General features: G+C 38.2%; 2 protein-coding genes across 6 annotated transcripts; both read left to right on the forward strand.

The window, feature by feature from the left end:
• Window positions 1-28,829: 28,829 nt before the first annotated feature.
• Window positions 28,830-102,600, forward strand: LOC119789783 (NACHT and WD repeat domain-containing protein 2). 4 transcript variants are annotated; one of them, XM_038294874.1, is made up of 9 exons: window positions 28,830-29,061; window positions 29,253-29,384; window positions 29,969-30,140; window positions 44,616-44,704; window positions 64,195-64,311; window positions 82,631-82,834; window positions 83,740-83,890; window positions 88,354-88,943; window positions 94,036-102,600. In XM_038294874.1, the coding sequence occupies exons 3-9, from the start codon at window positions 29,990-29,992 to the stop codon at window positions 97,930-97,932; spliced, it is 5,199 nt and encodes a 1,732-aa protein (XP_038150802.1). In that variant the 5' UTR covers window positions 28,830-29,061; window positions 29,253-29,384; window positions 29,969-29,989; the 3' UTR covers window positions 97,933-102,600. The 4 variants fall into 4 exon arrangements, with proteins under 4 accessions (XP_038150802.1, XP_038150800.1, XP_038150799.1 ...); XM_038294872.1 differs by having other exon boundaries at window positions 28,830-29,541; XM_038294871.1 differs by having other exon boundaries at window positions 28,830-29,384.
• Window positions 102,601-110,810: 8,210 nt separating this feature from the next.
• Window positions 110,811-137,416, forward strand: zgc:194930 (uncharacterized protein LOC557813 homolog). 2 transcript variants are annotated; one of them, XM_038294846.1, is made up of 3 exons: window positions 110,811-111,154; window positions 132,364-132,416; window positions 136,444-137,416. In XM_038294846.1, the coding sequence occupies exons 2-3, from the start codon at window positions 132,385-132,387 to the stop codon at window positions 137,201-137,203; spliced, it is 792 nt and encodes a 263-aa protein (XP_038150774.1). In that variant the 5' UTR covers window positions 110,811-111,154; window positions 132,364-132,384; the 3' UTR covers window positions 137,204-137,416. The 2 variants fall into 2 exon arrangements, with proteins under 2 accessions (XP_038150774.1, XP_038150775.1); XM_038294847.1 differs by lacking the exon at window positions 110,811-111,154 and adding an exon at window positions 123,202-123,472.
• The last annotated feature ends 6,763 nt before the right edge of the window (window positions 137,417-144,179 follow it).

The raw sequence follows: 144,179 nt of genomic DNA on the forward strand, positions 1-144,179 counted from the left end.
CTGGTCATAAAATTAGAATATCATGAAAAAGTAGATTGATTTCAGTAATTCCATTTAAAAAGTGAAACTTGTATATTATATTCATACATTACATACAAACTCATATATTTAGGATGTTTATTTTGTTTAATTTTGATGATTACAAATGACAACAAATGAAAATCTCAAATTCATCATATCAGAAAATTAGAATATTACTGAAGACCAATAAAAACAAAGGATTTATAGAAATGTTGGCCAACTGAAAAGTATGAACATGAAAAGTATGAGCATGTACAGCACTCAGTATTTAGTTGGGCCTCCTTTGGCCTGTATTACTGCAGCAATGCGGCGTGGCATGGAGTCGATCAGTCTGTGGCACTGCTCAGGTGTTATGATAGCCCAGGTTGCTCTAATAGTGGCTTTTAGCTCTTCTGAATTGTTGGGTCTGGTGTATTGCATCTTCTTCTTCACAATACCCCATAGATTTTCTATGGGGTTAAGGTCAGGAGAGTTTGCTGGCCAATTAAGAACAGGGATACCATGGTCCTTCAACCAGGTACTGGTAGCTTTGGCACTGTGTGCAGGTGCCAAGTCCTGTTGGAAAATGAAATCTGCATCTCCAAAAAGTTGGTCAGCTGCAGGAAGCATGAAGTGCTCTAAACTTCCTGGTATGTGGCTGCGTTGACCCTGGACCTCAGAAAACACAATGGACCAACACCAGCAGATGACATGGCACCCCAAACCATCACTGACTGTGGAAACTTTACACTGGACTTCAAGCAACGTGGATGAAGTGCCTCTCTTCTTTTCCTCCAGACTCTGGGACCTTGATTTCCAAAGGAAATGCAAAATTTACTTTCATCAGAGAACATGACTTTGGACCACTCACCAGCAGTCCAGTCCTGTTTCTCTTTAGACGCTTCTGACGCTGTCTGTGGTTCAAGAGTGGCTTGACACAAGGAATGCGACAGCAGAAACCCATGTCTTTCATACGTCTGTGTGTGGTGGTTCTTGAAGCACTCACTCCAGCTGCAGTCCACTCTTTGTGAATCTCCCCCACATTTTTGAATGGGTTTTGTTTCACAATCCTCTCCAGGGTGCGGTTATCTCTCTTGCTTGTACACTTTTTTCGACCACATCTTTTCCTTCCCTTCGCCTCTCTATTAATGTGCTTGGACACTGAGCTCTGTGAACAGCCAGCCTCTTTAGCGATGACCTTTTGTGTCTTGCCCTCCTTGTGCAAGGTGTCGATGGTCGTCTTTTGGACAACTGTCAAGTCAGCAGTCTTCCCCATGATTGTGTAGCCTATAGAACTAGACTGAAAGACCATTTAAAGGCTTTTGCAGGTGGTTTGAGTTAATTAGCTGATTAGAGTGTGGCACCAGGGGCCATCAATTTTGAACCTTTTCACAATATTCTAATTTTCTGATATGTTGAATTTGAGATTTTCATTTGTTGTCATTTGTAATCATCAAAATTAAACAAAATAAACATCTGAAATATATGAGTTTGTATGTAATGTATGAATATAATATACAAGTTTCACTTTTTAAATGGAATTACTGAAATCAATCTACTTTTTCATGATATTCTAATTTTATGACCAGCACCTGTACTTTGTTCTGTACAAAGTTGAATGTGCTGACAAGAAGATCACACCAACATCCTCAACGGAAATCCAATGTAGGGCCTAGATTTGGATTCAGACACAAAAGTAAAGTGGAAAAACACACTGCAGGAAGATCCAACTTTGACGTTATGTCCTGAAAATGTCATGGTTTTGGTTCTGTTGCCCTTTACTTTGCTCCATGTTTCCTAGATTTATTGGTTTAATTCCTATTTTGTTGTAGTTTCTAGATTTATGTTAGTTCTCGGGTTTTTCTGTTGTTTTCCTCTGTTGCCCTCTTGTGTGTGTTCCTTTCCTCTTGGCTCCCTTGTTGTCTCCTCTCACACCTGCTCCTTGTCAGCTCGTTAGCCCTGCCATTGTCTCACTCAGCTACATATACTCTCCTTCTGCTGTCACTCCTTGTTGGTTCCTTGTTGTTGCTGGTCCTGTCGTCGCTGTTCTCTGCTCACCTCGTCTCTCCCTGGCTCCTTGTGCGTGTTTTCCCCTGATGTCTCCATGTTTCTGGTCTTTGTTACATTTTTAGTTTAGTAACTGCTTTCGTCATTAAAACTACAAGAAACCACTTCAGCCTCTCTGCCTCTGCATTTGGGTCCTCTAAACCACAACCAAGACGTGATAGAAAACGGGTCAAAATGAGGCTCAGTATTGTATGTGGCCTCCATGTGCCTGTATGACCTCCCTACAACGCCTGGGCATTGTCCTGTTTAAGGTAGAACTCATCCTTTAACATGATGGTGACCTTACACATATGACCACACCAACATATAACTGGTTCAACAGACAAAAAAAAATCAGTATTTCGAAAGAGGTGAAGTTGTTCTTTTGGCAACATGTTTAAAAGTGCTCTATTAACTATTTATTACAAAAAATGTAAGTGTAAGATTATTCTTCAGTTATAAAAGTTTAACTTTAAAAGTTTAAAAGCTTTTGAGAAATCTTATTAGGTTTGCCAATGTGAATTAAGGATGTTCCATAAAAACATAAATTAATTACTTTAATTTGCGTAGCAGAAAGAGATTCAAATGTTGTCATTCTTTAATGCAGACCTCACAAATGAGCTCATTTCTAAAGCTAATTTTCATTAAACAGTCAGGATGACGCTAATGAAAAATCATTTCATTTGGTGAGTGAAGCTGTGTTGAAACGAAGAACAGACGACTGTGCATGGTTTTGTCATTGTCAAGTGCCTCTCTGTAAGCGTGTTTGCATTCATCTGAGCCCAGTTGTTCCGAAAGTGATTAATACTTTGTCTGACAGCAGCGCAGGGAAATATAATTAGATTAGGAAGACAATTACATTTTGCTGAGCAGAACCTGTGCTTTGTATCCAGCATGAAGCACAAAAGCAAGAAAAAAGAATGCATTAACAATATGTAACTGTAAGGTTAATTGTCCATCCTGAGATTAAATAGAAAGGTTTGTGAACAAAAAAAAAAAATAAATCAGTTAGGTTACAGTTTAGAAGCTTTTTGATCTGTGTTTAGAGAAGCCAAACTAAGAATGCAATACTGTAAGCCGGTTAACAATAACAGAGCAATCTGTCAGTTTACTAAACTAGAGCTATCCTGCGGGAGCTCATTAGCTTAGCATTCTGCTTTGGTGGTCCTGCCTTGAATGAACAAGAACACAATGACTGAAACAAGCAGCCGTCATGCTGCCTCCCACTGATCATTTTCTCCCATTTTCCCATTTTCTCGTTTACCAGCAGTCCTCTCCATCAAGCCTTTCTGCTCACATCATAGGCTTCACTTCTATATTCATCACCAGAAACTCAGCCCAGGAGTGCCCATCAGTGAGTCTCTTTTCAAAGACTCCTCCAACTGGCTCTCCTTTAAAGAGATTCTCTGTAGATTGAAGCTGCTTCACTCAACTTTCTATTATTTTTCTCTCCAACTGCACTGGCAGCTCCAACAGAAGAAAAAAAACAACAAAAAAAGCAAAGCTTTCTCTCAGGTGTAACAATGTTCTCATTTCAGTCAAATAGTTTGTGCGCCATCAGTGTCTCCCTCACAATTAGTCCGTTCTGTATGACAGACGGTGAGCTGTCTTCACCGAGCAGAGCCTCGGCTTCCATCTTTGGCCTCAAAAAGGCAGGTACAGCAGCCAGCTAACAGATGAGTAGTAGTAAGAGCCAGCATCTCTCTGGGAATGATGCTCTGCTTTGACTCTGCTGTGCTCTTTGACAGTGATGAATCAAATTCACTTGTGAATCCTGATATCCTCACCTTAATTTGTCTTTAAAACTGACATGTAACAACATGAGGTGGGTTATTAAGATGAGATTGGCCATGCTGCCCTAATGAGTTATGAGGCCATAACCTCGGTGGAAATCATACCTCACTCTTGTGTATATGGAGCCAAACAGGTTGTGCATAAAGGGAAGCTTTTTATATTGGATTTGGTCAAATGTTTCATCTTAAGGCTTATCAGAGGGGAACAGAAGCCTCCAAATAAGAGGAAAGAGGAGGAGATAAGACGTGCTGTGCATGAATGTCTTCTATAACGGCATTAATGACAAGTATTCATACCTTGAACAAATTGTTTCACCGAATAAAGTTGGGGGGGTTCTTAAACTAAACTTAACATTATAAATCATTCTCTTTAAGAGGAAACAAAAGCTGTGGATTAAAAAGGAAAGGATTTATGACGAAAGCTTCAGCCTAAAGGCTATAGGACTATAACTGAAGAAGAAAAGCTTACTGTATAGTTGTAATCATTTTGTGTATTTTGTATTCAATTTAGCTGGACCAAAACAATAAAACTAACACCTATTCTGATATAACCTGGAAAGCCAGGATTACTTTCTGAACTGATATGGCAAAGCGAAAAGTTTCTGCCTACCAATGTTTAGTTTTATTCAATCAGAGGGTAAAAATGTCCAAACATCTTTGTCATCAAAAAATGCACAAAACGTTTCTTATTGTTCATTGTTCATTAATGAAATTATGGATTTTGACAAAACAAAGGCAATAGCAACAGTTATGTGTGTATATTTTTTACATTTAAGATAAAAAATAACCTTTTTTTCAAAAAAAAAAAAAACATGCTCTATCCTGAACTACTGAAGTGGAAAAGTTTTAGATTCACCTGGTTTCACTTTATATAAGGTATTCTCTAAAGAACATTTTGCTATCCGAATACTAATCGAACAAATAATCAACAGACTAATAGATTAGCAAAATAATCCTTAGCTGCAGTCCTAATATATGCTAAGCCATTTTTTTTTAAATCCTACCCTTATACCACTTTGAATTTGGTGGTTATTTACGCAGACGTCCGTGATTATTTCCACATGAAGTAGAGGTTAGAGGAGGTGCACATCATATTCTAAAAAAAAAAGTCCACTGGACTTTGTTTCAAAGTTTGAAGACATTTAGCTTCCCATACAGGGAAGCAAAAGTTTTTTGGAATGACTATGACCTGAATGACTGAGAATTTAGTGAGGTTAGTGAACTCTGCTTTGTTCTCAGACTAGCTGTTAGCTAAGCAGAAGGTAAGATATAGAACACTTAGAACATTTTTAAAGAACTTTACTTAACAAATTCCAAATTATTTCTGCAGCCAAGAAAATATTTTTCAGAGGTTACCATATTTTGGTTTATTTTGTGTGCCTCACATTACAGTGTTTGTCTTTATGTGTAAGATACATTTATTGTGTCAAAAAACTACTTTTTGTCATTGCTCTTGACGGATGTGTGAGTATGAGAGGCTGTGAGACCTACGTATGCAGGAAGCACACAAAAGCCTTATTCTGAGTCATCTGCTGCAGCCTAGTTAGCTATTTTCTTGCTGTAAAATGTATTTTGTAATGATTGTGTTATATTTTTTAAATGTATTATCAAGGGTTTTATAATTATTTAGGTGTACAAGACTGTGAGAGTATCAACCTAGGATCACGAAAGTGGCCATAAGGTAATTTTTTGGTGAAGAACATTTTTTTCTTTTTTCTTGTAGCTTGATGAAGTTCTGTTCTGAAGCCTTTGTATTTATTTCAGTAGTTTTCATGGCGTCAAATAACCAAAGCAAAGCATCCTTCTGTAAGAAGCCGTGTCTGTGTTGTCATTTCGGAGTAAGAATTAAGCTTTAAGGCTTAGCTTTGGCTACTTTCTATAATACCAATTCAGATAACCCCCCTTTAAAAGCATGAACAATGTTCTGCTGAGTGTGGGATCAGAATGTTTCATGACCATGTCTGTGGTCTCCCATGGTGCTGTTGAGACATATGTTTTCTAAAAGCAGCAGAAAACAATATAACACTTTATTTTAATTGCAAATCACAAATTAATAATATATCAAATATGTGAACAAGTATATGTGTATATACAATATTATGTGTATAAATACATGTAAATAATCAGGCAGAGACCACACTCTAATTTTATATATTACATAATCTGTCAACTTATAGAAAACTGTGTCTCTTACAGCACTCAATTTAAGCAACTTGTGGCCGGCTACATCAAATAAGCTCAGATGTGTTAATTTCTTAATTTGTGAACAAGTATTAATAAAGTTTTTATCTATGTGGGCTGAGTTTCATATTTTCTAATCCTAAAGTGGGAACTTGTCAACCACTGAATGTAAAGCAGAAAAAAAAGGAAAAGGTTAGAATATGTTTAAATATCAGTTATTCTGAGTCTGGTGGATGTACATGTCCATAATTTAGCAGTTGTTGTAAAGTAGAATAACTGATCAAAGCTGTCACGTCTCCGCTGTTGGGAATTTTTAACGTTCCAGGAAGGAAACTTGTCACTGCATCCCTCTTATCATGAAACTGCTTTTGATCGTTTGCAACTGCGGGATGTCATGCATTATTCTGTAATACACATATCCAAACAGGCTCCTGCTCGCCTGAAGTGGAGAGATAGATTTTTTTTATCAATTATTAATTAATTTTTGGGTCACTTTTACAGAGAGCCAGGGCTGAGCAACTTTCTCAAAAATCTAAAATAAAAAATAAAATGAATATCTTCACCTTCAACAGTTACAGTTTCCATACCTTCACCAACTTCTTCAGCTGTCATACTATATTGACCTTTTAATGATGGACCAAAGCCTGTATTTTCTTAGTTGGAATGATAACAAAACCAAGTACTTCAATAATTTCCTTAAAAGAAATTGGGGGCTCACATCATGGGGCTGGACCATTTATATGGTCTATTTTTTTACACAGTTTACATATATATACACATATTACACATATTACATAAAAACTGTAGTTTCTAGCCATCAATAAGCTCCTGGTGTTTTTCAGGTTAAAAACCCAATTTAATTCTTCCCAGAATTGGTACTCTCATGATATCCTGATTAGTATTTTTAGTTCTGTTCCTAATATTACATTGGGTTTTCAGTTACACTATGATTTATGTCATTCTGTGTTTCTAAATCATTAGTTTAATTTCCATTGTCATGTCCTGTCATTCAAGTTATTTTCTTGTTATATTTGAGCACTGTTACTCTCTGTTGCTCTTTCTAGATTCTTCTGTCCACACCTGCTCCCTATCAGTTGATTACTCCATTTATTGTTCTGTTTGGCATATATACTCCTGCTATGCAGTTATTGTCTGTTGGATTTTCTTCATTACCTCATTAACCCATGTGTTCCCCTTTGTTCTTGTTCCCGTATTTCTTGATTAGTTACGCCTCTGTTGCCACCACTCCTTATTATATCTGCAAGCTAGTGATGGTGAGATCACTAGTGAGACCATTTTGGTAAATTGCTCCAACAAGCCGCATATTTCATGAAGCTTCATATGAACTATCACCACCTAGTGGTGGAGTGCATAACTATAGTGAGCAATATAATGTGAGTGTTTTTTTTCGCAATTGTTTTTCTTGTTTTTTTTTATTTATTTATTTTATTTAAGTTCCTTTTAAATTGTTCATTCTTGGTGTGTATAATAAAATAGTTTGTAAGGTTTTTTTGTGTGAAATGTCCTAGGAGACAACAGTCTTTTAAGCTACACTGTTTTTCTGTCATTTTAAAGACATGGCTCAAGCAGATGGTGAAAGTGCTTGTACAACAAAGGTGTTAGTCATTTTTTTTTTTTTTTTTTCCACAGTTTTTGGTTTTAATCTGGTTGGAAGTTATATGTCCAATCTTGTTTGGTAGTGTTTTTCCCCACTCTATATTTGTAAAAGGGAAAACAGATACCAATTGGTCACTTTGGCCAAATTAGTGATTTTAGCATAGCAACTTTCAATAGCCAATGCCAGGTTTTTAAACAACAACCTTTGGATTGAAAGGAAAAGTCTTACAGCAGAAGCCACTTTCACCACTAACTCTTCTTTGGAAAGTAATACAACTAAATGCAGTGGCTTGGTCGGATTCTGATCATTATATTGTTTAATCTAACCAAAATTGCTTTAACAAACTAGATTGATTGGTTGCAAAACCAACTATTCTTAGAATACATCCAAACTCTATCCAACTGACCTCAACTCTCCTACAAACTTCAACATCTTGACTGAATACTGAGACTATGTAAATGCCAGTCGAAGTTCACAGGTGAGCTAAACCACTTCCCGAAGTGGTCTTCTGGTATGGTGCTGTAGCGAGGCTTCGGACATTATCGATTTCAGCTCCTTCCCTACATGATGCAGGCCTGGATATGTCCTTTGCGGAAAGGCCCCCTCCACTACTTGACACATCCATCAAAACCTCGCCTCATATCATAAAAACACTACAAGAAACCACCTCAGCTTTCATCTCCGCATTCCGGTCCTCTACAAACCTCCATACAACCTGCCAGGTACAGGTCCTTTAAAATCCTGTTTCAAAACACAAAGCATTTAGCTAGAATCCATTAATTTTCCTCAGGGTTAAGGTAAGAAAGCTCCATTGATCCTGCTTCTTTACTTCCGAAGTTAGTTCTTTTGACTAAACAGGATATTTGGAACACCCACTTGTATAAAAGCCTCAAATACTTGACTGACACTTTCAACGAATGGTTTTAGTAATCAAAAACAAAGAAACCGCAAAGACTCAAGCCTATTGGAATGCTTCAACACTGGTGTCACACCCCAAAGTGAAGCTAGTTTTACTCTGCCATGTAGATTATGCTGGTTAAGAAGAAAACCCCTCCACCAAAGCGTAGAGCTTGAGCTGAAATTTACAGCCAACCTGACATCGTCTAGAGATGATTTAAGATTACACAAAACAATTAATAGGATGAATGTTTGAAGGAGTCCATGCAAGGTTTTTATATATTAGGAACGCTGTGCAAACTGTTAAGCCTGCAGGAGGGGTATCATCATGCTGTGGGATGTTTTTATTGCAAGAGGTAGAGGAGCATTGCACAAAATGAAGTAAAGAATAAAGATGGAGTATAAAATGACCATGGACTACAACTTGCCAATTTGGCCTCATAGGAACAGTAATATAAATAGGAACAGGAAAACAATTGCGAACATAGATTAACTTTATACAAGCTTGGTCTATAAGAGTAAGCTGCTCTTATTTAAGTTATTACCTCAAATTTCTCAATTTCATCATGTTTCCAGGCAAAAATTATTTCAGTGGTTTTTAACTAACTAAATTGATGTTTCTGTATAGCAAAACATGTATGACATGTTTTAAAATGTAAGAATTATTAACCTGTGTGGGTTAATAAATCCATAATGGAGAGAAATTACTCCACAGGGTATTAAGCACTGTCAGTGAGAATGAAAAATACGTTTCAAAGCTTTACAGGAATGACAAAACACAGTGAGAGACTTTCTGTCACTGTTCAGTGGGAGTTGGGCTACAGGGCAGGGACACTCACCCCAGACGTAGGAGTGTCTTTTGAGTGCAACTACATCAAAACACATCTTCTTCATGCTCATTTTCACTCTGCGTTTATCCGTTCCAGTCATCAACCTGTCTTTTTACTGCTCTTGTTTAGTGAAAGAAGTAACTAAAAAAAAAGTGCAAACGAAAATTAGGCTCACAAGTGTGAAATTGTCAATGTGCACACTGCAGCCCAGTCCAGATGAAGGCGAGGTGACAGATCTCACCTGAACAGGAGTGTTTGGACGAGGAAAAAGGCAGGTTTAAGCTCTATGTAGCTGTGCTTCCATCCAACTGAAATGTGAATTTTATGCAAAGGTTTAAAAGTTGAAAAGAAGAAAATGCTAATTTAAGGGGTTTCCATTTGGTTTAAAATGAATTATCCAAGCGATGCAACACATAATGTCATTATACAGTAGGTCTTTGAGCATGGCTGTAAGAAACAGGTAGTAGAGGCTGCAATCAAGCACTGACCATAGATCAGTAATGGAGGAAAGTATTAATGAATGTGTTGCCATACAGCAAATTGTTCTACAATTAAATAGTCAGTTATTAACAGCAATGTTGTTTCAAACCACATTTACATGCATTGTAGGAACATCCAGGAAGGCGCTGACAGCAGAAACAGCTGATAAGTCATGTCAGTAAAATGATCAGAGATGATTCGAAAAAGAGTTTTCGTCTCCAGTTTAAGCCTTTTTTGCAAAAGCCAAAAACCCCCTCAAGCAAGCATAGAAACTTTGTGAATTTGAAGTAGTTGTGTTTTTATTGGTACTGACTGATGGCAGGATGGAGCCTGAGGTGGGCTGACTGATGAAGGGGTTTTTCAGGGTAAAAGGTGAACGCTTATCCGGTCTGTGGTGGAGATAATGCTTAACCAAAAGAAAAGCTTTTTGGTCCTTTTACATTCCAGCTCTCACCCATGGGCATGACATAAGATCAAGGCTACAGTACCAAAATCCTGGCAATGTTTAGCCCTTTTATCTCGTTAAGAGGACTTTTCTTATGATACAGCCACCTGTGGCCAAAACACACACAACTACAGCACTATTCTGCTCATCGTTGTAGCTCGAGCTCATACTTAACAAGGTTCCCTTTTACTTATTTCACCTCACCCAGAGTTGCCATTGGTGTCTGAGTTAAGCTGGATGCCAGTTGCTTCTAAAAATGCACAAAATATCTTAAATATATCATTTTGATTGATTGCTAGGTCAGTCCCATCGAACAGCGAAGGAACATACGACCTAAAGTAAGTTCAGGAAAATAGGCTACAGGCTAATCGAAGCATCAGTGCAGAACTACTGGGGTGTCAGTCTGCTCATCAAACCAAAAACCATGGTAAACCAAAAAGGCAATTTTAAACATATTTTACACTAAAAACTTACATAATGTTTGCTTGATTTCAGTTAAGAAGGTTTAAAAAAATGAATGTATTCATATGCACAACATAAATTTAAGTTGTAAGTAAGGTGGATTGTCGCAGCGTTTGTGGATTCACAAACTACTGAAAATACATCTTGCCAGAATCCAACAGATGTATTAGTCTCAATACTGAAACGTGTCTGATCAATGAAATGCAGAGATATGTATGATGTCAACAGCTCAACCAGAAGTGTTAGGCTGAAGAAAAACAAATGTAGCTGCACTGGTTTTAGCTGGAATATCCTCTATTAATTTTTTTAAAAGAGCAAAAAGATGCATTTCGCACCTTTTTTAATGGGAAGATATCCGCGTCTTCCTCCTGAATGTATTTGGTAAGTTTGATTTATCTGTTAACACCACCCATTGTCAAATAAATCAAGTGCAATGATTGGCAAAGAAATCGGCATAAGAGGCATGTTTCACTTGATTTATCAATGAATGTCCCTCCGTTGTGCAAACACTTTCCACACGAGTCTCACCAGATTGAAACTGTGAAGAATACAAATTAAACTGCAGAAATTAATCTGGCTTATTCCAGGTTAAATCGGAATACCACACAACAAAGTTATAGGCCAAAAATCATCTACTTCTCAAAAATTAAGTAAACTTTTCATATTCTAAGAAATATTTAGTTGTTTATTGTAGGCTAACTCACAAGTTATATTATGTGGTCACAAAACTAAACAATATCAATAAAGAAAAATCAGGCTGACACTTTGGAGGGGTGAAAAAAAAACAAAATAACAATTGTCTCATTCACTTCAAATAATAAGAAATATATTCATCACTTTAATTTCCTTTATCAAGTTCTTTAATGTAGAATAGAATCAGACCAACACATGTGACTCTTGAACTTGACCAAATCAAGATTTAATTCCAGCAGATAGCAGGGATGAAGTGTTAGATGACCTGATTGAGGAGAAAAAACACAAAGAGCAGTACACATACCCTCACACACATGATGTCATCTGTCTCACCACTGAGAGGAGGGAAAACCCGTGAGCTGAATTCATATTGTTTGATTGCTTCTCCCAGCCATCTTGTAATAACGCATGATATTTCTCACACAGCAACCCCTCCGTAATCCTCCACCATCCATTTCTTCTAAGGTGTAAGTTTATTATCAGCAGCCTGTCCAGGCCCCACTGTAAAGGCATGGCTGCAGAATAACTGCACACAGGTAAAATATGCCCTTGGCCATGTTAATGTCACATCGACTGTTATCGTGCTCGAAAGACAGACATTTTATGGTTTCTGGAGATAAAGTGAGGAAAAATAAGGAAATCTATCATCTGAAAATGGAATAAGTGCAAAGCACAACTACTAATCTACCAAGACAAGGCCATCCAAACAAAAAGATCGGCCGGGGATAGCATGTATCACACCAGCCTAGGCATATGTCCAACTTAGAATCTATAGCAAGACCTGAAAATTTATATTTAGAAGTAGTCTGCATCGGGGCTGACTTAGTTTAAGTAATTTTGAAAAGAAAAATATTTAAACATATAACTTTATAAATGTGCAAATTAGTATAGATGTATCCACTTAACATTTATGGATGCAATTGTGCCAAAACATGATTCTACAAAAGACTTAAACCAGCATGCAAAGAAATGCTCATTTTTTCACATGCAAACTGACAACGCTGTTGATTGACTATTGGTGGTCATTCAGGATTTAATTTAGGGGTAATACAATAAAGGGATTGAATAAATATGAATGCAACATGGGGGAATGAGTGGCCTAGTGGTTAGAGCAGTCAGTGCTTGCTCTGAGAAGGTTGCAAGTATCCGGTTTGATCCCTTAACCTCCGATTGCTCCCCAGGCACCACACACTGGCAGCCCACTGCTCCCCAAGGAGATGGGTTGAGATGCAGAAGTGAATTTCCCCATTGTGAGATCGAGGATGTTCAATTCATTTATTAATATGTTACCTTATTTTCTTTGTTTAAAAAAAAAAAAGAAAACTCTAGGACTTTGGATATAAAAATCAAAGATCAATGTTTTTGGTACATTTACCACACAAATAGAAGGTCAACAGATATGATTTGGGGAATTTTACATGGTCACATTTGAACATAGCTCTAAAATTGTTGCCGTTGCTTCAACTTCGGTTTGTTGTGAGTTTTTGCCAACATAATTGTTTGTCTGTTTGTCCTGCAATGATCTGTTGCTCTGTCTAGTGTGTACCTCATGCCTCACCTATATTTAACTGTGACAAAATCCAGCCCTCCTGTGACCGTTGATAAAGGAATTTTAATATGCCTAATTATATAAACACAGTGTAGATTGAGACTTTCTTTCTGAGAACTTTCAAAACGATTCAAACACTCCTTCTTATAAGTATAGTACTGTTTGATGCTATTAGTTCTGCTTTCAATGTGACATCTTGTTAATTAGCAGGATGATTACCATGCTAACTTGGCTAATACATAATTACCACTTGCTAACAGAAAACAAGAAAGTTGTATACCATATAAAGCTGGATAATATTTCACTATTTAAGACTATTTGATGGAACTGTCTACTGATTGCTCCTGTCTATAGCAAATTAAAAAAAAACAAAATGGGTAAAAAAAAAAGAAAATATCAGTGAAGTTTTAAACATACATGTTTTAGGATGGAGGGAGAAGGTGTTGAAGCTAAATATGTCCCAGTTGCAAAATAGCGTTACCAATGACTGCAATATTGTGTGAAATAAAATGATCTCATTGTCAGATTTTTGTTGAAATCTGTATTACGTGTTTTACTGGATAAAATAAATGATACTCATTTAATAACACTAGTTTCTTAGGTCTGCAGGCTGTGCTGGTGTTTTTTGTGTGGCTAATTGGGTCCGCACTAAGCTCATCTCTAGCAATCAGCGCAGCCTTCGAAAGGGAGCAGTCTCCTTTTATTTCTTTATCTTCATCTTTGAAAATTAAATCAATGAAATGAAATTTGGCACAATTATATATATATATATATATATATATATATATATATATATATATATATATATATATATATATATATATATATATATATATATATATATATATATATATACATATATATATATAATTATTACATATATATATATATATATATATATATATATATATATATATATGGTTTGAAAAGAGTTTTGGAAAAAGTATAGGCAAACTTATTTAGTCAAACAACTTCAATTTATTGTTTACCATGTGATTACTCTTTTATAAAGCATATTTTTCTCAAACAAAATGCAGAGAGCAATAATTCTAGATGCCATTAATAGAATAACCCTGTGTGGTAACTGCCAAATGTCGTCTATTAGTCTTCTGAGCCTTACCTTTGACATCCTTCACAGTTGCTGTTCTTAAAGTCTTTTCTGAGGCTTAGATTCCCCGGTTTGTCCTCTTGTGTCAACTCTCAGGAATCATCCAGTGTCTCTCTCCAGCGGATTCTCTGGCTCCATAAAACTGTACCAACGAGATCACATCTGAGTTTCAGCAATCCCATCTACTGCCCTCTGCCGCAGCATCCATCGCCTTCTTTTCACCACTTACCAGTGTCTTACCTCCCTAAACACTATGTCACTGGCCTCCTGGAACAATAAGCCATTGTTCTCCCCAAACAACAAACCATTCTCATACCTTCATCAGTTAATCCTTACTTTTTCCCTTTAGAGACTCAATCCCGAGGATTTACCAATACGTCAGCTTTTTTGTTTATTCAATAAACCTTTTAAAACTCCACTGTGTCTGTTGCCTGCTTAAGAGTAAACTTAAAAACATGTCTCTATTTTAAATATTGTCCATAGCAACATTGTATATAAAGTGTGATCTTTATTGTTTTTATTAAACTATGTTTAATTTCAGCTTCTTTTAGCTAAAGAAGGCTATCTATTGTTTTTCCTTTTCTGAGCTAAGTCTAATCTGTTTCAAGTGATTTCTGTGTCACAAAAAGTGACATTTAGGCATTTAAAAATAAAATGTAGAACATATTTACTTTCTGTACTGTAACCAAATTAATGGTTTGAAATCATTTAACCTGTGGCAGTTTGTCTTGCTGTTACTTTGATTTTTTATTCTGCCAGCCAAGGATTTAAACACCTGTAATCTACAGTCATTTCTCCTCAAGTCACAGTTTAGGAAACAGCTGACAAAACTACTTAGGAGCAGAAGGATGTTCACATTTCCTGTCCTGACATCACATTAATCCCGAAAGACAAGAGTGCCAAGTTCGTAGGCCACTCATCATCCTTAGATTAATGTGACAATAGGTTACAGTCACGCTGCTGTCACACCAGTGTTTTGTAATGGCTCTACTAAGCATGACAAACCAAGGACTCTAAGGCTGCTTTTAATATGACTATAGTTATATGCTAGCTTTTTTGGAAAAGATCAAAAAGATTCTAGAAGACATTTTTCAATATAAGAGATCATTTGTTTATCTCTGTTTAAAGTGTCACCCAACATCTGCCTCCTTCTCCCCATTGAATGTTTCACTATAACCTTCCTGCTGTTTCTAATTACTCATCCTTTTTTGGCAACATCATGCAACCAAAAGCCACTCAGTGTATGTATTCCCATGAGCAAATTTTGTTTTGTCTGCTTGAGGGAATTATCACCACTTTGTCTAAGTATTTACAAGAAGTTGAAAATGATTTAGATCTGTTTTGAGATCTATACAAGGGAAACTAAATTATTCTATATTTTGCATCTAGAATTAAAGTTCTTGGCATTTTGTTAAAGGAAATGTGCTTTTTAAAAGAGGAATTGCAGTAAATGGTAAAGTTAAGTTGTCTGACTAAATGGTTTTGGGCAGAATGAGGCCCCGTCCACACGAAGTCAAACCCTGGCCTAAATGCACAAATTTTTCATCAAACCAGCCTCTCATCCATACGAAGCCGGCGTTTCGAGGGTCTGTAAACTATCTTTTTTTTATCAGGACTTCAGAGTTGGAAGATTTTTAAACGCCGTTTTCGCGTTTCCATCTTTAAGCTCTAACCGCATTTTTTTTTTTTACACGCATGCGTCATAGCGTCGCCTCTAAACACGCATGCGCGACACAGTATCACAACAACAATGGCGCCGTACTGTGTTGAATGGTTGCTGCTCATGCTACTCACCCTGCTGTCGGGATTACAACAGAATCTTCTTCTTCTGGAATATCTCCAGGAAGAACAGAGCAATATCGACGACATAGTTCAGCACCTGAATTTGACTGAACCACGAAAATGGACCCGCAGGGCAATCATGTATAAATATTAGTGCGCATGCCCAACATTTCGTCGCCTATTTTTGCTTTGGCACGACAGCGCCACTTACAGGCCTACATTTTGCAGCGTTTTCATGCATTTGTGTGGACGATCACATTTATTTTACGTCTCCGTCTTTACGACAAACGTTCTGGAAAATATTAGCGTTTCGTGTTCGTTTTGACTTCGTGTGGACGGGGGCCTAAGTTTGCCTATACTTCTTCCAAAACTTTTTTTAAACAATATTGTTTTTATTATTTATGCCAAAGGTGAATTCATTTTGAAACAAAGATAAAGGAAAGCAAAGTAAAGGAGATTTTTCAAAAAAAGCCAATTCCCTTTGGATACATGGCTAGAATGGCAAAAATGTTTTTGTAGTCACACTTAATCTAGTCTGTGTTGGTAGGGACTTACCATAGTTAGAGTTGTGGTAATACATTTTTGTCTTCTCAAAACTGTGAGCAAAAGCTAATTTCCTCTTACAAAACTATAAAAAAAATACAGTATAATAATTGTATAAAACTAAACTAATTCAGATATTTCTCCACTGGGTGAGCTGTTAAGCACTGTCTGTAGACCAGGTGGGCTGCTCTCAGAGCTTGCTCTGTCTGTTTGAGCAGATAAAAGCTTAAAGAAGCATCTTCATTGAAGGGAGGTAAAGAAAGTGGTCTTGCAGCTTTAGGATGTAGCACCACAAGGTTTACTTCAACTCGGCTGAGTTGATTCCTACTTGAGGCAGCTACAGCTGAAGAGAAAGACCATAATGGTAGGTTTCCACTGGTTTTGTTACCTGCTGCATTACGTCACATTTGCAAGGCATACAGGGAGCTGTACGTACCGTTTATTCTAGGTATATTGGCACAACACCAAGTTTATCAATTGGCCCTGTCCATCCTCTAAGTTAAGGTGGTTGTTCATTACAGTAAATATGCACCTCTAAGTGGAAATGGAGTGTAGTAAATTGACACCAAATTGAACTGTTTTTGAAGTGAACAGGAGGTGGCTGTGTTTGAGAAAGGTATTGTGCTCTGTTGAATTCTATTGGGGTACGTAGTTCAAAGGGAGATAGATTGTGGATACCAAATGTTTCAGGTGTAGAAGTTTATCCCTTGTTTTACTTTTCTATGGAAAAGTATCCATTTAAATTATAAATTAAGTGTTAGAAAAAAAAACCTTCTTCAGCCTCTTGCGAATGATTTTAATTTGAAAAATGATATCTGTTAATTTTGTCTCTTGCTTTTAGAAATTAGTCACTTGGAATTTTATTTATTAACTGTGTAAAAAATTGATTCTAACCCTGAGTAATTTAAAGAAATGTCCTTCTTTCTTATTTTAATGCATGAAATTTGTCTCGTACAGAGGATGAAGTAGCGCAATACCCCTACACTATCCTACCTGGAGTTATCATATTGACATCTAAGGTCGTAGTTTTTAAACATGGTAACTAACAGCATTTATTTACTTCAATATATATAGCATTGTGGGGAAAAAAATTATCTAACGAGGATTAAGCAGAAGCTACATTTTTGCCTGTCTGCCTCATCCACTCACAAAGACTTCTACTCACTTGTATTGAAACCAAAGGTAGCACTATGGAAAATCAAGTCAATAAGCAGTGCTTTTCATGGACCATGTGCTGAGAAAGCCTCCACATAATGCAAGCACCTCAATGCAGCACACACACCCTTAATTCTCTCTAATACAGTGCACAACAGTGTGAATGCCAAAGACTTGTTTTGGCATCTCAGCAGCCGGACAGAGTGCAGTTTTCAGTGCCAGACCTGTCTCAGTATGTGTTAAATGCATAAATGATGGCATAATCTATTGCTTCTGTTAGAATCTATAATCTTGCTGGCTTATCAGCTGTTTTCCAGTAAAGTGGATCAAAGGATGCCGGCAAGATGTCCATAGTCGAAGTGGTGCTTAGTCATTAACAAAAGGGTGCATAATGAGAATTTGTGGGCAGAATAATATTTTATTTGACTGTTTTATGACCAGTTTAGTCATACGATAAAATAAGCACATCTTTATTTAATAATTAATTAAAATTCTAAAGTAATTTTTCTTATCAATCTTGTTTCAATACAGTGATGGATTACTTACAATAAAGCATAGATTCCTTTAAGTCTACAAACCCTTTTTTTTGCACCGCTTTCTTAAAGTTGTGTTAAAGCACTTATGTACTGAAAATATAAGGATTTTCTGCTATGCTTGGAAATCTATGTTAATGTTTGTGTAAAGCTTCAGCTATAAGACAAGTTACCTCACAGTTACATCTGCAATGCTTAACAGAGCACATCAACTCAATTTACTGACTTGGAGATGTTGTAAATGTTCTTCTGATTGGCTAAAACAATTAAGGTAGCTAATTTATGGCAGATAATACTAGCTTGTTAAGAAAATGCCTGTGTGCATTGAGGTAGTTTATACATCAAGATATAACTGTGTATACATTGCTACACAAACTTTTTTATGCAGTTGTTTTAATCATCATGTGCATGTGTGGATCTTGCTCTGTGCGTGTGTGGATTGTGCAGTGAGTGTGTGGATCACAGATGAGATTTTGTGAAAAATGAGACTCTTCTAACTCCATACGTCACCCTTCTTAACAACTGATGTGGTTTTTTTGTGCCTTTTTGCTGTTTTGTGGGGTACACACGTGGTGATAGTCTATGACTAAACATATTTACTTTAGCCTCATCTGTACCAGTGGGGTTGTCTCAGAAGTCTCGCATTTAATCTGGAAATAAATTTGTAAACATGTTTTTTTATGACTTTCAATGTTCTTTGGAAGCAGCAAGACTGTAATTTTGATATCATAACACAGAGTTTGCATAGGTTTTAATACTGCCATAAAAAAAACTTTGGTGGATCCTGATCTCTGTGTTGATTATCATAAGCCAAAGGTAAAGATATAACAGCAAAGAAGTTGTTGGTATTTCAAAAAGATTGAAAAATCCCTCAGTGAGTTGTTTTTAATGTTGGTCCAACAAGCTCCATGTGATTATGCTGTGTTGATTACCAAAACAGTATCTCAGAAGTGATGAATGTTTCCTCACTCCGGGTGTTCATATTTGTGAAGATTCCCATCCCCAATGCCTGCAGAACCATCAGTTTGCCTGCCAGTCTCACCCACTTGAGAAAAAAAAACTGTTGCTTATTAAAGGTCAAAATTGGACCACAAACAAACTTGAAGAATGCAAAGATTCCCGGTTGATGTTGTTGTAAGAACTTATAAATAACATTTAAAGTTCTCACATTAACTGGATTGTTTGAAATAGATTTTGCAAATAGCTGAACTAGATCTCTCTCCAAGAGACCAAATATAACCACAGCGTCTTGGCTGATAGTTGTTGTGGTGGAGCACTCACACTCTGTGGGAAGTTAGCAGGAGGAGGTGGAGATTTGGGCATGTTGTATAAAAGTCTGTTTCAGTCTTTCTGAAAATGTTTGATTTTCAAAGTCTTCAGAAATTAGGCTTGTATCTTTGAGAAACACTGCATAAGGGCAGGGGATCAGTTTGCAGAGCCCATAACTGAAATCTTGCTTGGGTCACTATACAAGGAAAAAAAACATCTGCTTTAAGTACTTATGAGTCCAACGTTTCAATGTCAGTTCTAAAGCTTTTCACTGATGTTGATGTGATGGGTCTGCACCTATGAAAATCCATCAACAGCTCCATGGTTTTTGGGAGTCCAATACGGTGGCTGAAAGGTTGTAAACACAACAAGTAATGCAAACACATAAATTAGGTTTGCAAAATCAAACAAGTCGACAAATATGCAAAACACATGCAAAGGAAAAATGCTGGAAAGGAGAAATGCTGCAATCACTAAAAATATAGAGAAACAAAAAGAAAATGCATTGCACATACAAAACCCGCTGCAGATATATACATGATGCTCAGACAAAGATATGCAAAGTAAAACTGGTACAAGTAGCAAAAACAATTGCAAGTAAATAATAGTTACAAACAAGCTATAGATAGTGGAAGTTCTCCAGAAGAACTATAGAAAATACATTCATGTCTTTAGACCAGACCTTTAGCAAAAACCTACACAGGATGCCTGCACAGAGGACATTTAGAAAAAATTATCTGACTTAATATCTTCCGTCTCCCTGCAACGTTATATGGAGCTAGTATTGCAGTTTTTTTCAAATTTATTTATTCATTTATTATTAAAGTAAGAAAGCTGTGGTATCATATGTAATTGTGATGATGCAAGGTTTTTTTGTCTACACAATTTTATGCACCAAAGAAAGACATGGCATACAAGCCATAATGACATTTGTATATGGTCTAAAATTATTGAAACATGTATAATTTTATCAATCTATTATTAGATTACATAATTCAGTACGTTTAATACATGTTATATCATCTACTTTATCAGGTTAAGTCAACTTTTAGGATTTTATCCAATCAAAATTGTCTATCTCTGTGACCATTACGACCTATCAGGACTTCATGATCTGGAGACTGATGGGTGAATTGGCCAATCACGGTTCGATTTTGTGTTGGCGGGAAAAAAACAACAACAACCTCTTGTGCATTCCTGAAGTCTGAACAACATCATTGTCATTGTTATAAGCAGAGAGCAGAGATTGAGAGCGAGAGAGTCCAATTGGCTTTGAACTCTCTGATGTTGTGGCTATAAACACCCTTTTCAAGGCCCTGTAGCTGAGAATGAACAAATAATAAAAATTGGAGTCCAGTATTATGTTTGAAAGAAAAAAAAAAACTTTGGAGGCTGCGATTGCCCAGAGTGACTCTAACAAGGTTGAACTTCACATCACATTTAGTAACTTTAAGCTTGTTGAATTTATTGTCGACAATCGCCGTCAATGATGATGCTGTGCACAGCGCTTATTGATACTTGGCCTTGCTGATGAGTTTTGAGTTCTGCTTTCTTCTTTCCATATTTAACTCGGTGTTTGCCTACTCTGACATAATCTTTGGTATCTTGCAGAATAAGCAGTACCACATGTAGTTCTGTTTGTCCAGCATTGAGGATTTTTGCAGCACCACAGAGACTTGACTCCATCTATGAGGACTGTGCATGAAGTTGGGGCTTCCAGCACAACCTGCTAAAGAACAGGTTCAAGAATCATGAAAAACTGATGTTTTTTGCTCTTCTGGATCCAAAAAGTTTTGCAGAATACAGAAAAAAAACTTCCCCAACTCAGATTTTATAAGCCTTGCTGAAATCTACTGGCTGAATTTTGACCTCCTTAGGCTAAAGACAGAGCTGATTGTCATGTACAACATGTCAAACTTTGAGGTAAGGAGCCCATCAGACCAGCTCCACTTTCTGACAGAATAGAATAATCTGACAGAGAGCATGCAGAAGCTTTATCACCTTACCTGCCTGGTCCTGACTATTCCCTTCTCCACCTCTTCTCTTGAGCACTGTTTCTCAAGACTCATTACAGGAACAGTACTGGGCAGAATCACCTGGCTGTTTTGGCACTGATGTCCATAAAGAAAGGGTTTAAGTCAAAGGACAAAGTGTATGACGCTGCCATCGCCCAGTTCTAGACCAGTGGATGGATTTTGTTTTCATCTAATAAAGTAGGCCTGTGTTATAAAACATTTCTTATTTATATGGGATTTATATTATGGCCCAGGGAAACTTTTGGGCTTTTTGTCTTTATTGTGATGGTTGTTCGTAAAAAGTCCAATGCAAACTGCCTGTTTTTAGATGTGCGAGCTGTTCTTTCAGGGTTTGGATTTTTCCCAAATGTGTTTATTTTCACGCCATATTTGTGTAAAGAATCCTGGATGATAATAATCATCAGATATTTTTCTGGGTGGCCTCATTATATTGCTGATTTTGGCTTAGGAGAGTATATTTAATCACCTATGTAACTTAAATCATATCCAGTGTTTTGGTGGTAATGTTGAGAAGGTGTCCTGCTCTGGATCCCACTGATGAAGGCTCAGCAGCAGCGCTCACGGTTTACCTCTGGTATAGGGAGTACTCCTGAAGACCTCTTTTAACTTTTTAGAGTCATCGTCTCTCTCCGAGCTCTCTTCCCTCTGTAGTTGATCATAAATGAAGCGGCTCGTCTTTTAACAGGGACCAGAAAACATCAACACATTACACCAGTGTCTTTGCACTGGCTCCCTGTTCGTTTTAGAATTATTTTAAGATCTCATTGTTTGTGTTTAGAGCCCTGAATGGGATGGCTCCTCAATACATCATTGACCTCCTCCAGATTTATTTTCCGGCACGTGTTCTGAGGTCTGAGGGCCATCTTCAGTTAATAGTGCCTAAGACAAGGCTTAAAACCAGAGGGGACCGAGCCTTTTCTGTAGTTGGCCTTAGACTTATTTATTGTTGTATTGTATTTATTATGTATTGTTGTCTTATGTTGTTGTTTATTATTTGTTATGTACAGCACATTGGACAATTTTTCTGTTGTTAAATGTGCTATTTAAATAAAGTAGATTGGATTGGATAGGATCATCAGTCTCAGTGATGCAGTCAATTGGAACAAGCAGCATCCTGTTTAGAGGAAGATTCTAGATCATCAGGCATTACAGCTCTGTCCAAGGACACTTTTAACTTAGTACAAGTGGCAGGATACAGAAGAACTCTGGCACAAAAAAAAAACTTCATGCATGAAGTTGCAAAGCTCCTTCAGGTCATACTGCGTTGTAGGTGCATGGAGCAGTGTTAGCACAGATCCTTCTTTCCAGAAGCTGTAAGAATTTATAGCTACCTCTTCTCCCAACCATTGTGTTTAGATCACTGCTAGTATTTGCACAATGTTTTCTTTGTATTTATTAAAATCAGTAGTTAGGTTTTTTTACTGCATATATTCAGTTTTATTCCTTGATTATGCATTTGCCCTATCACCTGACTGCTTGCTTTATTTTTACCTGTGTGTGTGCTTACATGCTTCCATCTGCCTTTCATTTGGCTGTTGGTTAGGTTATTCGAATTTATTCTATTCTACTCTATTCTATCTATTAAGGTGATCCCGTCAACTTTTGATCCTAAGAAGATCAGAACAGTGAGAGAAACGAATGATGATGTCCTCACTCTGCAACCTTTTTTGATTTATAACAGGATTATGTTGAGTGCACCAAAGCTACTTCAGCCAGAATTAATTCACTAGTTCTGTTGAATATATCCTGGGTTTCAATATGTGACTGGTGTTAACGGACTGGCCAATATAAAGATCATCTAAGGAGACAATGTACAGATTTTTTTGTGTGTGTGTGTGGGGGGGGATGCCTTGTCCTCAGACTGCTGAGATCATTCCCTTACCTCACAACCAAAGTGGTGTGAGCAGCTTTAATTTATTGACGTGTGGAAGATTTTTTACCCATGAATAAACCTGGTGATTTGCAAGGTGCCAAACGTTAATCTGCTTTGCATACATAAATTGTTAAGCAGCATCCTTTCCTTATGGGAGTCTTGAAATTCAAGTCAGGAAATCAGCAAATTGCCTAATCGTTCACACACAGGAGACAAACATGAGCCTCCAAATGAAAAAAGAAAGAAGAAATTACCATTCTGTTTAAGCACAAGCGATGAGACATGGGTGAGAGGGGTCATGGTAACAACAGCTGGAAGAGAATCCAAATCACACAACAAATGAATTAAGATTCAGCAAATTAAACATTCCTTTGATACTTAATGGAAATGAACAATGTGGAGAGGGATGAAGCTGGGTCAGAGTGCAGCCTTACATATGACAGTGTTTCCATAAGAGCAGCTGGTGTCCATTAATTAATAGTTAAAACATCTGCATATATTTCTAATCCTTCCTTTTGCTCTTTCCTTTTTTTTTTTTTTACAATGAATGTATTTTTTATTTAAAACAAGAATCATTTGGTTTCAAATGCGACAGGCTTGAATTAACTTCAGGCCACAGCTCTTTTCCTTGGTGATATAGAAAAATCATCTACATGTTTACATTTTTAGACCACATCAGTGGCTGAAGTCTCAGCTCCCCCTGACCCCCCACCTGGCTAATCCAGGTCTGTGTGGCAGCCATTACTGTCCCTGGATTAAACTAACCTCAGTGATGTAATTGACTGAAGGTACTGCCCCTTTCCCAAGTATCAGACATATAGACATAATAACACATAATGCTACAGGTCGCATGAAAATACATCGACTTAGTACAGTTTTGAACCACTTTGTGCTTGAAAGGTGTTTATTATAGCCATTCTGTACACACTGTAACATTGCCTGAGTTGTATAAGGGAGGCATTTCTTCCCAATTCCAATCCTCCATTGAAGTTGCTGTTTCCTACATGGGCTTTAACGATGGCATCCCTTTCATGAGACCATTCAAGAATGCTGATTGACCTATACTAATGTTTGGCACATAAGCACAGATAACAGTTTCTTGAAATTTGAAGTAAAAAAGAGGTGACCCTTTTAATCACTGGAGAAAACACAATAATCCAGGTACTGAACTCAGCTGGAGGCTATTGCCCCCAAACGCCAGACATCATTTAGACATTGGTTTTTAGGATAAATCTGGTCGGTCCATCATAGTCTTGGTTTAGTCCAGAAATAGTTGTTGAAAATGAGCTGTGAAGTTTTCAACGTCTTGAACTATCTGAAAATTGCGGCTTTTCACCTTTCACTTTTCAATCAGATATAGATGTCAGGGCGACAGTGGCATTGGAGTTTGCCCTGAAATTGAAGGATTGACGGTTCAAGCCCCGGCTCCGACTTTCAGTGTTGTTGTGTCCTTGGGCAAGACACTTCACCTGCATTATCTACTGATGGTGGTCAGAGGGCCTGGTGGCCCTGATGGTGGCCCCGCTTCTGTCAGGGAGCCCCAGGGCAGCTGTGGCTACAATGTAGCTTGCCACAGTGAGTGTGTTCATGAATAGGTGAGTGACTGAATGTAGTGTAAAGCACTTTGGTCTGACTTGAAAAAAGGTGCTATATAAGTACAGGCCGTTTACCATGTCATTTGGATGCAAATCATGTCGTCTTTTTAATCAATTTTTGCTCGGTGGGTTCAGTATCCTTAAACCAGCACAACACATCTCCCCATGGGCAACTAATCCAGGCCCTCTCCAGTTACGGTTCCACAGCCCTATTTTGAGTTTATACTACTTACCCACCAATGAGGTCAGGTTTTTCTGCCTCCAAAGCCAGATTATGCCTCAAGGAATTAGCATACCAAGGCTCCCTCCTTCTCCTATCATCCAACGTGGAAGCTCCTAAATATGAGCGATACATCACTCTTTGTTGTTTGGTTGTTCATTGTTTTGTTCCTTACCCACCAAGATAATTCACCATCTTAATTTTTAACAAACTGAAAGTCGAATAACTGAATATGTACTGCAACCATTTGAATGATGTAAATCTCAGTTTCATGTTGTAGTTAAAATTTGCATCCCATCAGCGTCTTAAAATTAGAAAGAAAACAGAGATGTACCATAAATACCCTTCACCTCTGAGTCAACAAACCTGTTCAGGGAGCATTATAACTGAGGGGTTAATGTAGTGGCACCAAAGTGCGTCATACAGAAATAGATCCAACCAGCCCCCATGTTCCTCCTTTCCTCCCACTCTGTTCCTCTCCAGCTGTTTTGAGAAATCAGCCATTCATCACCAGCTGTTTATGTATTTTCTTTTTTTTTTTTCTTTTGTCGGTGTGCACGGATGGCAAGTGAACAGCCAGTGTCTGTTCTTGGTGTTTGTGTGTCCACCAGGTGACACATCACATCTTATCATCTGGGTGACTCACATTTTGCTTTGGGTTGACTGGTGCAGCATTCATACATTCAAGATATAATGGGGGATTTTTTTTTCTTTTTTGTATTCTTGAAGATTGTTACATTCAAATAGAGCTTTGCTTAAGCAAGAATGAAATCTATGCATCCTGATTCAATCAGCCCTTCAACCTGTTCTTAGAAAAGACTGCAGAGTAATAATCCAGTGCAGGTGCACCCATGATTAACTAGCAGGGTGTTATGAAAGGAAGCGGAACAATCAAATAAGGAAAGGTCATAACACTGTTGGGAACAAGGCCTTGGTCCCCTGGTGCTCCAGTTAAGCTCTACCAGAGTCTCAGTTTTGCTCTGGTGTGATACGGTGGCCCTGGAGGGTGACTTAAATGTGTCGAAGAGAGCCTGCAGATCCAAAATCATCCTTAACCCAGCGTAAGACCTGCAGCAGTGATTCCTCCACAGCCTGATCAGGTAAGAATTCTACATTTACTTGAATAAATTATTAACCTGAAATGTAAAACCTTCAAACTCAAGTGAGATTCATATAACAATACAGCATACATCTATTAATCTAATTGCTATCTTTTAATTCTGCTTTTGTTTACATCTTGAAGTAATAACAGATGAGCAATTAGGATGTAGATAAGGACAGTTGGTATCCGTGCAGCAGCTTTGATTATTGTAGATGATATCAAATTTTAAAAGTACAAATGTTAAACTTTTGTTTAAGTTCATACACATTTCTCATTAGGTTCAAAGATATACTGGAGTATAGTGGCTGAGAGGCAAGGAAAAAATATGTATGGTTCAGTCCTCCACCAACACCACCACCCTCACAAGAGCAGTATAGTAATCAATTCCATTTAGTACAAGTCCAATGCACTTAAACTTGCAACGCGAATAACCAGAGGCTGCAGAGCAGAGGTACATTTATCGATAAAGCAATTAATTTAAACCCTCCTCCCCCCATTGCTCAACCTGCCAGAGCAAAAGGGACACTCAGGTACACCCTGACAAAAGTAAAATAGACAGTAAAGTTGTGGACAGATCCTGGGAAGGTTCCTGTGTCAGAAATATAGGGGATAAATTAAGTAATAAAAAGAGAGGCAATATTAAAATAAGAAAAGTGACATATTTATGTAAGAGTTTTAATTCTTTTATTTTGACTGCAGTTCATCAACATTTATTCAGTTCATTTGACATCACAGCCCTAACCTCAGGTGATGTTCTTCTCTTAGCCAATTAGAAGAGCTGCTATTATAGGCTATAAGTGGGAAAATCCCAAACTCGGAGGGGACTTTAAAGCAAAAAACAAAACAAAACCAAAAAAAGAAAAGAAGAAATTTAAGTTTGTGACCAAATGCATGCATTTTTTTTCTCAGTGATGATATGACTTTGAACTCCTTTGGGCAGCATTAATTCCCAGGCTTGGCAACATGATATGGCTCCAGTTTAGCAAACCAGTTGGATGCTTTCATTGTGGGAAGAAAGGAAAAAAGAAAATAGTTACTGCCAAAGTAAAAAACTGCCACATGATGAGTGAGAAGATGAATAGCTTAATCCTGAGGTCTTTAACAGGGGGTCCGCAATCCCTAGGGGGTCCACGGAGGTACTGCATGAGGGTTGTGAAAGTTTTGGTTGATTTGACTTTTTTATATATATATATAAATATATATATATATATATATATATTGCCCCCCTGCAATTTTTTTTACCACTAATTGAAATATCTTTAAATCCACATTAACAAGAATTCAACACACTTTAGTGAACAGATAAATTGAGGCAGTAGATGTGTTTCAGTCATCAATGCACACATTCAGCAACACACAGGAGCTGAGTTTCATTCACAACACCTGTCCCATCAACCAGGAATCAGAAATACTTGAATAATCCCAGGGAGAAATTACTTTTGTTAATGACTCCATCTGTAATAGAGTGACTATATAACCAGTTTGATACAACACAATGTCATACAATATATATAATTAGGGGCAGAGGTGTAGCCAGAAATTTTTTATACAGCTGCATGAAGTGAAATTTCTATTCAAATAGGTGTAATTAAGATCCTATTTCTTATAAGGCCAATATTCATTTATAATTTTACATATTTTTGACTTAATGTAAGTCAAAATTACCAATTTTTAGAATAAAATCTGAAATAGAACTCGAGAAAAAATGAAAAATTAAGCTGTAAAAATTAGAGCATTTTTTACATTTCTTTTTTTTTTTTACATTTTACAGATGAAAACTGAGATCCTATCTCAACACCACTGAAGCTATCACCTTATTGTATTTAAATGGTAAAACAGAATTTGTAAAGAAAAAAAATGAAATAAAGCCAATGGACCTATCAATATTATGTCTTCAGTACAGGGGCCATAACAGGGGCCAAGACATCTACAAGGGCACTGGCCCCCGTTAGCCCCTGTGTAGAACCGCCCATGGCTGCCACTGTGTGTATTAGAGGGAAAAAAATGGTAGGGGTGGCCCCAGATTGGCTAAGGCCATGGCCACCCCCAGCCCCCATCTAGCTCCGTCCCTGATTAGGGGGTCCCTGCTCCATTCATCATTATTTTTGGGGTCCATGGCCTGGAAAACGTTGAAGACCACTGAATAATCTATAGAAAACATGATTTCCAATAGACAAGAAGTAGACTAACACATAACTTTAACTTGATGGTTTTGCTGAGATATTGCTCCAGATTTTAATTTGGATCCTTTGGAAATAAGAGTCGTTTTACGATTACTCACTGCTGACTTTGCGTGTAGTGTGAATTTTAATAGGGCCTGAGGTGAGCTCCCCTCAGCCCAGAGGAGGCTGACTGGGAGGAGGAGGGACGTCCACAGCATCCTCTGCCTGTTTGGTCAAGCTCGATATTCAAAGCTGGGAAGCGGTCGGAAATGTGTAAATAGAGTCACTCCAACGGACGCCGTATGTGAGTACAAGGCTAAAAACTTTTAAATTAATAATTTTATTTCATAGTTGTTTTATTCTTACTTATTTTACAGTAGAGGATTTAAATAAATGTTTTAAAATAGGTTGAACTGGAGGTGATGGGTTTTAATTTGAAAGGAAGAACCGGAAATTGTGCTTGTATTCCTGCGTGCTTTATGCTCCGGTCCCCCCCCTCTCTCTGCCGCCTCTATCCGTCTCCAAATGGTCGGCTCGCGGGGAACCCAGCAGGATGCCACGGGGGAGCGCTCCGACCCTCGCCGCCTCCTGACGTCCCGCCTCGCTCACGGCCACTCTCATGGGCATTTTATCGACCCTCTTCTCTCCGCCTGGACATTTTCGGAAGCCGCGGAATGAAGCGCATGAACGTGAGCAACAAAAGTGCATCCTCGCTGTTGTGCCTGCCTCCAGCATCACTAGTAGAGACCCCTACTTATCCGTGGATGCGGTGCCTCTGTGGTCCCACTATCACGCGTCCTTGTTTTGAGGATTTAATGTAGGGTTGGACTTCTTGTCTTCTTTTTTTTTTTATATTACTCTTGTCCTTTTTCCCTTCGAGGTTTTCCATCTCTGAAACAAAAGATTTCAAGATAAAGAAACTCCGGGAAAACCAGCGAGCACCTCACTTGGCATCTGGAATAACCTTTCTTAGCGGTTATTCGCCTCATCAAGCATCTTCTCTCTCTCTGGGGTGGGGAACCCGACTGATGCTTGCTTTTGCTCGTCTGTTCCGACTTCTGTATCGTCTCGTTTTTGTCTGTTTTGTCCCCACAGTGGCATGAAAATTCATGAATGCGTCCAAGGACATGTTTGCAAATTACGCATGCACCGTGGCGGTATAGTAGGCTGTGCGTAAGCTCCTTTTTTATTATAATGAATGCCTTAACTGATTCATTCAGTCTCATTCTTGTGTTTTTGGAGCAAATTTAGCAGATTTATCCTAACTTGACTGATTTGTTTGTGCGCGCGCGTTAATGGGGGTTACGGCATATGGCATGACCTGTAGATGTTTTATTGACCAAAAAAAAAAAAATCAGGATTTTATTAAGAATCTGCTTCTAAAAAGTACAAATATTTATCATGAGATTAAAAATTGACATGTAAAATATAAGCCTTTGGCTTTTTTTAACGCCCCATTAAATGCGCGCGTGTGGATCAGAGGGAATCTGCGCGTAAATTCATGTCCAGCTATATGAGAGTAAGGAACATGTGTGTGTGTGTGTGTGTGTGTGTGTGTGTGTGTGTGTGTGTGTGTGTGTGTGCGTGTGCGTGCAGCCACGCTGGAAGTCGCCTCCCATGTGGCCGTCGGGAGTGGGGAGCAGGCAGCCATGCCCGCGGGAGTCCGCGATGCGCAGGGCGGCCATCAGCGGCAACATCAACGCCCTGCCGCCACACCACGTCCCCACCGGCCGCAGCGTGCGGGTCTTCATCTGCGCCAACCCCGATGGTAAGACCCGACGGCGTGACACCTGCTGCTCGATCCAGTGGATCTCACGGATACCCTCATTATTCAATTCAGAAATACACGATTCCAAAGGGATATTAAACATTGTAGCTCAATTTTATTTTCTTTTTCAGCTGGTTCTTGTATATTTAGGCACCAGAGCCATTAGAATACCTTGCAGAAATATCTGCAAGAGACTTCTTGAACTGTCAGTCATAAACTTTAACATGTTTTAGGCGATTAAGCAAGACAAATATAGTGCAAAGTAAAAGTAAATCTATTTATTGTGATGCCTTGAGGTAAAACCCAGTGGAACAGTTTTGTCCATAAGCCCAGACAACAGTCTTTAGTCCATCTTATGAGAATGCAGACTGTCACATAAATTTGTCCCACCTTAACTAAAAGGAAAGAGCATTGTGCACTATATAGATCTAGCTTTTATGGAAGAGCAGCCTGAAATAATTCATTCTTAAGCACCATTCCTGTGACTGCAACTTCTCCTTAATATTAGGTCAGCATTAACTCTTCTCCTTGCAGATGAAGTTAGTTAAACAGACTGATCACCTCCATGCCTTTTGCAATTTCCTTCTGGTGGTCTGTCCTATGGTCATGAATTGTGGTGGGAAAAGACTGAGGAGTCAACAGGATGTTAGGGTTAAAATAAGATTAATGTATGGGCATGGAGGATACCGGGATGACACCAATGAGATGGAAACAGGATGACAGAGGACCAGTCTTTCAGATCTTTGAAATCACAGAAATTTTTTGCCAACTTTTTTTTTTTTAATTTAAAGGAAGGTGGTACAAAATAAAAACAGCAGTTTGCAACAAATCCAAGTTTTGGAGGAAAGTTTAGGCAAAGATGCGGAAGAACCTTTTAAATCTACATTTAATATGCTCTGTGTGGCAGGAAACTAACACCGCATCCTCTTCCCTCGTCCCCTTGAGCACAGTGTCGTTACACTGAAGCATTGCTGCGGTGGCATAATGCCGTGTGGATGTTTCAGCTAATGGGAAGATGGATGAAGGTTAAGGCTGCAGAAGATTTGAGACTAGGATAGAGGTTAGGATAGAGGGATAGCAGCACCAAACATGCAGCCAGAGCTAGAGTGGAATAGATTAAATAGAGCCACATTACACTGCTAGAATAACTTAGTCAAACTGGATATTTAAATGCAATATAAAAAAACAAAAACAAAATCTGAAAACTGATGTTTATCTTCATCTGATCTCAGTGAGCTATTTTCGCGAAGATGAATGACAAGCGTTTCGGTCTCTAGCTGTGCTAAAGCTGCACAATAACAAAACAGCTTGCAGCTGGGATTCATTAAAAAGCAGCTTCTACAAAGAAATGAAAGCATACTTTTTTTTTCTAAAAGATAGTGATTTAAAAAATATTTTAAAAATTCAGTTTATGCATACTTATGCTTAAAGGTAATAGCCACAAGTTGAACTCCTCCCAGGGCTGTAAGCAAGGCGCTCGTTCCATTATTTGCCAGCTGGTTGCCAGGTCTGCTAATGCTAGCCTTTGGTTTGCATTACTTAACATCAACGAACATTTACTGACCACTTTAGAAGAAAAGCAGCAACCTCATTGTGGCTTCTGAGCCCCTTTTCGCCCTTAAGTCTGAAAAGGTTGACTGATGTTCACCTTCGTTTTTTTTTTTTTTTTTGGATTTAATCTGAGAAAAACAAAACAAAACATGGAGCTACTAGAAAATTGAACCATCTGAGCTCCATCTCACATGACTATATCTACTGGTGCAAAATTGAGATGTAAATGTTGATATACAGTATTTTTGACTAATGCTGCAACTAATGATTATTTTGCAAATACAATTAATTAATTAATAATCAAATAGCCAAAGGTTGCCTTAAAGACGATTTTTATGAAATAAACCAGGTGAAACTAAAACGTTTCCACTTGAGGAGTTCTGGATAGAGCATTTAGAGAGACAAAAAAGTTTTTGTTATCTTAAATGCAAAATGTTTATATATTTTATTGCAATTTTTATATAATTACTGCTCTAAGTGGTATAAAAGCATATTTTACAGTCTCTATACTCTACTTAACAATGGATCGATTACTAAATTAGTTGGCAATTATTTCCATAATCGATTAATCCGATTAGTTGTTTCAGCTCTATTTTGGACCGTTCAACATTTACAACAAAGATAATCAATATATTAAAAAATGATTCCACATGGTTTGCAGATATATTCTTTTCTTTTTAAAACAAACATTTTGATGAAAAGGTTGTAGCTATGACCTTTAAGGTAAGTGTATATAGACATTGTTATTCCCAAAGGTTTTGCCCTGTACAGCTTTTAGCAGTCTCTCTGGTGTGTTATAAAAAAAAACGTGTGCAAATAATACACTCTTCAATAATTTGACTTCTGATATACAATATATAATGACCGAGAAGAAACAATTGTCATATGTTTCCTTAAGTTGCTTTTACGAATGCCTCACTTTGATTCACATAGCACTAAGGGGTAGCTCTAGCCACTTATCTACTTTGTACTAAAAAAAATAATACAATAATTTTTGACATTTACTTGATCATATCTAGTTGCTTTAGCACATTTTTTTTTCATTTAGGAGGGTAGGACATGAAACAGTTGTGTTAAAATAACTAAATACGTTTAAGTAAATGCCAAAAGCGGATGCATTATTTGTTTCAGCGCAGTAAGAGATGCTGGGAAGAAAGAAGAAAAAAGGTTGTGAGCTTTTTTCCAATAAAGCATGTGACACAGCAGATTGCTTTCAGTACAGATTGGTTGGTGTGAGCAGAGTGAAAGACAGTCGGGTCGCAGAGGAGACACCCAGTTGCAGCTCTGGATTTGAATTTGCTACAAAAGAGAGTGAGGACCAGAGAGGAGGTTGGTGGTTGCAGTCATTGATGCATCTCCATCAGTCGCATCGCCTGCAGTGAAGGCACACATGAACTTACCTGAGATGATAGCGCTGAAAGGAGCCGGCCAATGTTTGGCCACCTGTGGCTTGATCGGTGAAGGAGAGCTTCCTGTGACGACGGGTATCTAACAATCCAATCTGTGGCTGGAAACCGGATGAGGGAGTGAGGGAGGGTTACTGGGAGTAATATCCTTTAACAGCGTCAACACAAATGGAAAGATAAACATCTTGTAAACACAGTGATCTCAAATTTCTCTATTTCCAATGCAGGGAGGCGGAGATAACCATTGCATTGCTCCAGTACATTAAGTCATACAGTAGTATTAAGATTCTCCCACTGCGTTAAATCTTTATTTATAATCGCAAGCAGGCGCTCCTGGTATCACTTTAGATTGTTTTGTTTCTTTGCAGCTTTGTCAGTTACGTACAGCTTCATAAAATGTTCAGAAACAGATTTGCCCTTTTAGTGTAGATTGAATTCCTATTTAACAAACCAACCCCCATTGTTGATTAATAGGATAACCCCTTCTGTGTCATGGGTCCTTCTGCATAGCTTATGTCCTTATGTTCACTAGGGGGGGCTGTCCATGCACTTATTTAACATGGTACAGTACATCTCAGGGAAAACATGCTCTAATCTAAGGTCAGTGACTCGGATCAGTTCACATTCAGATGCTGTTTTGAGATCATATTTTCACCCCTCTCAGCTGTACTGCACCATATCGGGATTTAAAACCCAAGTTGATTTTTTTTTTTTACAAACACAAAAACACAGAATCTGTAAATAGATTTCAAATATTATTAGCGATATAAAAGCGGAGAACTTCAGCTTTTTTTTTTCATAAAAGAAAGAAGTAGTTGGTTTCACAGCATTTTAGAATACTGGATCTACCAAATACAAAACAATTTCAATTTGGTGAAACTAATTAGCATGATTAGTGGAGGAGCCCGTTTCCAGGACAGATCAGGAACAGAAGGGCGATTAAACAGAAAGGATTTAAAGACATTTATTTTCTAAGAAATAGATGATTAACCTAGTATACATTGTAGTCTAGTACGCAAATTCATTATAGGAAGAGAAAAAATAATAATTTTGGTCTTTTTAATAAAGTACAGTGGAAGGTGGATATATTCTGGCACGGATCATGCTACCAGATAGTGACAATGCCAACTCAATGCAGAAAGGGATTAAGGGCATAGAGGCTTTACAAAATGTGAAACAATTTGTCCCTTTTATGTGTATAAAGTGAAAGTAGATTATCCTTAATTGTAGAACTAAGTAAACTCGCTCCCTGCCGAGTGTTTTTTCCAAAACTTTTTTTCTATAGAATCCCGTTTTTGCAGATATTTAACGTCAAACTGTCATTTTTTTAGGACATTTTTCGCTCTCTCAGATCATTGTGGAGAGATGTTGCTACCTTATCTGAGCTTATTTGGACCAACGGCCCCATGTTTGACTCTATTTTGTCTGATTTGGGTTGTTTCAAACTACAAACAGTACATCTTATGTTTGTTTTTCTTTTTCTAACCTTTGAGTTGATCTAACAGATCGCGATAAAAAAAACACTAAGGTTTGTGTCTGTAACATAGCAAAATGTAAAAAAAATTTAAATGGGTATAATTATTTTTAAGTTGCTTTACGCGTATGGCCACGGTTGATCGTTTAAAACCCCCTTAGATGTTGTTGCCACAGTACCTAGACAGTACCAATAAACCAGGGAAATGGTTTGTTTGGGTGGGTTTTATTAGATGGATTGTGCAGCTCACTGGTCGATTATCTACAAACACTTGTGTGCTCATGGATCCATATTAGGGCAGCACCTTGCTCAAGTCACCTTGGGGAATAGGCTGTTGAAGTAGTAGCGTGCATTCAAATAGAGCGCTATCTCCTAAGCGGTTTAAATTTGAATTCAGAAAAGGTCTTTGAAGCAAAAATGCATGAAATCTATCCTCTAACTCATCACTGTCAGGGCTATAGTGAAGGGAGTACAAATTCACTAATCACCTCGTGGCATGCGATTGTTCCCGCTGTTCACGTTTACCTTTTCTTCTTTCCCAATAGATTCTGTCAAAGCTCCTTAATGATCTGTTTCTTTGCAATGAATCTAGTGAAACTATGTCAGATGTCTCGCACTGCTTTTTAATAAAGTGCTTCACTGGGGAGTTGTTGAAAGTTGGACCTATGGACCTGCTTGTCCCCATTAGGTGCAGTGACAACATTAGTGTTTGCTGGATTCCCCTGTCTGCTTGTCTCTGCTCTCCCGACCGAGGGGACAGAAGACTCGCATTGATTAGTCTGGCATCAGCTTTTACTGATGCCAGACTAGATACAGAGTAAGATGCTGCTATTTGTAAAAACTAATGGTGCAACTGTGAATGATTGGAATGATTAAAAAAAATGTATGATGCTTATAGAAATCCATCCATCAGTCTTCTACAGCTTGTCTGTCAGAGTCAATGGGGCCTGGGGCTTTTCTACAGCAGTCTAGGGGCCAAAGGCAGTGTACACCGTAGAGAGGTCACCAGACTTAAAGAAGTATTTTGATTTATTCATAATTCTAAAGTACTACCTGCCATCGGAGTGACTCACTCTCTGCTCAGACGGTTGAATCCTGTTCTCTCTATATCTACTGATATTATTCAGTTTTCAGAACCCGACTAACTTTCTAACAATCACCAGTACTCCTTCTGTTGAGTGAGTTCATCCAGACCTCTTAAACTTCTGGCTTCCTGTAAGATCCAGAACAGATTCCCAAGGTTTCTCTTTTTTTTTTTTTGCTCATGCCTCAATTTCTCTCTAATCCTCTGTGCCTCAGCACCGCTTACACGGAAATTCTCCTCTTCTGTTTCTCTCTCTCTACCATCTGCTCGCCCAGCCACCAAGGGCTTTAGAGCTTGAAGTCATGTGGACCCTTGTCCTCAGAAATCCCTCACAAATGTATATAAAGTTGCTTATAGATAGGTTCATGCACAATACCCTTGAGAATTTACTATTACTACATGTGGGCATAATCTCAAAGCAATCACCTATTTCATTGTTTACCTTCTAATATATACGTTATATACAGGCTGGAGATTATTATTTAATTAATTTAATTATTTAAGTAATTGAGGTTCTATTTTTGCAGTTATAAAATGGACAGAAATCTTTCGGCCTCATAAAATCAACAAGCTTTTGTCTTTTAATGCCCGACTAGTTGCATTAGAGGCAGCAGCTGGAACCCACTGAACTTCCTATAATGCATGTTTTTGTTGGGTAGACTGAGTATTGCACGCACTCACTTTTCTGATTAGCTAATCTGATACAAAGTTAGAGGCAGTGACACGAGGGAACTCCTGTGATTTTACATTCCCCCCATGCTGTTAAAGCTAATGCAGGTAGTGTCACTGTAAGCCCCAGTGGGTTTGCTCCTTCTTCATTATACCTTATTAACATAAGCTGTAAGGTTCCCTCGTGGCCAGGCTATCCAAGAACATCTGACCCCTTTGACTTGAGGCTATTCCAGGTCATTTGTTATTGATTATGCATCTGTTTACCCACATAGGTTCATTTCAGTGGAGGGTTTGGAGCACTAAATTAGGCTTTTTGATGCAACAGCAACTCCTGTTACTGAAAAATGAAGTATGATCCCTGATTACGATCCTCCCTGTTATGTCTGATCTTTCTGTATTGTGACGATACATGGGTCAACCTGACAATCACAATTTGGCTCTCTTCCTTTTGGAAAAAAAGCTGGATCAGACCCCCCTTTCAAGCTGTTTAGCCTCTGTCCCACCACTGCTGGGTGTCGGTGACGCCATAGTGTTGGGTTAGCGTTGATGATGTCACCAGTGCGACATAATCAGGAAAGTAAACAATGGATTAGCAACATTAAAGGAAGCCAGTGCATTGATGTTCGTACATTGCAGTCAGTAAATGGGCCGGACTAATGTAGGGCCTTTTTAAGTCAGAGGGCTCCAGAGAACTTTACATGAAATTCATTCATTTATGGTGGCAAGCTGCCAGAGATGGCAAAAGTACTCACTTTCCGTAAATACTCTGGTAAAAGTGGAAGTACTGATTAAACTTTTTTACTCAAGTAAAAGTAACAAAGTACAGGCTTGTAAATTTACTTAAAGTATAAAAGTAAAAGTAGAAACCACTTTTTTCATGCCGTTGCCTACATTTTAAATGGATGTCTGCCTATAGGACTAGATCTCTGTTGTGTTCATTTTCAATCATCTTGTCGTCCATGCTACTATGCTAACGCCACCGCCACCAAGCTGCAATGATTTGCCGCGAATGAATACCGCCGAATCCGTCGATTCATCTTGTAGTGGTGCGTCAAATGCAACGTAGATTCCCATCCAATTAGACTGAATTTGGTATTGATGACGTGAAAAATAATAACGGTAACTCCATTGAAATGATTCAAAACTAAAGTAATGAGCCAATTTTTTAAAATGTAAGGAGTAGAAAGTACAGATATTTGTGTAAAAATGTAAGGCGTAGAAGTAAAAAGTCGCCATAAAAATCAGTAGTAAAGTAAAAATATCAGAAAAATCTACTTGAGTACAGTAACGAAGTATTTGTACTTCGTTACTTCCCATCTCTGCAAGCTGCATTGTAGACACAGCTTTCCAGGGGCACACTGACAAAAGCTGCTGTAAACAGACACTACTGGGCCTTGACCACCATCAGCAGGTAATGCAGGGGACGTGTCTTGGACACAATGTCTAAGACAGGCCAATCCTTGATCCAAACTCACAAACCCTTCTTTTTGGGGTCGAATTCCTGCATTTTATGCAAAAGCTTCCAATGTTAATTAAATACATATTTAATCAGTAGTTATATGAACAGAAAGACAAACTGTACTTTTAGAATTGGATTGTGCAGAAGAGTTATGTTTATTTTTTGCCATCTGTCAGCCACAATTATATTTTTCCTCACTCCCTTGAAATAAGAGGTTTCAATTTCTTTTCCTTTTTAAACAAGTTACAACATTGTTTTTTTATATATAAATACTTTTAGGTTTACTGCTTTTAAACTATAAAGTCTTAACATGTCTGCAGTTATGTGGGAATAAACCACATTCAGAACTCCAATGCCATCTGGTAAAGATAGTAGACTTAATAAAAACTTTATAGTGATATAGTTTAGTTTTATACAAAACTTAGTACGAATAGATATAGTGAAAATAAATCATACATATCTTCAGCATATAATAATATTAAACCAACTGATAACAGCTAGTTTATTATCTTTACCAAGGAGGTTATGTTTTTAGGAGAGTTGGAAAAAGGTGTGTGTGGGAGGGTGTTTGTCTAACTGTGTACAGGATAACATCAAGTTATAAACGGATTTTAATTAAGTTTTTTATCAGATCGAATCATGCCAAGGAACAATCCATTACGTTTTGGTGATAATCCGGATTCAGGATTTTTTTTTTCTTTCATTCTAAGATACAGTAGTGATTTATGGAGGAAACAAGCAGTTCCCACCCTAAACCAGAGGATGGTAGCGCTGACTGTTGACAGCCTCAGCATCAGACTCAAAAAGTCATGATCCAGGCGTGGTAGTCAAGCAGCAAAATTTGCTGAGTGCTTTTTTAATATGTGTTTATTTTTTTATCCATATGTTCTCTTAGTCGCATAATTTCTAATTAAATTCCGTACCTAATGTGGTTTGTATTACAGTTGCTCTACAGTTTTGTGTATATTTATCCAAGAGTAGATTTATTTTGATTCAAAGCTAACATGAGAAGGTAAACAGAAGATTAAAATATAAATTAATAACTTTCTATTAACCTAAATTAAACCTATCAACTAAAAGTCAATTAAGGAAATTAAACTGATGAACAAAGATGCCACATTAATTCTAGTCTTCTGTGTTACCACAGATTAGATTGAGGTCGTATGAGAAAACCCTGAACATTAAAAAACTATCATCTAACTAATTAATAGGCTTAAATCTATCAAGAGTTTGACAGCTTTTAAGCAGCTTAAAGTTCTGAGTTCTAATATTTTACTTTACCTCAAGAGGGGGAAAGAAATGGAGAGGATAAATTCAAAGGCTCAGATCATCCTGGACCAATCAGCTTTCCCGTTTCCCTCGCTTCCTTCTCTCTGCTGAGCTGATGTAGACTTATTAGTGCAAACAGGTCCTGTTTCAGATGTGAAGGTCAATCTGAGACTGGGGAGCTGGTGGTTTTGGCCTAAGTCACTGGATATCTTTATAGGACTTCACTTTAGACTCCTAGCAGGCTTTAATATGAAAGGAAATACTTTTAAAGGGAATTACCAATAGAGACAAAACGCAAACAAATTCATAATCGTAACCAGATTTGACGGTTTGATCACAGATGCTCTCCAAACAAGCCCACTGAGATTAAGCAGTTTTTGCAAAAATTAGAGATCTTCAATTTACGTTTCTTGGGTTCAACAAGGCTCATACAAATGCAGAGAAGGCTTTTCAGATCCCTCTATGGTTAGATGTGCATCTAAATTCCCATTAAAATGAAATAAGGTTTGTAACATGAAGTAAAAAAAAAAAGTCCAAGCAGTGACAATACTTTTACTTAATGGAACTTTTTCATAGTGATATCTATGTAAAACTATAGGACTCTTCTTATTTGAAATCTTGTAACTGAAGACACTTTGTAGATTAACCTAAAAAAAAAGGGAACGCTGTCAGACACCTGTTTTAACTTTCATATACCTCTGAATCCCTCAGTGAAACCGTTTCAGGGTTTAAGACAATCAGAAAATATTTTTTTTCCTTCAACATGGATTTTACTAGTGTTTTTTTCTGATTGAGCAGTGAGAGAATATAAGTCCTCTGAAATGTTGAGGATTAGCCCCTTTATTAGAACCTAATACTACTGTAAAACTGTTATTTGATGATGTTAGTAAAATCTGACCACTAAAGTAGAGTTTCTCTTTTCATTATCTGTTTAACTAGATAAGGGGGAAAAATTAGACTAAAGGATGAAAAAGGATCAAAGCATCAGCTTAGGTTTCTTTGAGATCTCAAACTATTTTGGGAACTTAGTCTAAAAATAGTGACTTGAAAGGGAATCATCAGGGACGTGCAGCTTATTTCTGCGTCCATCCATTACATCTCCTGAAAATGGAGAAAAAGAGGAAAGTAAAAAGACCTTGACAGAGAGAATAAAGGGAGCTGACAGCACATATATGAAAACTGTATTGTTCATCGCTAGTCAGATAAACAGAAGGGGAAACTATAGAGATGGACACACAGGGAGAGGAAGGAGGCGATTGTAGGATCCAGTCTTTGTTCTTCTGCAGGCTGCTGTGTGGACGACGGACCCACACATATGTCAGTGCTGCCATAACTCATCATCATCCCACAGAAAGGAAAGAGACAGTTTGTTGTTATTGCCATAACTCGAATAGCAACACAGTTAAGTGCATTGGGGCAAAGTGGGGTTCTTTATGCACTTACACATACCACACCAGGGAAACTTTAATTCTATAAACACCGCCATTATGGTTGATATTTTATACCCTGTGAGACTTTAAAGTATGTTGCTTAATGCTTGTACAAATTCTCAGCCACAAAACAAGCTTAAACGGAAGGCAGCCATTCTTTCACATGGGCCTGCCTCCAATTTAAGCCTATTTGGTGGTGATAACATTTATAGTATGGGTCTGTATTTCCTTTGTGTACAGTTACTCTGGTTGGGTATTGGTTTGACATTTTGCAGAGGCTGCTGATATCTGCTCGGTCACGGCCCAAAGCCTTACTAAAGATAGATGAGAGATAGATACATCCGAGTGGATTTCTGGATTCGTCCACTCACGCTGCATATGACACGGTCAGCAGCTGAGGGGCTGGTTGTTGCCCGTATGTGTGAGCTTCTTCTGCTGCACAGGGCAGCCTCCGTGGGGCATATTCTGTTTTTAACTCCCGATCCGCACCCCTTACAGATAGGCAGAGAAACTGAGACTGGGCCTGTCCGAATACATTACACCAACCATTTGGAGACTGGTGAAAAATTTCCGGGAAAAGAAAGTGGGACAGATACGTATATAAGCAGTGGAGTTTCCACTTTGTAATACAGTGTGGAATAAACACTGCTTTTCTTTAAAGCATATAGGAAAAACTATCCATCCATTTTCCATCACGCTTTATCCCTGCTGGGGTCACGAGGGGTGCTGGTGCCTATCTAGACAGGTTGCCAGTCTATCAGAGGACTAGAAAAAAACAGCAAAATAAAAAAAATATATTTTTTATCTATTCTAAACTCAAGGTTAAGTTTGACCCAAAAAATAATTGATTTAAATGAATAACTTGGATCTCATTAAAACAGGCTTTGTTTGGACAAATGCCCGCAGCTATATTTATATTTCTTACTATAAATCTTTGAAGCCTAAATACTAAAATTTACCTTAAATTTACCCCACAGTAAATTGCGGCTGATTAAAAAGATCTTGTGAATAGGGTAACCAAAGCTGGTAAAAAAGTGACACTGAAATAAGTCCTGATTCAAAATGGGCTGACATTCTTTCTTTAAAGAAGAAGAAACACTACAGTAGAAGCAACGCAAAGAAAAAAATAAACAGAAAAAAGATGCTTGTAAATTAGAGGTGTAAAAAAAAATTTACTTATAATTAATTGTGGATTTGTGGTTTATGAGATTAAGATTTATTCCATCCGATTAATTGATAGTGTCAGCTCAAGGAATTTCTTTTAGTGATGTACTGTTATCATCCACTAGAGGACACTGCTGTTCATTGAAAGGGTGATGAACAGCTAATACCTGCTGTTACGTGGTAATGTAAGGTTAGAGGCATGCAACAGCAGAAATTCAAGAAGAAATTCAAGTTATTCAAGAGTCCGGTTTAGGATTATTTAAAGTTTTATTGCAACAAGGATGCCAAACAGGCCAGATGGTAGCATGCATTGCAAATGGCATTAACATGTTTACATTTGAGGTTAGAAATGTTGCGACTTTTATTCATTTATCAATAATTTATTGAATTTGTGGCAGTTTTGGATTTCCATACATGATGCAGTTGCAATTGATAGCATTTACGTGTGACATATTTGGAATTGAGCAAAAAAATGTTATGGTCAAAATCTTTCTTAAGCAGTTTAGGCTGCACAGCACGATTGTCTATTTATTCACCTTCACCGTAGCAAATAGACATACCTGGTCCCGTAAGTCAAATTCAAAACACTGCGACCTCTTACCAATATTTATGGTCCGTTCTATTTAGGGCTATAACTTCATCAAGCAAAGATAGACAACAACTCCTTGACAGAAACCTCTGAGTTTTTTTATGCCATCAGTGCACTTACAAGTTGTGACTTTTTGCACAGAGATTTTCTGCAGATGAGAACAAATCAAAGTTAAGCTGTTACTGCGGCTTAAGGCCCATTCCTCAGTTGAAAGCCACTGTACTATTTCTATGTTAAAATGATGGACCCACTGCCTGACCCCAAAAAAAATTTAGGTTCTGTAAAGTCTCCCCTGAAGCGCCTAATGTATAATAGCTTGATAAAATTTCCAGATTGTACGTCATAAGGGAAGGGGATGGGGGGGGGGGGGGTACTTCCCCATTATTGCAGTGGATAATCAGTAGACAGTAATAATTGGAAAAGATTTTATGTAACCAAACCAAAACTGTGAAAAAAATATTATTTTCGACTAAAAACGGCTAACACCTTTCATTTTGCTTATCATTGCCTGATTTGCACAAACACTGCTTGAGCTTATGTCACTAAAATGACAGAAAAACAGTATACCTTAAAATATTGTTCTTTTCTAAGACATTTTATGGACACAAAAAACATTACAAAAAACTTTCATTATACACACCAATCATAAACAATTCAAAGGAACTTAAATGTAAAAAAAAAAAAAAAGAAATTGCAATTATATTGCTAACTGTAGTTCCACACTCCACCAGTAGGTGGTGACATGTTCACATGAAGTTTCATGAACTGTGGAGATCGTTGAAGCAATTTGCCCAAACGGTTTAACACCTAATTTGGTTTCATCTCACAATCACTACCTAGCACAATGACACATGAGGGTAACATATATAGTGTTTTGGCCAAACCAAAAACAAAAACAGCGGAAAACAAGATGGCTGACAATTAAATAAGGAAAACATTTAAACTAACTAAACACAAATCCCTCCCAAAGTTTACTGGTACATCTTAGGTCATTTGTTCCTCAGGAAAGAGGCTCATCCCCCACCATGGCAACTCAAAGAAAGGAAAGAAATGTTAACAAAAGAAAATACCTTCCATTACTGGTATGTGTGCACTCCATAACAGCGGTGCTAGATAAGCCAAATTATAAAATTTTCAAAAATGAAGATCAATGTCATAACAAAAAACTGTAATTTGACCTAATATTAAAAAAAATGACATCTCGCAATTCTCAATGTGAATATCTATAACAAATTCACATTTTGTAAAATTCACTTTTTTTTTTATATAACCTTAGATTATAATTGCTGACTCACATTTTTTAACATAACTTATAACATAACATATATAAACTATTTCAATCTATCAAACCTTTGTGTTGATTCTGAATAAATATGTGTAATGTTAACTGAAAGGTCATTATGAAATTTGTTTTGGTCTTTTAAGGGGTTGTGACATGTGAGTGATTATTATAATATTATCTTTGACTTGTCTTCTATGTGATTAAAATAAGATCTGAGTTGCCTCCTAGTCATTCTGACAGCAGCTGTTTCAATCATGGTCTGATTGTAAAAGGCTGGTGTGAGGTATCATAATATTAGATCCAAATACAATTGTTTTATAAAGCATATTCACAAATAACAGATACAGGCTGTTTGTTATCATTTTATGTGATTTTTTAAAGTAAAACAGCAATAAATAACCCTTATATTACCACACACAAATAATGCTGAACAGAGTGGAGAGGTAGACTGTAGACACTAATTTTCCCTTTATAATTGTACTAGTCAGCTTCCGTAGGAGCGATTTGTCTCATTAACTCATCCCTTGCTAATTCAGGCTTGGTTATTCTAACAACACTGGGCTCACTAGGGGTGGGCTTTGTCTCACATAATCAATGTTTTTGCACAAATCTCTACCCTCCAGTGTACAATTTCACCTCATTGCATCAAGTGGACTTGAGGTTGAGTTTCCCATCACACTCTCTGCAGCAGCCCCCACCCCATGCAACTGTCCTGCACAGCGTAGGAGGAAGAGACACTTAAGTGTAGGGAAAGAGGGAAAAGAGCTTGATGAAAGGAACAGAAAGTGGAGAGCCACGGAGAGTTGACAAGCATGAAGAAATGGTGTTTTAAGGAGGGAATGAAGGAAGTGTTCCAGTCAGGTGTGTGTGGGTGTATTTTAATAGTGTCTTAAAAAAAAAACAATTTTAGATCACTGACTGCTTAAGGTATACTCAGTATATGATTATTCTTTACTATTATACACATACTTTATAAAAACTCGACATAGAATAAATATCGGACGAGACATTTGCTGTTGAATGTCTTTGAAATTTTCAGTCCAGTTTATTTATTTGCTGCAGTAATGAATGTATTTCTTATTTTTTGTGTTTCAGACACTGAAGCAGAGAGGAATGCACTAAAAGAGCACGTCTACCCCAAACTGCGTGACTTCTGCAGGGAAAACTATGGCATTGAATTCCAAGTAAGGGGTTGCATTTTTTATGTCTTGTTTTGTTTTTTTGTTTTTGTTTTTTTTCTTTTTTGGTTGTTTTTCTCCTGAACTATCAAAGTTTCTCATAGTTGCCTGCAAATATGCACACACCTTATGTCTATAAGATGCTGTTCGGAAGGGTTAGAGGCTGGAACCTAACGTCTGTTTCTCTATAAGGGGACACAGAAGGCTGGCAAAGATAAGGTTCCCATTGGTGAAGTTTGGTGCACATGTAGATGATGATAAGGCAGGGTGATACGAGGGCTTTTCCTTTGTTGTTGTTGTCGTCAGAGAGCGAGCGCCTCCTGCGGCGTTTCACTGATCAAGATTGTTTGTATTGCAAATCCACGGACGTAAGGAGATTACCTTTAGAGGTTTGTTTGTTTAACAAATCCAGCAGAGCCCTTCGAATGGGAGGTTCTGACACACAGGAGAGGGTTTCTGGACAGCTTAATGATATTTCATTACTGATGCAGGGAAATCTCTGACAGCGGTCACCTGATTCTCTGCCTAATGAGGCTGTCTGGATCACAAACAGCTTTAAACAGACCAGTTAAAGCCTGACTGTTTCAAACACTGTAATTACACAGGGACAGGTCTGAGTGCTACATGCTGAGGCTTTTTTATATATTTTACAGCCTCTCATAGTTACATCCTTTTCCACACACAAAAATGTTAACAGAAATTCACTTTGTTTTATTACAAAGCTAATTATTTAAGTATTTATCACTGGTTTATATAAACATTTAACTTTACATTATCAGACATTAACAGTAACATTTTATATTTTTTTCCCAAAGCAGAAATAGGCAGGTTTTTTATTTATTTTTTCTTTCTTTTCCTATTTGCCACATATTATAGTTGTTTAAGGTTTTTATATACTTTATCTCTACACATCAGAACATAACTGCTCCAAGTGTGGATAAGTATGGAATTTGTATTGATCAATTCATATATTAAATGTCTCTGATAAGTTCATAACAAATTTTCCGTATTTAAATTCAGTGAATCCATCATAATTATTGAAAAAGGTAAATAAAAACTCATCAACTTATCTTTTACATATTGCTCAGCCATTCTTATTGTGAAATGCATATATGTCAGGTTTCAGTCATGTTAATACCAAGGTTAGAGTCTTCAACCTGTTGAAATGTTTAGATTGCAAAAATAAGACTTAATGTTCTGCTTGCAGTACATGCCTATAACTAATATAAAAATGTGACTCAGCAGCAAACAGATCTCCATAGGATATTCATCTTCTTTACGGAATCTTTTTATGCATCCTTTTCTCCATCAACTACATTTTTTTTCAACATCTTAACATCTATTATATGTAGCTAATTTTGAGTCATCCTCATCTAAAAATATTCTGCTCCAAGCTCTGATATTACTGATGTCACTATCACCAACATGGCATTTAGAAACAGTTCCTATTAAGAGCTTCTTTAACATAGTGTATTTTATTTTGAAGGAAAAAGGATTTAGTTTTATTTTTTTGCAAATAACATTTGTTTACTGTTTTTGTATTCAATTATCTTTACTCTGATGCCCCTAAATTCAATCCGGTGTAACTAGTTGTCAGAATCCACCTAATTATTAGATTGTTGTTTGAATAGAAAAATGAAGGAAAGCTGGAAGAAGTGCAGCTTGTAATTTGTAATTACACAGCATCCTGAATCACAGGAAATGCACCATCCTCAAAGCACGATGCTGATAGGATTATGCTGGGCAAAAATTATATCTTGCAGCTACAGTGGGGTCTATGCTTGACTCCACTATTTGTCGAACTTAAAGAAGCTCCGTTATTTCCTTTCTTTTATTACTGGATTAGCTGATTAATCCAGGTGTGTCTTGATTTGGTTGTCATAGTTACTGGGGTCAGCCACACCTGGATTAGTCAATTCTTCCAGGAGAGATAGACAGGAAACCATGGCTGTGTCCGAACATCCGCTCTAACCCCTAAATCCCTCAATCACTATATAGGGTGGCCAATTTTTTTTTACCACGAAAGTAATGTACTTAAATAAAAGGCTGGATTTTTCTCTTTTTTTTGCATTTTATTATCTATTTATTATCTTTTTGTTTTTGCTTTTCTTTGTTGTTTAAAAAAAAAAGGGAGAATTTTTTGAAGTCCTCGACCACATTTTAAACAGGGGTTTTGTGGAGGGCACTGTATCTGCTCATCTAGTGACCATGGATAATCACTACTTTTCAAGGTGCATTGTGGGGAAATTTCTAGTCCACTACTTTTTCATCTACTAGATGTTTGGACCCTCATTATTCCACTATATAGTGCCCTTTAAAGTGATCAGGGTTGACATTCGGAAAGAGCCCAAGAAGCTTCTTTAAGTTGAAGAAGTAGTGAAGTCATGCACTGAGCCCATTGTTGCACTAATTGCTGAAGTAGCTGAATACCTATGTGGGGCACATTTCTATCTGCATTCATACCACAGAAAATCCAATTAAAGTTTGTTTTATTTTTAAGAAGCAAAAATCAAAAATATTGTCAATAGTTTTGTAATTCTGTCTATGATGCATTTAGTACCTAGTTATAAGAACTAAACAAAGAAGTAAAGTTCTTTAGCCACCAGTGCAACGAGTACTTGACTTTTTTTTTTTTTAAAGAACATCGTAGCTTTAACTTACATTTTGCAAGGCAGATTAACTTCCAGTTTGAACCTTTGGCAGCCTCTTGTGGTGCTACACACCTTCCGTAAACAAGAAAATTGGAGTCTGTAACATAAATGATGGGGGGAATCTTTGAACCACGTGTCCGTCTGGTGATTCAGCTGCTTGCGATGAAGAGTGAGCTAAAATGATTATGCGGAAGGCCTGGAAGTTAATACTGTGACTCACTTGCATTACTCTTCCTCCTCCCCGTTTTTCTTCTCCTCCTCCTCATCCTTACTTTCTCCATATGAGATTTGCCTCTTTGGCTGGAATCACCTTTGCACTGTTGCTCGCTGATGAAGCGTGCCAATATGTGTGACTACGGTTGGCTCATGAATCATTTGCTGTGTTAAATCCTTTATGATTTCCGTGCTGTGTATTCTTCGCCTAGCTGAACCATTTTTTTTTCTTTGTTGGATTTGTAATTTACGAGTGGTTGTGCCTTCTATTTTCCACGTTCACTCTCTCCCCATTACTCACAGACGCTTCTGCACATCCCCTGACACACATATGCCATAGCTGCTGCCGAACACCAACCCTCCCAAGTCCCTCGTCATTTGACTCAGTTTCCATACGGAGCATTCCCCTAACAGGATGAAGCAGGATTGCACGAGATGAATCGCAGTGAAATGGGTCACAGAAATCCAGCCCAGAGGCCGAGGGTAGCGTCCTCATTCAGTCAGAGCACGACTTCCTGACTCCTCTTTTCCAATTTTATTCCCTAGTATCTGTTTCCTTTCATCGCTTTGATTAGCCTCTTGTGTACTCGCTTTCCATAGACACATTAAATACTGAACTAGGTGGGGACAGAAACTGCTAATAGTAGAGAATTGAAAGAAAAACAGAAGGATAGACAAGATGGTATCATGTTCACAGTGGATGTTGGCTTATCTTGCTTTAAGTCTACAAAAAGCATTTATCAATCTCTAATCACTGAATTCATGGTAAGGTCGCAGGCTTTGAGTGGCACGGAGTAATAGCTGCTTAAAAAAACCTAAGAACTAACAGGGATCTCTGCAAATAGCCACCAATTAAGTTGATAGGGAGACACATGTTGTGTTTAAATCATCTAAGGCGAAAGAAGTTTGACACCACACAGACACTGAGAGCAGCTATTTGCAGGGCCAAATTACAAGAATTACTGTCTGTTTCCACCACGGCTGCTTGTTATTTTGAAAGAGGCCTAATTGTCATTCCAGTTTTACTTTCCAACAGTTCAGGTTGGATTGTATTTTTCTATTAGATACTTTTCAGGTTGACGTATTGTATCCATATAAGCAGTTCACGGAATTATTGTAAGCTATTCATTACTAGAGCATCTCTTCATAACTATAAGAAAAGCAACAATTACATAAGTAATGATAAAATACATTCTACAGGTGCTGGTCATAAAATTAGAATATCATGAAAAAGTAGATTGATTTCAGTAATTCCATTTAAAAAGGGAAACTTGTATATTATATTCATACATTACATACAAACTCATATATTTCAGATGTTTATTTTGTTTAATTTTGATGATTACAAATGACAACAAATGAAAATCTCAAATTCATCATATCAGAAAATTAGAATATTGTGAAAAGGTTCAAAATTGATGGCCCCTGGTGCCACACTCTAATCAGCTAATTAACTCAAACCACCTGCAAAAGCCTTTAAATGGTCTTTCAGTCTAGTTCTATAGGCTACACAATCATGGGGAAGACTGCTGACTTGACAGTTGTCCAAAAGACGACCATCGACACCTTGCACAAGGAGGGCAAGACACAAAAGGTCATCGCTAAAGAGGCTGGCTGTTCACAGAGCTCAGTGTCCAAGCACATTAATAGAGAGGCGAAGGGAAGGAAAAGATGTGGTCGAAAAAAGTGTACAAGCAAGAGAGATAACCGCACCCTGGAGAGGATTGTGAAACAAAACCCATTCAAAAATGTGGGGGAGATTCACAAAGAGTGGACTGCAGCTGGAGTGAGTGCTTCAAGAACCACCACACACAGACGTATGAAAGACATGGGTTTCTGCTGTCGCATTCCTTGTGTCAAGCCACTCTTGAACCACAGACAGCGTCAGAAGCGTCTTGCCTGGGCTAAAGAGAAACAGGACTGGACTGCTGGTGAGTGGTCCAAAGTCATGTTCTCTGATGAAAGTAAATTTTGCATTTCCTTTGGAAATCAAGGTCCCAGAGTCTGGAGGAAAATAAGAGAGGCACTTCATCCACGTTGCTTGAAGTCCAGTGTAAAGTTTCCACAGTCAGTGATGGTTTGGGGTGCCATGTCATCTGCTGGTGTTGGTCCATTGTGTTTTCTGAGGTCCAGGGTCAACGCAGCCACATACCAGGAAGTTTTAGAGCACTTCATGCTTCCTGCAGCTGACCAACTTTTTGGAGATGCAGATTTCATTTTCCAACAGGACTTGGAACCTGCACACAGTGCCAAAGCTACCAGTACCTGGTTGAAGGACCATGGTATCCCTGTTCTTAATTGGCCAGCAAACTCTCCTGACCTTAACCCCATAGAAAATCTATGGGGTATTGTGAAGAAGAAGATGCAATACACCAGACCCAACAATTCAGAAGAGCTAAAAGCCACTATTAGAGCAACCTGGGCTATCATAACACCTGAGCAGTGCCACAGACTGATCGACTCCATGCCACGCCGCATTGCTGCAGTAATACAGGCCAAAGGAGGCCCAACTAAATACTGAGTGCTGTACATGCTCATACTTTTCATGTTCATACTTTTCAGTTGGCCAACATTTCTATAAATCCTTTGTTTTTATTGGTCTTCAGTAATATTCTAATTTTCTGATATGATGAATTTGAGATTTTCATTTGTTGTCATTTGTAATCATCAAAATTAAACAAAATAAACATCTGAAATATATGAGTTTGTATGTAATGTATGAATATAATATACAAGTTTCACTTTTTAAATGGAATTACTGAAATCAATCTACTTTTTCATGATATTCTAATTTTATGACCAGCACCTGTATGTTAACAGCAATAAGTACGACAGTAAAAGATGTTAATATTTAAAACAACACTGTGTAACTTCTGGCCCAAGTAAAGTTTTATTTTGAGACATATATATCAGGTTGATGTAGAGGACGTGCAGCTGACGTCAGATAATCACATGAAACCTGCAGATAAACAAAACCGCCTATACAGAAGGCAAGATAAGCAACTAGTTTTCATCCATATTACATTACAAACACTAACAAAACAGTGGTAAACTTTATCTTTGTATTTGTACGGGTTGATGTTCTGGAGCAACTTAAAACAGGGAGTAAGGTTCCAGTCTCTCCTAGAAAAAAAATCAGAAGAATTAAGACATTTGAATGAATGGGATACAGAGTTATATTTAGGAGTAATCCCATGCATTGCAACAAACTCCCAAGCCTTTAAAAGAAAAATTGTATTTACTGTTTTGCCTCTTAGCAGAGACATTGCCCAACAAATTTGCAGCTGTTATTGCTTTAAAACGGGGTCCTAAAAGGTATTGACTCAGGGGTTTAGATAGCATCGCACAAAACAGTTTTCCAGTGTAGTCCTGTTTCTCTGACTGTGACTAACTGGATGTGCTCTCTTAATCCTCTGACATGGTCGCTGGCTCGGAGCTCGTCTGCCTGGTTGTGTGTTTCCTGGATGGTGCCGCCTTTTACAGCTGCTTTTTGTTGCTTCTCTGCTTCTGTCTCCTTGAACCCTAGTTGGCCGCAGCAGATGGCCGCTCACACTGAGCCTGGTTCAGCTGGAGGTTTCTTCCTGTTAAAAGAGAGTTTTTTCTCTCCACTGTCGCTACAAGCATGCTTAGTGTGAGGGATTGTATTTGAGTCAATGAGTCGATGCAATCAACTGGTTTTCTTTAGAGAGAAAACTTTGAATCAATTTGACTGCATGATCTGGTTGAACTGTAAAGAGCCTTGAGATGACATGTGTTGTTAATTAGTGCTATATAAAAAAACTTAATTGAATTGAATTACATTTTTTATGTAAAACTAACAAAACCTTTAAAAAAATATTTCCAAATATTACCTAGAGTCACACCAGGGCCATTTTGAAAAGCCAATCTGAAAAAGTAGTAAGATGAATTTCCGACTGTATAAGTCCAGAAGTTTTGTAGCTAAAATAACCAAAAGCCTTAACTAAATTAATCAATTCTAAATGTTCTCTATTTATCATTCAGCATGATAAAAAAAAAACAATCCATTTGTTCCTGTCATCTGATGCTGCGTAAAATGATCCTAATTTTCTTACTTTAAGCTGAGCTCGGGCTCTATCAGCTCCTCCCTCAGACAGATGTAAAAAAACATAATAAAGGAGTTCTGTTAACAATTTTGTCATTATCCTATTAACACAAGATACAATTTTCTGACCACTTCTGTTTGAATAGATTTTGTCGCTTTCATGGCTTTAGCATCTTGCAAGACAAGTGAAACATTCATAAATTATATTAAGGGGGGGGGGGGGGGACATCTGCCACTGTTTTAAACTAAGCTTGCTTAATGTATTCCATTATGCTTTGACTTTAAAGGGAGGAGAACTGCCTGTCACTGCTTATCACATACGCAGTATTTCTTTTAGAAAATGTCTCCCACTCTTAAAGCTGCCAAAATGATTTTTGTATCTTTTTACCAGCACAGTTTTTGGTACAACATTAAAGGGTTACTTGTATTCATATTGTTAAACCCTAAAACTTTAGTATTGTAATAGTAAAACTGTTTTTTATTTGTTATTTTTTTGCCTAATGAGTATTGTTAAAAAACAGTTTTCCAATATAGAAAGAAACCTGGTAAAGAACCTGCAGAAGACTATTAAAGACTATTATACAGGAGAACAGAGGTATGCTGTTTTAAACATAAAGCCTTAAAAGAAAGAAGCTTCGGTTGTTAATTATGTGTATGTAACATGTTAAGTCATGGAGTTGGTCCTATATATAGAAAATAAGGAGAACAGTTGTCTTCTCACTTACCAAAAGAAGTCTCTCCAAATTGAGGTCTTTTTGTTTTGCCCCTTTTTTATGAAATTATTTAAAGCTTATGTTAAAGACAAAATGAAGTTCAAGGTTAAGCAAAGAGAAAGCAAAACTGTCCATGCTACAATGGGGACAAATGTGACTAGCAGTGAGTCAGCAGCCAGACCCTCAAGATGAACAAAGTAAGCATTTGTGAGCATACATTTTCCGGAAATTTTGTTCTTTTTTTTTTTTTTTTTCTGTTGTTAACGCAGTATCTACAATTAAAAAACATTTTTAATCCCCACATTTGTCTACACAAACAGGGACATTTTTCTTAGGATTCCCATGGCACCGCAGTATGCAAACAGTACTCTTAAAGTGGGTAATCACAGGTTTAAAATAGGTCAGTAGTATTCATAAATGTATTTTTGCTTTTTTTGTAGTATTAAGTATAAAAAAGTGGTAGGCAGGCTGTAGTAGTGGAAATGCCTTAATTGTCTGACCACCCTGTTTGTGAGAGGGACAAGAAATTACCTCTCTCGGGGTTCATGTTGGCCATTAGCGTTCCGTTTCTTTTCCCTTAGGGTAAGAGTTTAAACAGTCTCCATCCAATACTAGACTCTGTAAGTATCACATTTTGATGAAAAAAATGTCTGCTGAAAAAAATCTAGATTTTTTGGGGGACGAATATGGTCTGTTTACCTTGCGTTTCCCCAAAGCGGATGTATTTTACTTTTTAACTGCTTGTCTCCGTCTGACTCATCACAACCCCTTCAAATTGTTTGCCAAGCAAAATAGAGCAGGGGAGGTGAGGGGGACAAGCTTAGTTATCTCTGGTGCCGGACATTTATATATCACTACTGCCTTCTTATCAGGACTAACAGAAAAAGTTTGAAAAAGGAGTTAAGAACTATTTCCTGCCGTCACTGTTTCTGGGCTACAAAAAGATAATAATAATAATAATAATAATCAGATGCATTTATTCTTCCTTCATCTGTTTACCTGGAATTGATCATTCTGGTTTTATGCCTTGTTCTCTCACTCCATCTCTTTCAGTCATTGGCGGCTGGCCATCATCTCCATTCTGTGCGTGTTTCCTCTGTTTAGCCTCTATTCAGGAAAGCCAGCTGCCTTCTTACAAAAAGACAGTGACAATCAACAGAGATAATCAAAAGTCAAATAGGAAACATGTGCAACGCTTGACTGGCGCTTTATTTATAAATAACCCACTGCAGAGTTATTCATTTGATAGAGGATGTCTAATTTATCATCCCACTTTATTTGTTTCTGTAAAATCTTGTTCAGATGTGCACCTTCAGAAACAACAACTAGAAACACTTTGCTCTACGGTTTAAGGCAGATTAAGTAGATCTTGTTGATTATATTTGAATACGAACATAAACTGCCTTATGAATCAAATTTTCTTTCCAGTAACACCTACACATATTCTCCCACACTGTTTACCCAGGAGTAAATTGAGACCAGCCCAGCCATGCTCTAGTTGGGTGCCAGTTTGACTAAGATGTGTTTTTGCCCTGCAAAATACACTTAACTGGTTTGTGGGAAAGACTGATGATGCCCAGAGGAATCATTGCCAACAATGTTTCTCTGTATAGAGAATTAAATTGACTTTGAGTGCCAGCTTACTTAAAATGCAAGAACTTGTGAGCCTTGGGTTATGGAATCTAAACGCTTCTATTCATCTAAAAAGGATTTTGGTGTTGAAATGTTTGTACCGGCAGAACTATAGGAAAGCTAGAACATATTTCAGCTCAGACACATATTCCCAGATTCATTTAAAGAATCCAAACCGACCTGGGGGGAAACAGCAAATATGTTATTTATTCAAATCATTTTCGGACTGTAATGTCTTATTCTGTGTCAGGACAACAAATGACTGGGTGAATTGAGTTGAAATCATTGTCATCAGTTCACTCTGTGCACATATGGAATAAATTCACTACAAATTCCTTTCAAAATACAAGAAAGTATTAACAAAAATCATCTAAGTCAAAGTCAAACATATTTCAGCTTTTGACTAAACTAACGGAACTCAACTAAACTAAGCCACTACGTACTAAGAAGAAAAACTGAATTGTGTTTGTATGTATGCAAATCATAATCAATAGAATGTTATCACAGTTTGGCTTGGATTTTATGTTTTAGAACCGACATTTATCTTAAAGAGTTTTGAATGAGGTAAAATTAGCCTTTAATTGATTTAGAGCAATGTGAATGTGTGCAAATCAGTTCACAATGCGGTTCAAGTGGAAATAAAAAAATATTTTGTGAAATAATGTTTTTTTTAAGTGATTTGCCTAAATAAGAAATCAATAAGCTTTTCGATAATTGATTCTAGGACTTCTGAGTTACTCCTGTAGACTCGGATAGAATTGTTGCAGATATTTTGTTTTGCTGTAATCTGGTTCTAAACGTGGCTTCAAGACAACTTGAGTAATACTAGTTAACTTGAGTAGGCGGTAAGGAATGACTTTCATTTAGCCATGTCTCTGTCTGCCCCGATTTGACTCCTCTCTCTTCAGGTACACAGGCAAAAAGGAAGCACATGCATGTAGCAGTAGCTTTTTTCCCAGCACAGCAGGGGGGCTAGATCGCATGTCCGCGTGGGACTGCTCTGTATATCCCTTTTCCACTGGCCAAAAATCCCATTTAAACACGCAAAAAAAATCAACCTTTAGTGGTAGTGGGAACGACTTACTGACTCGTGTCAACTCGGGTCAAAAGGCTTGGCAAGTGACCCGTGTTAAAATTGCCTTCAAAAGGCTCAAATCCGATTGACATACAGTTGAAACAGCTGACCCAGTTTGACCCGCTAATTTACGTGATACCATTGAGTGCAAGGAACATACAGTATCTCTCAAAATTGCATCTGTCGCGTTTGATCTAACAAGCACAAACAACGCTTACATTCAATTAACACCAGGGGTGGAACGGTTCACAAAATCCATGGTTCGGTTCGGTTCACGGTTTCGTGGTCTCAGTTTTTGGTTCGGTTCGGTATATATTGTTACACCAAAGTCCCATAAAAATTAATGAAATTAATGAAAAAAATCCAAATAACTTAATGAATTGTAATTATTTTTAATGATCCGCGGAAGCCTGGATAATTTGCTGCTTTGAATTTAATCATCGCATGCCCTCCACGATCTCCAAGGAACTCAGAGCGGAGCGTAAGGGAGCCACATAGGAGGCTGTAGGCTTTGCTTTGTGCAGGTGGTCTGGAGCGCAGCGGAGCGGAGCGCTGACGGAGTATGTGTGATTTCGGGGTTAGCCTGACATGTTGGTCATGTTGCTTTTAGCATAAACAAAACGTGTTGCACTATGCTTGCACACTGTTGCACTTTTATCCACAAATTTCTTTCCGCCGTCATCGTAGGTCACTCTAAATGCAAAGCGCTCCCATACAGCAGACCTATAAAGTGCTGCTGGCGCATCTTCCAACTCCTGGTCTTTCCCACTCGCCATACCCACACAATTCTCCACAACAACTGATTTTTTTCTGCTACACCCGGCTAAGCTGCTTCGCTTCTTCTTCTTCTTGTTTACTACTGGTGGTTGGCTTTGGTCGCAGTACCGCCACCTTCTGCTCTGGAGTGTAAACGCTTCACCTATGAGAAAAAGGAGCCGCGCATGAACCGAACGCAACACATGCGAACTGAACCGAGACAGTCGAACCGAATGGTTTCGGACGGTTTTCATAAACCGTTCCATCCCTAATTAACACGCCGCATCACTGATAAGAGGGATTCACAAAATAGCCAAATTATAAAGCATGCTCCCTTACATGTTGCTCTCCATTGTTTGTATTCCTCATATCTGTCACGTTGGTGACATCATCTACGCTAACTCAAAGTGATGCATCACCAGGCATGCAGCAGAGGGGGAACAGAGGCCATGCAGCATGCCAACGGGGGATCAAACCCAGCTTTCTTTTTCATATGTTAGCGGGTCAATCTGGGTTAGGAAAGAGGCCTTAAAGTGTTTTACAGAGAGTGTTAGAGAAGGGATGATGCAGCACTTTGGAGAGCAGAGCAAGCATTTTGGTTACATCATGTCTAATGGCATAAAACTGTTCAGTTACTTTTATATTCTCATCAATCCCTTTAGCTATTATGGGTCTTTTCTCATTGTTTAGTATGTTGTTTTTATAAAAAGAAATCTTATTTCATCTCTCTCTGTGTTAATTAGTCTTCCTCCTGCTGTTTCCTTGCTTCCACTTTGCCACACCTGTTCCACATACAGTAGATACCTTCCTTTAGAATTCCTTTATGGATGAAATTTTGAACTCTTAGCATCTCCTGCAAAAAAAAATTCATTAAAAACAATTAAAGGATTGAAAGGAAAGGGAAATTGTATATGTATGTGTCAATTTTAACGAACGGTTGCAAAGAAAAATTCAGCTGCTGAAGGCAAGCATTTTCCTCATGTGTTTCAAAGTGCTGCTGGAAGTAGCAACGAAAGATACATGAATGCATTGCCTTTTAGTCTATGTCATGATGGGCTTTTTCTACCTGATTTCACATACTTTCTTTTTGGGCATCTTAGACGGAATGCAAAAACCTGAAAGTGTAAAAAAAAAAAAAAAGTGATCCAATAAATAAATAAAAATGCTATAAAGCTTATTCGTTGGACTTGACCTGCTGTGGGGCAAGCGCTTTGCAAGGGCACAGAAAGCTGCCTATTGGAAGCTGCTCCATCTGTTATATAAGCAACAGCACCCCCATGACTGTAGTTTAGAAGGCAGCAATGGGAAAGGAGAAGCTATCAGAGAGAAGGACAGAAAGTCGTCTGAAAGAAAAGCAGGGTAGGAGAAGGAAGGCCTGAGGAAACGATTCTAGATGTGCAGTCCTGTTCTCTTTGTGTGAAAGGTGTTCTTAAAGTTCCCTTACTGGACATGATCACTGCTTTCCTGCCTTTCTTTCCTTTAATCCTTGCTCTCATCTTCTTCATCAGTTCCTCCATCCCTTCATCCTCCATTCAAGCACGGCAGGTGAGGGCGTAAATTTAATCATAATATCCTTGCCACATGCATGCACGCAGTGACAAGGAATGAGTAATGTCTTCATTTAAGTTTTAATTACTGTGCATCCTCCCAATCACCTGCTGCAACCTTTCTGCAATCAGGGGGGAACTCATCTCACTTCATTCCTCTTCCCTTCGGTCCTTGTCAACACAAAGCCCATCGTGGCAACCACACATGTGCTCTGGAAGTAGATTAGTGACACTGATACAGTGTGACTGATGTGCCAAACAATGAGGTTTTCACAACAAGCCAACATGAGAGATGTTCATCAAGTGTTCCCAACTGAGTGGGAGAGATTTTTTTTCTTTTTCATTTTTTGAACAGTCTTCTGGTGGGGAAGATAAGAACTGTATCTAATCAGCCAAAGTGTCTTTTTGGTGCCACACCATCATGATTTATTTCCCTGTTGTTTTTTGGGGGGTTTTTTTGTTTGCCAAAGCAATTTGCCCTTTACCAAAAAAGTTAATTACAAACAATACTTGTAAAGCTCAAAGGCAAGCATGCTTTCTGGTTTTAACTTAGCAATAGCTCCAGCACTGTGAGCATTTTTGAGAATTTATTCACTGCTGGCTTTAAGACAGAAAAGGAGCAGAAGCCCTGCAACAAAAAAACCCTGAGTTTGGGAGTGGAACCCCATTTAATACCCACCCATACATTTGATCTTAAACGTCCATAGATACTAATGCGAGCATCAGGCTAAAACAGGCATCCCCAAAGTCGTTATTCGAGGGCCGCTGTTCTGCAAGTTTTAGAGGTTTCCCTGCTCCAGCACAGCTGATTTACATTGATAGTTGATTAACAGGCTTTTGCTGAACTGCAATCATCAGAATCAGCTGTGCTAAAGCAGAGAAACCTCTAAAATCTGCAGGACAGCTGACCTCGAGGACCGACTTTGGGGATGCCTGGGCTAAAATAAGTGAATAAAAGTAAATGATTAGTGGTTGCCAAACAAGGCTTTAAAGTAAGTTTCTGTTGTGCAGTTTCAGGGGCAAAGGGTCTTTATCAGAGGGTCAGTTTGTGGGAACCATGGAACTGGTTATAAATTTACCGCTCAAATTGGTTCCTAAATTATTGGTACAAGTGATTCAGAATAAAATGCTGCATTCATAATTTTCCTCCTTTTTCTAATGTTTTCGGCAGCGCAAACTAATTCACAAGAGTTACTGAGTTAACGTAGTAGTCTTGCGCAATCAGTCAGCTGTGATTCAAATCCACTTTTTCACTAAAGGACTACATTTGTTTTTACTTAGAAGCAATTGTCCATTTTAATAACATACATAGTTATATACTATGCAACTCTTCAATTCTAAATTACATTTTTATTTGCTAATGAGAATTTTGCGACAAGAAATTTACGACAAGAATCCAAAAATGTTATTGGATGAGGTCCATTGGGTTTCAAAAAACTATTTGTGATAGACATCAGTCCAGCATGGATAAGGGGCTATGGTCAATGGATGGATGGGTCCAAGAAGAAAGAGTTACTCATTGTAAATCAGCAGTCTCTTCATCAACACCCTAGCATATCTATTTGGTATGCTCATTTTTTATGTGCAGTTAGCTCTCTGTCAACCACTTCAACAGTTGACAATACCTAATGTGAGGTAATCTTTATTAGTTAACAACTGAGCAACTGGTTGAAGGACAATGACGATTATTTTTGCCTGTGTAAATTCACAGTCATCCAGCTCATGGCAACTGCAAACAGGCTTAAATAGAAAGGCAACCAGATCTTCGCTCAGTTTTTGAAGATGTTTCAACACCTATTCAGAAGTCTTTGTCAATTCTATTGGCTTGCACCTAAGCAAACTCTAGTTGGAGCGCTGAAGTATTTGAGCAGCATGGAGGACCAACCTACTGCACACATTCTAAGTCAGATGCTAATCACATGGCCACCTAGCCTAGTAAACTAGCCCCACCCTCCAGCGGCCAAGATAATTTTTTCCTGCCAGTGGTCTAGCCTTGATCAATGCCCCAGGCCCTAGAACTGGCGGGCCAATCACAACGCAGAGATGTGTTTTAAATTTTTGTATGCAAAGCGGGCAGGGTTTTTTAGGGCATGACAACAAAGCTGCGGGACGCTGGAGAAAGCACAACAAGGAAGATCGAAACAACTAATAAACAGTAGCATGCACTGCAGCAGTAGCAGCTTTTAATTGAAAGTTAAAGGTTCTCTTTTCTGTTGTTGTTCAGTAAAAGTACGTTTTAAGATCGTTCGAGGCAAGAACATTATACTTTGAAGCGTTACTATATGGTCAATTTACCGATTTAATGCGTAATTAAAAAAACAAGGCAACCAGCAGACCTCCGAGGCTAACGGAAGCGAGGGCTTACTGCAGCCCGTCTACAGCGGCCCTCTCGGCATAGTCGTGTGTAAAGGACCGCTGGCTCTGATGAATGTTTGACTCAGCTTTGGAATCAGTTTTGGAAGTTGTTTTCGTTGAAATGTGAGCAGGAAGACGCTCATTCATTTTTAAGAAGGACATATTCGCCGTTTTGTCAACAGGCTGTTTGTTTACACTCCCTCACCAGCTTTCTGTCGCACTTACTACGTCACAGTCCGTTGCGCTCATTGGTCAGAGCGTAAGCCAATAGGCACAGACATGGTTTGAAAAACAACGGGTCGTTCTCATCAACTATCTTCCGATGTCTCATTCATCGGGGCCAGGCTAAATTACACATTTAATCTCACATTTAGTCTGGTTTATCAGGCTAATGGCTACCCTTTGTTCTTCTGAAATTTGGAAGCCCTTTGTTGTGCAGGGGCTATATGATTGGTCTTTTCAATCATAATGGGAGGGCTTATATGACTTATTGTGAATTAGTTCCATGACTGAATTGTAAATGCTTTGAAGCTGAAACTGATCTCCTCCCCCTCTGTTCAGTTATGGCTTTTCTCTTTTCACAAAGGTTGCTTTATTGATGCTTCTTTCAAACCATCTGCCCTCCCAGTCCACAGTCTGAACACTTTGGTCTTCAAAGGTTTTGATTTGAGGTGCACATCTACAGCTGAATCTTGCCCACCTTTTCAACTGTACAGCAATGTCAGCCAGCAGCTCTGGGAAAGATTCAGCTGATGTTTCATATCATATACACTAAAAGGCAAAACTGGGGTGTCATTGACTGAAAACAGCTCATTTTTATACACAGAGGTTTATATATATACCCAATAGTTGTAAAAGGGGATATTACAGTGTCTATGTTTTTGCCCCCTAAGCTTTTAAGTTTTGTCTCTTATTGCTGTTGTTTTCTTCTACCAGTAATCAATATGTTTACCTCACTCCCATCTCAGCAACTGACTGTGTTATTTGAAATGTTGCTATGAACATCAGCGGCGAGAACGTGGGTGAAAAATAAACTTTCATATGAGCCAAGTTTTAAAGGCTAAAGTTTAAGAGCTCTATGTGGTCTAAATTTCCCTCGAGATGTTCAGGACTAAATGAGGCTGGGTCTAGACATAATTTTGGAATTGATTATATTGCTCACCAGACAAAAAAAATGTCCAGCTAGTCGACAGCTGTCTCCTTGGGTAGTAACACATTTTTTCCCAGGTGCATGACAGCAATCAACGATATGAACAGAGGTGTATTTCCAGCCCTACCAATAACTGTAGAGGCGAGAGTTTCCCCGCCTGTCAAAGTTGACTCACAAGTTCAATTTGTGGGTGAAGTGGCCTGCCAGTCATTCTCTCCACCAAAACCTGCAGATGTGCCACTCATTTCGCCCCACGCTGAATTCATTTCAGACCATTTGTCTTTTGAGCAGAGGAGCATAAAGGTATGATCCAGGAACTCACCATGACAGACAGGAGGCAGAGGAATCAAAAGATGATGAGCATGTCCCTCATGCGTTTTACACCTGCATCTTTTATCTAAACTGCTTCTCCTTGAAAGCTGCAAGGCCATCAGGAACAATGCTTGGAGCCACACATCACAGCCAGCAGGATAGAAGCTGTCAGGGAGCCAGGAAGCTGCAATGGGGGGGGGTTGTTGTCCTGTAAATGCAGCTTCACCCTGGTTTCCGCCACACATACACACATTTACAGGCAGTTCCTCAGGATTCTCTCCTACAGCAGGAGATTCCCCCCTGCGGTGTTGTTACAGTCAGAGTTGTCTCAACAGCCAGAACTTTTTGATGAATAGGGTGAGTGAGGATGCTTGCAGGTGTGTGTCTCCCTGCTCCAATCTTAGAAATATGTGTGCCTTTGAGAATGTTTCAATGGAACAGTCTGTATATCTGAGTGTGGAAAAACTAATTGCCTTCAGTTTAGCTCAAGATGTAGAAAAAATAAGGTCCCATTTATGTCATGTGACTGATTTTTCACCATTTGATAAAATGTAGGATTGAGAAGCAGTTGCATGTTTTTAGTTTTTAGGATTGCATTCGTTCTTTGTTATGATGGATATGTTTAATTTAGAGCCGTATAATATCTATCAGTATCTCTGCTGTGGTTTTTCTTTTTTTGCACTCTTAGTTTGCAAAACTATAGATTTATCCAACAGTGTTCACATTTTGTCACATTTAGACCACAGGTTTCTTTATATTTTAGATAAAAATCATTCATAATAGACCAATGCTAATACACGACTGCTCAAATACCACTTATTGCTGGATGGTAAATTTGTTTTATGAATAAAAATTTTGGTAATCCAATCAATTAACGCCAAGAGTGTGCGAAGCTGTAAATAAAAGCAAAAAGGTGGCTCATTTGAAGAAGTAGAAATATAAGACATATTTTCAGTTTTTTCACACTTTTATGTTAAGTATATAATTCCACATTTTAATTCATAGTTTTGATGCCTTCAGGGCGAATCTACAGTTTTCATAATCATGAAAAGAAAGAAAACGCTTTAAATGAAAAAGTTCTGTACTGTATATATATATATATATATATATATATATATATATATATATATAGATATATATATATATATATCTATATATATATAGATATATATATATATATATATACCGTTTCCTCCTTTTGGCACCTTCTCTTTTTTGACTATTGAGTCGATGTAACTAGTACATTTGTCCACTGTGAGATCAATAAAGTCAATTAATCAATCAATCAACCTTTTGCATGTGTCACACAGAGTAAATGTGAAGAAATAATGCAATTTTGGGCTCCTTGTGAAGTATAGGAATGTCAGGAGGCCCTTATTGCAAATTAAACCTCCTGCTTTCTCTTCCTACCCCCTTCCTTACTTCTAGCATTCTTCGGATAGCATCATGCCAATCACTGCTTTGGTTTAAGTGTCCTTGATTTACACTATTTCAAATGATCCACTGTTTCTTTCTAAGTCTGTCTTAGCTTAGATGCATCTGTAAGGCCTTCCAGAGGGCAGAAGCTCAAACAGCTGACAACCTGGGTGTGAGCTGTCCATGATAAACCCTCACTCTGTCTGCTTCAGTGCAGTTTCCATACTAGTACACAGCAGTAAATGAGTGTATTTGTCAACAAGAAGGCCAGCAACAACTTCTTGTCTAGGCTGCACTTCCTGATGACTCTCGGAATTTCTAGACATTGTTGGGCATTCTGATACAGCAGAAGTGTTTACAGTCCAAGAAATGTCATAAGAGATGCTGGTGAAGATTCTGTCATCCAGGTCATAGTCATTCCAAAAAAGTAAAAAAAAAAAACAATCCACTGGACTTTGTTTCCAAGTTTGATGACATTTTGCTTCCCATCCAGGAAGCTTTTTCAATTAAAAATTCAGTGATCTGGACCTTTTGGAACCGGAAATTTTGGACTCTTTCCACACACTAGCTGTTGATGTAGAAAGGGCACACCGGTTGGTTTTGCTTCCCCCCAAAGTCTACATTAATATTTGGTCTTTCTGCTGTTCTTTAAGCACCAGGTTCATAATTTCCAAAGTTGAATCATCTACCCTAAGATCTGTCTGACCTCAGTAGTGTCTTTAATAAAAAAATGTTACAGTGTTATGTAAAGTGGTAGTTTTAGTGGCAGTGCAGGAGGGGCCCTGTGGTCCTCAGAATATGGGTGAGGGAAATCTAGGGGAAATTCCCACAGCATTATATTGCCAAACCCATTTTTATAGCAGAGATGGTGGCTTTATATATAGTGCTATTATTCTGCCACAGAATAATTTAGCATGTAGATAATTAATTCAAGCTTTGGCCTTATTTTATAGGAGCACCTTCTTCAACTGTTTGCTCTGTGGTGTGCATTTGACAGTCCAATTCTTTCTAGTGCAGCTGTTCTGGGAAGAACCCAGAGGTTTGATAGAGAACATTAGTGGTTTAGGTTTAGACTGATGACCACAGCAGAAAGCTACAGCTTATTTAGGTAAATAGGACAATTATTAGTCAGGCACTGCAGAAATCTGATCTTTGTTGTACAATGGGAAATAGAAAAGACGTTTTTGAGTAAAATGTTAAAAATGGTGTAAACAAGCCCTTTCCATCGAATCCGATGAAGCATTATCTTTTTTACAAAGAAGAGCAGATGACTATTTTAGTTTCTAGATGTGCTAGCTAGCGATGTATTCTAAATGTTATATAACTGAAACAGCAGCAAAACGTGATTCATGAAGGATTGATTCAAGGAAAACTGAATGTATACAATTTGAAAAACATAACTTTTTCCTCTGTCTGAAATGAAAATGCTACTTTGCTTTGATGTGTAATTAAAATCTGAGTAAAATATGATTAGTTTTGTGTTTGCAAAATGTCCAAAAGTGAAGGATTTTGAATGTTTTAGGTGTAAGAGTAATTTTTCAAGGTTCTCCTACAAGATGAGCTTTCCTGCATATTCAGACTTACTCTTTGCTCGTGTTATTGTGCTTTTTCAGGTGGTGGATCTATACTGGGGAGTTGATCCAGAGGAGTGGGACAATCCAGACTTGCAGAGACTCCGAATTAAACTTCTGGAGGAATGCCTGAAGACTTCAGCTGGGCCATGCTTTGTTGTGAGTAGTGCATGCTTCCCAGATACAGTTGATAATTGGATTTTTATTGTCCCATTTTACCCAAAAACAACTGTATTTTTGTATTTTATTGCAATAGCAGGCTGACTATGCATCACATTAATTTGAGTACATTTATTATTTGAGAGGAAAAAAAACAGCGTCAAATAAATAGTTGTTTTTATATGCAATTTTGTCAAATAGAGAATGTAATATAAGCCATTGTTTCACAAGAAGTTTGGAAATCTTTATCTTGATGCTATACATGTATTCATTTCATCAAAAGAAAAATATGAAGCAGTCAAAGGGAGTCAAAGCATAATTTAAGCACAATTTTTACATGTAATGTTGATCAAACATACAAAAAAATGATTTGAATAAAAAAAAAAAAAATAACTACAGACAAATAATAAAACCAGTAAAAACTTCTAATCTGCCTAACTGGGAAAAATGAATTAAAAGCTCTGATAGTTGATATCATGTATAGCTGGTCTTTGCTGGTTCAGTTCCAGAATCACACAGGGGGTGCTGATGAATACCAATGACCTAAATAGCAATTATTTTGCTTGCAGCTTTAACAGGACTGATATAATTTTTCTAGAACAGGTTCATGTAACAAGCGATCAAACCAAATTTTAAATATGACTCAGGAAAGCATGTGTTCAATTCAATTATCAGTGTTGTATCAATACCAAAAGTTAATCTGATTTATGACTCTAATAAAGCTGCACACTTTTCTGTAAGTAGAGGCTGTTTTGTTTTTCACTCCGTTTTGTCCCGTTCTGTCTTATGATATCAAAAGCGGATACAAAGAAAAAGAAAAAAAGGAAGAAATATCCTCAGAGGAGAACAGCAAAGACGTTAAGAAGAAACACTTTTCATGCCAGCTTTAAATATTTACACCAAACTTCTACTCTGTGAGAATAAACTGCAGAGAACTGAATCGCACATATTTCATTTTTTTGATGGAGCTAGCTGCTCTTTATATCGCTGCACTTTGCTGTAATGTGGCTTGCAGGTGTTTTGTTCCAGTTTACATCGGTTCCAGTTTCTTCATATTGAACAAAAAACACAAAATGCTGACATCTCTATGCTTTATAACCTTCTTCATCATTTAGAATAAAATTAAATACACTAAACTGTGAAACCTTGTGTAACTAATCTGTACTTAACCCTGAGATTTTCTTGATTCCTTCAATGATTCCAGGCTTTGTTCAATGTAAAAAAGGCTCAGTGAGAGTGTAAAGAGGAAGAGCATAGCAGAGGGTAGTTATGGTGAATTATTCAGGTGGAACAGATCAAGTGTAGAGGTTGAAACAGAGGTGAGAGTTTGCAGGTAATGCATTATGGGTACAAAAGGAGCTTAATCTCCAAGGAATAACCCCTGGTCCTCAAAATGAGTCCTGATCTCATCGCATTCCCACCATTGCTGCTTTCAGTCAGTGTGCCACATTCAAACAACAACACAGTAAATACATTACCAGGATTCTTCTCCATCTATGTTGTTGGTAGCCATGTTTCCTATTAAGCAGATGAAATTGTCATGCTGTATTGGGGCCTTTGTCCTCAGATCCATATTTTTGGAAGCTACATGGAAAACCTTGTCTGATAATCTGGTATTCTTGCTTCTGTATCAACAAAATGTCTGGACACTGTGTCTTTATTGGAGAGGGATACTGTACAGTTACAGTGCAGGGATAATGTCTGTTTAGTTGATGTATTTATAAGGTTAGTTCCATAAAAATTCAAAAAAATATCCACTGGACTTGGTTTCCAAGATTTGAAGACGTTTCTCCACCTCTCCAGGAAGCTTTCTCAATTCAAATGTCTGGATCCGCAGTGAGTTTGAGTCTTATATAGACAAAGCCTTGTTTTGCTTGGAAACATGCAAATGGTAACCGATGAATGGGTCGTTTGGTTCCGTATAAAGTTAGGTTTTGAATGTGAGCCTGAGTAAATCTGTTTCCTGCATCAAGGACAAAATGCTCTGTATGCTCAGATAGCAGCGCATATCTGCCAAACTCTAAAAACAGTGTTTGTGTAGAAAAAGAAAAACAACAAGGTTGATGTAGCTTAGCGATGTCACAGGAAGGGAAATCTATCTTTTTTTTCTCTAATGGAAATTGTTGAAAATGATTTATTCGTTTTCGATAGTACACTTTGAATCTTTCACGTAAAAACTATATTTTAGTCCGTTAAATGGAGGGACACAGGGGAAAGCTAACAAATACCAGACAAAATAAGTGTAACTAGTTACGGTCCTTTTTTTCCAGTCGCTCACTGTGACTGTTTAGAGTAGGCATCCCCAAAGGTTTTAGAGGTTTCCCTGCTTTAGCACAGCTGAGTCTGATAATTGCAGTTCAGCAAAACCCTGTTAATCAGCAATCAATGAAAATCAGCTATGCAAAAGCAGGGAACCCTTTAAAACCTGCAGGATAGCGGCCCTTGAGCACCGACTTTGGGAATGCCTAGTTTAGAGTCTGTTGTAAATGCTTTTCCGTGATTGTGATGGTGTCCACAGCTAAGCGAAGCAGAGCTGACACAGTTTAAATTGGAGGTAAGGTGCCCTAGAAAACCTCTACGCAATGTGAAGAAAGCTTTTATATTTTTGAAATAAAAATAACAAAATCTAGTCAGTTTTTTAATCAAATGTTAACATATTTGATTGGGACCTTTAGTCCAGTAATGTGGGATCACTAATCTAAATGTATACTTTTCTATGCAGCCACACGTTGGTCTGGCAGCTTTAAGAATATTCCTTATCATCTCAACCCTGGAGTTCTGTTTGGCATTATTTCTTTTCTTCGATCACTTGTGCGCCTCCTTTATCTATGGTTGAAGGGACAAATGATGTGCAAATTGGATACATCTGCAGGGCATAATAGGTGTGTTTCCATCTGCATGTATTTAGCACATTGGCCACCTGCCTGGGGTTTTCCTGGACAGCGAGTGTCGGAGATGGGCTGTAAGGGTAAGCAAGTAATGGTTAATGGATGGATGGTTGCATTCAATGTTGGCTGTTTTTTTATGTTGCGGCAATGATGAAGGAGTTAGGAAGCGGAAAAAATGGGCAAACATGCAGCTTGGTTGATTTTCCCAAGTATGCAGCATTTTAAATACATGACAAAAAAAAAAAAACAGATTAAGACAGTGTAATTTAGTTAGCATGTATCAGAAACCCCTACAATAACACAATTTTTACCAGCTGTCTGTCTCGCTACATTAGGCGTGCTAGCTGTTGTCTAGAAAAGTTACCAACTAAAATAAAAGTAAACACTTTGAGATTTTCTATTCATTCTTATCAGCTCATCTAAAATTACTCTTTGTTTTTTAAATTACAGATATTGATATATTTTGTATTTATTCCGTAAATAGATGCTTATGATTTTATATATTCAAATCTTAGAGATTTTTTTTTTTTAAGATGGAAAATACAAAATTGGTTTAAAATAATTTTTTTATTTTGCATTTTGTACTGCCTTGGTATAAGTTTCTTTCTCTTTGGATGTTTCTTAATACTGCTGATTACTATCTGCTGTTTTATATAGTTATGCATTATTGAGTTGTTAAAGTCCAGTAACTATAATATGATCCCTGTCAGGTTGAGTGGAGGACCCAAATCCAGAGAGAAGTAGGCACAGATCAGTTTGTGATAATTTAATGAAAAAATACAAAAGACAAAAATACTTAAAACACAACAAAACCAATAAATGTCAGGAAAAGTTCTTGAAGTAAGCAAGAGACTAGAAAGCAATGAAACGACATAAGAAAGCAGCACTGAGTGAAAGCTCTGTGGCTCTTTTAAGCCCAGCACTCTAATGAGAAAGATTATCTTCACCTGTGTAGGCTACACAGGTTCCCCACAAAGATCCTCTCTGGAAGAGATGCATAACTCGCACTCACTGACACACAGGAACCCTGACAACCCATGTTAAATGAGGTCAGATTGTTTAGCACATCAAAGGCTACGTTCACACTGCAGCCTGAAGTGGCCCAAATCCGATTTTTTGGCCTATATGCGACCTGTATCTGATCTTTTCATGGTAGTCTGAACAATACAGATCCGATTTTTTTTCCAATGCGACCCAGGCTACTTGGCTATGTGGTCCTGAATCCGATACGAATCACATCTTTCCAAATGCGACCTGCGTCTAAACGGCCAGGTGGCATTCATCCAACCTGAACACCAATAAAAACCCGACAAAGGTCACTATTCTGGGTCTTGCGATGCAGAAGCAGCAAGAAAAACAACAACCAAGGCAGACAGTGATGCTGAGAGCAGTATTTATGTTTAACCATCTTAAAAAAGATTGTGCTTTTAAGGTTGGCTAGATCACTAGATGCGCCCCGGCACTACCATCCATGTTTATTTCGGTAAACACAGAACACGCTGGCCTGTGATGTCATTGCGTCCTCTACTGTGCATGCGGGACATTTGCGTTGTATGACTGCAGTTCACACAGGAGTTCACATACAAGTCGCATATATTTGGAAATGTGAATGCAAAAAAACGGAATTGAGAATCAAGGCCTGCAGTGTGAACGTAGCCAAAAAGGTCTGTTTTATGTGTCACATCTTAGAGACACCACATATGTAAAACAAAGATAGTTAGCACTTTTACATTTAGATAGATGCCATAACGTCCCCTCTTTCATTACCCATAGGTACTATGTGCTATTTGCTCACCTCCGAAAGCCGTAAATTAGGGAAGATTTACTTTATTTAAAAAAAAAAATCAGCTGATAATTATTTGCCACTTAAGAGCAGTCAAAAGATGTTTATTTAGTGCCGAGCCTTTTACCTGAGGTTATTAGGTTATCATTTAATGTGGCTGAACAGTACCATAACGTACATTTTACACTCTTTATCCCAATTGACATCCACTATACAGCTTGAGTGTTTATTATAAGCAGCTAGGGCTTTCACACTACAGCAATTCCAAAGTCGATATCACAAAATCGATATTCAGGAACATAATAGATAATAAAAATAATTTCCTATGCCATGAGGATAAAAAAATGCCAAGCACTGGCGCCACTAGTGGCTAAAAGTTACACATAGCCGCTTTGAAAAAGGAGCTCATACAGATTAAACTTGAATGAAAAATCTGAAAGTGAGGAAACACTTTCAGATCTGTCTGTTGTTGTTTTATCTTCATGATATCATACATTCCCTGCAGTCTCATCATGCTCCGAAGTCCCTAAAGTTTTACCATCCTGACCCTTTCTGCGCAACACAACGCACTGATGGATCATAGACGCATCATCTCAGGTTTTCTGTTCAGTTTGTTTTTGTCTCTGTTGAGCTTCAAACACAAGCTCAATGTCATGATATTCAGCGCCTGGCAGTAGATACACACACAAATCCACAGTGCATCTCTTCCCCATCTGGCTAGTTTAATGTTTAATGGTATATTTTAGTGGTCCTACTGTAGAAGTAAATGAAAGATTTTATATTGAGAGTCTCATGATAGCCGCATGGTCTCATTCAGACATGTCAAAGCCAGCTGCTGCGGTCCCTGCAGCCCCCGAGCGCAGCTTCCCCTCAGCCATCCGGCCCCTTTTTCAGGACCAGGAAGCTCAGAGCCAGCGACAGCGGTAGTGGTTTCTCTGATTAGGGACTCCCATCCAGGTTTTTGACATTTCTAGGTTGTCTGAGGCGTCTCTGGTGAATGGCTGTTTATTTTTACTGGGTTGTAGCTCTAGATTTACATGTAAGTACAAGAGAAAATGTCAGATTGATATTTTCTTTCTTTATTCTGAGTTGTGCACTGGGCTGTCACCTACAATTCAGTGGATCATTAAATTTTTCATTTAACTTGCTTTCTTTTAATTTCTATTGTTCTTTCATGAAGAGGCCCCCATAGTCGACCCTTTCACCCACTCAGGTGTCTTTTCTGCAGAAACACACAAAAGACGCAGACAGTTTTCCTCATAGCATGGATCAAACAGCAGAATGGGAATGAGTAGATGAAAAGAACAGAAGATAAAATCAGGACACACTTCGGAAATCCAAATGACTTCTGCATTGACTATTGATTTGTTCCTGCGTCCACACACTGCAGAGAGAGAAAGCAGAGAACGGTGACTGACGTGTGCTGCAGGGCTGTTTCATTGCTGCCACAGAGGATGTGTGCAACAACTGGAAACCTCTTTTATTCTCTGTGCCGCACATAAATTACTCCTTAGTCTCGGCTCTGCAGAGACATCCTGTAGGGCCACAAAAAAAGAAAAAAAATGTTCCAGGTGAAGCTGTTGATACACGGTTTTATATCTGTTTTCACACCTCCTTGTCAGGACGTTTCTATTTTAGAGCTGGAGAATGTCGCGTTGCGTCTTTATGGCAACCTTGGATAAACTAATTTGTGAGTCTTTGGTTGTGATAAAATGAACTTCTCTTGCATCTGTCTGTATGCATCTCTCATTATGAAATTGTTGCAGCGGACATCAGTTGGGTCGGAGCTCAAGATTGTTGTAAACACACATACCTACCAACCACACCTTGGCAAAAGTGACTTTTCTCCATACCATTGGGTAGGGAAAAGATGGTTTCCATGGCGATAGCAAGGGTTGGCATGGTGATAGTGTCATTGACCCGAAGATTAAGCATGACAATAAGGCATTTCTCTCTCTCTCTCTTTCTCTAGATAAAAGCTAGATAAATGCCTGAAGGTCTCATATCTGCAGATAATCTTCAGCTTCCAGATGTCTGCCGTATGAAAGGACATCGTAAAAGATCCTGCTGTTCATCTTTCACCTCCTTTTTCCCCCTGTCAGATTACGACACCTGATAAGGTTATAATGTAGAAAAACTGCTGTTTTTGTGGTTGCTTGGCAGGTTCGTACACAATGAAGCCTACTTGATCTTACACTTCGAGACAGCACCAACATTGATGGGTGTTGATGCCTGCTGTTGCTGTAGCCTACTGGGAGAATAATTATAAAGCAACAGATGAGTTTGCATGTTGCTGATTACTGCTGGGGTATCTTTCAGGGACTAATAAATAGATTAAAAGATATTTGTAAATGTTTTGTACCAGTCATAAAAAACAACCCCACTGTATTTTTCAAGTACACTTCTGATTATGTTTTTTCCTGCTTATAGAATAGATTAGACAGAACCCTATAGAAGTTACCCACATAAAAAGGACCAAATATTGTATTGTTGAATAAGACACAGATTAAGCTTTTGGGTCACAGTGACATGTGATTTTAGAGGACTTAATCAGAGCATTTTAGATTAAAGGTTACTAACCAGCTATAAAGCTTTTTTTTCTGGTAGCACCATACTGGGTGTCTGTTTTGTTACATCTAAATTATTTTCTTAACCCATAAACTAGACCATTGAACCTGGGACACATAGCACCAATGAGGTCATGATGGGATTTATGTTTGGGATCAAACGTGGATCTTTGTAACCATCCCAAACACACTTAAAAACTGGGTTTGAAATCTATGAGATTAACATCAAGGATTTGTTATGGCCTTGAAAAGTATTGTACCTGTTGATCTTGTTCGGATTATCTGGTGTTTCCTATGAAAATCATCTTAAATTGGCTATACTATTTTCCCATACCCATGCTTTTTCTTAGCTAAATTTAGTTTGATCCTGTATATATTTAAAGAGGAGCTTTGCACCCTTTTTCAATAAGTGTCACGGAGACAAGTAGACAGAGGCAGGTATAGGTAGGCTGTTGAACAGGTGAGCTAAGAACCAATTAGTGGGAACAGGTGGAGATCATATAGAGTGGGGTGGTGGCTGGAGGCTGAGCTGTTTTGATAACTGCTGGTAGCTGAATAATGACGGGCTGAACAGAAAAAGTCCATAAGTCCAAAACCAAACTAAACAAAACCATAACTATAAAAATAAGTCTTTACATCCAAACGTGGATTTCATTTGTGCTGATGATGTAAATGTATGACCAGTTCCACAGGGGTGGCAATGCAGGTACCAATGTGTCCACTGAAGGGGGTGTGAATACCAATAGAAGCCAAAAACATTTTATAGTCAATCTATGCGGATTTTTTATTTTTTAAATGAATCACTGAAGACAAACTAACTTTAAAACTTGCTATTAAAGCTATGTACACATTTATTCATTGGTGCTGCTTAAAATCATTTATTTTTCTACAAAATAGGTACTGTACACTAAGATAGTTGAGCGTTTTCTCTTTATCTTTAGTTACATACAAGAGAATCCAAGATGAGAAAAGATACAAACTCTCCCCAATAAAGCCGTTAAAGTAATGTAAATGTAAATCCCTTTATTGTCCCCCAATGGAGAAATTCACTCTCTGCATTTAACCCATGCCCTTGGGAAGTAGTGGGCTGCCATTGTGCGGTGCCGGGGGAGCAGTGTGGGGTTAAGGGTCTTGCTTAGGGAGCCAGAGTGCAGGCTCTGAGGAAAGACTAACCACTAGGCCAACACTCTACTCATAAAAGGGCAAGAATTCTGTATGATCTTTATTTGTAGGATATTGTTCTAAACAATTTGCTTCTGTATTTCTGTTATCAGTTTTTCATTAATTGCTGACTTTAAAATGTCAAAGTAGGAGGTTTTATATGAAGGTATCACTGCTGCCACCTTCTGGTCTAGAGAGGAACCCTAGTCCTACCCAATTCGGGTCTTAATACTATAGATAGGGGAGTCGTGGGTGAGCGGGGGAGTCGTGGGTGAGCGGTTAGGGTGTCAGACTTGGATCCCAAAGGTTACCGGTTCGACTCCTGACCCGCCAGGTTGGTGGGGGGAGTAATTAACCAGCGCTCTCCCCCATCCTCCTCCATGACTGAGGTACCCTGAGCATGGTACCGTCCCGCCACACTGCTCCCTTGGGGCGCCATTGAGGGCTGCCCCCTTGCACGGGTGAGGCATAAATGCAATTTCATGGTGTGCAGTGTTCACTTGTGTGTGCTGTGTCACAATGACAATGGGAGTTGGAGGAGTTTCCCAAAGGGCTTTCACTATGGGTAAGCGTCCCTAACAATATGGCATCAAGTCAGCATTTATTTTTGCAATTAGTTTTTAAACTATTTTTAAACTATGATTATGCAGCTTGATAGCATTTTATCTGAATATTATCCTTTAGAGCAAAAAACAATCAACTATAAGACATGGATATATTTTTATTGATCAGTAAAACTACAGGTTTTCTTTATCATGTGCTCTATTTTTTTTTAATAATTGCGACTCTCTTGTTTCTTTTTTGGATACATCATGCTTGCCTCTCCTCTGCTGCAGCTGACTGTGTGCATTGTGGATTAATTGACTGCATGACTGATTGATTTGCTAATTCATACTGTGGCCGTGTGCAATCTTAGCTGCCTCTCCCAGCTGGTTCATCAGATAAAGTGCACTTAGCCAGAGTATAAAACCCAGTCCAAGGATGACAAAAAACTGAGGAAAGAAAAAAAGGGGAGGGAGGAAAAGGAGCGCAATGAAGGCTGAAATTGCATTTGGTTCCTCTGTTATCTTTCCTTTATCCTCTTGTTTTCTCACACCCTCTGTTCCTGGGGAGGAATAAGAGCTCTACAAATCCTTCTTAAACGTCAAAAATGCACATACTGTTCATTGACTGATACATAACAGAGAGAAACTGTAGCATAAACTAATCCGTTTGAGAGGGTTTTAGCACTCAAGCTAAGACAGAGGTTATACCCCCTCACCACCCCCATCAGGACATTGAAACACATTTCTACCTTGCAAATCAAGAAGACGATTGGTACACCTTTATACTGTAGAGCTGGATTGACAAGTGTGGTAAACTCTGTGCATTAGCATTTAAAAGCCTGCTGTTGACATTAAAGACAAACATCTAGTTTCAACTTTTTTTCCTGTCAGAGCACATAACACCGTTCATCCAGTTGTGTCTTCACAAGACGAGCTGACAGAAGCCTTGTCAGCAGCACGGAGAGTGACTGTTCCCTCTGTTTTCTTCGTTCTACATTTCTGTCCCAGTATTCCAGTCGTTTAGCCGAGTGCCTTCATCATTTACTGACACATTGCTGCAGGGCCATGAGTCAGAAATATGGGGTGACCTGCAGGGCAGCTCAGTGTTGCAGAAAGGCCTCCAAAAGCCCTGAAGTGCGGCTGAACAGTCACTCTCATTATACATCGAACATTATTGTTGCAGTTAATCCACATATGAGCATTATTTTCCTTACCAACAGCCCCCAAACACAAGTTTTGATTTTTATCTATATTAAAACTTCACATTGACTTACATTCTTTTTGGCTGCTGCATTTATGCCTAACCTTGACATTTACCTAAACCCAACCACTACCAGTAAGTTCCTAAACTAAAGTTAATTCGCATCATACCTCAAAAGTGGCTCACTAACATTTAAAGCAGGGTTCCACCACATTAGCATCAGCCTTTGGTCACCACATGGCATGATGGTCCTCAGAAGGTTAGTAAATGTAGCAAAAATAAACCAAAACGCTAACAACAAATGGTATCGGACAGTTCAAAGCACTGTTTTGAGATGAATAGAAAGAAGTAAAACATGACAAGATCAGGATGATTACCACCCACAAGATTATCTTAAAGAGTAATGAACTCTATATATCTCATAGGTAGGGTTTGGAGTTGATAAGATTTTCACAATTCAGATTTCACTATCGATTCTGTGCAACGATTCGATCCCTTATCGATTCTCTTATCGATTCTGTGAAACAATGAACTTGGTAAGTGCACGGTGACATTTGTCTACCTTCGGCTGGCACGTTCTATTTCTGCCTGCCTTGGCGAAAACAGAAGGCGGTGAACGGGAGCTGCCAGCCTCGGAGCCAGCCAGGCTACACGTCTCGTGACACTGTCATCTAAATCTAATGGAGAAGGCATCCGTTTAATGAAAAAGCATTACTGTACAATTTCAGGAAATAAACTCATCTCCCTCTGATTTAAATAAACCCTCCCTGAACTGTGGAGCAACTTCTTAGCATGTTTAATAACCCCAAAGACATTAAAGGGGCTTATTTCCAGAAATGTAATGATTTACTAGGAACGACATTAAGTACAGCCAGTGATATAAAACTAGCCACTTACCACTAGAGTTGCCTTTCATGGTGGTCGTAACTAGGGGTGTAAATAATAATCGTTTTGTATCGATGCATCGATCCAAAAGCCGACGATCCGATCCATCGACACGTCCGCAAGATAATCAATTCATGTTTTTTTTTTTTCCTCCGGTCTATTTTTATCCATTTGCTCCTGGGCGTAATTCTCCCTCCCGTGCTGCGGTGGCGCTAAACCTATTTTGCCCTCCTACCGCGCTTCCTGGTTATACTCTTACAGCAGTGTGTTGCAGTAAGCTTGACACAGACATTTTTAAATTATGCTCAATATTGAAGCGTGTTCTGAGCTACACACTGTGGGTCTAGATACAGCCGAGGCGGTGAGGAAGTGGGGGCGAGTTTAGTCCGACGGCATTTTTTTTAATCCTATTACACCAATGGTCAAGTGATTTGTAGAAGCGTTTGTGTACCCAACCTATAGTTTGGGTCACAGGTCGACTCTTGTGGATCAAAATATGACCATTTCAATTGCAATATATAGATAAACGAATTGGGTAGAATTCCCAGCGCCCCACAATAGTGCATGCAAAGGGAGTCAACTGCTAGATGGAGAAAATAACGAACGTCTCTACATAAATGTTTTGTTCAACAGAATTGAGCTAAAATACAACCTATTAGTAACTTGTAAAATCTAAGAAAATATCTGGTATATGCCACTCTTCAGCTTTTGGATTCAATGTGGAGATAATGCTGCTAGCTTACATTTTTTTATTTTTTTATTTCTCAGTAATCAGTTAAAAGAAAAAAATCCCACATTAAATTATAAATAATAAATCCTATGGTTGTCTCTTTTTTATCCTGTGAAATAAATTGTACTGCAAAAGAAATTAAATATACCATTACATTCTGTTTGCTGATACTACTGTGGGAAGGTTGCCAACAATCCAGTTTAATTATTCCCTTCATTAATGGTTCCCATACACCTCAACAAAAAGTGAGCAGCTCCCTTTATGATAGGCAAGCATTAGACAACAAGAACAGCTTTACCACTGAGGGGACCTTTAACCATCACCCAGGCTTTAGAAAGCCCTCAGCACTTTTCAGTACAATTTTACTTAAGTAATTTTACCTATCTGGCACCACATTTTCATGAAAAAAGGTTCTGGTCTGTGGAAAAGATTTTCTGATTATACTGTGACTATTGAGGGGGGAGTGGAATCTGATTGTTTAAGCGAAAGTGCATTGGTGGGAGCAATGATCCCATTGACTGATCAAAACAAAGTATATTGATGCACTTCACCAATTTGCAAGAGAAAGATATAAACAGAGAATCCACATTGTCAAGCCTGACCTGCTCAAGCAAGAGAAACAAGACATGTCAGACTGCACAATATGTTTTTAATTTCATTTGATGTTTAAGTTTTTTAAAACGTGTGACTCCCCAAGTGGAGGAGCTGTACAGCCTCAAATACATGGATGCATTCAATAAATGTTTTAAAGGAATGGTGTAGGACGTCCAAACCTTTTATTGAATTAACAAAGGTCCGGTCACTAAGAGAGCAAGTAATTTATTTAATATACATAAACATTTCCCTCAAAGCTTGCAGATACAAGCTGCATTAGCTAAGCGAACAAAAACAAAGTACCGGTATGTAGGAGAAGCCAACTTAGTTTGAGCAATGGCAAATATTACTGATAATTCATGCAGTGTTACTATATCATATTTTTTACCATGGCTGCCTATGATATAAAAAAAGAACAAATAGGTTGTAGTTAGTCATAATAATAAATCAAATTTAAGCAAAAACAAACAAAAAATCTTTGAGAGCTTGCATGGGCTGTAGATAACATGCATCTGTACCTCATACCACGGTCAATACCTTTAACAGTACCAAATTCAGTGCTCATCCCTATTGCATGATATGTAAACATTTGTTGTGGCCTCCTACATCAAAATATAGTGTAAAAATTATGCAGGAGTGTTTTTGAGGAGCCCGAAAACAAATTTAAGGTATAAACTTACCCTCCTAGCCTCAGAACCTCCAGAACTTTAAATATCTGCTGCTCAAATCTGAGGGCCATTTACCACAGTGGGACCTAATGGAGCAAATGCCTTAATTGGTGTATGTAGCAATTAGGGGTGAAGAAAAAAATCGATTTGAGCTCAAATCGCATTTCTAACATTTAAAGATTCAGAATCAATTCTCATTTTCTTTAAAACCTATTTTTTTCTTGTGGGTGCGGATGTGCCTTATCAGGCACCGTAGTGTTTGGTGAAACAAATGAGCAGCGTGAGCTAAGCACAGGCATGCAAGCGTTAGCCTAGCAGGCTACAGAGTTTGTTGCCGCTAAAGTATGGAAGACGAAGAAAAATAAATTAATAAATAAATTAATAGTTTCTGAATCGAATCGTTTGGATTTAAAAGAATCTGAAAAAAATCGAATTGTGACCCCAAGAATCGATTCTAAATCGAATCGTGGGAATCCCAAAGATTCACAGCCCTAGTAGTACTAGCAATATGAAAAGGGACATCCAAACCTCTTTTTTTATTATTTTATATGAGCACTGACTTTGTCTTTGCTTTCAAATGTGCTTCTGTTTAAGAATTAGGATTAGGCTTTGTTTTTCTGGCTTCTGTCAGCTGATTCCCAAAATGGCAAAACCATCTTCGTCACCCAAATCAACCATTGGCACTTTATGCTTCCTGGACGAAAAAACTACCCAAATGCTAATAAATCTAGAGCGAACATTTGTGGGCTTTAAGAGTAGGCCATTCCACAGTCGATTCAGCATGCTATTATGGATTTCTGCTTCTTCTCTGCATCTGTTCCCACTGAGAATGCCAAGGGAACAAGGAGTCCAGCATGGAGTGGCTTTGAGGCGTCATTGCCGAGGGCAAGCCGTTGATTTCCTGCTCATTGGACCTCACAGTCATTTGGCTCATCTCTCACAAGTGCTTAGCCTCCTCCCAGAGGAGAGGCTTGAGGTGCATGGGAGTTAAGCAGATGTAGTGAAAAAGAAAATCAGCCGGTCATGTCACAGTAGTTTTTTTTTTTCCCCCTCAAAGATGTGTCAAACAACATGAAATAATAGGGATGCATTTTGTCCTGATTATTTCCAGTCATATTTGATCCGCTGTCTCTCATGTGCACAGATAAGCAGCAGGATGTATTTTATGTTTACACATACCAATTAAGGCTGCAAATGTTATTTTAATAACCTAAACTTATAGCTTTAAAACCCATAGAAACCTGATTTCACAGTTAACCTACAAATCCACATAGATCCCTCTAAAGTGTTATTTTCCTCTTTCTCCTACAAACAGGCCCATCTGTTGGATATAAAAAGAAAATCTGCTCATTTTCTTAATGTCGCTGATTACTGGGAATTACAAAATTTGGCAGCGGCTGCGTCTTTTACGTAACAGTGTGTCATTGAAAATATTTGCAGAAGCAGAACGAATCTGCTGCATTCAGCGAAATAAGCAGTATAAACAGAGCGGTAATCACAGCAAGAGAGTTGCCTGTTATTCTGCTACTATTTTAACAAATATATTTAAGTTAAAAAAATATTGTAGAGTGGGTAAAAGTATTTTAAAAGTTAATGTATGCTTTCTTTAAGTGCTAAATGTAGCTTTAATCAATGTAGTTTTTTGTTTATGTTACAATTCAGGTTCAATACGTGAGTAGATATAAAGCAAATTGCACAAAAAGAACTAATTTCACTTTACTAATCCAATTCTAAAATGAATCCATCCTCTAAATATAGCTGTTCGTAAATAGGTACATTAGGTAAACTGGTGTAGTCTTTGTAATACCTCATTCAACCAATCATCGGTTGAATCAGGCATGCTTAAAATAAGAAAAATCCAGGTAGTGTTGAGGATGGAAGAATTTTAATTCTATCAGCAGGGCTGTCAACTCTCACCCATTGGGTGTGAGACTCACACATCTCAGTGTCCTCACACGCTCACACTCCATATCCGCAGTTTTTCTCTCTAAAAAATGACGGACATTAAAACTCAACTCCATTCCACTTATTTATCTATAAAAAATAATGCTGATAATTTAGTAAACCATTCATCCTTAACTGGAATATAGAGACTCTAAAACATGTCTTTAGCTGACAGTGACCCATCTTGAGCAACAATTATTCCAAAATTGTAAATCAAATATGTAAAAATTTTATATTTAAAATAAAAAAGTCATCTTTCATTATGCCCTATACTCCCGCAGTGGAAAAGATTTGGCTTCACCTGGTTTAAATTTGTAAAAAAAATATTTTTTACGGAACCTTTGGCTATCCAATTATTAATCGATTAATTGAAAACATAATCGACAGGTTAGTCTATTCACAAAATAATCGTTCGTTGCAGCCATCTACGGCCTCCTAAAAGGTCTGAATTGCTTAGCTTTTTTGTCAATTGTAAGAAAAACTCATAAGATAATAACTTCAGATTCTTAATCTTAGACTATTACACAGAGTAGATTGCACGGGAATTGATTGTACTGGTTCCTGTATCAGCGCCAGTAATCCAGTAAGTGCCTTTTAGTTCCCCATTGTTTATTTTACTTGAACTGCATAGAATAATTAATAAACTAAATTGTGAAATTCTTAGTTTACAGTATATTTAAGATGCAATTATTTTATTAGGGCCCATACTTCTTTACTTCCATTCTCTAAAAATCCCCAGCATATAAAAAATAATGTATATATTTTTTTAAATTTTACACATACAGATAACTTATTGTTATTCAGTAACATTTATTGTTCTATCAAAAATTCCACCTTTTGCCACTTTGTTTCAGTGAAGTCCTCTGAAAACCGACAACCGATAGCTGCACCTGTCCTCATAGCCTTTCAATCTAACCCTGACAAGGATGGCCCATCCAAATTATTTCAAAATCTCACTCCAAGGTTTGGTGAAAAGTTGGCAGCCATGTATCAGGTCCTTAAAGAATAAAGTATCCCTGTACGTCCTTCTACTGTATGGCTGTGTAGCCCTGGAAGTTCTTTATTTTAATTAAACACCAATAAACAGATTTTGTTTTTGTTGGAACATAAACCATAAAGAAGTTTTGAAAACTGTCTGGGGAAGGCCGATAAACATCTTAAAGTATCAAAATATTTTTATTTTACTGAATCTAATGGGTATAGAATACAGCTATGAAATAGACAAGTAGATACATTTGTATTTGGGTACGTTAATACTGAACGCAAATTTCACAGCTTAGAGGGCAGATCTAAAGCGAGGCGAAGGTGGCGCATTTAGGGAGGCGAAGGGCGCGATTGTGGTGAAGGTAATGGAATTTGATTGCTGCCTCGCAAGAAGTTGAAGAATCTCAAATTCTGTTTACATTCACGTTACGAAATCCACTCAGGGACTACTGTAGATGTGGCTGTGAGCTAGCGTGAAGGAGCACAGCAGAGACAAGCTTTATTTAATTAGATATGGAAGATAGAGAAAATAATGTTGACACAGGATGAAGTGGAAATGCTCTTTTAAAAAAGCCGCTTTAATTTAGCCCTTGAAGGACCTTCATCGTTCCTCCAGAACAGATAAATGCATTATCTCCTTCACCCTACCGCTGTCTGCCCAGACAAGCTTTGCTGATCCTCCCTGGTACTCCTTTTTTTTTTTTTTGGGTGGGGGGTTGACTTGACCAGACCGGGCATTCGAACCGAGCCATCAGCTGGTCTGGGTCCGGAGCCAGCCTAGGACCGAGGGGCCGTACCCGGTCAAGGTATGCTTCCAGCCGTCTGCCTTCCCGGGCAGGTGGGTGGAAGTACAGGGCCGCAGCTACCGTCACTGGGTCGGGTTCGGTCGCTCCGTCCTAGGCTGGCTCCCTTCCCTCCATTCGCCGGAGTTCCAGCACCAGCCCCGGAGCTCACGGCTCAGTTCTGCTGCACCGCAGTCGACCAAATCCTGGACGATTTTGAAATTCCACCCTGACATTTTTTTAGGTATGAAAAATGGGACATGTCCGGGAAAAATAGGGCGTCTGGTCACCCTACCTTTCATCTCCCACAGTTAGGCTAGTTCCAGCGAGCCGTATCTTCTCCTAGCACTGGTTTGCTCAATGATTTACCACTGTCCTAAACCCAGGCGGCCGTAGTCTCTACCTTCAGTGTTCTCTCTTCCCAGTAGACCTATCAGATCTGCTGCTGTGCTGCTCTGTTCCTCCACAGTTAGTTTCTATAGCTAGCCCCAGCCAGCTTTAGCCTTTCCCCACTGGCACTGTTTCCTCAGTGGGCTTCTCCGCTCTGCCTTCTCTCCCCGCTTTAGTGCAATGATTTACCGGAGGGCACCACCAATATTTCGCTTTGGTTCATTAGAGGGTGGCTTTTTTCTCTTTTTTCCCCTGTATGCGCTCTGGCACTGTTTTCCCGCTGCTCCTGGTTTCTAAAGTAGAAAACACTGACAGTCACTTTCTAATTCCATGTCCACCATGATGAGGTGAAACCAAAAACCAGCAGACTCCATGATGAAGGAGCCTTTGCCCGTCTGGTGAATTCGCCTGACGTGTGAAATGGTTTCGCTGTCCAGGCGGGTTTTAAGCCGAGCAAAAACAGACAAAACTGGCAAATTTTTTGGAGATTTCACATTCTGTGAGAACGCACCTTCAGAGCTCCATCAGATAACCCCTAAAGATAGAAATCTTGTTAATATCAAGTTGACATGCTTTTCCTTATAGGGTTTATTATCACTAATAAAATTCCCTCTTATCAGAACAGAAACATTTTTTTGCCCAGACTCCCCTGTAGGAGCATCCCTCCTTCAACCAATCTTCCAACTCTTTAATTTTCTCCACTAAATACTTTCACTCCTCTCCAGATAAATTTGAAAATAGTATTAAGAAAAGCCCTTGTTGAGGAGCTCCGAATCTTTGAGGTTGGAAGGCCTCTCTGCCATCCCCCTAAGCTTCCCAACAGATTCCCTATTAGATTGAAGTCAGAAAACTGGCTGGGCCGCTCCAAAAATACTGCCAATTAAAGGACAGATGGGTAAAAGAATAACATATAGAATATACCAGATTTAGGAATCTTTTTAGCCTAATTTTAGACATTGGCAAAGATGTAAAGGCTGTGGTGTAATAACTACTTGAAATATTTACACACAGAATCTGGGTTTCTAGTAACATACCAAGGATTCAGCTGCTTCACAGTAATGTTAGAAAAATGTCACGTGTGGTGCACCTTTGGCCATAACCCTTGCTCAATAACATATTACCATGAGTTACACGGATTCCTGTACTCACGTCCCCGAATCTATTTGGTGTCTTCCTCTGCCCCCTTTCTTTCCTCAGGGTCTGGTAGGAGAAAAGTACGGCAGCATCCGAGTGCCAGGGGAGGTGGAATCAGCAGAGTTTGAGATGATCCTGGATGCGGCTGTGGAGGCGGGGCTGGACACCCACATTTTGGAGGAGTGGTACTGCAGGGATGAAAACTCGGTGCCACCCGCATACTACCTCAAACCCAAAGCCCAAATGCTCAAGAACTACCAGAACTCTGTGAGTCCAAACTCATACAATGCTTCTTTTTTTTTTACCTTTCTTTTTAATTACAACTAGATACAGTCTTTCTGACAATTTTTTAGGAAGACTTTTGAAGCCAATATGGCTTTTTTTTTCTTCCACTGACCTGATAAAAATCATACAGTGATAACAAATGTTGCAAAATACAACCTTCCACCATGCTTTGTGTATTTTTATTTCCACTCTGAAAATCATATCACTAGTTTATGCTTCTAAAGTGACAACATTGAAAAAGAAAAAAGTTCAAAGTAAGATGAATATCATGCAAGGCATCATTTATCCAGGCTTTTTCTGGGAAGAAGTTTCAAGCTGTAATCTTAGATGTATAAACAGAATCTGTAACCTGTAATAAAGAATTTCTCTGCATATCATTGCTGTTATTTGTGTCCTAACATCCATGTAGTGAAACACTCCATCTCTGCCTGATAAACACATTTTATCTGCTGCTGCAGAAAAGAGGGTTTGCATCACGTTTGCGGTTGTTTTTCTTCACTCGGCTCTTAAACCCTTTTCATGTTCTCTGCTTTAATGTTTTCCCAGCTGGCAACTGGCCCCATGAAACTCCATTTAATGCAAGTTTTATTTCTGTCAGCACAGTTCAATTTGAAAAAACAAAGCCGGTCCTTTAAGTGTGATGCTATGTTTTCAAGGGTAAAATAAAATAATTGGTTGGCGTTTAAAGCTAAAGGTGTCTTCAAAGTCCTAAAATTAGAATTAGAGCCTCAGATCCTAAAATCTCTCAGTAACATATAGAAGTTTTGCTTTCTTAGGGTACAGATCTGCTCACTGTTCACTCATAAAAGAATGACAGCTTTCCTTCAGTACATGACGCTACTTACAGCCAGCCTTTCCTCTCTCTCTGGGCCTCATCCCCTTTTTAGATGGAATCGAGCAGCGCAGCAAAGACCAAGAATGACAAGGCCTGGAGGAATGTGTCAGAGGAGATCAAGAGGATTTTCCGAACGGCTGTGCTGCTGCTCCAAGAGAAGGGAACCATGAAGAGCACGGATGCCAACAAATTCCTTTGCTCTGGTAAGGTTCAGGCCTTCTGTGTCCTTTTTGTTTTCAGATGAATATGGGCATTTGGTGATACTTGATATTTATTCAAATTGTTCTCATCAAGCTAAGGAATTAGTGGCTTGATAAGAAACAGTTTCTATTTCTTTTGATAGTATTAAACCACTCTTTACATTTTGCTGTCCCTTGATAAATAGTGATCAGAATATAAAATCTGATGAATGATAAAACATTCTATTGTTTTTGAATTTACAAACTAATAAAACCCGTTGGGAAAAGAATCCCTAAAAGTGCAGTTTGAGGTAGACGCTTATGTACTCTCATTAAGTGGCAATAATGTTATATTATTTTAGTTTTGGTAGTACTTTTGTTCTTTTATCACAGGGTTTTACTCTGGAAATTGGCAAAGAAAAGAGGGGATATCCTCTCAATATCCTCTCCAAAGTGACTCCATGTTTTCTACAGTATAATTTGTAAAGAAAATATTATATGCTTTTGCAGGGTAGGTATTATAATAATCAGGCTCAATTGTTTTTAAAAGCAAGAACTAGTTTGCACTGGTAGAAAAGGATAACCATTGGGCATTGGTTCCCTAAACTTGGGGTGGTGGCCTCACTTGATGTCATTGATCAACCATCATGTGGTCCTGAGATCCAGTACAGAAATTAAACTTAATGATAAATATTTATGTTAAAGTGCTAAAAGAACCTAAAAGTATCTCTAAAACATGGTCCAAATTCTTGTTTTCTTTATGCTGTTTGTAATATCAGTACTCCTGCCACTAAATAATTTTGTAGAAGCGTGTGTTTACCCAAACAAATATCTGGGTCATCCGTCGACTCTGGTACTATTTTGGGGATCATAAGCTACAAAGTTTGGGAACCTGAACCTGAATGCAGTGTGCTCTTTTCCACTTTGGTGCAGGGGGTTATGATCCGTTCAATGTTACTGTCACTTTAAGAGAGTTTCTTTTTTTTTTTTTTTTTTTTTTAGTTTTTAAGGGGTTAAAAGCTTACAAAAATAGTTTGTAGTTGCTTGGTGCAACGAAATAAAAGACAGACACGGAGAGGAGTCAAAAAGAAAAATAAGGCAGCAAACAGGGAATACAATAGATATATCCCAACTGTTTTGGTTAAAGGTATAGTGGAAGATGTTTTTCTGGGTGGATCATCAAAATAGGCGGTCCTCCTATCAGTCAATCATTCTGGTGATATGCTTCAGTAAGACCCCCTTGTCCTCATTTTCAATTACCGTTGTTACTTGTATGAGCGATACAAAAAGCAGCAATTAAACGACTGCGAGAGTGTGCACGAGCCCATTTCTCCTCGTGCACACTCTCGCAGTCGTTTAATAGGTGTTCCCTTTAGGGAGCGGTTACAGGGTTTTCCATGTGCATTTTTTTGGTTGTTTTTTAAGTGGACAGGGCGGGTCTTTTAAGAAAAATTCACGAAAATCTTACACTGTATCTTTACGTTCCCATTTACAAGTTTTAACTCTACCAATAAACCATCTCCTTCCAGCCGCCTCTAAAAGTAGCAGAAAACCGCAAAGAGGCGACCGCGCCAGAGGCTACTGTTGAATGGGATTTCCAGTGACAGCACACGGTGTGAGGGGGTCTGAGTGGTTCTGACAGCGAAATAATATTTGAAGGCAGGATGTAATCTTGATAAACTAACTGCACAGATTAAGTTTTCAGGTAGACTTTCTCACTTAAAAACATATTAAAACTACTTTTTACCCACGTATAACAGCAAATACAGCAAATCCACTCTCTGTCACTGAACACAGGAGAAGCAACAGCATCAGACGCAACTCGACACACTTTGCCTCAATGTGAACAAGCATTAAAAAAGCCGCAGAAGCTTTTTTGATGCTTCCAGTGCTTGTGGTCTGAACGTAGCATTATTCATTAAAATGAGCCAAGCAACGATTTCATTTGCCATTTTTACAAGCAAAGAAAGGATAGGGTAGCTCCGCCCAATGCACTTCAGACCCACTTTTCGACCGCACAGCTAGAGCAGCAAAGATGCTTCAACCGTGCATCAGAGCTAAACTTGTACAAGCATCAAAAATTAAGCAGTGTGAGTCCCTAACCTGGTCTTAAAGTTGAGTCCGTGCCCTGAGATAGAGGATGGTTCCAGCCGGTGGGCTACCAAAAAGAGTGCTGCCCAGAGAGTCCCAGATGCTGATGTCTCAGAGGTTGGGGGACAGGCAGAATATCGGAACTGAGCAGACAAAGGAAGCCAGGATAATCCAGAGGGAAAAGCCAAATCCGGTGTAGAGGACGTAGTCAGACCCAAGAGAGCAGAGATCCGAAAAGGTACCAAAGGGAAATCCAGGACTGTGTCAGGAATAAGTTTCAGGTTCGGGACACAGGCAGAAACCAGCAGGAGTCCGAGGACAGGTCAGGCAAACAGATTAGAATGGGAACAGGCAGGCTCAGGGGTCCAAAGGCAGAAGGGGTCAGGATCAGGTAATCAGAAACACTCAGGTATGCAAGAGAACTCTCACCAAGGGCTCGAATAATCTGACACTGATGATTGGTTAAACGCTAGTTAAATAAAGGCTGCAACAGGTGGATCAGAAATGTGGTTATGAGAACTGGGCAGAGCTATACAGATAAATGAAATTATTAATCAGATCAGTCATCAGCGCCAAAATCATGACAGCTAGACACTTTCCCAGACAGCTTTCCTTGTCTTGTGTCTTGTTACCTAGTTCTGAACATGGCAACAAAACATTTGGTGGACTATAAATTCCCATTGTGTGTGTGAAAGGTGTTCCTTTTGTGTAAGTTGGGTGGAGCACCTTAGATTTACTGTTAATTACTGTGTTAGATACTTTGGCTTTAGGGTGACATTTGCAGTTTACTAAATGTAATCACTATCTGAATGTCATGGTCTTGTCAAACCTCCACCCAACTTAACACCGAACATCATAGGGTCAAAGTTCAGTAACCAGTACATAGATTAAGAGTCTCTTCTCTTCTAAGACTGAATTCAGGATGTCTTGTTAGAAGAAGGTACTAATTGTTCCTTTTACAAAGGCCCATAACCATTGTTTTTTTAAGGGTCTTTAACATCTGGGGCTTTAGCTCATTCCCAAAAAGTTAGATTTTTTTAAAGGACAATGTTTTTATTTATTTTAAGATAATGTAAAAAAAAATGTTGTACCAGTCTGACTGCACTGTAACTTAAACCAATAAAATGTACTTTTAATATTTTGTTCATAGTCAAAAATAAAAGGGCAAATATCATTTTGGATTGCAAAAAATAAATAGAATACAAATGTTTGTGATATTTAAAACACAAAAACTTAAACCTAATTTCTGCCTACATCTGAAGAAAATAGTTGCTTTTTTTTCTCAGAGAAACAGATTTTTTTTTCTTAGGGCCAAACAAGCGTGCTTCTGTCCTCATCTACTTAAATTACTTTTTTAGATTTGATTTTTATTTGCTTTAGTAAAAAAAACAAAAAACAAAAAAACTAAGTATTTAATCATTTTCTCCACTCAGCATGTGAATCATTGGGGGAGTAAAGAAAAACTTACTGTAGTGGAAAATGTGTTCTTTTGTCCTGTTATTAGTTTTACTGTTAAGCATGAATTTCCCATTTAACTGATTTTTTCAAGCTGTTACCTATCTCTAAGCATAGTCTCACAATGATGGTGCTATTGTGTGCAATTAATCTTTTTTTCTGTCTCTCTCTGTCTGTTCAATATATTGAACACAGGAAAAAATCTGAATGTTTTTAAATAGGAATTTGTGATCTAAAGACATTTCTAATGTAACTTTTAAAGAGACATGTGCAGACAGGAAAATATCTACTTTCAGGAGATTTGGGGCATTCAGGGCTAAAGCTCTGGAGACCAAGGTCACAAATGGAAAAACACAAATAGACATAAATAAGAAGTTGTGCTACAAGTTTTTTGAAAGATAATCCCATGTATACATTATTGCATTATTTTCCATTCCTACTTAATTTATATAGCAGTATAAAAACAAACAGGACCAAAGTGCTAAACAAAAGCAGAAATAAAAACACCATTAAATGCCGTAAGATTAATAAAAAACAACATGAAAAAACTGAGTAAGGACAATATAGAAAATAGAAAAGAAAACATGACATCAATCAACACCAACATCGTTTTGAACATTAAAAGCCACAGAGAAAAGATGAGACTTTAAAAGAGATTTAAAAATAGTCATAGACAAGGCGTTTGGGATCAGCTACAGAGAAGCCCATCTGAGTTTACGCCTCATTCTAGGCACTGACACAAGTAACTGATCAGACCTAAGAAAACTTAGTGGAACATACTTACCTTATAAAACTCAAAAAGACTGTCAGTACGTAAAAAAAAAAAGGATTAGCCATGTCGGATCCCTAGTATCCTATTTGTTTTAACCATTGTCAAGACATAAAAACCATTTTTAAAAAAATTTGTTTTCCAGTAAACACTCCTATTTCTGTTTTTTCAGCTTTGGAGGATGAATTAGACTTTGCCCTCGGGAAACAAACACCCGCCTTTCTCAGGAAATGCGTCTGCTACATACGCAAGATCTCCAACTTTGACCGTTTCGCCAAGCTCCCCGACATGGCCCGCTACATGGACACCCTGGTGAGTGCCGACCGCGTGATGCGGAACCAGGAGGCCTACGAGCGCCTGCTGAAAGTCCGTGACGAGTTCATCCCCACCATTGTGGCCGCCTCCAATCTCCGCGTCTACTCCTCGGTTACTCACTGCGACATGAAGCTGGGCTACTCCCAGGAGGTGGAGAGCCACTACGTGGAAGGTCTCTGCAAGCAGTTCTACGAGGACATGGTGGACATCATCCAGGCCACCGTACAGCAGAACTTTGACACAGAGACCGACCCCCTGTACGATGAGATTCTGCAGCACCTGTCCCTCTGTAAGACCTCCGCAGCCCTCTATAAGTACAAGTCGGAGACGTTGGATTATGTGCAGGAGTACCTGATGCCGTCTAAAGGTAGCAGGATGAGCCCCCTGGTGGTATACGGAGGACCCTGCACCGGAAAGACACTGCTGCTCTCTGAGGTGGCCAAGCAGGTGAGGCGTAAACAAAGGGATGTCCTCCCTGTCACTTTTTCCTCCTCAGTTATCTCAGTTTGTTCACGCTTGCTCCTGTCTGTCTGTCTGATGTCAGCATGTGTCCATCCTTGTGCAACAGAGCATGAGGGGGTGTGCAACTGTTCATCTTTTGCAAATGCTTGCTCCTTTTACCATCTGTGCACTCCATCCCCGTGCATGCATTTGTCGCTCATTTCCAGGAAAGTGAAGCGATTATGCAGAAGTTGATTCGCATTTGTATGACTCTGCTTTTTCTTTCCCATTCACATGCCCAAACTGGCAGGAATGCTTTTATTGTCACCCGATTACTTTCTCATCTGCTCATTATTTAGTTCTGTGTGCGACATCTGCCTGCCCTGCCCAATTAGCATCACGCTACAAATAACCTCACATCTATTCCTCCAGTGTATCTAGCATGTACACATTAGCTTTAAGCACCAGGGATTTTTGTTTTTAGAGCGATATATCATATATTAAACCCATAACCACATTATTTGAGAGTAATACATAAAAGAATAGCACAATTTTAAGCTTTCGAGGAACATCTAATATGTAAACACACCTTTCTAAAGTATTTTTAGCCACTGGACAAACATCTCTAATAGATCAGCAGAAAGTCTTGCATTACATTAAAGTGTAAGAAAAACAAAAAAGAAGCAAGGTTTTCATTTTAATTTACAAACTTACATCTGAAATGATTGACATGGATTTATTTAATATCTGTAATACTAACCAGGTCAACTGGCCCAGCAATGCCTGTTTAGAAAGCCTAAAATTAGGTAGCAGGTTCATAAATACTTAGTTATAATTCTTAATAGTAACAGAATCCGAATCGGTAGTACTTGTATTTCTACCACTGATATTAATGAATACATTTATTAGACTTTTGTGGAGAAAATAAATACTTTAGGGTCTACTTTTACTGCAACATCCCTCTTTACTTTTTTATACTTTCGTTCTAAAATATTAACATCAAACCAGAGTAACTTCATGAATGAAGAACACGTTTTTTGTAAACAATAATGCACCACAGACAAACAAAGTTTATGTTTAGATTAGTATTTTTGTTTCTACGCAGGCTTAGATGTTTTCTTTCTCTAAGCCTACGATGGCAATTGGAGGTCAGACTAGTCACTGACAGTACTTTACTCTGCTTTACATTATAACTATAGCTATATAACTATTTAATTTATAACTGTAAATACTGGTTTTATAAGCTCTGTTTAAAAAAATAAAATTTAAAACAAATTTTTATTGTCTCTTTAAAGTGCCTGAAGATGACATATGTCATGAATTGGCGATATATAAATCAACTGAATTGAATTAAAATTGAAATCTCTTTAAGATACTTGCATTTACTCAGACTTATCTTTTTTTTATATATTGACTTATGTTTTACCAATTCATCAAATACTATGATCAGTTACTCAATAGTTTAGTAGCCCTTTTTAATCTCTATACTTTTTTACTGCTACTTGAGTAAAGTTATGTTGAAATCTACTCTAACCTTAGTACAGCTCTTAGTACTCTGTTAGCCTTTAATATATATACTGTACATACTCAATAATACTGAAACATTTATCAATTGTCCACTTTCCCTCATTTTAATCTCAGTATAAATATTTTGGCTGTCATACATTTGCTATGAAGAACATTAGTGAACTAACAGAATCATGGATTAGGAACACAGCAGAGGGGTCAGATAGAAAGTTGTGGAGACATCTAGCCTGGTTGAGATTATAAAACAATATCCCAGGCTTTGACCATATAATACAGAACTGTCCAAACTCTTCTACAATAATAGAAATTACTCCACAACGGCATGGCAAGGAAAGCAATGATCAAAGAAGCAGTCTGCATGGACGAAATATAAAAGATATCTTGCTTGCAGTTTTAGAGGAAGCTACTGTGGTCAGATGGGATTAAAGCTTATAGTATATGTCCTATATGTAACATTCTAACTTAATGGAAAAGGAAACTCTCCAAACATCAACCCTTGTGAAACACAGCAATGATGCTTTTCTTTGGGATTTAGTTGTACTGAATTTTTATGGTTAATCCACATGCATGTTACATTTTGTTTAAGGTTTTTATCTGTAAAAACTTAACAAAAATGATAATTTTACTTCTAATTATACTCTTTCTTTTGGTCTTTTACATAAATATATGCAAAAGACACATCAGGTTTGTAGGTATGGCGTGACAGAATAATTAAAAGTAGCATGAATGCCTTTGCATAGTAATGTACATGTCCAATTCAATCAAACCATTCATCTTGAATGTGAAGCTTTATTGCTTCAGTTTAAGTGGAAAGAAATATTTTTCATGCCCTGATTTTTGATAACAGCTCGATGTTGACAGGGCAATATTAACTGATTAATGTCCACAACGTACCTAATAAAGAAAGTGCTCTACAGTAAGCTCTCTGGGCTTCCACTCAGATCCCATTTGATTTACACTTGCTTTGTTTGTGTACGCCTGCAGAGTGTGGTGTAACATAACTAAAGTCTTCTAAGCAGGCTGAGCTGTGTAGTTACTGCTGTTTATCAGTGGTTGTTGCAATAACGTTTACTGGTACCTATCTGAACTTCAACTAAAGCAACAGTACATTTATTTTTGCCCTCAACATCACTATTCTACAGACAGATATACTAATTGTAATAGGTTTTTGCTGTCTCAGAATGAGTGCTGTCGTAAAAAGAGTGACATGTTTTTTTTTTCTACCTTGGAAAAAGTTTATTTATCATAGACAGTAAACTGAAAGCTCACAGCATCAAATGAAGGCAAACAAGAACTAGCTTCCGTTGAACACAACCAACCAAAAACTGTGTGCCTGTGTGCGCTGTTTTATTTAATACATTACTTTTAAAATGTGTCTGTATTTCTAAAAATTCCAAAATTGACTTCCTGTAGTGTTTGGTCTATCTGATTTGTGTTAATTTGCTGGATGAGAAATTGAATAGAACTCAGATATTGGATAAAACCTAAACAAGCTCTTCTGCTAAGATGATAATAAATCAGTTTAATTTCCATTATATTAATTAGTGAGCATTTAATAATTGGCTGTTTTGTTTTTATCACAGAAAGACATTGAAAAGTTTCTTAAGAAAGTTCAAGGAATAATATCAAAGATCAATCGTTGCCCTTTGTGATAACAGTCTGATCATAGCTATTTGAAATTTTCTCTAAACTTGTAAAAAGGTGCCTATTTAAACATTTACACAGTCCATTGCTATAGGTTTGGAGGTAGCAAGTGCTGTATTTTGCGATATTTCTCATGTAACCCAGTCAGACAGAAGATTCCAGCTAATTGTGAATTGGAATTCTTGACGTATTATTAGCATTGGCATATCATAAGTTTAACTCGTAGCTTCGACCACGTAATAACACAAACCCTTTGCTTTTCTCTTTGAGACAGTCTCAAGTAGGGATGCAGTGAGAAAATCCACTATAAGTATTATTGTTTTGGCTGATATTTGATATTTACTGATAAGATAGACCTTATAATTACCTACTCTTTCAACATATTGGAAAAAGGACTACACATCTAACATTGCTTCTATACTAAAGCACAATGCTGTGTTGCATCATTATCAAAAATTTTACTCATACTTGTACTGGTTCTTGTCGTCTTTCACCTTAAATGGCGGAAGACGACAAGATGGTGCTCCCAGGCCAGCCGAGAGAGATAGACAAACACTCCAAAGTGTCTTGGGGCATCCTGTGGGTCTCCTCCCTATGACATGTTGCTGAAACACCCGTAGGGGAGGAATCTAGGGGAAGCTGAAAAAGGTGTCCGAGCCACCTCAGCTGATTCCTCTCTATGTGGAGAAGTAGCTTTACTCCAAGCTTCTCCCGGATGGCCAAGCTCCTCACTCTATCTCTGAGGGAGTGCCTTTGTGTAGGCATAATTCAAATTCCATGACCATAGGTGAGGAAGCAGTGTCCTTATTATAGTGGCACCCTTACTGATCCATTGTCCCCTTGCTCATGAACAGGACCCTAGAATGGTCAAGAACTTGGAGGACTTGCGAAACACCGTGTACATACTTTGGGTCTTAACAGGAAGCAGCTAGCAGAATCATTTCATCTGTAAAAAGGAGGGACAAAATCAGCTGACCCCCCTAAACCAGATCCACTCCAGCCCTGGGTGTCTAAAAATTATGTCCATAAAGGTTATGAACAAGACTAGCAACAGAGGGCAGCCTTGCCGTACTCCAGCATTGACCAGGATCAGGTCTGACTCAATACCGGCTATGCTAACCAGAACCCGCTCCACTTGAACTGTAATTGTTAAAGCTACACTTTCCTATATCTAAAGTTAGAGCAGTAAATAATAAGTAAAATAAAATAACTAAAACCTCCTTAAACATAAGGGACACTAAGAACAGGGGCATTGTCTGGTTCCCATTTATTTATATAAACTATTCATTTTGAGGTGGCTGCATATTTTTTTTTCATTGTTTTTCAAAATCTTTGTGCATGTAACTGCACTTGATTCAGAAAGAAAAATAATTTTGAAAGAAAGATTTTACAGGGCCTTCCATTCCTTAAAAGTCTGACATAATAAGGAAGGAACTGTTCTGCAACATATATTTATAGAGCAATTTATTCCAAGACTGAATATGTGTTTTTCTTTGGTTTTTCTCTCTCCATCAAACAGGCTCATAGCTTTAAGAGGAAAGCAGAGTTTGCCCCAAATATGTCAGAGAGCATTAAAATACTTTTGTAAAACCTAAACTGGGTTATTTAATGAATTCATGAATTAAATTATGAAATCATCTTAGTCTTAATATGTGTTTTAATGAAACATAAACTGCAATACCACAAAGTGTAGAACATTAGACAATAAGGTCAAAGCAAAAAATTAAGCTGAATTTTTTTTTTCTGTGTTAAAGAGCTTCTTCGGAAAAAACTATATTATTCCAGCACTTTGTTTTAAATCTTTTTTATTCTTAGACGTTTGAAAGTGACCTTCAAATTTCCAAAAATCTTCCATCCTTACCACATGTTGTTTTAATCGTGTTTCATTTATGAAACCATTTTGACTGTATCCTTCCTTTTTTTTCAGGCCTACACTTGGCTTCAGAAGGAGATGGGTCCAGAAACGGATCCAGTGGTTATTGTTCGCTTTATTGGCTCCACACAGCCCTCCATGGACCTACGGAATCTCCTTCAAAGCATTTGTGAGCAGATTGCAATAAACTACCGTTGCCTGATTCACTTCTTGCCTAACAAGATTCAGGAGATGAGGGAACTTCTAATTAATCTCCTTGGGGAGTCATCATTCCACAGGCCACTGGTCATTGTCCTGGATGCCTTGGAGCAGCTTTCAGATGCTGATGAGGCTCGAAAGCTGTGGTGGCTCCCCGTGCATCTGCCTCGCACTGTCCGCATTGTTGTATCAACGCTGCCCAACAAGCATGGTATCTTACAGAAGCTGCGTCATCTCATTCATGATGAGAGATATTATGTGGAGTTAATCCAGCGAGACCGAAAGGTCTGCAGCCAAATGTTAAAACAGCAGCTGCTTGGTGTGAAGAGGAAGGTAACATCAGGCCAACAAATATATGTCAATGAGGCACTTGCAAAGTGCACGTTGCCAATGTTTGTCAACCTCATCTACAGAGAAGTGGTTCACTGGAGGTCACACAAAGATGTTGATGATAAATCTCTGTGCTCAACAGTTCATGAAAGCATTGAGCAACTCTTCTACTCTGTGGAGAACAAGTTGGGACAGCGATTTGTCTTCAGAGCATTAGGATACATCACCATGGCAAAAGCTGGGCTAACAGAAGTTGAATTGGAAGACATTCTGTCTCTTGACAACATAGTTCTTGGAGATGTTATTGTACCAAGTCACCTCAAAAATCCACTAAGGATCTCTTATGACCTTGTTGCTAAGCTCAAAGAGGAGCTTGAGGGCTATCTAGTTGAGCGGCAGGTAAGAAATGTCACATTGATGGTCTGGGCCAACAGGCACTTGCATCTCATCGCCCAGAAGCTCTATCTCAGCAATGAGGAGGATGTACATCAAATGCATAGCCTCCTGGCTGAGTACTTTCTCGGAGCATGGTCAGGAGGCAGGAAGAAGATCTTTACATATGATAATAATCATTTCACTTCTCTGAATATTTCCCATCACAAAAATCCTCATCATCAACAGTCTCATGAAAAGACATCCTCTGAAAAATATTCCTACGACAGGCAGACTCCTGAACAGCCTTGGGTGTTCCAGTGCAACCTGTTGGAACCAGACATCTTCTTTGTCAATCACAGAAAGATGACAGAGCTTGTGTACCATTTGACCAGGAGTGGACGTACAGATGACCTCATGTTTGGTGTCATCATGAACTTCAGCTGGCTCTACACAATGATCAAGATTGGTCAGTTTGAGAAAGCTATAACAGACATTGACCTTGCTTACACCTGCAGCCAGGAAAAGGAGTTAAAATTTCTCGCCACTACCCTCCGTGGCATTAAGGTAAAAGTACTCAAGAACCCTGCATCGCTGTCTGCAGAACTTCAGCAAAGGCTTCTGCCAGTTGTCACATCCCTGCCTAAGCTCAGACACCTTCTCCTGGAGTGTGACAAGGATGGTCCCAAGTATTGTTCTATTGTGCCTCTCCACTCTTCAATGGATGTCACCTATAGTCCAGAGAGACTTCCCCTTTGCTCCAGCTACATACAGATTGTAGAGATTTTACCTACTCTAGCCCCAAACATAGTTCTTGTAGCACTGGAAGATGGATCTATAAGCACCTGGGATGTAGAGAGCAGGCAGCTTCTAAGACAGATTGACACTGCTAGATCCGTTGTGCTTGGAATCAGACTGACCAGTGATGAGAAATACCTGGTGGTTGCCACAACCAAAAACACTCTGCTAATCTATGATAATCACAAGTCCTGCCTTTTATCTGAAGTTGAAATTAAAGGATCAAAGAACAGTGGCATAACTGGAGGTGTTGCTTTCATCAATGGTTTTACTCTTTCTACCCATCATGCACTGGCGTGGCTTGAGGCTAGTAAAGACATCAGTGTCATTGACCTTGTGTATGGCTGGCCTCTCTACCAGTTCCATTGCTGGTATGAGGTAACCTGTGTCCAGTGCTCACCAGATGGCATGTACGCCTTCTGTGGCCAGTATCTGAATACTACATCCATCTTTCATCTAGGAAATGGGGAAAAGTTGTCCACCGTGACATCAGAGTTTTCTGGAGGATTTGTCAAGTCAATTCTTGTACTGGACACACTAAATCAAATGGTCATGATTGACAACGAGGGGAGTCTGTCAGTGTGGAACACAAAAGAGATAACCAATCCAAAACTGATGGAGGATTATGATTGCAGAGGGGATGAAAGTGAAGTTGTGGGTATTGAATTATCTGAAGATCAGCGTTCCATTCTCATTTGCAAAGCCAGGAGTATTGAGGTTCTGGACACAAAAATCTGGAAAATGCTGGAGAAATTCAAAGCCAAGCGTAGTGAGCGCTTTGTTGCTGCTGTTCTCTCCAAAAACGGACAGAGCATTGTTGCTTCAATGGAAAATACTTCCTCAATTTTTGTCTGGAGAAGAGACAGTGGGCAGTGCATGGCCAGTCTGATTGAAATCTCAGGGGCTATTGTTAAACTCATCAAATCAGCCCACCACAACCTACTTCTCTCTGTTGCAAGCAGTGGTGTACTGTCTGTTTGGGACATTGATATTATCACTGCCATGTCTAACATTGATAAAACAGGCAAGAAGATCCAGACGTTGCAGCTGACTGGCAGAGAAGACTATGTGTTCACCATGGATGGCTCAGAGGCTGTACACAAGTGGAACTTCAGCACTGGCTTTATCGAGACGGTCTTCAAACATGAAGGTATGGTGGAGAACTGTGTCCTAACCTCCTCAGGGGATCTCATGGTGACTTCAGACGACAAATCCAGTCAATACATTTGGCAAACAAGCACGGGAGAAAACATCTTTCGCATAAATGGACAAAGAATCTCACAGCTGCTGATCACCCACAATGACCAGTTTGTGGTTTCTCTCTGTGAACAGAATGCCTCAAGAGTCTGGAGACTAGCTACAGGGCACAAAGTTTGCAACATTTTAGTCAGCCTCCAAAATGCACTTATCACTACAGCAAACACTTTCTTGGTGGGAACGTCCAAAAATAAATTGCTTGCTGTGAGTCTGTGGTCAGGCAGTGTATCAAAGAAATTTGTCTGTGATGATGGCATTACTATTGTCAACTTTAAGCTCATTCCTGACTGTCCAGATTGTGTGGTCTTCATAACATCCACAGAAACAGTTTTCATCTGGAGTGTGGCAGATGAGTCAGTCTGCAGAAGAGTCCAGTTGCCAGCCAACTTTCTCAAAAACCTTGAAGACTTTCAAATCTCGCCCAATGGAAAGTTAGGTATAGTCTCCAAGGGCGATGAGAACATTAATGTCCTGGATCTGCACAGTGGAAAGCTGAGGCTTGTTCATGCAGCTGGTATAATCTGGCGTCAAAAATTATCAAGAGATGGCCGTTACCTTGTGTATGTTTGTTTCCGCAACTGTGATGAGGATGATGAGGCTGGCGTTGTGTCTAATTTGATCGTGATGCGTCTTGCTGATGGCAAGAGTATCGGCACATGTTCACTTTATAAGACCCCCACCCACCTATCTCTATCTCAGCGTGCACTTAACATCATCATCGGCTTTGAAGATGGCAGCATTGGCACATACACAGTGGTGGACCGTGTAGATGCCGCCCTTAAGATAAAGATAGCCACCTCCAACAGTCGACAGATTGTAAACAATGCTGCACAGAAGGTGCGCCCCAAATGTGGGAACCATTCCTTCAAGACTGTTGCCGACTGCACTTGGAGGGAGTCGACAGAAGTATTCTCGAGAGACAGCCCCATCAACGTGTCAGACTCTGGAGAGGGGGAGTCGACCACACCTACAAAAAAGACTGAACTTTTGCAATGACATCTTAAAGGGCAAATGCCATTAGGACAGGAGGCAAGTCCAAAAGATCAGAATCTCTGGTGTTGCAGTTGATTCTTGTTTACAGCCACGTGATTCAGCTGCAGATGTCAGCCCAGTGGGTAGTTAATGGGTTGACTATTTTAACGCTGCACTCAAACGATGTATTACTTCCAACACTTTGTGTTACTTTTAAACAGAAAGACTGTTAGAAAAACTTCTGTTTAAAAAAGGTACATTCTGTATTAGTTTACCGTTATGTGTCCTTTTGCATTTGAAGAACAAAAGTCAAAATGTCTTGTTCAAACAAATTCCAAGCCACTTCTGTAATCTTTGTTCCTCACTGTTTGTTAGGCCCTTTTATTGTCTTGATTACTTCATACACATTAAGCCATAATGTTGATCTCAAATGATATTTATGTTCTTATTGATATCAGGTGGTACTGTACAAAAGGGATGAACAATTGTACAGAACATCTCATTTTGGCTGCTGCAATTTGTGCAACTCCTTAAAATATTATGTTGTGCTTAATGCAATCAAAGTGAGTGCCTGGAATAAAAAAAGTGTTCATCACGTGCAGATTACAAAATTTGTAGAAGTGCAGGGACTTTGTACTCATAGTACATACACCATTGTATATTATTTGTAATTGATGCAGATTCTACTAAATTTAAGTCAACATCTTGAGAGAATTACAACATTTCTCCAAGGATTGATTGCTTAATGATTTTTGGAACTGTTTACATAGATTAAGCGTAGTTTTACCTGTTGTTCCATCAGTTTGCGTGCAGGCTGTTTTTAAGGGGAACACCACTATTGAGCATACAGTGTAGCATACCACCATGCACATTAACGCCTTAACCTGTGTACTTGCTTTAGGTTCTGTGAAGTCTGTTCCCAAATAGAGGGGCGAAATCAGTTGTTTTGTTTGTTTGTTTTTTACTTGACCAAGTGAGCATATTTAGAGGTTTAGGTGGATGCACTTTAGGAGTGGTTTGTAAGAAATCTTTAGATTTATTCAAAAGAAATATAAAAGATAAAAGAATATTTAGATTTGTCTTTGAAAATAATGATTGGCTCTGCTTACTGATGTATATAGATTACAGTTTACTGAGAAATATCTGGTTTGAATAAGTAATTAAAATGGAGACATTCAAACAAGTTTTTTGGAGATTAAATCCATGTTCTATAATATTATAAATATCAGGAATAAGTTGTGGTTGTAGCAAATCAAATGTGTATGTGAACATCTGAGCACAGATTAGTACATTTTTAATGGATTGCATAGACTTTAAATTCTTCATTCAAAGACAAAAAAAATCTTCACAGCTTTATAAAAAGTGGCACAGGCTTCATCGTTCTTGTATAAAATACGAAATGGTTTTTAATGATAGGATATGTATTTTTGTTTTAACTAAAATCAGATTTATTTTTTTGTTCCTTTTTCTAGGCATGGGCCGGTTTCTTGTTTAAGAGGGTCGTACAGGTACAAATGTAAAAGTGCTTTATTTTTTCAGAAAGTGAAATGGTTATTTTAATTTTTTTACAGATCAATTTTACATAGAACATGTCAAGCTTCTATTTCTTGCAGTTTTAATGACAGGTAAAAAAAAAGAAATAATAATCAGTTTTGGTGAAAATAGGATTTTGCATTAAAACAATCATAAAAAGGATGTTTTAAGCACAAATGTCAAACTTTTGAAACCTGTATCCAGTCCCATGCACCCAGTTCTTGGTTGAGTCTCCTCTTGCATGAATTAATGCACCCTGGCATAGAGGTAATTAGCCTGTCGACACTGCCTATGTGTAATTTAGTGGTTGAGTAATTAATTCTTTTTATTTATTTATGTTTTGCTGGCACTTCTTTTGGTTTATGCGAAAGACCTCAACCAAAGTACAATATGTTGTTTTTTTTTACTGTAGTTAAAGGTATACACTGTAGACTACAGTCTTATTAAAATTTTCTAATTTAAAGACAAATTTTCATTGATTTTTTTTTTTCCATTTTACTCTATAACAGAATTCAATATTGCTAATCGAGAACAGGAGCATTAAGATAATTGAACCAGCTTTTGGAACCTTTGGCGTTTGGGGAAGGTGCCAAGTCATGCTGAAAAATAAAATCTGATCCTTACAGTGTGTCAGCAGAGGGAAGCATGAGCTGCTCTAGAATTTCCTGGTAGATGGCAGCATTGGCTGTTGGCTTCAGAAAACATACTGAAGCAACACTAGCAGATGCCATAGCACCCATAACCATCCCTGACTGGGCAAACTTCACATAGGACTTTAAGCAACGTGGATTCTGTGCCTTTGCAACCCCTCCTCCAGACTCTGGGTGCTTTATTACCAAATTAATTGCAGTACTTACTTAGATCTGAAAGCAGGATTTATTGTTCTGCACTTTGGCTCTTAAACCACCTGCTCAGAATCAGTCCACTCTGAATCTCCTCTGAATCTTTTAAAGGATTTCTCTTAAAAACTCTCTTAAGTCTTAGATTCTCTCTGCTGCTAGTGTACCTTTTTCTACCACTCACTCAATTATCTGTAAAAAAAAAAAAAAAAAAAAAAAAAAAAACAGAAAAAAAACAAGTCAACCCCTGTTCCCACATATAAGATGACTGACAGATGGATTTAGAGCCACAATGACACCGGCAATGACTCGACCCAAACCTCGAGCAAAACCAGTAATTATACTTTTTTGACAGAGCGGCTGTATAAGATGGAGGTCCATCGTCTTCATCCTTCATGTGTCAGCCATCTGATTAGGGTGTCACACCAAGAGTTTCCAATAATTTACTTTTTCATAGTATTCTAACTTTTTGAGACACTGAATTTATTAGTATTTATTACTATGTACAATCACCAAAATTACAAGAAAAAAAGATTTGGAATATTTAGATTTATGTGTGATGACTATATACATAGTTTCACTCTTCAAAAATATTGCACTTCTACACAATATTCAAATGTGCCTGTACAACCGTTTTTTCCTTTTCAACATAATGACAATTTTAACTGGGTTTTTTTTTCTTTTCAAATCAGTATGTATAAAACATGAAGGAAAAATGTGCACAAATCAGATAAGAAAGAAGCAGAAAGTTACCTAACAATTATGATTTGTAATAATAACTCCATTCTTTTTTATTTTTTAAGTACATAAAGTAAAAACATATTTGGAGCTATCTCTTAAGATTGGGGGAAGTAAGGAGAAACACTGTCTGAAAGCAGTAGGTTGCTTTGGTTTAGACCAACATTGATGCCCATGGTTATGAATCAAGGTGTGTTTTTCCAACAACTGTCATATGAATAGTCTATAGTACATTAGCAAATCATGCAGGGATTACTGAAATCCTCCCCCCAAATAGTAAGTCTTTGTTTTACCTACATTACAATCATGTATTTGTCTGAACTGTATTCTCACACATTCTCTTACCTCTGTTAAAGTCTTGAAACTGAAGCCAATTGTCTACAGTTGGGTAAAGTTGCAGGAGAATGGTTTGGACATATCGACTGTTTCCAGAAGATGATCTATACTAACATCAGATAGAAAAGTGAAGAACGTTCGTTAAAAGGAATGCCTTATTATGCGTGATAAGCTTCGTAATCACAAACATCATCTGCTGTACATCAAAGGCTAACTCCGGCCCATGCCTAACCGCGTCCAACATTGTACTAAAGAGCCAGTAAATCACAAAGTGCACGCTTTGTTATGATGAGAAACGTGAACAAATGTGTCTTATTCACGCTGCTGTTTATATGCTCAACGGTATGTCGAAAAATAGCACATGTAAGGAGCATGTAGTGCAAACATTATGGACTTAATACAGGCGGGAAAAAGATCTGCAGACAATCTAAACAGTATTGTTAAAGCTTACGTATCCGTAAATCAACCTTTTATTTTCAGCAGTTTTTAACTTTAAACAAATATTCGCTATTTCAAGAAAAAGCCACACAGTTTCACTTTGACGTCTTTGTAAGGGCTATACCATTCTAATATAGAGGTTCACCAGTTGTGAATGGTAAGAAAACGGCCCTTGTAAATTTTCCGATCAAGGTAGCAGCACCAAGCTTTAAAATTTCCTGCTAACTCAAGAGTTATAAGAATAAAAACAGAACGAGTTTTAGTTATGTACTTGCCAAAGTTCTTAATATTGATTATTTAATTTCATGACTGTCTCACTTGTTTTTTTAAAGGCTTGTACTGTAATTATAGTGTTACCAAACTGTTGAAGTGTTCGACTATGATTTTGTTTTGATAAAATGTGCTATCTTTGCTGAAAAGTTAAAACAGTCCTCCTATAAAAAAATATATATAACGGAATGCCAGTTTAAGAGTATATTTGAATGTGTCCATATGGAAGCCAGTAAACAGTATTATTATGTATTATGTTATGTAACTTGAATGACTTTTAAAAACTTACATGTTTGCAACTTATAGTTGGCATACTGGTAATGAATGTTTCTATGGTATTCTTTATATTGTCAGGACTGATGTACTGGTTTAGAGATTTATATTTTCATAAATGTTGTACTTACATTTTGTTACAGAGTTGTTTAACTGGAATTAAAACAAAAAAGAAACTTATGTCTGAAGCAATATGAACCTAGTGTGTATGCATTGTTTGTATGAAACATTTTACTGTAATAAAACGGTTCACTTTTTGCCTCCATGTTGTTGCATCCCCTGTTTTTCTTTCCTTTCAAACAAGAATATGTAAAGCTATTGTTAGCTTTTAATTAACCAGTGTCCCCGCAGCCTTTAAAAGTGTTTTTGATCAGTTGTTCATGCTTGCTTTTTTGGGGACTTTTTTGCTTGTGCACTCATTTTTAATTACTTTTACTATTATTGGACGTTTCTTTAGATTTTCATTGAGTGGCTTCTCTTGAATATTCGCAATTATTTTAAGACAAGTTGGAAAATGTTGGATTTAGTCCCCCCAAAAATTAAAATAGCTATAAAGTTAAAGGAATTAAGACTTAAGCTGAAAGGAGTCAAATTTCCTTACAGAAAGAATGATTAATAAAAGATGTTGAATAATAAAGAAAATGCTGCATGCTTAAATTTCGCCATACCTAATTCATACCCACAACCAACTATATCACCCTTGTTTTCGTAAGCTGCAGCGTAATGTTCCTTCTGTTGTTATTACGATTGTATCTGATGCATTACAGTCCCAAATGACCATAAAGTTAACAATGAGTGTGTTCCCAGTGTGTGTACAAATATCACACTCGGTCAGTACAGACTGTTCCCAAGGTACATATGAAATGGTGCATGTTATGACAAAACATCAACAATGTGCCATCATATCGCCATATCGTTTATAGAAAGGCCAGGTATATGTGGTCGAATAGTCAAGAAAACACATCCTCACCTCAAGTGTGAAGTGCCACATTGTCAGTCTAATTACATCTCTTTTGAATCTTTATGACAGACAGAAAATAGTACAAATTTGCAATGAGGCATTACCTGCCAATTTGGCATGCAGGAGATGAATACAATGGCCATTTCTTTTTTGCGGGGAATTATGGCTACATTCACACTGCGGCCTGAAGTGACCTAAATCAGATTTTTTTGCCCATATGCGACCTGGATCTGATCTTTTCATGGCTGTCTGAACAACACAGATCCAATTTTTTCCAATGCGACCCAGGCCACTTGGCTATGTGGTCCTGAATCTGATACGAATCTGATCTTTTCAAATGCGACCTTCGTCTGAACGAAGATTGAGGTTTATGGTTGGATAAGACCGCTAGATACGAGCCGGCACTACCATCCATGTTTACTTCCATAAACATAGAGCACACAGGCCTGTGACGTCATTGCGTCCCCTACTGCGCATGCAGGACACTTGCGTTGTATGACTGCACTGCAGTTCACACAGGAGATCACATACAAGTCGCATATAGTTGGAAATATGAACGGCAACGCAAAAAAAAATCAGATTTCACAAAAAAATTGAGCATCAAGGCCTGCACTGTGAACGTAGCCTATGTCTGAACATCCTATTACTATAGCTTTAAGACTTCCAGAAACTGTTTATGTGTTGCTTCTTGGCCTTAAGAGTTTTCTTTTTTTTGGTCTTCCAATCCTCCCACCGCATGGTATACATTGCCATAGTTGGGTTGAAAGTTTCACCGGACTTAAGAAAACAGGGAGTTTAGTCAAGACTCCTTTAAAAGAGTTAAAAGTCTTTGACTACTTTAATGAAAAGTTTGGAGAAACGAGTGAAGGTTTAAAAGTTTGCCCTATGTGTTAATTTGCAAGGAAATCATTAGGCTTATTCTGGGAATGGGAAATCACTGACCCTGGCAATGCATTTAGAAGGACAGACCAGAGCTGTAAAATGATTCCACCGGCTGGTAATTGCCGGTAATATGGGCTCGGTACCAAATGCCAGAAAACAGTGGTGTACAGCCCTCCAACACCTGCTGACACACCATGACAAATAGTTGATGTATGAGCCAGGCACCTTTGTGGTGAGCTACGTCAAGCCCGCAGGTTCGTAGAGTAAAGATACCAACGTTCAAGCTGTTATTGGCCAATAAGACCCTGTTGCTTTGGGGCTGCCACGTTGATTTCCCAGTGGTGGCACTCTCAACACTAGCATACATTTAACCTGGGCGTGTGTATGTATATATAGGCTCTGTTGCCTTGACTACCTGGAGCTGGCTGCAGTCCCAGGCTCGGCCACGCCTCTCACTGCATTGATGGTGAGCTCATGTCTGCCGTGGGCTGCAGGAGGTTCACTGTGGCAAGCACATTCCACCTGCAGTGCCATAAGGCCGTATAATTACACCAGTTGTTTGTCACACACAGGTCAAACACTCTGTACAGTGTCACTTTATTTACCCAGGCTCAAAATAGCCCCTTTTTTGTCAGTGGCATTAACTCCTTGAGCCAGAAGCTTTTGAAGCCATTGTGCTCATTCGCAACCTGTATTTTCTGTTTTGAGGAAGCCTGAGTCACCCGTATTTACCTTTCTCCTTCCATATCTGGCTCAACAAATCTATCCACCATGATAGGGCATTTTAACTTTAGAGCTATGTGTTAAAGAAGTGCTCCTATAATCTACTTCGCTTTCAGGCTGTCCTGGACAATATTTTATCTGTAAGAAGATTTAGTGCACCAAACTTGGACTGATTCCATCCCTGTTATCTCATCTTTCCTTACACTGCCGTCCCATTGCATCAAGTCTAAACCTAGAAGAAAGATAACTACCCGCGGGCATTGACCTCATTCCTATGAAGCACGCCGGGAGGAGAGTTCCTTGCCTTTGGAAGATCTGTTTCACTTTCTGGTTCATTAAAAGTGGCGTCTGACTAAACAGGATTTTCTTTCTTTCGGGTCCAGTTTAACTCACTTTTATATATTTGATGTCTCTAAAAATTAGCCTTCATACTGTATGAATACACAGGACCTGGGTTCATTGTTTACCCTGTTTTTCCAGTGTTTACCTTCATAGATAGCAGCCAACCTCTTTTGACCCCGCAATTATTCACCTTGTAAATTGAAACAACATTGTACACTCATTAAATGAAACAAACAAAAACTGTATGATGACTTTTAGTCAGCTGTCTCTTCAAATACCATAAGCTAATATTAGCTCCCAGATTTATTTATATATAACAAACAGGTTTGACCCATATTATCATTGCTTTCCAGCCTACAATTCATCTATATCAATTCATCCTAATTTCCTTCTTCCAAAGTAATCCTTTCTCTCATTTTTTTTAGTTAAGCAAAGTTCTGTGAGAAAAAATAAATCCCCTTTAATATCTTCTTCACATTCGCCGTTGAAGGGAATACGTTTTTAGATGTATTTTAAATGAGAATCGGAAGAAAACCTGAGTCATCCACCACTGAAAACAAACATAAATGTATTCCCTGGTCTGTTTATAGGAGGAGGATCCCATATAGTGCATGTGTAAACAGTCAAACCAGTTTTCAGAACTCTGTCAAGCTCAGATCAACTGCTTGTCCGTCACTTCACAGAAAACAACCCTTATGTCTGCACTGTAAATATATTTATTAGTACTTCAAAGTTGCAATTAGATCTGATGGATATAGTTTCATTTCTTTAAAAAGCAACTAAACTTCTGAGCAATGAGTCCTGTGAGCTGTCTTCTGTCCATCTCTCAGGTTAATCCACCCTTCTGCGCATTTGACACAGAATTTATTTTAGTTGGCTTTGTAATGTTAATGGTATATATTTATTGAATAGTTACTTACTGATATATACAGGTGCTGGTCATAAAATTAGAATATCATGAAAAAGTAGATTGATTTCAGTAATTCCATTTAGAAAGTGAAACTTGTATATTATATTCATACATTACATACAAACTCATATATTTCAGATGTTTATTTTGTTTAATTTTGATGATTACAAATGACAACAAATGAAAATCTCAAATTCATCATATCAGAAAATTAGAATATTGTGAAAAGGTTCAAAATTGATGGCCCCTGGTGCCACACTCTAATCAGCTAATTAACTCAAACCACCTGCAAAAGCCTTTAAATGGTCTTTCAGTCTAGTTCTATAGGCTACACAATCATGGGGAAGACTGCTGACTTGACAGTTGTCCAAAAGACGACCATCGACACCTTGCACAAGGAGGGCAAGACACAAAAGGTCATCGCTAAAGAGGCTGGCTGTTCACAGAGCTCAGTGTCCAAGCACATTAATAGAGAGGCGAAGGGAAGGAAAAGATGTGGTCGAAAAAAGTGTACAAGCAAGAGAGATAACCGCACCCTGGAGAGGATTGTGAAACAAAACCCATTCAAAAATGTGGGGGAGATTCACAAAGAGTGGACTGCAGCTGGAGTGAGTGCTTCAAGAACCACCACACACAGACGTATGAAAGACATGGGTTTCTGCTGTCGCATTCCTTGTGTCAAGCCACTCTTGAACCACAGACAGCGTCAGAAGCGTCTTGCCTGGGCTAAAGAGAAACAGGACTGGACTGCTGGTGAGTGGTCCAAAGTCATGTTCTCTGATGAAAGTAAATTTTGCATTTCCTTTGGAAATCAAGGTCCCAGAGTCTGGAGGAAAAGAAGAGAGGCACTTCATCCACGTTGCTTGAAGTCCAGTGTAAAGTTTCCACAGTCAGTGATGGTTTGGGGTGCCATGTCATCTGCTGGTGTTGGTCCATTGTGTTTTCTGAGGTCCAGGGTCAACGCAGCCACATACCAGGAAGTTTTAGAGCACTTCATGCTTCCTGCAGCTGACCAACTTTTTGGAGATGCAGATTTCATTTTCCAACAGGACTTGGCACCTGCACACAGTGCCAAAGCTACCAGTACCTGGTTGAAGGACCATGGTATCCCTGTTCTTAATTGGCCAGCAAACTCTCCTGACCTTAACCCCATAGAAAATCTATGGGGTATTGTGAAGAAGAAGATGCAATACACCAGACCCAACAATTCAGAAGAGCTAAAAGCCACTATTAGAGCAACCTGGGCTATCATAACACCTGAGCAGTGCCACAGACTGATCGACTCCATGCCACGCCGCATTGCTGCGGTAATACAGGCCAAAGGAGGCCCAACTAAATACTGAGTGCTGTACATGCTCATACTTTTCATGTTCATACTTTTCAGTTGGCCAACATTTCTATAAATCCTTTGTTTTTATTGGTCTTCAGTAATATTCTAATTTTCTGATATGATGAATTTGAGATTTTCATTTGTTGTCATTTGTAATCATCAAAATTAAACAAAATAAACATCTGAAATATATGAGTTTGTATGTAATGTATGAATATAATATACAAGTTTCACTTTTTAAATGGAATTACTGAAATCAATCTACTTTTTCATGATATTCTAATTTTACTACCAGCACCTGTATATATATATATATTTAAACTTTTTTTTAAAGAAAACAATGACTAACTTCAGTCTCTAACAACAATAATCTTTTAATCAAAATCGTTAGTAAGTCGACTGATCCGCTGGTGTTCATTGAAAAAAAGTTATTTGAAGTTTGCCAACAAAATAATACATTGTTTTCCAATTTATTCTAACAAATGCTATTATTGACTACAGCCCTCATCGTACTTATTATTTACAGATTGAATTACATTCATAGCTGTTTTTAAATAAAGTATAGCATAACTGGGATTATTTTTGTACTACATAGTCAGATAAGTACTGAAAAGAAATCTGTATTCACAAATATGCAATTTGGTAAAGTTACAGAACATCAGACTATTTGTACTTCTATAGTTTTATAACTATAGCTATACATAGCTCTATAGTAATACTGCAATATATACATGTAATAAAAAAATGCTTTAATTCAATTGCAAAGGCGTTGAAAAAGTTCCTTTTGGTTGATGTTTAAAGACATAAAAATAGTGGAGGTAGATTAATATAATTAGATTCAATGGCCTTAAAAATCACTTAAGAAAAATAACAATAGGTGGTGGGCAAGTAGTAAAGAGTTATTTCCCCATTTTAATCACATCCCAGTCATATGATCTACTGTGTGGACGGAAAAAAGTAGGCTCAGGTTAAGCTGAGTCAAGCTGAACATGGGTTAGGAGGTCAAACAGGAAGTGCAGTTGGAGTACGCCAGGACTGAGCCAGATGGAGACGGAGGTTAGAGGTATGAAAGTGATCGGAGTGCATTTACACTGAAACATCAACCCTCAATCTAAAAAATTGAATTGAGGGTTGATATTTACAAGTGCTTTCAGTTAATGTTAAACATCATCAAACTATGAGTCTTGCTCCAAGTAAAAAAAAAAAAAGAAGAATTAGCCTACATGATTTTATTTTTGCAACCTTTATCTGTTGACTCCTTTTTGTATCTAATCAAGCTGTTGTTAACACATCCAAAAAATACTCTCCAACTGTTTAGAGAAGTAACATGTTGTCTCTCCCCAGACTTCTTTGTCAGGGGTTCTTCCAATTGGGATAAGCTCAATTGGATCTTAACAACCCTAATTCAAAATATACTAGTGGGAAATCTTCTCTTGATTGCTTGTTCAGCTCCCAGGATATTTTTGTCTTTTTGGCATGATCCAGGCATTACAACCATAAATACGGTTCAGAATATAGATCAACAGCTTTGCTCTTCAGAATAGCTTCTTCTTCGTAAGACAGGGATGTCCAGATTCAATATTAATAACGGACATTGGTCCGATATTAACCAAAGAGCTAATATTGGATTTTATCTGCTGGCATCTGATATTTTCATGCGTATAGAAACGCTCTGCTTTTGTTAAAAGTTTCTTTAACTGATTGGTAATTTCTACATGGGCCAGTTGTTTCATACCTTTTGAATTTGACTTTCGTTCCCCATTTTAGTAATATTACTTGGTCAAGTATTTTTCTAACATTCTACAGTTTAAAGTGAGTAATAAAAAGTGGTGTGATTTTTGCTAAGATCGTATCTGATCAATATCGGTATTAGCCAATTCTCAAAGCTGCAAAATCTGTGTCCTATTGGAAATGAAAAAGTTGTATCGTCCCTTAATTAAAATCTCACTGGTTCTAGTCCTTCTAAACATCTCCTGTTCAAACTTTCCTTTGCAGGTAAAACAAGACACCAAAATACTTGATTTGCTCCAAAGGAGCGTTTAAAAATACATTAGCATTTTCTCAAAATGTTCTGATGGTAAAATAAATAGATAAGACATGAAAGCACCATTCATTATAGTAAAAGGATAAATACATGATTTAGACAGTTTGTGTATGTTTCAAGATATCAAATATCAAAGTATTTTTACAAATTATCGGATATCGGTCTAATATCAGGAAAAAACTTATATAGGTTTACATCACCCTGCACATAAAATCTCAGATATTGCATCCTGATAAAAACACAATGCTTATGTTACTTTTTGGTTGGTAATAAATGGGTGAGTTCTCTGTTTAAATAAAAGCAAACCTTGATCAAAGCTTTTTCAAACACTTCACACATCAAAATAATTATTAAAAGCAGGTATGATTCATACTGATGTTGTATTGGTATGCAATATTGGTATCGGACGGTGCAATATTGGTATTGGAAATTAAAAAGCTGTAGGCCTAAATTACTAACTGAATTTTTTTTTTTTTTTAAACCTAAAACGTGAACTGTAATTTCCTTTTTAGAGGTTTTAGAGGTCCCATTTTTACAATTGACCATTCGTTATACCAGAAGAGGCTAGAGAGTTCTTTAGCTGAAAATCTGGCTGATAAAAGCCTACTACTTTTAAATTAAATAGATCTATTTTTGCTGTTGCAGGCAACAAACAAAAGAAGAATGTTAAAGAAATGTATTTGTTTTTTATCAAATGTCAAAGTTGTTATGTAAATATCACTTTCAAGACATAATCTTTTATTTTTCTTAAGCCTGTTCTATTTTCCCATGGAAATTGTCCTGTTGTCCTCCACAGTGGACAAGCAATGAAATTTAAATTAAAAATAAATTGTATTGTAATGTGTTTTTTAGGTTCAAATACATAGGAAATCACACACAAAAAATAATTTTATTTCAGTTTAAGATGAGAATATGGGATATTCTAACTTTAAACTAAGAATTCTGGCTTTCTCTGAGAATTCTGACGTTTTTCTCAAAATTCTGACTTATTCTCAGAATTCTGACTTTAATCTTAGAATTCAGACTTTATTTCTCAGAATTCTGACTTTAATCTCAGAAATCTGGCTTTAATCTCAGAATTCTGACTTTAATCTAAGAATTCTGACTTTTTTCTCAGAATTAAGCTTTAATCTTAGAATTCTGACCTTTTCCCCATATTAAACTGAAATAAAATTTAACAATCAGTTAACTTTTTTAATTATTTCAGTGGCCCTAATCCACTTCCGTATAATTCTTATGTGTTTTTTCTTCAACAGGATTATGAAAAGCCCTTCCTCTTCTTTTATTTTGAAATGACCAACCGGAAGCCAGCCTGTTCCCGCCACAGTCAGCTTCACGCAGCTCCACTAGTTCTCCGGACTAACTAACTAACCAACCCATCAGCCGACCGAGTCTACACAAAGAGACATGGGACTGCGGAGTCACCGAGAGGAGGAAACTCTTCTCAACGGCCAAACGCAGCAACTCTAACCGTCCTGAAAAAGGAAACCTTCATCTTTTTTCCCCCTCCACCTGTTTTTTGATACTTTTTTTCCACTACAGGACCGGAAGAGAGAGGGAGACGTTAAATGACATCCGTGTGTTTCTGATACAAATTAAAGTGCCACACCTTCATCTAAGACGACAGGTAGGCTCAAATCATTTGTCTTTTATTTATTTTGCATTTATTTAAGTATAAAACTCGTATCAAGGGTCTTTAAATTGCAGTTAAAGTCAGAAATAGGGGGGAAAGTGCGGCTATTAAACGTTAATTAACAATGCGTGAACAGGTGATATATGTTTGACATATGGAATAAAACATCACCTCTCAATAAATGTTAAAATAAAACATTATACTGCTAAAAAGCTTTAAACTGATACAGGAAACAAACTTATTATTAGTTACATTAGACCTTGGTGTGCACACCTGTTGCACATCATGAACATAGTGCATCACCTATTTTTTGTATTTACCATTTATTTCCTCATTAAGATATATTTTTAAATCATTTCAACAGGTAGAATGCGTTTAGGTGTTCCCCTCCCTCCATTGGGAGTCAGGATCATAAAAAAAATTTCCATAACAGAGAGCTGCTGTAGAGGTGAGGTTAATGAGTAAATGCAGGGCTGTTGTTAGGATCCTCCTGATAGGAGGAGGTGGGGAAGAGGAGGAGGTGCTGCACACATGGCTGGCCTTGGCTTATGTTTGCTCCTCTAACATGAAGCTGAACCCTTGACCAGAACAAAATGATGCACTGCAGTGGTGTAATGCATCACTTGGTGCCTTTATGTGATAAAGCTGTGTTGTGACCTTCCTGAGCTCCCCCCATTTTTTTTTTTTTTTTTTTTGTTTCCTTCAGTACTGAAAACAAAGTATTTAAAGTGAATGCAAATGATCCGCTCTGTGTTCTTTCTGTGGGCTCAGGACTACACCTGTAACAGGATGTACACCTGAGCTGGGCGCTGCTGTTTACATTGTCTTACCGTATCAGGTTGCACAGATGGTGTGGAAGAGAGGAGCAAGATGTTGTTCTGGAATAGTAGGGAAACCAGTTCTCCTTTCTTTTTAAATAAATAATAAGACAGAGGAAAACAAGGTGGAATATTTAGAGATCAAATGAAGTACGATGCTACGAAAAGGTGTGGATGGAAAAATACAAGCAGGTGTTTTGGTTGGTGGGTCTATTCCAAACGGCTTTGCTTGTTTAGAAACATATTCCGCTGAGAAATGGTCTGATTGAATCTGAGAGCATCTTTGGACTTTAATTCTCAATTGGTTTTAGGCCTGTACTTTGACTAGGCCATTATAAAACCTTATGTTTAGGGTAATTTTGTTTCTGGAGAGTTTTTGTTTTATTTTTTTCAGGACTGCTAAATACAGGATTTATATATGACTACCATGGTGACTGATCTTTTGCTTGTTTGCATCACATTATTAGGGCCTTTACTAAATGCTGGACCACTCAAGCCAATTAGTAGCGCTGGATTTTATTTAGGTGTATTAGAGCACAGGGGGGCACCAAATTCTGCAAACCATCTAAAAAAACGTTTTCTCTTGACCAATATGTACGAATCTATGTCCATCTAACCCATAATATCCCAACAAAATACATCCAGGTTTGTCTTTGGAATGTGAGAAAACTTTGCAACCTTTGTAAGATTTTCCGTTTCAAGTCATTTTATAATAATTGAACTTTATTGATCTCACATTGGAGAAATTTACCTCCGCATTTAACCCATCCCCTTAGGGGGCAGTGGGCTGCCACTGTGCAGCGCCTGGGGAGCAATCGGGGAGTTAAGGGTGCGGCTCAGGAACCCAGAGTGGAGGTAGCGGGTAATTGCAACTTTCTCAGAGCACAAGTGCACTGCTCTAACCCACTAGGCCAACACTCCCCTACAATACACTACAATAAGTGTTGAGTATTCGACTTCAGGTCAGTGCTGTTTAAAGAAAACATTCATTCTCGCCATTTTGGCAATTATTCAGCGACACTGTAAGTTTAACAACCGGAGAATGATAGCAGCAGCTATTTTTCTAATCAATATCATCGCTGCAGTTGTCGTTTATCGCTTGAGAGTTGCCTCCTTCAGCTATTAGACAAAAGGCATCATTATGTGATTATGAATGTGTGATCAAACAAAACAAAATAAAATTAAAACAAAATAAAACTAAATAAAAAACAGTCTGTCTGCCTCCAAAATAACCTATTTCCTTGTTGCCATGACCTGGACGACTGAGAATTCACCTGATTTTATTAAATACAAAGTCTACTTTTGTATCTAGGAACGTAGGAAAAATATTTATTAACAAAAATATATACAAAATGAGTGTATATGTGCTGTATGTATTATCAAAATGACAACTAACAGAGGAAAAAAGTTTTTCTGTGATACTCATATTATATATATATATATATATATATATATATATATATATATATATATATATATATATATATATATATATATATATATATATATATATATATATAGCCAAAACAGAGGAAGTTGTACAGTATTAAAGAGGCTAGTTTTGCACACATTCATTATGAAATTTGAGACACTTTGTGATTTATGTGCTGCATTTATTTCAAATTAAAAGAAAACCACGGTTATTGGAAAGGTGATCAAATCAGGCATCTTCCAAATAGGTTTTTTAAGAAGGTCATCCCAATTTCTGGGTTTCATTCTTTGGACTGCACATTTTACAAAAATATAGTACCTAAAAAAAGTGGAGATCTTCTATTAAATTAGCCGCTAACTGATTAGCATTTGGCTAATTAAATGAAGAATGAAAGGAAGAGGAAAAATGTTAATATGCTATTTTATTTATATAATAACATTGACCGGGCTCCGTCGAATATTTTAGTAAACAATTAATATATTTGTTTTATTTTGATTAATTTGATCATCTAAAAGAGATATTTTAGCATATTAACAAAAATTTGGAATAGATATTTTTTTTGCACATTTTAAAGGAATTCTATTAAGAAATACATTTATTTAAAAAATGAATATTTTTAATCTGGAAGTGGAAAATGTTTCTATTTTTTGTAAAATTGAGCCCTAATTACTAGTAGTTAGTAGATTATTGTGTCTCCAAATGGCATTTTTTATCTGCCTATGCGCTATTACTTTAGGTAAGGATTCAATTTTTTTATCAAATTTGTTGACGGTCATCTTACTAACCAATTAATCAGGATTAATCCAAAGATCCCTTCAAAAAAGGTGCAATGCAGGATAAACAAATGCAACCAGAACATCGCAATAGATGGCAATGATTATAATACAAATACGATTAAAAAAACTACATTAACATCTTAGCCTAACCCAGCTAATTAAAACAAGTGTTCCGTCTGACAAAAATAACTAAAGTTACTGAGACTCAGTGACCTAAACTAATTCAGATTATGTCTTAAAAAATTAAATTATTTGGAGTTAAATTTAAAACATTTAACAAGAAGCTGTCTTTTGTTTACATCCCAGTGAGAGTGAGAGACATTCATTTTGGGAAATCTCGTAAATTTCTCTATTAGAAATGAGACGGGCCAAAAAAAGGCAGTAGCCTGATCCATTTACTACATAGTAATAAACATAAACAGGTTGGCCAGCTGTATGTCTGAGGCAGTGGCAGTTGTCACTGATTTACTGTCGAAACTGGTATCTAGTCGGGATTTGTTTGAACAGCGACGTGTCGTATCAGGCTTTCAAACCAGGTCCTATCTCTGTTCTCCCTCATAAAACTTCAGACGGTTGAAGCACAAACATAATGTACGGCATCTGGGATGGTCGCTGTTTTTAGTGTTTCAAATTAAACGTTTAATCATTAAAGTAATATTTTATCTTAGTTCGAAAACCCAACAAACTTATGCAAGCGGATAGACATCAGTTTGTCCAGTGTCTTAGACTTAGGCAAACTTTATTGTCCTTTTGTATAGAGTGTATACAAAACGAAATTTCTTTACATACAGCTATCTGACATGGAGTGAGCAGCAGCTTGGCAGTGAAAATGAACAGTGTATTTAATTAATGATTTAAATGATTAATGATTTAAAATATTCTTCTGAGATTAACTTCACAAAAAAAAAAAAAAAAAAGTTTCTTTTGTACATATCTCTTCCCCCGCATTTTGCTGTCCCTGAACCTGGATCTGTTTACCTGAACCAAATTTGAAACACTGTTTAAAATTCCAGGTTTTCTTGCATTTAATATTAAATATTAGGGCTCAAACAGTTAATCATGATTAATCGTTTATTGAAAAAAATTGTCAACTAATTTTGTAATCAGTTAATCATTAACTGTATAGTAAATAGAGATTGTAAAGCATGCCTTTAGCTGACATAAAAACCAATTAGAGCAGTAATTATATCAAAATTGTGAAAACAATATATAGATATTTTGCATTTATTTATCCAGAACTCCTGAAGTGAAAAAGTTTAATTTCACACGGTTTAATTTCATAAAAAGTCTTCTTTAAGGAACTTCTGGCTATCCATTTATCAATCGATTAATCAAAAAAAATTAATTATCAAAAGATTAATTGATTTGCAACTACTCGTTAGTTGCAGCCCTAATAAATATCCAATCTTAATAAGGTGATTAATGTAGAGATTGAGCTTACTTAGAAAACAGTGATCGGCTAAAGTATTATTATTGCTTCCACAACCGCAAACTTTGCTGCATTTTATTGGGATTTGATAAACTTGACCAAAGCTAAGACCTGTAAGACTGGAAAGTAGAAGAACAATTTTAAAGTTAAAGATTTTCTAAAAATAAAAATGTAAAGAATATGTTCAGCATTGGTGTTTACCCATTTTACTCAGATATATCCAGCTTAACCTACAGAAATCACTAAATTATTTAATATTCCCTCCTGTTAAAACTGCACATTATCCAAAAGCACGTCGGTGGTAGCGTCATGCTGTGGGGTTATTTGTGATCAGGAAAGTTGTTCCAGGAGAAGTGAATTTAAATCCATGCCGAGCCTTTCAAATATTTGCAGATGAACTAAGCAGAGGTAGACTGATGCACCAGCTGCTGTATTTTTCATTTGTGTTTGTTTTGCTCTATATTTTTCTTACCGACTATGTGCGTCGTTTACCCATTCATTAATACATTCAACAGACATAGTTAAAGATTGCATGAAGCGCGCACATTGCCGCTCCCTCCATCTGCCCTCCATTGTTAATATTCTGTTTGATCAGTTAATAAATACTTCCTTTTTGTGTAATGAGTCTTGTGTAACATTTTTTTTTTATCGCTGTATCGTTTCATCTTGTTTATGGAGGAAGAAAAAAAATATCAGGCTCGTAAATCGTCTCTAAATAGTCAGCATCATATATCAGGGACTGGTTAGACTCATATTAAAATAATATTTTTCCACCCATAAAAACCTGTAGAGGTAATACTGACTTTAATCAACATTTTAAAAGCTATTTTTATTTTTGTGAGGCTCATGTTGTGCTACAGACAAACCTGCCGTTCGCTACATTATGTAATGCAGATCTCTCCAGACTTGTTTAGTCTCTGTAGAAGGGTTCAGGGCTCCTGGGCGAGAAGCAAAACAAGCAGCAGGTCTGTTTGCAGTGTAACAGAGAACACGGCAGAGCTATTGATAAGTGTGGGCTGCTGGGTAATGCAGAAGAGACAGGACTTGTTTACTGTAGACTGCCGCCTGGGGCGGTGTAAGGGAGGCATGATGGGAGACGGCGCATCATATTACGCCCACAGAAGGACACCGGCTTCACCGTGTCTGAAATCTACAGACGCGTTAGAATATTTCCCCACACAAAACTTTATAGAACCGTGTGACTCATTGTGGACGTTCTTACCTAATCGCATACGGCCTATTCAAATCAGCCACCTCTAGGCTGAACACACCTGTCAGACACTAGGTCTAAAGTTGCATTATGGTTCTGACAGAGGTTCAACATCTGTCCATCCTGTGGGACACGTTTAATAGTTTTCCTGGGCTTTTTGTGCGAGCTGTAATTGATAAAAAAATGGGGTGCACTAAACTGAATGAAATGAAAAGCTGCAGCTTCTTTATGGGAAGTGTTATCAGGGCAGGAAGGGGGTATCTCATCATCTGCGATGATAAGATATGAAAAGCAGTACAAAGCCGGGGCTGAGGCTGCGTCATTTTTCCTACACTACAAAGACTTTGAAATACTGCGTCGACATCTTAGCTGGGACCCAAAAGCCTGGCAGCTGATAAGGGGACTTTAAAATGAAGCGTCTTATCAAAATGCTGCGGTTTGCTTTCAGCTGAGTGTCACAGCAGCAGCAGGCGGCAAAGAAATCCTGTTAATAAGGGAAGCTAAAGACTTTACATTTGTTACTTTAGTGTTAGAAAAAAATGGAGTCAGGTAAAATTATAATTCTGTCAAAACTGGGGAAAAGGGTTGGTGGTCAGCTTAACCAGGTATGTCCAGATAATGATCAGCCATGCAGATTAAAGCATGTTTGACTCATTATATGAGCCATCCCGTCCCGAAACAATATCTAAACTCTCATTTCAATTACTTTTTTTTCTTATTTAACATGAAAAAATACTTCCTCTCTACAGTAACATAAGTTGGTGACCTTCAGTGTTATATACAACGAATCTAGAATGTATAAAGTTAATACTGTTATTGACAAAATCCATTATATATAGGTATTACTTTATAATGATTTTTTAAATGTTCTTTTGTATTTTTGTAAATGTTTTGTATCAACTGCATTGCCCATAGCAGGAGTCTGCAACCTTAAGTATCCAAAGGGCCATCTTGCCCCAAGTCTAGCGACGTAAAAGTCGTTTAGAGCCAGAAATAATCCTTGACCTTTCAACACAACACAACTTCTTATTTTGTCAAATTTTTGCTGTAGGAAATTTATTGCCATTTGAGGAAAAAAAAAATTTATTTGTATTTTTAGGTTTTAAACAAGTGAAAACATAAAACGTTTAAAAAGATTTAGAGTTTATTAAAAAAAAAATAGACCTAAACACATATATCTTGTATGCGAAAAGTAAATTCAAATTTTATATAAAAAAAATAACAGCTGGTATTTTTTATTATACAATATTAAATTCATTTATTGGTTTAGTTTTTATTCTCAGCTGCAACTAAGAGTCATGGTGGAGAGCCCAAAGAGCCACTATGGGCTCCGGGGCCACAGGTTGCAGACCCCTGGCTTACAGTGTGGCTTTTGGCTATTGAGAAAAAAAATGATACATGTCACTGCTGCCAAATACTGTTTCTATTATACAGTTTTATCTAACATACTCAAATTAGCTTTAATAAAAAACTACTTATTTATGCAAACATTATTTTACTTGAAAAAACACAAGTCTTAAGCTTTCAACTTAAAGTTGAGCAAAAGCGGCTTTTTCGGGGGGGGAAGTGCTTTAAAACCTGGAATAAAATACTAAACTTTTTTCCTGTTTGTTAAAACAAAACCTGAACTAATAAGAACAAGACACTGGCCAAGTCTTGATTACAGCATAAGAAAAATAATAGTGCACAATTACTAAAAAAGGGGAGGAAGGATCTGTGATAATGCTCCATTGTGGATCTAGGGCTAAAGAAGCTCTGCAGTTTTGCAAAAGCTTCATGCTAATTTTGAGAGACATCAATGCTCTGCTGCATATCAGTTTTTTTGCTAACAGACCAGGAAGAGTTTTTTTTTTACTGCAAGTTAATGCAAAAAAAAGTATTTTATTTCCTTTGAAGTAACATTGTTTTATTGAAGTGGTTTCATCCGATGTTTCGGACATAAAATTACTCATAGGTTAACCAAAATATTTCTACTGGAACTGAACAGTATCTATGGCTCAGCCTGTATTTAAATGGCTATACTTCAAGAGGTTAGAGTGGTAGTGAGGTGGTGAAGTCACTAAATAAATTTTAAATATTGAGAATACCATAACGAATCCATTACTAGCTTCAAATGTTAGAGTACTTTAACTTATCCTAAATGGTGTTACAGAAAGTTATTTCTTTAATTGACACTGCCAGGAAAATAGAGAACACACTGAAATAGCTACGCCCTGTCATTTCAGCAGTACTATTAAGTTTACAGCCATTTATAACTCTGTATCAGAGTAACAATGAACATAAATGCAAAAAATATCCCAATCTAAAGACAATGAGTTAAAAAGCCACCTGACATTGTTTTAGCAGTAACATAAGGAGTTGGAACAGATGACATGTTGATCCCTGCTCCTTACTGATCTGGAGAAGTCCTTTCCACAAGACCTGGATTTAATATTACTGCTTTGAATTAAAGTTAACATTAAATACATTCCCAGTAACAGGGTGGGGTGAATACTTCTTGTTTTGTTTTTATTGGTCATTAAGGGACATAAACAGAAGGGAGGGAAACTAACCTTTTTAGTGTAGTTACGTTTAAACCGGTTATTTGTTGTTGTTTTTTCCTTTTACCGGTTATAATAATAGTATTCTAACTGAGTGTTGACTTACACATGAGAGGGCAATCAAAATATTCAACTATTATTTATTTTAGAAATAGTTAGATGATCATGTATGGTTCAGTGTTGGAGCAGCCGATGAACTGAAACACAACCTCCTTCAAACCTTTACAATAAGAGCTCAGAAGTTTACGATTACGTTTATTATGTTGGTTTAACGTGTACTCCCTGCTCATAAAAACAGCTTGGATGATTGACGCATGGTGTGTTAAGACCAAAGACTGTATTTATTCACTGACAGATATAATATGCCACACGGAAGATGTTTTATGTTTGCAGGAGGGAAAGAATTTAAATGCTGAGAATGCTTGCTCACTTATACTCTCTGTTTGGTGCTCAAAACGTAAGAGATATTTGTTTAATATATTTTATAGGTACGAATAAGGAAGTATTCTTCTAAGGGGGGAAATTAATTACTTAGACGTAAAACTGGCCAGTAATAAAGCAGACGTTAACTAGCTTTCTTTTCTTTAGTTAGAAGAGAGTAAAGCTTGAGAAATAAGGTGGTAAAGTTGCCATGTTGGATATTTTTGTCTCACTCCTACTACGACTGCTGAAGCGCCGATGACACTGCAGTCACAGTTGTCACTACCAGTCCGTCTCACAACAGCAAGGCGGCACCTCACTCCTTGTGCCTCCAATCCCGCTGGGATTTCACCCTGACGTATTTGTAAGGAAAAACCAAGCAGGGAAAAAAAAAAAAAAGGCAACGCTTCTCTCTGACATAGCGTCTACAAAGGCTGCGAAGACAACACACCAACAGAGCGCCAGCTTCGGTGTGCCATCTGTTCCTGCAGAGGAGACGTGATCAGGAGAAAACGAACAAAGCCAATCAGCATCAGAAACAGAAGGAAGGTTTCCTTTAAGCATCGCCTGTGTTTCTGCAAAATGCAAGAATCTGAAGGAGCTTAAATACTTAATGGGAATCCTGACGTTTCTCCTATGATCATATAAACTGTGATAAACATCAAGTGGAAACAAAACATACTTTGATTAGAGTAGAAATTTGCCTAAAGAATGGAGACAACTTCATCTTGTTACATTTTTATCTTTATTGAGCAGATTTTTATATTATTTAAGTAGGAAACCCATTAATTAAACGGGACATTATAGATAAAGCAGGAATAACACCTTCTGCACTTGCCATCTGATCTTGGAAACCAAGCGTGTAACTTTGTGATGAAAGTTGGTGGGGGCACTCTTAGGGTGGGGGCTGATGGACCTTCAGTTACTCGACACAAACGCTTTCAATAGGGTTTGTATTTTCCAAAAATGACCTCAAACATATATTTATTGAATGCTTTCCTATTTTTGAGAACAAAAAAGTACTAAAATACACTGATATTTATAGGTAGTTAGACATAAATGTATATAAAAAAAAAGGATGAATAACAGCCAATTCCATTGCCAACAGCAATATATCCTGCATCCCTAGTATGCACACAATTTCAGTTTCATCCATCCAGAAAAATGTGGATTGATTGATAGATGTTTTCCCTTTCAGCTACATTAGTGAATATCCTCTTTCAAACGCAGCAAAATCCAATTTAGACATTTGTCCTACATATTGCCAAAGTCTATGTATTGAAATTATTGGTGGGGACTGTCCACACCAGTCCTTCAGAAAGTTACGCCTGTCTTGGAAACCAATAATTTACCTGGAAAGTATTTCGTTTTATGCTTGTAAACTGTAGTCAGTTTCATGCAGTGTTTGGCTATAAAACTGCCTGAGTATACGCACACTCCACTTTGTTTTAAAAAAATAGAAATATAAAAAATATAAGCGTGGTTGTCTAGGGGACAGTGATTCGCCTACATGTTATGAATGCTGGCATGCTATAAATGACACATTATAAATAGTTTAGTTTGTGCTTTCAAGTCGTTGCCCATAGGAAGACGTTACTTGGATATAACCTAACGGAATATCTTGGTAACAGCTCCAAATGACACAAAACTCATATGGATGAGTAGAACATGATGTAATAAATTAAAATCAAGGGGCCAATGTAAAAAAAAAGTTCCCCTTTTAAAGTGCATTTAAGGACAAAGAAAATTATTATACAGTCATGGAGAAATTTCAAAAGAGGCCTTCATCAGGACCTCAAACTGGATAATCCCAACTACATTGGGTAGTTTCTACTAATGTCTAAAAACAAACAGTTTTGGCTGTTCAGTTATTTTACAAAGCTCCACAGTTGTCTAGGTTTCCTAAAGGTCTTTGAACATTATTCTTCAGAATTTAGCTCCTTTCTTCGACTATTGCCAGTTTCATTCTTAGCCACCTACCTGTGTCAAGATGCATCGAAGTTTTAAACATTTAAGACCACACAAAGAAATTTAATTGTTCCTACAGTTTAAGAGAGTGCTGCCCCAACCTGTTGCTTTGAAGGCCTTTACATGTTTCCATCACTTACAAGAAAACCCCGCTCAGTTGTTTGGAAACATTCCCAATCATAAAAAACAGTCATCAGCATTTGTTACACTGTATCAAGCTTCGCCAAAATGCATATTTTATACAATAAATATTTCAACCCTACTAGTTAATTTACCTGAGTCGATGACAATGTGGATTTTGAGTGAGGTATTTTGAAATCAAACTCATAAAATGTGTCAGCTATTATTATACACCCTTCATATAGATGAAGGGTATATGAAAAGCAGGAAAGTACAAATAAAATCCCTCCGAAAACAATAGATGACACACAACCTGATCGACGCCTCATCCTACATGTGTGTCACACTGTCCCTGTGGTTAACCAGCGCTGATGACAGAACCTGTTCTTAACTGGTTCTATTATAGAACCTGTTTGGTTTTCCACAACACAGACTCATTTCATTATGACAGTGTCATCCAGCTAATGTTTGATCCTCCCTTTATTATTTTAAGATCTAATGGAGGGTTTTTTTTAAATCAGATTTTGCAGATTGAAATCCAAACAAAGTTAGAGGAATTTTAACAATGGATCTGACATCATTCTCACTGGTTGATGGCCCTTATGAGCGTGCTCCTAACTCCTGATGAGACTAGTTCCTTAACCTGGCTCAGCTCACGGTTGATGCAGGGGAAACATTGGAAGGAAAAGTTCCACTTCCTGTGGACAACAAATCCACGTAGCTTCATTAGAAATAACAGGAACACTGTAGAACCTAAAGACATTTAGAGCCGCTCTGGATATTTCGTTTTTCCCAAAACCCTCCAAATATCCATCATCCGTGTTTCTGACTCATCTGATTTAAATCCCCTAAATTCCCTGGGCTGGAAATACGGATGAAGAACAGGAAATTTGAACAGCAGACATTGAGGAAGATGTCAGACCAGTCGGCCCACTTTCCCGTTACCACACCTTTCCCAGTCTTAGCTACATGAATATGATCTCTTGTCTCACTGTCATGTCAAACCCACAGTGTGTGAGGAGCCCCAGGATACAGGTGAGGTCTAGATTATGACTTTGTGGTGCGTCATCAAACTTTCATGAGCCAAATGTGCCCCAGCGCTATCAGATAACCCGCTTCTTAAAGACGAGCAGGTTCTCCTCTAAACGAGAGGCCGCCTTTTTGCTCGCTATAGGATCTACTTTGTGATATTACATGCACACGCCAGGAAGCTCTATGACGGTTTGTCAGAAACAGGTTATTTAAGCTTCCTGGTTTTGTCTCTCCTACCTGGTCTACCTGTATTTAGGTCTTTAGTGTTGGTATGTGTAATGTTTGGACCAGCAGCTCCAGGTCAGAGCTAAACAGAAATGCTTGTGGATGGATTTCAGTCTTCCAAGGGCACGGCAAGAACAGCCGGTGTCAGATACGCAAGGCTGAGAGGAGATCACCTCAAGTTAGTTTTTTGTGGTAGCAGTTCAGGTTAGAAGTTGGAAATCTGATGGGCAAAGTCACCGTCACGCATCCTGATCCTCGAGTGGAAGTTTTACAGTTTGGTTCTTCTTCTTCTGGTGAACAAAAGTAGTGGTCTGCCACGGGACTTTTTCACTCCGACCAAAGGTTAGTTTGCACCTGCCCTCAAGTCATTTTCTATAATCAGCTTATTCTGAAAGATGTTGTTATGGGGTGAACTTTTAGGACTTTAAACTGGAATCGTTTCAGCGATGAGTCATTAAAGGCATTGTTTCAAAGAAACAGTAGCTTCACAAGCTTTGCCTCCTCCCTCTGCAAACTTCACGAGAAGAATGCCATCACATTCAGCGCTGTTAGGAACTTTTTCAGCCTTAAACGAAATGCTTTTATTCAACTTACATCTGACTGATGATCCAAATGAGAAAAACCTAAATAAGAACAGGATGCTTATCTCATCACATCTGCCTTGGGAAATAGAAACATCTGTTTGCTCTAGTTCAGTGTGTGGTTCTTTATGGTTTTTTTTAGTCATAATGGGTGCTATTTATAAGACCAAAGTTATATGTAGCAAACTGTTGCTTTAATGAAACACAGCAACAGCCTCCGTTTTATTGATGAGATCCAGTTGGAGGACCAATTACACCCTCATCTAGAGTTTAAATGTTTTGTAATATTATTTTCTGTAAGGCTTACCTTATGTACAGTACTCTTCCCTTAACCTGACAATAAAAGTCTTTATTTAAGATTCTCTGTTTACCTAAATAGATAAAATGACTTTTTTTCCTTCCTCTCCTTCGGAAGAACTGTTCTCATTCTTATCTTGGCAGCAAAGATGTTTCCTCCTGCAGCAATGGCTCTGACTGACTGCCAATTCTGCAGGTATTCCCCAGATTTCAATCCATACCACATTTAGGAGACACTCTACAGCAATCTCAATTTTATTGCACCTCCGAGATGAAATGTTTCAATTCTCCCCCCGCCCCACCCGCCTGCAGGAAACTCACAAAGTGAAGAAATGAGAGCTGGCCAAGCTGCCAGCCCTGAAATATCTCTCTCCATCAGTAATCGGCCTGCGATCTTCCCCTGCATGAGAAAAAAAAAAAACAGGAGCAATATATAATATATTGAATGGCACAGGCAGCAGATAAGGCGCTATTATTGCCAGCAAACAACGGCCAATATCGGAATGAATGATGGTCATTTGATGCACAGATTGAATCTGTGATCTCATTATTAGTTTGAAAAGTCTGTAGGAAGGCAACAGGATTGGTTATTTGGAGGTTGGGATGGGAGTTGGAGCCAGCAGAAACCTGCTGCTGCTTGCTGTGGAAAACCTGCAGGAGGAACACGCTTGGAAATTAAATTTGAACCTTTTTCACATTAGTCAACTATAAAAATGCAGATGTGGCTGCTAAAGTTGAATAACTATATGGTTAAAGAGTTATAAAGCTTAAGCAGAAATTCAGTCTGGAAGCTTCAGCCAGTCATCATCAGGACCACACCTCCTCTCAAGCTAATCGTCTTTCAAGATCCCCTTACCTCTAACCTGACTCCGCCAGATGGATTTGCTCCGCATATCCATCTGGAAACCTTCCGTTGAAGTAATTTTGGGAAGGGCCGAAAATACTGGTTAGCTGATTGGCCTATGTTGGTGATAGACGGGCCAAATAAACCAATCAGATCAACGAAGCATATGACGTACTAACAGAGCGAGGACGAAAACACAACCACAAGCCAGGCTACTCTTGCCAAAACCAGTCAGGAGAAGAGCAAAAACATCTTTTCCTCTGAGAAAAGCCTCTAGAGCAGTGTTTTGCTCTTCTTTCAGTGAAGAAATACTCTGTAATTCCGATAAAACTTGCTAGATAGCCACGCTAACGCTAGTTTCATCGGATGAAGCCGCCATGTTCTTTAGACTGAACTGTCGCGCTTCTCGTTGCGTCACACCTAAACCCGCCTCAAAGCCAACGCTGACTGGACGTTCATTTGGTAAATTGCTCCAAATTTTCTTTAACTCCAGACTGATCTGTGAGTGAAACCTTGAAAGCTCACGAGATCAGGATGGTCTCACGAGGCTAGCTTACCTCCTGCGTTCCAGTCAAACTCTCCCCCCATCTCCTCCCTTACTCTCAGGCTATTCTCAGTTCCTCCAGTTTATTCCACCACCAGGTCCTCATGGGGACAATTACTCTCCTTTTCCTTGATTGTTAATTAAAGCAGATGCAAATTCACAGCAGCAAAGTCTTCTGCCGAGGCCCGTGCGCCAAAGAATTTATTTCATTTTTGTCAGTAAATCCTTTCTAATTAAAATTTTTCTTTCACTGAGTCTCTATAATCTGTAAAGACTGGGTCGTTTTTTATGTATTGATAGAATAGACTTGTCCCTGAAAAGGAAAAGGCCAAACTTCCTCTTTTCTAAGACTTTATAGAGTAAAGAGGATTCAAGGTTAGCTGTTATTATGTTAACAGTAAAAATCTTATCGGAAAAAACTCCATTAATTCATCTCATAAGCTCATATGGATTTTCAGTTCTCTACCAGAGAGCTTCCTTCTCAGTTACAGTCTCAGAGCTTTTTAATGATCGGACAGACTTTACCAAGTTTAGACTATTAGCTTCTTCTTTTGGGAATTTTTTTTTCCTGAATAAAAAAGATGAACACATATCTATCTTACTTGAACAGTCTGTTTAGTTGTTTTTTGTTTTGTTTTTTTCCATTTTGAAGATTGGTTAAGATAAATGAGCTTTTGTTTCCTGTACCATTTATAAGCCAGAGATTCTTAAACATAGATGTGGGTTCTTAGATTTGCCAACTGTGGAACTGGGGATTTTGGTAACAATTATTACTTTAGTCAATGTGCCCAAATGAATGATTTAAAACTTTTTTTTTCATCCAAAGTGAAACTTCCCTTGCCTAACAAGGATGTAGGTATAACTATTCTAACTAATATATTACAACTGTACATTAAGAGTCAATATTTGTTGCTTTTTCAGTGTAATACGGAACCATTGTTTAGTAAATGCAAAGTAAAATAGAAAAAGTTTGAATCCTTGCATGTGCCTTCTTCCATAAACCTTCCAGTTTCCCATCAAGTGAGCAAACTTTGAAAGAGTCCGATGATAAAATTAGATGAGCTCAAAGAGAAAGTGGAACTTATTTTGTCAGAGTAATAGGATGCGTCACTTTTCATGGTTATTATAATAATTTTAACAACTTCTAAAAACCCTGACTGCAAATGCAAAGTTGCTTTTATTTAACTCCTATTTGGTTGCACTTCTATTTTTGCTTTTTCATATCACTTTTGTTTAGTAACAAAAAAATAGCGATGATGTTTTTAATGTAATGACACTTCAGTTTAAAATACTTTGTGACCCTGATGAAAAATGTAACCTTGAATATATTTACGTGTAGCAAAAGGAGAACATCAGTAACGTTGTTTGTCCTTAGTTTCCTCCTTTTCACGTTTAAAAGAAGCCCTTTGGATTTTTATTTAGAATTTCCATCTAAAGAAACAATCACTCCTCACATTTAAAGCACAGCTTCTCTACCATCGTATTCAGCAAACACATTTCAGCCCAATGACATCTGCTTGTAGACTCTCCGGAGCCAAAACACCTCTTTTCTTTTTTTGGGAGGGGGTTGTCTTTAACTTCTAATGCTAATGCTTCCTCTGTTATCAGAGGCAGTGATGTAACTGGCCGCCGCAGCTCAGAGGAGCCTTTTTTTTTTTAGTGTCCCAGGATACAGCAGCTCTGTTGTCATTCCGACTCCTGAAGAACGAGTTCTCCTCCGAGCAGATTTCTTTTGCTGAGCAGGATCAGAATGGTTAGCCCGAGGCAGTAAACGGCACAATCACATTGTCAGCACTCAGAATGGCCCAGAGACTCTTGTTTTTGCCTTGCAAATGTGCAACTAACCCAAGTCCAATGCAAACCAGTGAGGCGGCTATTAATCATCCTATCTGGCATGTTTGCTCTCAATGTACGTTCAAGTCATTCTCTGCGCTTTAATGGAATATGCACCTTGTGGCTGACCGTAGATTTTATCACTGTGTGCTCAACAAATAGAGTCTATTTCGCATTTTAGATGCTGAATTACATTTTCAGCAGACAGGGGTGTAGTTACCTAGACACTAGCAAAGGCTTTTACCAGCCAGTGCACACTTGAAAGCATAACATTGGTCATCTGAAACTGTTAATGCAGCTCTTAAATTTATGATTACAAGATTGTAATACATTAAACAGGTGGGATTTAATGAGAAAGTGGAGTAAAAAGGGACAACACATAGTTAAGAAAGTGCATATGCCATATGAATTAAAAATGAATATTTGCAGTAACATATTTTTCAACATTTAATTTATATTTCAGAAAAAAAAACACATTTGCGATTGATTGGAGATAAACATTGAGTACCTTTAAGGTCACCCAGTTTACATACTTAAAGCCTCAGATTGAGGAGAGATAGAAATGTTTGAAATAATCTTATTGTATGAAAGTATCAGGCAGGAGAAAGGATTAGAAATGCGGTTAATTTAGGAGAATATGAGGCAGCAGGAACTGGAGGCTTCTCCTCAACTCATATGTCCTCCACACGTCTGGTCCAGATAGTTAGGATTTAAGATGGAAGGATTTAGATTCTGTCTGGACTGAAATGACTCCAAACCTCATGGGAAGCAATCAAACTGAGTTCAAAGTTTAGAACCAAGAAATAATCTATCCACAGCCTATCCAGTAGGGTACAGATTTTCAGTACTTTTAAAGCTACTGACTGATTTCTGTCCTAATATATATTTTTTCACTTAAAATTAAATTGTACCATGTTTCGTTACCTTAAAGTGACATACATTTCCATTTCCATTACAAAAATGCACAAAACTATGTCCATATTTTGCTAAATTGGAAAATGCAAAGATTTAGATTTCCAGTATTTCTATTCAAAACAAATACAATTAAGTTAGCAAGTGAACATGTTTGTGAACGCAATAACTCTAAAAACAACATTAGCGGATGTTGTCTTCATCCTTTTACAAGGCAGTAAGGCCCAGTTACTGGACTCTTGTGTTGTTAAAAAACTGTTTCAATTGCAGTTTTATGAAATAAAGGATTTCAATACAAACCACCTCATCGAAGTGTAAAAAGTTGATTCAAAATCCCAATGTTTCCATTTAGTGAATTTATTTAGGTAATTATAATTTGCACAGTTTGATGGTTGATGAAAACACACCTAGTTTGACAAAGGGAATGGAAGAGTGGTGGATTTTCCATACCACACATGAACCTAGCATTGCAAGCCAATAGCGTGATGATGTCCAACGCTGCTGCTGCTACAGTGAAATAAAAAAAGCAGGCACGGCAAATCATCTTCGCCTCTCGCTCCAAATACATAATCCGATATTTAAGATAACGTTAGCATGCTACCGAAAAATAGGTACAAGTACCAAAGCTGTTTACCAGGTGCACTCAATTATGTAAGATGTAAAGTTACCTAAAATTATTGAGTTCAATATAAGGCTGCTTTGTGAGTTTATAAGGTTGGTCTTTCAAGTGAACCCACGAGTTTTAGGTTACTTAGCAATGCTCGTTGAAGTTGTCCCTTGCTAAGATCACTTCATTAAATTGTCGGGCCATTTTGGCCAGAGAACGAGCTAGCATGGCAGATAATTCTACATCTAAAAGAGATATTAAAGTTGTTGCCCATGTAAACACAGATGAAACCATCTTGAGGCCAAGATCACAGGCAGCTCTATATTTGTCGAGGTAATTTTGACCATGTGACATGCATGGATGTTTGTTAACAAACATCCATGCATGTCACTTAAAGTAAATACGACCAATTCATTTGTCATTGGGTTATTTAAATGTTGTAAGTTAGTTGAACATAACTTAATTCAATGCAGGAACAAATATAGATCAACAGAATTAGATTTTAATTAGTTGAACCAACCAAACATATTCAAATTTGGTGCATGTATTAATTTCCTTTTAAATGTATTTTTAAAAATGATGTGGAACAGACTAAATAAAATTACACCTTACAGATAAATGTGGATTTGTTTCAGTTAGAAAAAATGTGTTGGATGAAAATTTACTTAATCCAATGAGTCATTTTTATGAGTTATAGGGCTGAACGATTTAGCCTTAAATCCAAATTATTTTCAACCAGTATTGCGGTTGCCATTTTAATTTGATTTTTCTTTGCACTAACCACAATCACATGTGACACTCAAAGGTTTTAGTTTTTTTCTTTATCATTAGAGCTTGCTTGTCCAGAATCCATTGTTGCAGGAATATATTGTTACCTTTATTTAGAAAGACATGCATAGCGATGCATGCTAGCTGGATGTTTCTCTTTCCTTCTGTGTGGCAGCAAACCCACCCTAAAGGACTGGAGTGAGGAAAAAATTAACCTCTTAGTCTTGTTATGTGTAACATTACCAAACCTGTGTGCCCCTGCCATTTTAAAATAGTGATTATATTGCAAATAGGTCCGAATGTTTACGGATTCCATCCCTACAAGCCCACACATCACAGAAAACCCCACAGTGAAGCACGGTGGTGGTCCAATTATGCTCTGGGGTTATTTTTCTTCAAATGGAGTTGAAGTTTTTTTCCAAAGTGGATTAAGTTATGTTTTATTTTAACAGGCTTTTGTGTTTTAAGAGCCACTTTACGTAAATCATTAGAATTAAGTAGAGACATTTCTTTCTCTTCTAATACCTGGTTTTTCAGCATAGTATTTAGTCATAATTTTAACCTGCTGTTTACGTAAATGGGTTTAAACTTATGATTTAATGAAGTCTTTTCACACGGTTTTATTTTTAGTCTGATTTCAATCATTTTAGAACCTGGTAGGATTTTGTGTCGGATTGAAGGTGGAGCTACTTTCTTTTTACTACAGCTGTGTATTTGGATGGATGGTGGGCTGTGGATGCTCCCCAAATGCATCCAGCTAAGCTGGCTTTGAGGCAGCCGCATTAAAAACACCCCTGAGGTCGTGCAGAGCAGAAAGCAGCAAACAAATATCAGTGAAATATGGGATATACATAATGCACTAGGAAAGAAATGGCGCTGCAAAACAATAAAACAAGAGGAAGAGTCGGTTATGAAGAGCAGGGAGAAACCTGCACACCCAGCAGGCTGAGAGGTGCAGCTCTTAAGAGGATTATTGATCCCCTCAAATGTGAACTGTAATTGTAAAACTTGGCTGATTGTGACTGCAACACTAGGCTTTATTGATGTGACGGTTCTCAAAGAGCTCTGGGGAAATAAAGCTCCTCTCCTGTTCCATCCCTGGGAGATACGGGACCCTCCAGCCTGGCTGGGTGCTCTGCAGGGCCACTTATTTAGACTGTAGCTTGTTGCATCATGCGGCTTCTTCCTTTCATTCCTCTTTCGTTCCCCCCTTCTTTCTTTCCCATCCCTCAATCCTTCATCCGCCCTCTTTTGTCCATCCCTCCTTTACCCTTTCTTTTTTTCCTTCAATCCTCTTTCCTCTCCTATTTCTCACTCTCTCTACCGTTCTCTGTTCTTGCTTTCTTTCCTTCCACCATTCCCTGCTTCCTTCAGCCTTTCATCACTCCTTCCTTTTTCTCTTTCTTCATTCTTCTTTCTTTCCCCGCTTTTTTCTTTGTCATTTCTCTTTATTCTTTCGTCCTCCATCCCTTTTCCAACCTTTGTCTTTCCTTTCTTCTGTTCTTCCTTTCTTTCCTCCTTTTTCCTTCCATCCTTAATTTCTTCCTTCCTTCTTTATTTCCTTTCTTCCTCTCATTTTCTTTTATTTCCTTTCTTTCATCTTTCTTTATTTTCTTCGGCATTTCCTTTCTTCCTTTGTTGTTTCATTCCTTCCTTTTGTATTCCCTTCTCTCCTTTATTTCCGTACTTTCTTCCTTCTTTCTTTATTAATGTCCTTTATCTCTTACCTTTTTCCTTCTTAGTCTTCTTACTTTCTTCATTTACCTCTTTATTTCTTCCCGTCTTCCCTCCATTTCTTCCTCCCTTCTTTATTTACTTCCTCACCCTCTCCTCATTTATTTCCTTACTTCCTTCCTTTTTTAATTCCCTTCTCTCCTGCTTTCTTTTCTTCCTTCTTTATTTATTTCCATCCTTCCTTCCCACCTTCCCCATTTCCTTTCTTAGTGTCGTTTTTTTCCTTCCTGTTTTATTTCCTTCCTTCCTTGCGTCCAGTTTGTGGTCTGTTCCATGTGTGCAATAATCAGTTTTAATTTTTTAAAGACTGGAAGTCTGTAGAAGTTTGAAATAGTAGAATGACGTTTTTATTATATTCTGTCCAAAACAATGTGACACATAGAGGAGGAGGGGGATGAACAGCAGGAGAGAAGTGTCTGTTTCTGGGATCAAACATCCAAACAGGAGGTGCTGAAGGACAAAGTGCAGAATTGTCAGAGTGGCTGGAGAGTTTCAGTGATTTGAGACAGAAAAAAAACTGCAAGAAAGTCTGAAACAGTTCCTAAAATGTTAGAGACATGCTGGGATTTGTAGTTTAGAGAGAGATGAAGCTAACAGAAGGATGAGGATGTTTAAGATAAAGTGGATCAGATGCTCTCTGTCAGTTCTGCTCATTTCTTCTTTATTGTCAGACACTTCGTCCTCCACCTCCCTCAGCCTCTACACTACTTCACTTTGACACAAACCTTTTCAAAAGTCAGTGATGAATATTTAACCCAGGCAATGAAATGCCAAAGCCCCCGTGTGAAGCACGCCATCAGGAGAGACCAGGGCCGCACGTTGGTAGTAAACACACAGACATGCAGCGGTGATCGATGGCAATAACATCTTTAGCTGCAGTTAAACACCGTCTTCATCCTCGTTACCAAACATCGATGTTGGCAACTGGTCAGTTTGTTTTTAACTAGTGAAAAATTCAGAGATCACTGATTATTAGATGATTCTTAACCTTCTCCTGATGAGTTCTAATCTGACATGGTGTTTAGGTCGCTTTGTTTTGAAACTTCACCTCATTTACCCTGAAGAATGTTTGGCTGATTAATATTTAATGGGTTTGTTAATGTGTCTCCACAGCACAACAACACATCTGGCCAAATGGGGTGCCAATGCTGCCGGATGGTAAAAAGGTGAGAATGCTTTTTAAATGTGCTCTTTTAACGTTTGGTTTGTTTGTTTTTTTCAGCCTGGCAGTTCTTTGGTTCTCTATTTTCCTGTCACTGTCCAATAGATTACCACAAATTTATTCATTGGTTTATTAAATAAACAAAGACAGGTCTTATTATACTAAGACTTAACAGAAAACAACAAAAACTAAAGAATCTAAAATAAAAAATGTGTTAATGTATGTCTTTAACCTTTTCTTTTAACATTCTTCCTTAGTTGGATTATTTTTATCTGATAGTGTATCTGCTCTAGAAGAAAGACAAACATCTTATAAGCTTTATAAATAAGGATTCAGATCCCATTATTAACCCTTCGTAGGACACTCAGTAAAACACTTTGAAAATCAAAATTTGCATATAGTGTTATTGGAATCCAGGACAAGACCTTATTACCTTTGTAACATTCAAAAAACATGGACATTTTCATGGCAGAAATTCAATAACAAGAAACACCAACTCGCCCGAATATATTAAGAAAAATAACAGAAGTGCTTCTATAAGAAATTCATGAAAAACACTGAGAGTGAAAGAAACTCATTTTATTTGGTACACAATAACCTTAGAGGCATTAATGCTGATACTGGCACCTCAATTTTTAGTTTATAAACCGAAATATAATTGTTAACTAGGCTTATTAACTTTTTTACTTTACTTTTTAACTTTTTCTATTAGCTTTTTACCTTTTTTTCTTGACTTGTTAACTTTTGTTTTCCAACTTAATTCACAGTAGATAATATATCATTAAAGGGCTCATCTAATTGGTCAAATGCCAAAATAAGCTGTATAGCCATGTAGCAGGGTCTTTGCTGAGTGACTTGATATACATATTGTGCTTCTAGACCCATGCAAGTGATAAAAACTAGTAACTTTCCCTATAAAGTGTTAGGGTTCTTCTGTGCAGAAAGCAGCTCTACGTTTTTCCTCCTGCGCTCCAGGCTGCTCCTCTCAGACCGAGTCAGAAAACCTCCTAATAATCACATGACTGCAGAGCTGAGACACTTTGGGAACAATCAGCAGCTGCATGCACTGCAAAACAATCTAGAAATATGTAAAGATTACTTAAATTCAGTGTTTTTACCCCTAATTTGTGTAGATAAGTAAGAGGATTTTCCAATGGAATGAGTATTTTTACTCTTAAAATAAGATAATTAGATAAAATGCACTTCAAATAAGACAATGCAATTGTTTTTTTCTTATTTTATATGTAAATTGTCTTGTTCCATTGGCAAAGTGTCTCACTTACCTCCTCAATTCAAGAAAAAATGCAGATATTTAAAGAAAAAATGTCTAAGATTTACATTTTTTTTGCAGAGTGGGAACTTAGACAGGCCGACTTATTGTATGACACTGGACATGCAAACAAAACGGCTAATTTTATGTTAACGTGGAAATCTAATGGGATTTAAGGATCAAAACATGTTAAAATGTGTTTTATTTTTTAGCTTGAAAGCCCAGATTTTAATGACACCTACACCTTTGGTTGTTTTCCAAGCTCTCACAGTTAGTTTCCTCTCCGGTGAAATAGATTTCTTGTCTTGGGCAGACAGAGAGAAAGGTCCATTTATAACATGTCTGCTCAGAGAGCCTCACATGGGCTTTTAGTGCAAACCATGAGTCAATATGTCAATAGACAGCACCCTTGGTTACTGTATTCCTGTCCCGGACCGTCTGCTCATTAAAGGCGTACAATGCATCGCTGTCAGGTCTGTGCTGCGTTTGATGCGAGCAGGAAACGACTTCCTGATTGGAGATTAATGAAGGGGCTCAATGTGTTTCACATTCCGGCGTAGTAAAACCCCTCCCTCCCTCCTTTCTTTTGTCACACTTTTTTTTTTAAGTTTTCTTTTTTCTTCCCCTGTCAAAAAAACACACACACACACATATGAATGCTTGTGACACAAACACATACCTCCCTAATTGTGTGGAGTGTCACATTTCTGGGATTAGCAGAGTTTGAGGGCTTAGGTTAGTGGGTCAGCCATGAGGAGCCGGTAAAAAACAGAAAGTGTTCAGCTGTGCTGCCTGGATAAACCCAGACCTACTGCTAGTAGCAGACACCCAACGTTTAGTTTATTTCTTTGGATCAGCGGGGTGGACTGGAAATATCCAGGATTTGCAGCACAGTCGAACCTTTCATTTTCTGAAACAACAAATGTATTTTATTTTATGACTGAGGTACACAAAGGCTCATATAAACTGTAATGTAGCTTTTATATTTAATCCTCAGGAATCCATTTGCTTTCATCATGCGTCATCCCTATCCATGCTTAAATATAGGAACCTCGCAGCATGACACAGCCACCATCGTGCACAGCGGTGTCCACCTTGGGTTTTATTGTTATAAGCTGCCATGCTAATTTACATTCTGGTTTCTATATTTACTGATCTGCATCATAATGGTGGAATTACTGAAGAAAGGAAACTCTCTCCTTTCTCTTATCAGCGTCCAGATGTTGCACTCAGCAAAGAGACCAGCTGTGACACTCGCTGCAATTCTCCTCACTGCTGTTTTTTCTTTTTAAGAAAAACCTTTTAATGCTGCTTTGTTCAGTGTAAGAATACCTTCCTGCTGCTACAGCGCCCCCTTTGGGGACTTTAAGACAGTGTTTCCATATCTTATCAGGTCCTTGTTCGGTTCTTTCAAAGCCTGTGTAGTAACTGTTTAACTGGTGTCAAGATTCAGCAAATACAAAAAAATGTTCTCATGTTTTTGTCCGTTTTGTATCACAGGAAAAGAATTGTAATGTTTAAAGTTCTGATAAGGCTCTAAAAGCTTCACTAAGGCTTTTTTTAGCTCCTTAAGCTGAAATTGATTCATTAAGAACTTCTGGTAGCCTTTAACTCAACTATTGGTCTGAGGAAAACTTCTTTTCCTGTGATACAAAATGGACAAAAACATTATTTACTATATGCTGACAGCGCAGGACACGCCCCCATCTATCCAACTGGTCAGTATCAGTAACCAGCAAACATCTTCATTTAGTCTCATTCTCACCTTCACAATAACTCCCCATTTTTAACACAATAAAAAGACCTATTCTAATCCCAAATGGAGAGAGGCCTGGAGCATCAGTTTATAAAGGACTCCCTTTGTCACAGATTAGCATCTCTGCTTCTGACGTCGCCTCCATTTGCGTATCAGAGGCTGAACCTGGTGTAGACCTGAAAGAAGATGTCTTATTTCTTCTTCTGTTTGTCCAACAAAAAAAAATCTCACCAGCAGGCATGTTTGTTTGGCTTCTTGAAAATTGCTTTGCGATGAACTCGCTGGCCTCCTGTTGCTGATGAAAATACAGTTTGGTTCTCCTGCCTTGTTTATCCACATCTAAGTATTATTTTTTTTTTTTTTCTAAGTTAAACACATAAGTGAGCTTCCCGCTTCTTTAAAAACACGCTTCAGATTTCACCTTAGGCAGAGGACACCACAGCAGCGCTGAAGAAATGGAAAACATTCATTTTCTCAGCTTTCTGTGCTGAGATGCAGGGTTGCTAAGAGGTGCTTAAGTCAGAGGGGGAGTGTGTGTGTGGGTGGGAGGAACCAGAGTCAGTCGATGCAACAGAAGAAAAAAAAAAGTTTCCTTAATTCTCAGAAGTTGTGTTCTGAGGAAGCTCAGACAAGGGAAAAGCGTGAATGTGACGACGTGTGAAGAATGAAGGATGCAGGTAGGGAGTACCTGGAGAGGTGTGAGATGGAAGGAGCCCAGTTGGAGTCAGGAACCCAGTGATGAGAGGAGAAAAAACAAATAAAACGTAAACAAAAGCAGCAGACTGGTCTGACTGCGACTCACCATAAAGCCTCACACAAGACGTCCTTGAAAGAAAACCCAATAAAGGGACACGCCTCTAACGAAGGTTTAGAAAGTTACTGAGCATTAATCATTTTAACCTCTGTTTGCAGCAGGAAGAAATCCAAGTTTCTAAGATGTTTGGTTCCTCCTTGGATCTCAGATTCCAGCTTCATTACTGTTTCTATCTGTGTCCCCCATCACAGCTACATCTACGACCCATCGACGGCGTCGGATGTGCACAAAACCGACTCTGCAGGCAGCTCCCTCTACCAGGCGCAACACCACCGGGGCGGAGACCCACAGGGGGACCACAGCGAACAGAAGCAGGGCTTCCATAACCTGGGCTACAGCAAGTCCAACGACAGCACGCTCAAGCTAGAGTTTGACAACAACCAGGTCAACCAAAGGCTGCACTCCGCGCCGTCACTCGCCAACGAGCTGCAACACCACGCAAGGGCACCCCCTACAGACGGGGGGCTTTACATCATTCAGCCAGAGGTCGTAGGGTCAGGATGGATGGACATCGATGCGAGCCAGGTGCCTATTTACCCCAACATACAGCAGTACGAGAGCCACCGGAGCTACGAAGCTACGACCAAAGGCTGGGACAGCGCCATCACCACCTGCGACATCGCAGGTAGGAGCTCGTCGTTTGACGAGATCGACGAAGGCGTAGGAGGGACACCAGAGCACCTCTGGGACACTGGGGACGAGGGGAGCGTTTTGTCCGTGGACATCCACACCAGCACCGCCAGTTTATCTTCAGGCGGCACGAGGGACGACCTCACGCTGCCAAAGACGCTGGACAATTCCACAGAGGAGAGCGGCATCTCAGTGACCAAGAGCGAGGACGGAGAGGAGGAGGCGAAAGAACAGGCGGAGGTGCAGAGCGTCACAGACTCAATGGTGGCGGAGGCTCTGGCCGCTTTGGAGGCCGCCACCGCTGGCGAGGACTCCGACTGAATCCTGACAGCAACCTGACTATCAGAACCGCCACGAACCTTTGCCAAAGTTCTGCAACAATCAAACTCTTATCTATGAATATGCAACCAATGAAGGAAAGCTCTGTTTGAAAGAAAAACAGATTTAGTTTGAAGCTATGGACAATTTTCACTGTGACGAAATAAATAAACGCCTTATGAAGGAATCTTCATTTTCAGATCTGCAAATAAAGAACACTGCCTGCAGCTGGATCATGGTGCACTTAACACTCCGCGCTCCTAATACCCTGTAGGCGCTCAGACAGGACTATGACTTCTACAAGATTTAAGTTTAATATATCATTTTATTTAGGAGAGTCAACCTTTCTTTAGTGAACACAGTACCTCCTTTCAAGGAATCCCTCCATTTTAAAGTGCCATGAAAACTACAACCTCAGCGTATTTTATTGATATCTCATGTGACCAACTGAGACCCAAAAAAGTTCAGTTTTAATGTTTTTTGTTTGTTTCAGGGCTGAAACAATTAATCAAATTAATTTATTTTTGAAATAATCGTCAACAAATTTAGTAATCGATTACTGTAGAACATGCCTTTAGCCTACAGAGCGACCCACTTAGTGCACTAATTATATCAATATTGTAAAATATATATATAAACATTTTGCATTTCAGGTAAAAAATGTTTTCTTCTCTCAATAAGTTCTATCAAGAACTCCTCAAGTGGAAACATTAGTTTCACCTGGTTCGATTTCATAAAAATCTTCTTTAAGCAACCTTTTCGATTTTTAATCGATTAATTAAGAAAATTAATAATCAATTTGTTAAATTATCATTAGTTGCATCCCTAGTTTTTTTGTTTTTTTTTACAAATAAATATCTAAAAAGTGTGAAAATTTGTTTGAAGACCTTAAATTAACACTTTGTTAAGCCCCATTCAATTAGTGGATTAGGAGAGACCGTGAACTTTGACTAGGCCATTATTACACATCATTTATTTAATACCACTCTATTCTGTTTCTATTTTTTTAGGGGTTTTGTTCTGATAAACAGAGGAATCTCAGTCAATTTTCCCCCTTTTCCCCACTCATTTGACCAAAGCACTTTGATATATATGTACACATAGAAAGGAAATGGATCCTCAGGAGTTTATTTAGGGGTTTGAGAGTAAAGAGGGTGAATTTAACTGTAAGCCACACTTTATTTATATATAATATAGAAATGGTTTTAACAGAAAAAGGTTCAGTTTTCCTTCTTCACTGTCATACAATGGTGGTCTAACATAAAATGTCAATAAAATACATATAAGTTTGTGATTATAATGTGTTAAAAAGGAACAAGTTTCAATGGTAAGGCATCCTTTTGTCAGGGGTCTGCAACTAAGAAAGAAGGAAAAGTCATGATATTCCTTTTTATGGATGATTGATGTCTAACTGTATTGTGTCATGTTGTATCTCATGTAGGAACTGGAGGTTTTTAAACACCCACAGAAGATCATAGGCATTCAGAGTTAGTCCCTATTTATAGCTTTTATGTCCGCACTAATTACAGAATATCACAAGGAATATATAACCAATCTAAATCTTTAAATAGAAAGCACCTTTCATGCACATAATTAATTTTCATTTTTGTAATTCTGAGAAATTGTCTCCTTTTTGTCTTTTTTTTTTTCATTTTCCAGCCAAGGTTAACAAGCCAAGCAAAGGTCAATTAGTATCTGTGCACACTTAACTACATAAATGCCATAAATTAAACCTATTGGCTTCTGTGTTTTTTTGTTTTTTTTTTCTGGTTTTAAAGGTCAAGTTTTGAATTTGTAGTCTGGCCTGTGAAATCCGTCCAGCTCATGTACCTAGAAATGGGCTAATATAAAGCTGAAGTAATCCAGCCGTAACAAAATGGTTTGCTCACTCAAGTTCAATGAATTGTTTTACGGAGAATATTGTTTGAATCGTTTGCCTGACAAATCCATCCATTTTCCATCACACTTATCCCAAGTTGAGGGGTGCTGGCGCCTGTCTGAAGCGGTCTATGGTCGAGAGGCGGGGTACGCCCTGGACAGGTCGCCAGTCGCCTGCCAAATCATTTCCTCCTTGTTTCATTTGTACCGTTAAATAAATTCCAGAGTAATAAAGCCTGTGTGAAATAGTTTTTTTCTCCTTTACATATTTTTATCAGGTGCATTAGACTGCATTATCATCAAGTTTGACTGATATGATGCAAACTCTGGATATTGCTTCAACTATACCATACAATCAATACAGTAAAAAAGGGTACACCTGGCTTTTAGCTGTAGAGTTTCTAGGGTTGAGGAGAAAGGAACACCGGGTCTTGAGTGTCACTGTCCAAAACTGCACTAGTTTTGAAAAAGGAACTATCAGGTAATTTTTGACGATCTTTGTTGGGTATGTTTTGTTATTACTTACTTTGTCTCTTTTCTTTAAGGAGGTTTTACAGTCAAATAAAGGAAAGGATATGCGAAAATATCAATTATTATTTATTTTTCTTATTAATCGTTTGATACTGAAGGAATTGCAGACTTATTCTCAACTTGATTTATCCCTTGGGATTACTCCTTAAGGGGAATTCTGGTCCCAGTAGCTTATATAGAGCGCAAAGAGTTAAACAAGGTTCCTGAAGATCCTTAAAAAGTCTTCAAGGCCCTAATTGGTATTAAAATGTCTTAAACCAGTCTTTCTTAGGTCTTAAAATTGTTACCACATCATAAATAGGACTTTATTTTTGTAATCCATATCAAACATTCAAATAATTGGCAATATTTTCCTTCCATTTACCGAACTGCTCGCTGTAACCATTATTGGTTCCGTCCCGATCGTGGAACCAATAAAAACGATGTTTTGGGGTGATGTGTCACTAACTTTTTACCTGGACAACATGGGGAAGTTTAAATTCAAAGAAAAATAGGCTATCCATCCAAGAGTGGCTAAAACCACTGGCAGGGAATGTAGATGGGAATCAAGGCAGTGGAGACACGTGCAAAGCGTGAAACTTAAAACGTCAAAATGAACTCATGGAGAAGCAGCAGATATTTCTCCATTCTGCTCCACCCATTCCTAACCACCTATTGTAACCATAGCAACTACTTCAAACCACTATTTATGTTCGCAGACTTCTAGACATGTTTTCTAAATGTTTAATTCATCTATTCTGATGTTTTTTTTTTTTTTTTTTGGTTTAAGATCAGTTTTGGGTTTAATAATCAGCTACTAACCAACTAACAATGCTGCTAAAGTGAAAAACTAAGAACCTACATAAAACTTGTGCATCCAAAGTTTACTATCCGTGCCCAACTGAATCAGATTTCCCCATATTACAACAAGTTAGCTCACAAAGATGTTAAAACTGATGTTATAAATATTTCCTAAACTAGCCGCTCCACTAATTTGGCAAAATCCAGTATAGAATAGAAAATCCATTTATTGTCCCACATTGGGGAAATTCTGGTGTTTACAGCAGCAAAAAGGTTATAGAAAAAATGGTCACACAAATGTGGATGTCATGATATTGTCTAGAGTTCGGACCCACATACAGATAATCCAGTCCAGAGAGACAAGGGAAAAAGTTTAACAGGTTTTATTGAGAAGTTTTGTGGAGATTCCAGTGTTTCTCTGAACACTGACTGCTCAACCGGAACTGAAAGGTGAGGGGAAGACACTGCGGTTAGTTCAGGTTCAGTGGGGAAATTGATTTTAGAACTTGAAGAGAAAGAAAGGTAGGCAGACTCCTTTTCCAGAGAATTGGTTGACTCTAAGACTCCAGTAGGTGAGGAATGTGTTCCGGTGTGTCTCATATGGTGGAGGGCGGACAGGGTTACCCAGAATGCGGTTGCTTGTAGATGAACGGAGAAAGACTGACTGCCACTCAGTTTTCCTGCAGTACTTGAACGGACTGTGGTGCAGATGAATCCCTTGCTCAGTGCGAAGCTCAAACGATTCCTCGGGGGGGAAAGTGGATCCAAAACCTCCGGATTGTATCCCCAGTTCAGTTTGAAGCTCAGTAGATTCTTCCAGGGAGAGAAGGTCCAAAAATCCAGTGTGCAAGATGACTTCCTGCCGAGAGGCAAAAACAAAACAACAAGGTTAATACTCAGGTTGACAAAAACTCAGTTTGACTCAGCAAAACTCAACTTGGCTAGAGTACCCAAAACTGCCAAACACTCTGGCGTTGAGGTAGTGGCAGTCAGCAGCTTAAGAGCACTCCGTTAACGAGGTAACCCTCCGCAGGTGTGTGAGGAGGAGAATCAGAACCAGGCGCCGCCTGGTGGAGGAAGGAAGACAAACACACAAAAACACAGACCACACAGACTGGAGTCCTAACAGTAGATCTTAGAAAAATTTATAAGAATAACATAATAGTGAAGAGTTAAAAGATAAACAATAAAATATTGTAATGTATTTTTTTTTTTAACTATTAAAACTGCGCACCTGGAGAATAAATAACCAATATACAGCTATGGACATTTTTGCAGTAATGGATATTTGAAAGTAGCAGCAACATCAGAGATGTGCAAAATGCCAGCAGCATGTTATTTAACTGAAACACACTGAGCCTGGTTCAGCTGGAGGTTTCTTCCTGTTAAAGGGAGTTTTTCCTCTCCACTGTTGCTACCAGCATGCTTAGTGTGAGGGATTGCATTCGAGTCACTGAGTCGATGCAATTAACTGGTTTTTCATAGATAGAAAACTTTGAATCAATTTGACTCTATGATCTGGTGAACTGTAAAATGCCTTGAGATGACATGTGTTATGTGCTTCGGGCACATTATGATTTTTATCTATTTCTTCTCTTTGTTTTCTTACAGACTTTAGTTGAAGGATCTTTTGTTAATATATTTTGGGATTCTTTTAGCGAGTTAATTATGTTAATTTGTGGTGCTGTCGTCCGCCTATAAATAGGCTGGCTTTCAGCACGTTAACGCGTTCCTTTCCAACCTCGTTTGGACGCCGCTTTCCACCTGCTTCATTTGCTCCATCGTGCGTGGTGCGCACTTGTCTTGTCGCTGCGGCCTGCAGCGGACGTTCCAGCCTGCCATGTGGTATTTTTGTTAACTTTTTCTTACTTTTTTCTTGAGGTTTTTGGCCTGGCGGGACCGGTAGTCCTGTTTTCGATTTTTCTTTTGCTTAGGTTATTTTGGCCTTTAGTCCGGTACCAGTAGGGGCTTCGACGGCCCTGTATAGGGTTGGCCCCCTGCTGTACCGTTTTATTCTGTTTGATCGGCCTGCCAGGTCCAACTTTCTGTTGTTACTTTGGGTTTCTTTTTTTTATTTTTTGGGGCACGGGATTTGAGGGCCGTTAACTATTTTTCTCTTCGCAGAAAATCTGAAGAAGCCGAACCAAGAACAACTAAAACGGAGAGAATTTATTAATAAAATATCTTTTTTTGAACCCTCATTTTTGTCTCGTGTCCTCAAATATGTTGTGTCCTTGGTGGGCGTAACATATTTATGGGGGCTTGTCTAAACAAAGTTTGCCTTTCGTGTCCCCGAATATGTTGTGTCCTTGGTGGACGTAACGTATTTATGGGGGCTTGTCTAAACAAGGTTTGCCTTTTGTGTCCCCGAATATGTTGTGTCCTTGGTGGACGTAACGTATTTATGGGGGCTTGTCTAAACAAGGTTTGCCTTTTGTGTCCCCGAATATGTTGTGTCCTCGGTGGACGTGACATATTTATGGGGGCTTGTCTTAACGAATTTACTTTGTTTAAACATTGCCTTTCGTGTCCCCGATTATGTTGTGTCCTCGGTGGACGTAACATATTTATGGGGGCTTGTTTAAGCAAAGTTTGCTTTTGGAGACAGGTCGTGTCCTACGGTTGGTTCTTGTTTGTTGGCGGTTGTGCTGGGTTTGTGTGTATTTTTGCGCAGCTGATGCACGTTGCGCTGATTAATTGGAGCATTCGGTTCTGGTGGTGCTGTAGCTTTCTTTGTGCAGAGGTGTTCCTGATTTGGTGTGGCTTGATTCCAGGGGTAGACATGGAGTCTGACCTGGATGAGTTTGCTCGACAGCCTACATTGGATACTTTGCGTAAATGCGAAGGAGCTGTTTGTTTGGCTTGATTCCAGGGGTAGACATGGAGTTTGACCTGGATGAGTTTGTTCGAGGGCCCACATTGGACACTTTGCATAAATGCACAAAGGATCTGTTGCTGGTAATGACCGTGCGCCCGCTCTGCATAAATCTATCAGTTGTGTTTCCAGTGAAAGAGATGACGCAGGTGTCGGGGCAGCTGCAGATGCACGGGAAGCCGAGCATTTTGAGGTTATTGTGGATTGGACGATTTGACTCTGGTGTTTTTGTGGCTTTGTGTGTGTGCTTGACAGTTTGTGTGGCTTGATTCCAGGGGTAGACATGGAGTTTGACCTGGATGAGTTTGTTCGAGAGCCTACATTAGATGGAGTGTTCCTGATTTAGTGTGGCTAGATTCCATGGGTGGACATGGAGTTTGACCTGGATGAGTTTGTTCGAGAAGCCACATTAGATGTCTTTGGTTAGTGCACGAAGGATATTTTTCCTGCTGCAGTTTTAACACAGAGTCTTGATGAATCGCCGAATAAAACCTCACTTGCAGCTGACCCGTTTCGTTTAAAGGAACTTCAGATCAAATTTGGACAGCTGGCTTTGATGGAGAAGGAGCTGTTTTTGGAAGAACGCAGACTGGAGTTGGTGGATCGGCTGTGTTTGCTGCGCTTGGTGGCATTGAGAGCGCATTGGATCATGTCTTGGATGTGAATCTTTTAACGTGTTTTTATTATGAGAAGAGAGGACAATATAGTGGCCGACGCACTCACGACTCTAGTCCCGCTTTCCTTTTTTTTTTTTTTCTCTGAATGGGTTGAGTTTTTTTTTTACTTCAGACCCCATTCAGAGTCTTTGGGTGGGGGTGTTATGTGCTTCGGGCACATTATGATTTTTGTCTATTTCTTCTCTTTGTTTTCTTACAGACTTTAGTTGAAGGATCTTTTGTTAATATATTTTGGGAT

Source organism: Cyprinodon tularosa, unplaced genomic scaffold (assembly GCF_016077235.1).
Source record: "Cyprinodon tularosa strain WSP-4 unplaced genomic scaffold, ASM1607723v1 ctg347, whole genome shotgun sequence".
In the NCBI taxonomy this organism is placed as follows: Eukaryota; Metazoa; Chordata; class Actinopteri; order Cyprinodontiformes; family Cyprinodontidae; genus Cyprinodon; species Cyprinodon tularosa.

Bases quoted from the DNA above. Each gene is read 5' to 3' on its own strand.
- LOC119789783 (XM_038294870.1), top strand. From the start codon at position 28,852: ATGCTCCGGTCCCCCCCCTCTCTCTGCCGCCTCTATCCGTCTCCAAAT. The intron at 44,705-64,194 runs GTAAGGGGTTGC...GTGCTTTTTCAG, and splicing joins ACTATGGCATTGAATTCCAA to GTGGTGGATCTATACTGGGG. The intron at 83,891-88,353 runs GTAAGGTTCAGG...CTGTTTTTTCAG, and splicing joins CAACAAATTCCTTTGCTCTG to CTTTGGAGGATGAATTAGAC.
- zgc:194930 (XM_038294846.1), top strand. From the start codon at position 132,385: ATGGGGTGCCAATGCTGCCGGATGGTAAAAAG. The intron at 132,417-136,443 runs GTGAGAATGCTT...CCCCCATCACAG, and splicing joins TGCTGCCGGATGGTAAAAAG to CTACATCTACGACCCATCGA.